We start from the raw sequence: 144,179 nt of genomic DNA, 5'->3' as shown, positions 1-144,179 counted from the left end.
ACTGTACACACCCCTGCCAGCATCAACGGGGCCGAGGTGGAGATGGTTAGCCGTTTCAAATTCCTAGGGGTGCAAATCTCCAAAAATCTGTCCTGGTTCACCCACGTCGACGCTACCACCAAGAAATCACAACAGCGCCTATACTTCCACAGGAAACTAAGGAAATTCGGCATGTCCACATTGACCCTTATCAACTTTTACAGATGCACCATAGAAAGCATCCTATCGGGCTGCATCGCAGCCTGGTCTGGCAACTGCTCGGCCCAGGACCGCAAGAAACGTCAGAGAGTCGTGAACACCGCCCAGTCCATCACACGAACCTGCCTCCCATCCATTTACTCTATCTACACCTCCCGCTGCCTGGGGAAAGCGGGCAGCATAATCAAAGATCCCTCCCACCCGGCTTACTCACTCTTCCAACTTCTTCCATTGGACAGGAGATACAGAAGTCCGAGAACATGCACGAACAGACTCAAAAACAGCTTCTTCCCCACTGTCACCAGACTCCTAAATGACCCTCTTATGGGCTGACCTCATTAGCACTACACCCTGTCTGCTTCATCCGATGCTAGTGATTATGTAATTACATTGTATATGTTGTGTTGCCCTATTATGTATTTTCTTGTACTCCCTTTTCTTCTCATGTAATTCATGATCTGTTGAGCTGCTCGCAGAAAAATACTTTGCACTGAACCTCGGTACACGTGACAATAAATAAATCCAATCCAATCCAATCCAAAAGGCTTCAAACCATCAAAACAGTAACACACCAGTTCACAGAATATACATATTTTCTGATTGATGGCAGAGATATATCAGCTTGGTTCACTTGAGCTCCAGCACTTTGCTTTTCTCCTGCAGCTCTCTGGAAACACACAGACACACCCAAGCTGCTTTTTCAAACTGGCTTGCTCCCTTCAAGCAGCTCAAACCAGAACTTCGCAAGCAGCTGTCTCAAACTGGCTTCTTCCTTTTAAGCAGCTCACAGCAAAACCAGCCAGGCACTTTTAAGCTGCTCTCAGCAAAACCAGCCAGACACTTTTAAACTGCTCTCAGCAAAAATGAAACCAACAGCAGAAGTGAGCTCAGCTCACCCCAACCTCTGACATCACTTCAGTAATATGATTAACTCCATTCCTTAAAGGTACATTGCTTAAACATCAATTTCTTAAAGTTACTCTCACATGACAATATCTTGTGCAGTTCAGCTGTTGTCAACTGTCATGACTCCTGTCAAAAAGGGTCACAAGACTGTTCAGGAATGGGTGGAAAGAATTGTTAAATCTCCGGAGATTGTAATGCCTTTTCTCCTCCAGAAGGAAGAGGAAAGCGAGCATCAAATGATAATACTTGACTTGATTAACTTTCTGGAACTATTATTCACCTCAATTCATTGAGGAACATTTGAGTGTTTTCAAAGGGATACAAGATACCATTTGCGTGGCTGTTTGAAATAATTCTGCAGGCGGCAGATCTCGTCTGAATCACATGGTGGAACTTGGATTCCTGGCCACCTGGAGTTAAAAAAGCATCAACCGAATTAATCTGTATCTCTCTCTACACCCCCCCCCCCTTCCAACAGGATCAGACATAAGTCCCGTCATCAGATTCCCTGTGTCACGCGAGTGTGCCTTTAAGAAATGTTTTGTCTTCTCAAATGGCTGCAGTGATGACATTATGTGGGTGGAGCTGGGCTGTGGCTCTGGTTTTCACTTTCGTTATGATCTGGGAGCTGGCTGTGGCTCTGTGTTTTACTTTGGGTTTACACAGTTGGAAGCTGGATTCAGACAAAGAAGGTTTCTTTGGTCTCGCTCTCTCTGCATGTTGAAATGCGTCCAGATCAATTGATAATTTAAAAGTGCTACCTGTTTTCTGGAAAGAATTCAAACCCACTGTTTTTGGTAAAAAGCTTACCCTGGTTGAGTGGATGGTGTTATCGAATTGAAGCAGTTGAAAGGGAAGTTATTAAGCGTTGTTTATATGTATATAGCGTACTGTAGCTGTGTGGGGGATTTATGTTTGCAGTTAATAAAGATGCTTACTGTGTGTATTTCTAGCAATATTAACTGAATTCATAGAATAAACTTTGTTTTTGATTAAAAGTGTTTGAGGCCGCTGCTGAATAACACGTGAAAGGCAGGCCCTTGTGCTCCTCGTTACCAAAATCAATAAACAGTTGTAGGTCAGGTTAACTCCATGATACATTTTGGAGTTTTCTAAACCCTGGCCCGTAACAAATTGTGGGCTTGTGGGATAAAAGTCTATCATTCATGATTGGGTTGGCTTAGTGAACTTAAAGACAGTGAGGGGTGAGCATTTTTGTGTTTGCTTTTCATGTGTGGTATTCCATTTTAGGTCGGGACTGTGTTGTGGTTAATGGCTCTTTCAGAAGATCAGATGATTTTTGGTGTGGACACGGTAACGCGCAGTACCTTACGGACAGAGACTAAACAAAGGCTTTTGGATTTGACAAAAACATTGCAGTTAACACTGCCTGGTAAAATACGAATGGAAGAGGTAATTGCAGCAGTAGCTGAACATTTAAAGTTGCATTAGAAACAGTGAGACTCATTGGAAATGGCAAGAATTCAATTACAGGTCAAGCAACTTGAACATGAAAAAGAATTAATGCAGCTTGAATACAAAATGAGGGGAAACAAATAATAGCCCCAACAGAACAAAAAGAGAGAAAAAGGGAGGTACAGATCAAGGAAAAATAAAACGAGAGAGAAAGAGATTGGAGAGGAAAAATAAAAAGAGAGAGAAGAAAGGGAAAAGGAGAGATTTTGAACTTCGGAAAATGGCCATGAAACGTGAAAAGCTGTTTGAGGATAGTGATGAGGATAGTGAGCATGAGCATCATAGTCAAATTCTTGGTGGAGATCTATTTAAACATGTCCAAGGATTGCCACTGTTTGATGAGAAGGATGTAGACGCCTTTTTCATTTCGTTTGAGAAGGCAGCTAAACAAATTAAATGGCCACAGGACATGTGGGTATTACTGATTCAAACGAAATTGGTAGGTAGAGCTAGTGAAGTGTTTGCATCACTATCAGAGGAGGTACCTGGGACGTATGAGAATGTGACAAAATACATCTTAGGACATATGAACTAGTGCCTGAAGCCTACAAAAAAGGTTTACAAATTTGAGGAAAGAACTTGGTCAAACACACATGGAGTTTGAAAGGATCAAACAGAGTAATTTTGACAGGTGGATAAGGACTTTGAAATTGGACAAAGCGTATGGAGATGTTAGAGAAATTCTCCTTTTGGAGGAGTTAAAAAATTCAATTCCTGATGTAGTGAGAACTCATGTGGAAGAGCAGAGGGTTAAAACTGCTCGATTAGCAGCAGGAATGGCAGATGTTTATGAATTAGTTCAAAAATCAAAGTTTGATTTCCGACATCAGTTTCAGCCAGTGAGGGATAAAAACTGGGGGAAAAAGAAATACTCAAGTGGTAAAGGTGGAGGTGATCTGATGGGGCATAATGAGAAGAGTGTACCTCAGATTAAAAAAGAAATCCAGGAGGGTGGAAGAGAAATGAAAAGTTTCAGATGCTCTTACTCTAATATAGTAGTCTATGTAAAGTCACAGTGTTGGGGGTTGAAAAAAAGGACTGGGAAGGCTGATGTGATAAAACAGGATACGCCAGTGGGGTCTGTTAAAGTGGTAAAGGGAAGCCCAATTGAAGCAAAGGAGGAGGTGCAAAAGATTGTACAGCCTGATCAAGAGGTGATTGATAAGAAGCTGCCAGATCTCTTCAAATAATTTACTTGTGTGGGTAAAGTTTACTCACGTGTATCAGGAGGAGCAGGTAAATAAGACACAATTTGAAGAGATATGGGAACAAGTCAATCTTTGCTGGTAAGAGATGACGAGTTATGTAATTTGGAAGGCATATTCCCAGAAAAGTTGGTAATATGTTGAATTCAGGGTGAGAGGAGTCGTGTTCCATTATAAAGGGTAAGGCTATAAAGTCCAGTGAAGAGTGGTAAAGTGGTAGTAGGAGTAATAGAGAAACTAGCTGTCCAGGAATACAGTTTATCTTGGGTATTTATATAGCTGGATGGCACGCCGGAGTCATGCCGACTGTGGTTGATAAGCCAATGGAGAATCAGGCAACTGAAGTGTTGAAGGACGAATATCCTGGGATTTTTCCGGATTGTGCAGTAACAATGTCGCAAAGTCACAGGTTAAGACAAGAGGAGAAGTCAAAGAGTGAAGATAAAGTTAAAGTTCAATAATCAGAAAATATTTTTGATCAGAGAGTGGGAAAAAAACACGAACAGGTGGCGGATGAGGCGGATATTTTCAGTTCAGGAAAATTGGCGGAGTTACAACAGAAAGATATAGAAATAAAACAGATGTATCAGGAAGCATACACGGAAGTGGAATCTGCGTGTATACCAGAGTGTTATTACCGTAAAAGTAATGGCTTAATGAGCAAATGGAGACCTTTAAATATGCAGGCGGATGAAAAGTGGGCAGACGTTCATGGAGTGGTATTGCCGGTAGGTTATAGAAAGGAGGTGTTGCGAGTTGTACATGAGGTACCATTCGGAAGTCATTTGGGAATAAGGAAAACGCAAGCTAAAATCCAGATTTTTTTTTTATTGCCGTGGACTATATAAAGATGGAGTTAACTTTTGTAGATCATGTCACACATGGCAAGCGATAGGGAAACCTCAAGCAGTGATAAAACCAGTGCCCTTAATACCCATTCCAGCATTTGAGGAACCTTTGACAAGGGTCTTAATTGATTGCATAGGACCGCTTCCTAAAATGAAAAGTGGGAATCAATATATTTTTACTAGAATGGATGTGTCTACTAGGTTTCCAGAGGCCATTCCAGTACGCAATATTACAGCTAAAAAGATTCTGGAGGAGTTACTGAAATTCTTACTCGTGATGGATTACCCACAGAAATAAAATCGGATCAAGGATCATTTGCCTCAAGGTTATACAATGAAGTTATTGATAGCTTAGGAGTAAAACAATTTAAATCAATTCCATATCATCCAGAATCGAAGGGAGCATTAGAACGGTGGCATCAGACGTCAAAGACAACGTCTAGGGCTTATTGTCAAGATCATCCAGCGGATTGGGACAAAGGACTGCCATTTGTAATGTTTGCAATTAGGGATGCACCTACTGAGTCAACCAAATCCAGTCCTTTTGAATTAGTTTCTGGTCATGAGGTAAGAGGACCACTTAAATTGATTAAGGAGAAATTGGTAAGTGAGCAGTGTGAAATTACATTCCTGGATGACGTGTCAAATTTTAGGGAACGATTAAATACAGCAGGTGAATTGGCTAGACAACATCGAAGTTACACAGCATGTGATGAAACGGGTAGCGGACAAGTAACTAAAAGTTTGCAGTTTTATTCGAGATAAATGTTAGTGTTGTTTCCAGTGGTAGGTGAACCTTTAAAAGCTTGGGTTTGTGGACCTAATCTGATGGAAAGGAAATTAAGTGAGGAGGTTTTACTGATCCTAATTCAAAGTGAAGAACGAAATCCAGGAGACTGAATTTTAATTTTTTTTATTTTAATAAATTTAGAGTGGCCAATTATTTTTTTCCAATTAAGGGGCAATTTAGCATGGTCAATCCACCTACAGTGCACATATTTGGGTTGTGCGGGTGAAACCCACGCAAACACGGGGAAAATGTGCAAACTCCACGTGGACAGTGGCCCTGAGCCGGGATCAAGCCTGCGACCATAAGACCAGAAGACATAGGAGCAGGATTAGGCCACTCGGTCCATCGAGTCTGCTTCGCCATTCAATCATCGCTGATAGTTTCTCATCCCCATTCTTCTGCCTTCTTTCCATAACCCCTGATCCCCTTCTTAATCATAAGACCTCGGCACCACGAGGCAGCAGTGCTAACCACTGCACCAACGTGCTGCCCCAGATGACTCTGAACCTGACTTTCCTCAAATTAAATTGGATAACAAGGATGTTCTTAAGCATTGGGATAATGTGTTGAGTTACCTTCCGGGGGGAAACAAACTGACCTGAAAGAGTTATTGATATCACGTGGGCAAGTTTGTGGAGATAAATTGTGAACAACTAAATGGCTATACATGATGTAGATGTGGGAAATGCTGTTCCAATTAAACAACATCCATATCGACTTAATCCTTTAAAATTGGCACAGGTTAACAAAGAAATCGAAAGTATGCTTACAAATGGCATAATTGAAGTCTGTGGCAGCCAATGGAGCTCACCCATAGTGATTGTGTGTGGACGATAGAAAGGTTGTGCAGTTACAAGAACGGACTCTTATTCTATCCCGCGCTTGGAGGACTGCATTGAGAAGGTAGGACAATCAGGTTTTATTTCCAAACTGAATTTCCTTAAAGGTTACTGGCAGGTACCTTTATTCGAAAGGGCGAAGGAGATTTCAGCTTTTGTGACTCCAGATGGCATATACCAGTTCAAAGTTATGCCATTTTGCATGAAAAACGCCCCAACCACATTTCAACGGTTAACCAACAAAGTTGGTTCAAGATTACCAAATTGTGGGGCTGGTTTAGCACAGGGCTAAATCGCTGGCTTTGTTAGCAGACCAATGCAGGCCAGCGGCACAGTTCAATTCCTGTACCAGCCTCCCCGAACAGGCGCCGGAATGTGGCGACTAGGGGCTTTTCACAGTAACTTCATTTGAAGCCTACTTGTGACAATAAGTCAATTTATTTATTATTTTATTTATCTACATCGATGATCTGGTGATTTTTAGTCAGACATGGAAAGAACATTTAAAACATCTGATGGAGTTACTCGATCGACTTCAGTCGGCGGGGTTCATGGTAAATCTACCCAAAAGTGAATTTGGCAAAGCCCAAGTCACGTTCCTTGCCCATACAAACGGACAGGGTCGAATGGTCCCACGCGGTGTGAAAACAAAAGTTATTGGGGAGCTTCCAATACCCTTTACATAAAGGGAAATAATGCGATTTCTTGGCATGAGTGGAGTGTACCGAAAATGTGTGCGTATTTTAGCAGTGTGGTTGCTCCACTGAAGGACTTGCTCAAGAAGCGCAACAAATTTCAGTGGACGACGGAGTGTCAACAGGCATTTCACGGCCTGAAGGCTGTGTTAAACACTGCTCCTGTGTTGGCTACCCCAAATTATGCACAACGATTCAAAGTGGCTGTCGATGCGAGTGACGTGGGTGTAGGTGCTGTGCTGTTGCAAGAAGACAGCGAAGGAATAGAGCGGCCGATTAGATTTTTTTCCAAGAAATTGAATAATCACCAGAGGATTTTTTCAACGATTGAGAAAGAGACTTTAGCTTGGTGCTGACTTTGCAACATTTTCACATTTATGTGACCAGCAATTTGTCTGAAACAATTATATATACTGATCATAATGCATTGACGTTTTGCAGCGATTCCGGAATAACAATGCAAGATTGTTTCGATGGAGTTTATTGTTGCAGCCATTTCATTTAAAAATTGAAGATGTGGCAGGACGGGAAAACGTGATAGCCGATGCTTTGTCACCAATGTGATGAAGAGCAGAAGGTTCGATGGTGGAAGGAGAACTAAAATGGACAGTATTATTATGAATGATTGCCTGTTTGGGTTTTGTTTTCTAAAAAATGTATAGTTATTCTCAGCTTTTCTTAAATTAAAGTGAAAAGGTGAAAAATGAAACCATCTTGAAGTTGATGATTTATTTTTCTTCTTGGTGGGAGGTGTCATGGGAGTCTGCCTTTAAGAAATGTTTTGTCTTCTCAAATGGCTGCAGTGATGTAATGGTGTGGGTGATGCTGGGCTGTGGCTCTGAGTTTTGCTTTTGGTTTACACAGTTGGAAGCTGGATTCAGACAAAGCTGATTTATTTGCTCTCTCTCTCTCTGCATGTTAAAATGTGTCCAGATAACTTGATAATTTAAAAGTGTTAACTGTTTCCTGGAAAGAATTCAAACCTACAGATCTTGGTAAAAGGGTTTTCCTGGTTTAGTGGATGTTGTTATCGAATTGAAACAGTTGAAGGGAAGTTATTACGTTTTATATATAGAGAGAGTACAGTAGCTGTGTGGGGTATTTATGTTTGTTGTTGACAAAGGTGCTAACTGTGTGTGTTTCTAGAAATATTAACTGAAGTTGCAGAATAAACTTTGTGTTTGATTGAAAGTGCATAAGGCCCCTGTTGAATAACCCCTGAAAGATAGGCCACTGTGCTCCTCATAACCAAAATTAGTAAAAAGTTGTAGGTCAGGTTAATTCCATGATATACTTTGGACTTTTTTAAACCCTGGCCAAAAGCACCTGGGAATCGTGTCCCACTCCGGATCATTCCCACATCCGTTTCCGAGACCTCCCATTCCCCTCCTGGGGAACGTGTAACACCCCCCCCCCCCACTCATCCCCCCCCCCACCCAGGATCAGTTGAAATGAAAAGAAAATGAAATGAAAATCGCTTATTGTCACAAGTAGGATTCAAATGAAGTTACTGTGAAAAGCCACTGGTCGCCACATTCCGGCGCCTGTTTGGGGAGGCTGGTACGGGAATTAAACCGTGCTGCTGGCCTGCATTGGCCTGCTTTCAAAGCCAGCTATTTACATTGTGTGAGACATTTCGGAGATCAGGTACTTCTCACACCCGTTCAGCTATTATATCTGGAACTCTAGCGCACCTTCCTTCCAGAATTGTGCTGAGTTGTGGGGGAATACTTCCTTATCTATTGGGAATAAGAAACCCTGTCCAGAGGAGATCATGGGAAAGCAGTGGAGCGCAAACACGGGATCCTGAACACCAGCAGCAACCCTAAACATGGCACCCCTCTGCTGCTGCCTTCAACCGTGACCAGCACAGATCATTCCAGAGTATAGGAGCACTGCTTATGATCTGAAACAGGTCAATTCACGGTTGAGTTCAACAGGCAAAATGAAGAGCAGATCAAACTGCCATTCTGACAGAGGGATGTAGAATAAGAGGGAAATAAGAACAAGAACAAAGAAAAGTACAGCACAGGATCAGGCCCTTCGGCCCTCCAAGCCTGTGCCGACCATGCTGCTCGTCTAAACTAAATTCTTCTGCACTTCCAGGGTCCGTATGCCTCTATTCCCATCCTGTTCATGTGTTTGCCAAGATGCCCATTAAATGTCACTATCGTCCCTGCTTCCACCACCTTCTCCGGCAGCGGGTTCCAGGCACCCACTACCCTCTGTGTAAGAAAACTTGCCTCGGACATCTCCTCGCATCCTTGCCCCTCGCAACTTAAACCTATGCCCCCTAGTAATTGACCCCTCTACACTGGGAAAAAAATCTCTGACTATCCAATATAATGAGAGTAAGAACATAAGAACTAGGAACAGGAGTAGGCCATCTGGCCCCTCGAGCCTGGTCCGCCATTCAATGAGATAATGGCTGATCTTTGTGGACTCAGCCCCACTCTGCGGCCCGTACACCATATCCCCGAATCCCTTTATTCCTTAGAAAGGTATCTATTTTTTTCTTTAAAACATTTAAAGAAGGAGGCTCAACTGCTTCTCTGGCAAGGAATTCCAAAGATTCACAACCCTTCGGGTGAAGAAGTTCCTCCTAAACTCGGTCCAAAATCTACTTCCGCTTATTTTGAGGCTATGCCCCCTAGTTCTGCTTTCCCCGAACAGTGGAAACAACCTGCCCGCATCTATCCTATCTATTCCCTTCATAATTTTATCTGTTTCATAATATCCCCCCCGCATCCTTCTAAACTCCAATGAGTACAGTCCCGGTCTACTCAATCTCTCCTCATAATCTAATCCCCTCAACTCTGGGTTCAACTTCTTGAATCTCTTCTGAACTCCCTCCAGTGCCAATATGTCCTTTCTCAGGTAAGGAGACCAAAACTGAACACAATACTCAAGATGTGGCCTCACCAACACCTTATACAATTGCAGCATTACCTCCCTAGTATTGAACTCCATCCCTCTAGCAATGAAAGACAAAACTCGATTAGCCTTCTTAATCACCTGTTGCACCTGCACACCAACTTTTTGCGACCCGTGCACCAGCACACCCAGGTCCCTCTGCACAGCAGCATGTTTTAACATCTTACCGTTTAAATAATAATCCATTCTGCTGTTATTCCACCCAAAATGGATAGCCTCGCACTTGGCAACATTGAATTCCATCTGGCTGACCCTAGCCCGTTCACCTAACCTATCCACATTCTTCTGCAGACTTCTGGTATCCGCTGCCCTTTTTGCTTTACCACTCACCTTAGTGTCGTCTGCAAACTTTGACTCATTGCACTTGGTCCCCAACAGCAAATCATCTATGTAAATAGTGAACAACTGCGGGCCCAACACTGATCCTTGAGGGACCCCACTAGTTACAGGTTGCCAACCAGAGAAACACCCATTTATCCCCACTCTCTGCTTTCTGTTAGGTAACCAATCCTCTACCCATGCTACCACTTTACCCTCAATGCCATGCACCTTTAGTTTATGCAGCAACCTTTTGTGTGGCACCTTGTCAAAAGCTTTCTGGAAATCCAGATATACCACATCCATTGGCTCCCCGTTATGTACTGCAGTTGTAAAGTCCTCAAAAAATTCTACCAAATTAGTCAGGCACGACCTACCCTTTATGAACCCATGCTGCGTCTACCCAATGGGACAATTTCCCTCCAGGTGCCCCGCTATTTCCTCCTTAATGATATATTCCAGCATTTCCCCTACAACCGAAGTTAAGCTTACCGGCCTATAATTACCCGCTTTCTGCGACCTCCTTTTTTAAACAGTGGCGTCACGTATGCTACTTTCCAATCCTCTGGGGCCACCCCAGAGTCTAGTGAATTTTGATAAATTATCACTAGTGCGTTTACAATTTCCCTAGACATCTCTTTTAACACTCTGTGATGCATCCCATCAGGGCCAGGAGACTTGTCTAACTTTTTCCCCATTAGCTTGCCTAATACTGCCTCCTTCGTAATTACAATCATCTCAATGTCCTCACCTATCATGTCTTTATTTCCATCAGTCACTGGCATGTTATTTGTGTCTTCCACTGTGAAGACTGACTCAAAAAACCTGTTCGGCTCCTCAGACATTTCCCCGTCTCCTATTATTAAATCTCCCTTCTCATCTTCCAAAGGACCAATATTTACGTTAGCCACTCTTTTTTGTATTATATATTTGTACAAAGAACAAAGAACAAAGAAATGTACAGCACAGGAACATGCCCTTCGGCCCTCCAAGCCCGCGCCGACCATGCTGCCCGACTAAACTACAATCTTCTACACTTCCTGGGTCCGTATCCTTCTATTCCCATCCTATTCATGTATTTGTCAAGATACCCCTTAAATGTCACTATCGTCCCTGCTTCCACCACCTCCTCCGGTAGCGAGTTCCAGGCACCCACTACCCTCTGCGTAAAAAACTTGCCTCGTACATCTACTCTAAACCTTGCCCCTCTCACCTTAAACCCATGACCCCTAGTAATTGACCCCTCTACCCTGGGGAAAAGCCTCTGACTATCCACTCTGTCTATGCCCCTCATGATTTTGTATACCTCTATCAGGTCTGCCCTCAACCTCTTTCGTTCCAGTGAGAACAAACCGAGTTTATTCAACCGCTCCTCATAGCTAATGCCCTCCATACCAGGCAACATTCTGGTAAATCTCTTCTGCACCCTCTCTAAAGCCTCCACATCATTCTGGTAGTGTGGCGACCAGAATTGAACACTATACTCCAAGTGTGGCCTAACTAAGGTTCTATACAGCTGCAACATGACTTGCCAATTCTTATACTCAATACCCCGGCCAATGAAGGCAAGCATGCCGTATGCCTTCTTGACTACCTTATCCACCTGTGTTGCCCCTTTCAATGACCTGTGGACCTGTACTCCGAGATCTCTTTGATTTTCAATACTCTTGAGGGTTCTACCATTCACTGTATATTCCCTACCTGCGTTAGTCCTTCCAAAATGCATTACCTCACATTTGTCCGGATTAAAATCCATCTGCCATCTCTCCGCCCAAGTCTCCAGACAATCTAAATCCTGCTGTATCCTCCGACAGTCCTCATCGCTATCCGCAATTCCACCAACCTTTTTGTCGTCTGCAAACTTACTAATCAGACCAGTTACATTTTCCTCCAAATCATTTATATATACTGCAAAGAGCAAAGCTTTTACTATCTGCTTTTATGTTCTGAGCAAGTTTACTATCATAGTCTACCTTTCTTTTCTTTATAGCTTTTTTAGTAGCTTTCTCTTGTCCCCTAAAGACTTCCCAGTCCTCTAGTCTCACACTAATTTTTGCCACTTTGTATGTTTTTTCCTTCAAGTTGATACTCTCCCTCAACTCCTGAGATATCCACGGTCGATTTTTCGCCTTTCTACCGTCTTACTTTCTTGTCGGTATGAACCTTTCCTGAACACTGTGAAAGATCGCTCGGAAGGTTCTCCACTGTTCCTCAACTGCTTCACCATGAAGTCTTTGCTCCCAGTATACCTTAGCTAGTTCTTCTCTCATCCCGTTGTAATCGCCTTTGTTAAAGCACAAAACACTAGTGTTTGATTTTACCTTGTCATCCTCCAACTGTATTTTAAATCCCACCATGTTGTGGTCGCTCCTTCCAAGAGGATCCCGAACTATGAGATCATTAATCAATCCTGCCTCATTACACAGGACCAGATCTAGGACCGCTTGTTCACTTGTAGGTTCCATTACATACGTTTCAGGAAATTATCCCGGGCACATTCTATAAACTCCTCCTCAAGGCTGCCTTTACCAACCTGGTTAAATCAATCGATATGCAGATTAAAATCTCCCATGATAACCGCTGTACCATTTCTACATGCATCCGTTATGTCTTTGCTTATTGCCTGCCCTACCATCCCGTTACTATTTGGTGGCCTATAGACTACTCCTATCAGTGACCTTTTCGCCTTACTATTCCTGATTAACTCCCAGTCGTGACCATCTTTTAGGCTGACTCCTGCCGCGCGAGTGGGGGAGTTCAGCAAAGATGTTATGGAACCTACACCTCCCTGTGGATCCATCCTCAGCAGCATCCCGTATCAGCCTCCCCGAACAGGCGCCGGAATGTGGCGACGAGGGACTTTTCACAGTAACTTCATTGGAAGTCTACTTGTGACAATAAGCGATTTTCATTTTTATCTTTCATTTTCAAATCGGTTAGTGAATTGTTGGAAGTTCAAAACGATCGTTGTTTCACCCGGAGGTGGAGTTTTAAACCTTGAAAAATGCAATGGCAGGCGGGATATGCACAATGTTCACATAGACTGAGCTTGCAGAGGATTATGCTGAGCTCCAGGTGTTGGATGTGGATAAAGAGTGGACAGGGTGACCGATGGGAGTCAGGAAGGCAAAGGGAGGACATGCTGGTGAACTTGGCTGTGCTTGATCCAGATGGAGGAGGTTGAGTCATTGAATGGGAATGCTGCCGGTCTGGAGGTGAAGGTCAAATAGAACTTTATCATGTTTCTGGCAGCGAATGGAAGGAAATAAACCTGTAAAAATGGAAAGCCGTGTACACAGGCGTGGGAGTTGTCATTCATAGATGAGTAAATGGCGCTGAAAGGATTTCTGAACTATTATTATCCATTAAGAGCATATCTGAGTCGCTGGATATCGGATAGTCAAACCTATCGTTAATTGCCCTTCAGAAGGTGACGATGTGATGCTTTCTTGAAGGGATAGGGTGGATGTAGGGAAGTTGTTTGCATTTGCAGGGGAGACTAGGACCCGGGGGCACAGCCTTAGAATAAGAGGTAGTCACTTTAGAACAGAGATGAGGAGACATTTCTTCAGCCAGAGAGTGGTGGGCCTGTGCAATTCATTGCCACAGAGGGCGGTGGAGGCCGGGACGTTGAGTGTCTTTAAGACAGAAGTTGATAAATTATTGATTTCTCGAGGAATTAAGGGCTATGGAGAGAGAGCGGGTAAATGGAGTTGAAATCAGCCATGGTTAAATGGTGGAGTGGAGTCGATGGGCCGAATGGCCTTATTTCCGCTCCTATGTCTTATAGTCTTATGGTCTTATGGAAGAAATGTCAGAAAGGCTGGTGTGAATGGCACCATCAGAACAGGTGGGAGGGAGGTTGGGGAATGGGAGAAATTGGACAGTCTTTGCTGATAGCGGGGAGCGTGGAAGGATAATGATTGGAGATGGTGGCGTCACTGAGCTTCTGAGAGTAGTTGGTGAGCAGGCACTTTTCTGAAATGAAGGAAACGATATTGAGGGAGGGAATGAATGTGTGAGGCTGCAGGGTTGCTGGGAGAGGTGAGTGCATATTTACAAGATACTTCAGTTCCTGGAGGAGGCCACAGGCTGCAGGGTTGCTGGGAGAGGTGAGTGCATATTTAAAATAGACTGCAGTTCCTGGAGGAGGCCAGGGGCTGCAGGGTTGCTGGGAGAGGTGAGTGCATATTTAAAAGAGACATGAGTTCCTGGAGCAGGCCACAGGCTGCAGGGTTTCTGGGAGAGGTGAGTGCATATTTAAAAGAGACTTCAGTTCCTGGAGCAGACCTCAGGCTGCAGGGTTGCTGGGAGAGGTGAGTGCATATTTAAAAGAAACTTCAGTTCCTGGAACAGGCCACAGGCTGCAGGGTTGCTGGGAGAGGTGAGTGCATATTTAAAAGAGACTTGAGTTCCTGGAGCAGGCCACAGGCTGCAGGGTTTCAAGGGAGAGGTGAGTGCATATTTAAAAGAGACTTCAGTTCCTGGAGCAGGCCACAGGCTGCAGAGATGTTGGGAGAGGTGAGTGCATATTTAAAAGAGACCTCAGTACCTGGAGCAGGCCACAGACTGCAGGGTTGCTGGGAGAGGTGAGTGCATATGTAAAAGTGCTTAGTTTACAGGTCGAGTGGCAGTTGGAGACTTCACTTCCTGGAGCGGGCCTACTGGCTCATTGGAAATCAGGCAGGGTACAACAGGTGTGGCAGGCGTGCCTTTAGACACGGAGTGCTGATTGGAACACAGTGCATCTGAGTTTAGGTGTGTGACTGAGTGCTGATTGGAACAGAGTGCAAATGCGTTGAGGGGTGTGACTGAGTTCGGGTGAGTGGCATGAGAGGGCTGTGTTTTTGTTGGTGTTCGGGTTTATCCTTGAGGTTCTATAAAAAAAAGAAATAATTTAAATTAATTAACTAGTTGAATATGGCTGGACAGGTGATGTGCTGTTACTGGAAGATCATGGAACTGGTGGATCCCATTCAGACCGTCAGTGACCACATCTGCAGCAAGTGTTGGCTGCTCGAGGAACTTCAGCTCAGAATTGATGTGCTGGAGACAGCTGCACACACTGCGGCACAACCGGGAGGGGGAACATTACCTGGACGCTTTGTTTCAGGAGGCAGTCACACCAGGTGGAATAAGTTCTGTTAATTCGGACAGTGGTCAGGGACAGAGTGGTGTGACTGCAAGGGCGGCAGGTAGGGGGATCCTGAGTTTAGGAGTTGAGGAGCCTCAGCCTTGACCTTGTCCAACACGTATGAGGTACTTGCTCCCTGTGTGGATGAGGAAGGGGGTTGTAGGGAGGATGCGTTGACTGACCACTGCACCGTGGTACAGGACGCCATTCGAGAGGGGGGGGGAAAAAGTCAAGTGGTAGTTGAAGGAGGACTATTATTCGGGGGATTGATGGCATCCTTTGTAAGCCAGATCGTGAGTCCCGCATGGTATGTTGCCTGCCCGGTGCCAGGGTGAGGGACATCTCTGATCGGCTTGAAAGGATTTTGGAGAGTGAGGGGGAGGATCCAGTTGTTGTGGTCCACGTTGGGACTAACAACATAGGTAAGACTAGGAAAGAGGACCTGTTTGGGGATTATCAAACACTCGGGACTAAATTAAAGAACAGGTCCTCAAGGGTTATAATCTCTGGATTACTACCCGAGCCACGTGCCAATTGGCATAGGGTTGAGAAAATTAGTGAAGTTAACACGTGGCTAAAGGAATGGTACGGGGAATAGGGATTCCATTTCATGGGGCATTGGCATCAGTACTGGGGCAGGAGGGACCTGTACCGTTGGGGCGGTCTTCACCTGAACCATTCTGGGACAAGTGTTCTAGCGAATAGGATAAATAGGTTGGTCACAAGGACATTAAACTAGCAAGTTTGGGGGAAGGGAAGGGTAAAGCGATGGACAGTTAATGGAGAGCAAGGCAGCAGATTACGTGACAGGTTATTATGCAGATATATGGGTTCAAAGACAAGGACAATTAGGAGAAAGTGTAAGAGGAAAAATAATTTGCGAAACGTTACTGATCAAGGTGTTAGGATTCATAACAAAGACATAAAAAACAGCATAAGTGTACTTTACCTGAATGCTCGTAGTATACGGAATAAGGTAAATGAGTTGATGGCGCAAATCATCGTGAATGACTATGATGTAGTGGCCATTACTGAAACATGGTTAAAAGATGGTCACGACTGGGAGTAAAATATCCAAATGTATCAGACTATACGAAAGGATAGAATGGACGGTAAGGACGGTGGTGTAGCTTTGTTGTTTAAGGATGGCATCCGGGCAATAGTAAGGGATGATATTGGTGCTATGGAGGACAAGGTCGAATCAATTTAGGTGGAAATCAGGAATAGTAAGGCGAAAAGGACACTGATAGGAGTAGTCTATAGGCCACCAAATAGTAACAGGATGGTGGGGCAGGCAATAAGCAAATAAATAACGGATGCATGTATAAATGGTACAGCGGTTATCATGGGAGATTTTAATCTGCATATCTATTGATTTAACCAGGTTGGTAAAGGCAGCCTTGAGGAGGAGTTTATAGAATGTGTCCGGGATAATTTCCTGGAACAGTATGTAATGGAACCTACAAGAGAACAAGCGTCCTAGATCTGGTCCTGTGTAATGAGGCAGGATTGATTCATGATCTCATAGTTCGGGATCCTCTTGGAAGGAGCGACCACAATATGGTGGAATTTAAAATATAGTTGGAGAAAGACAAGGTAAAATCAAACACTAGCGTTTTGTGCTTAAACAAAGGCGATTACAATGGGATGAGAGAAGAACTAGCTAAGGTAGACTGGGAGCAAAGACTTCATGGTGAAGCAGTTGAGGAACAGTGGAGAACCTTCCGAACGATCTTTCACAGTGTTCAGGAAAGGTTCATACCGACAAAAAAAGAAAGACGGTAGAAAGGGGAAAATCGACCGTGGATATCTAAGGAGGTGAGGGAGAGTATCAAATTGAAGGAAAAAACATACAAAGTGGAAAAAAGTAGTGGGAGATTAGAGGACTGGGAAGTCTTTAGGGGACAACAGAAAGCTACTAAAAAAGCTATAAAGAAGAGTAAGATAGACTATGAAAGTAAACTTGCTCAGAACATAAAAGCAGATAGGAAACGATTCGTCAAATATATAAGACAAAAAGAGTGGCTAAGGTAAATATTGGTCCTTTGGAAGATGAGAAGGGAGATTTGATAATAGGAGACGGGGAAATGGCTGAGGAGCCGAACAGGTTTTTTGGGGGTCAGTCTTCACAGTGGAAGACACAAATAACATGCCAGTGACTGATGGAAATAAAGATATGATGGGTGAGGACCTTGCGATGATTCTAATCACTAAAGAGGCAGTATTGGGCAAGCTTATGGGGCTAAAGGTAGACAAGTCTCCTGGCCCTGATCGGATGCATCCCGGAGTGTTAAAAGAGTTGGCTAGGGAAATTGTAAACGCACTAGTGATAACTTATCAAAATTCACTAGACTCTGGGGTGGTCCCAGAGGATTGGAAAGTAGCAAACGTGACACCACTGTTTAAAAAAGGAGGTCGCAGAAAGCGGGTAATTATAGGCCGGTAAGCTTAACTTCGGGTGTAGGAAAAATGCTGGAATCTATCATTAAGGAGGAAATAGAGGGGCACCTGGAGGGAAACCTGGACGCAGCATGTGTTCCTAAAGGGTAGGTCCTGTCTGACTAATTTGGTAGAATTTTTTGAGGACGTTACCAGTGCAGTAGATAACAGGGAGCCAATGGATGTGGCATATCTGGACTTCCAGAAAGCTTTTGAGAAGGTGCCACACAAAAGGTTGCTGCATAAACTAAAGATGCATGGCATTGAGGGTAAAGTGGTAGCATGGGTAGTGGATTAGATATCTAACATAAAGCAGAGAGTGGGGATAAATGGGTGTTTCTCTGGTTGGCAACCTGTAACTAGTGGGGTCCCTCAAGGATCAGTGTTGGGCCCGCAGTTGTTCACAATTTACATCGACGATTTGGAGTTGGGGACCAAATGCAATGTGGCAAAGTTTGCAGACGACACTAAGATGAGTGGTAAAGCAAAAAGTGGAGAGGATTCCGGAAGTCTGCAGGTTGATTTGGATAGGTTAGGTGAACGGGCTAGGGTCTGGCAGATGGAATTCGATGTTGCCAAGTGTGAGGCTATCCATTTTGGGAGGAATAACAGCAGAATGGATTATTATTTAAACGGTAAGATGTTAAAACGTGCTGCTGTGCAGAGGGACCTGGGTGCGCCGGTTCACGAGTCACAAAAGGTTGGTGTGCAGGTGCAACGGGTGATTAAGAAGGCTCATCGAGTTTTGTCTTTCATTGCTAGAGGGATGGAGTTCACGACTAGTGAGGTTATTCTGCAATTGTATAGGGTGTTGGTGAGGCCGCACCTGGAGTATTGTGTTCAGTTTTGGTCTCCTTACCTGAGAAAGGACATATTGGCACTGGAGGGAGTTCAGAGGAGATTCACTGGGTTGATCCCAGAGTTGAGAGGATTAGATTATGACGAGAGGTTGCGTAGACTGGGACTGTACTCATTGGAGTTTAGAAGGATACGGGGGGGGGGGGGATCTTATTGAAACAGATAAAATTATGAAGGGAATAGATAGGATAGATGGTGGCTGGTTGTTTCCACTGGTCGGGAAAGCAGAACTAGGGGGCATAGCCTCAAAATAAGGTGAAGTAGATTTAGGACCGAGTTTTTAGGACAGAAATGGAAATGGCCTACTGGGCCAGAGCTGTGAGTTCTGAAGAAGGAGACCAGTTGTCTTTGGGACAGCTGTGTCAGAATGAAATATCAATGATCTAAATTTCGTGGCATTCAAAATATAATGGATAAATATGGAGAGGGGGCTGGTTTAGCACAATGGTCTAAGACAGCTGGCTTGTAATGCAGAACAAGACCAGCAGCACGGGTTCAATTCCCGTTCCAGCCTCCCCGAACAGGGGCCGGAATGTGGTGACTAGTGGCTATTCACAGTAACTTCATTGAAGCCTACTTGTGACAATAAGCGGTTATTATTATTATTAGAGGCTGAGAACGCATTGCAATAATGTGTAGTTACTACCTACACAAAATCAAGGCACGTTTGGGCAATTATGTTGAATTCTTCGAATGACTAATCCGAAAATGTGGTTTAGATTTGAATGATAGGTACAACATACTTATATAATCTCCAGGCAAGTCGAAATAGGGCACACAGTTGGATGGACAGCAAACTACACACCGAGAGGAAACCGGGTGGAGAGATCATAGGTTGTTACTCTGATTCATCGACGCCGGCAAGTGGAGGTTCCCAGGATGTTTGCTGGAAGCAGTGTCATTCACCATTCAAATCAGGACATCGGAGCGCAATTTATGGATTAAAGTTCACATTCGCATTGAAAGTGTTCAATTCCGGTCGCCACACTACCAGAAGGATGTGGAGGCTTTAGCGAGGATGCAGAAGGGATTTACCAGAATGTTGCCTGGTATGGAGGACATTAGCTATGAGGAGCGGTTGAATAAACTCGGTTTGTTCTCACTGGAGCAACGGAGGTTGAGGGGCGACCTGATAGAGGTCTACAAAATTATGAGGGGCATAGACAGAATGGATAGTCAGAGGATTTCCCCCAGGGTAGAGGGGCCAATTACATAGGTTTATGGTGCGAGGGGCAAGGTTTAGAGGAGATGTACGAGGCACGTTTTTTACACCGAGGATAGAGGATGCCTGGAACTCGATACCGGCGAAGGTGATGGAAGCAAGGACGATAGTGACATTTAAGGGGCACCTTGACCAATACATGAATAGGATGGGAATAAAGGAATAGGACCCCGGAAGTGTAGAATACTTTAGTTTAGATGGGCAGCATGGTCGGCACGGGCTTGGAGGGCCGAAGGGCCTGTTCCTCTGCTGTACTTCTCTTTGTTCTTTGTTTCTGAAAGCACATTGATTGCAGCTGATTGATGATTACGAGAGATGTACTATGACCATTCCATTGTAGCTCAGTGTCAGTTTCTCAATTGTCCCCGGATCGATGATTTTCTCCAGTACACTAAGAAATGTCGGTGCGAAAGTGTTGGAGTCAGAGGATCAGGCTGAATATTATCATAAAATCAAAGCATTGTATTGGGAAATCGTCACAAATCAATTGATGTAAAAATCAGATCACAGGTTAAACAACATTGGAACGTCGTTATTGACACTGAACGTATTGTTTAAAGGTCACCTTCTTGTATCGGGAGTCATTCACTCATGCAGGCCAGTGGACTGATTCCAAAACTGTGAGAGTAAATTCGTTATTTAACCTCGAACACTTTAATAAGTGTTCCAGCCAGCACGGTAGTACAGTGATTAGCACAATTGCTTCTTGGCTCTGGGTTGATCATGCAATAAATGTAGCAGAGGACCCTGCGCCCATCCACATTAACCCCTTCACCTACAGCCTGCCCTCAATCCTAATGTCAGAATTGGACACTTCGACAATGATGCCACAGTGTTCATTATCTCTCGCAAATAATCACTCACCGATGTACTCTCTGTCCATATGCCACTAGATCTGGACAGTATTTGGGCTCAGGCTGATAAGTGGGAAGTTACATATTCGCCACACAAGTGGCAGACAAGGACAGACTCCAGGTGTAGAGTATCCAACCAGGTTCTCTTCACATTCCATGGAGTTACCATCGCTGACTCCCCCGTTATCGACCTCCTGAGGAGTTACCCCCAAAGTGAAGGGGGCCCGCCAATAAAGACGGTTTCAGCAACATGTGCCCTGAATTCTGCGGGGGTGTAACCTGGTTCACAAAATCCAGCCACCGTGAACAATTCAGGTGTGCGGTGAAATGCCCCAATCTGCCTGCACCAGTCCTGCTCCAAGAACACTCCAGTGGTTTAATCCAATCCAAGGCAATACGCCAATCTTTACATTCAATCCATCAACAAGTTAACCAATCATTTCCTTCACCTTGAAACAGCGACAGGCTGTTGTCCAGGTGGCATTGCAATAGCCCGCTCTCGGACAGGTCCTTCGACATGCCTATCCAGTACCACCCCAAAGGATAGCGACAGAAGCTGCAAGATGACAGGCACACGTTACAATTGTTCCCCAAACTCAACAGCACCTCAATTTCCTCCTCTATCACCTTCACTTCTACTGACCCTCTGGTCAAATCCTGGAACCTTCTTCCCAATTGAACCGTGGCCATCCCTCTACCGAATACACTACACTTGTTCTGCAATGCACATCATATCCACGTTGTAGCAGTGAACTATAAAGACCAACCGATCGGCGGTCACAGCGCGTCCTAACGAAATATATTAACATTAAAAATGACAACACCCTGACCACGAGATTCCAATGAATATGTTGGCGAAGGAAATAATTCAACGAGGGATTAAATGTAGTCATTAGAGTAAATAGACATAGAATAAGTACACGTCCCTCTACAGGGGATTTGGAGATAGAAACAGGCCGGGGAATTATTCAAATATCTGTTCTCTTCTAGTAAGTTACTTTCAATAGTGGCATCAAAGTATTTTTCTGGATACACTCGTGAGAAAGATTCTTCCAACATCAGCGAAACAATCCCTGTTTTCAATGCATGAAACTGACAAAGCAGTTCTAATGAATGGAGAAACTGCACCAAAAAGGTATGATTTCAGAACTGAACCAAAGTATTTCATTGTGATTGGGGAGATACAATGAGCACAACCCTGAAGTGACAGACGTCCCCTGCAAATAGTTGGCAATGGAACCTGGTTGGTGAACCCACCCCAGTTCACAGGAATTCATCACCCTCTCTCACCCCATATTCTGTACAATACGACACTGATCTAACCCCACCCCCATACACTGTACAATCCCACACTGATATAATCCTCCCCCATACACTGTACAATGCAACACTGATATAGCCCTCCCCCGTACACTGTACAATCCAACACTGATATAACTCTCCCCATCCACTGTACAATCCCACACTGTTATAACCCTCCCATACACTGTACAATCCCACACTGATATAACCCTCCCCCATACACTGTACAATGCCACACTGATATAACCCTCTCCCCATACACTGTACAATCCCACACTGATATAACCCTCTCCCCATACACTGTACAATCCCACACTGATATAACCCTCTCCCCATACACTGTACAATCCCACACTGATATAACCCTCACCATACACTGTACAATCCCACACTGATATAACCCTCCCCCATACACTGTATAATCCCACACTGATATAACCGTCTCCCCATACACTGTACAATCCCACACTGATATAACGCTCTCCCCATACACTGTACAATTCCACACTGATATAACCCTCCACATACACTGTACAGTCCCACACTGATATAATCCTCCCCATACACTGTACAATCCCACACTGATATAACCCTCCCCCATACACTGTACAATCCCACACTGATATAACCCTCCCCCATACATTGTACAATCCCACACTGATATAACCCTCCCCATACACTGTACAATCCCACACTGATATAACCCTCTCCCCATACACTGTACAATCCCACACTGATATAACCCTCCCCCATACACTGTACAATCCCACACTGATACAACCCTCCCCATACACTGTACAATCCCACACTGATATAACCCTCCCCATATACTGTACACTCCCACACTGATATAACCCTCTCCCCATACACTGTACAGTCCCTCACTGATTTAACCCTCCCCCATACACTGTACAATCCCACACTGATATAACCCTGTCCCCATACACTGTACACTCCCACATTGATATAACCCTCTCCCCATACACTGTACAAATCCACACTGATATAACGCTCCCCATACACTGTACAATCTCAGACTGATATAACCCTCCCCATACACTGTACATCCCACACTGATATAACCGACCCCATACTCTGTACAATCCCACACTGATATAACCCTCCCATACACTGTAAAATCCCACACTGATATAACCCTCTCCCCATACACTGCACAATCCCACACTGATATAACCCTCCCCATACACTGTACAATCCCACACTGATATAACCCTCTCCCCATACACGGTACAATGATATCACGCTCCCCATACACAGTACAATAACACACTGATATAATCCTCTCCCCTTACACTGTACAATCCCACACTGATAAATCCCTCCCCATACACTGTACAATCCCGCACTGATATACCCCCCCCCATACACTGTACAATCCCACACTGATATAACACTCTCCCCATACACTGTACAATTCAACACTGATATAAACCTCCACATACATTGTACAATCCCACACTGATATAGCCCTCACCCAAACACTGTACAATCCCACACTGACATAACCCTCCACATACACTGTACAATCCCACACTGATATAACCCTCCTCCATACACTGTACAATCCCACACTGATATAACCCTCCCCCATACACTGTCCAGTCCCGCACTGATATAACACTCTCCCCATACACTGTACAATCACACATTGATATAACCCTCCCCATACACTGTACAATCCAACACTGATATAACACCCCCCCATACACTGTACAATCCCGCACTGATATAACACCCCCACATACACTGTACAATCCCACACTGATATAACCCTCTCCCCATACACTCTACAATCCAACACTGATATTACCCTCCACATACACTGTACAATCCCACACTGATACAACCCTCTCCCCATGCACTGTACAATCCCACACTGATATATCCCTCACCCATACACTGCACAATCCCTCACTGATATAACCGTCCCCATATACTGTACAATCCCACACTGATAGAACCCTCCCCATACACTGTACAATCCCACACTGATATGACCCTCCCCATACACTGTACAATCCCACACTGATATAACCCACCCCATTCACTGTACTATTCCACACTGATATAACCCACCCCATACATTGTAAAATCCCACACTGATATAACCCTCTCCCCATACACTGTACAATCCCACACTGATATAACCCTCCCCATACACTGTACAATCCCACACTGATATAACCCTCCCCATGCACTGTACAATCCCACACTGATATAGCCCCCCCCCAATCACTGTACAATCCCACACTGATATATCCCTCCCCATACATTGTACAATCCGACACTGAGATAACCCACGCCCCATACTCTGTACAATCCCACACATATATAACCTTCCCCATACACTGTACAATTCCACACTGATATAACCCTCCCCATACACTGTACAGTCCAACACTGATATAGCCCCCCATGGACTGTACAATCCAACATTGATATAACCCTCCCCATACACTGTACAATCCCACATTGATATAACCCTCTCCCCATGCACTGTACAATCCCACACTGATATAACCCTCACCCATACACTGTACAATCTCACACTGATATAACCCTCCCCATATCCTGTACAATCCCACACTGATATAACCCTTCCCATACACTGTACAATCCCACACTGATATAACCCTCCCCATATACTGTAAAATCCAACACTGAGAGAACCCTCCCCATTCACTGTACAATCCCACACTGACATAACCCCCCCCCACCCATACACTGTACAATCACACACTGATATAACTCTCCCCATACACTGTACAATCCCACACTGATATTAACCTCTCCCCTTACACTGTACAATCCCACACTGATATAACCTTCCCCATACACTGTACAATCCCACACTGATATAACCCTCCCCATACACTGTACAGTCCCACACTGATATAACCCCCACATACACTGTACAATCCCACACTGATATAACCCTCTCACCATATACTGTACAATCCCACATTGATATAACTCTCTCCACATACACATTACAATCCCATACAGATATAACCCCCTCACCATACACTGTACAATCCCACACTGATATAATCCTCCCCATACTCTGTACAATCCCACACTGATATAACCCCCTCCCCATACACTGTACAATCCCACACTGATATAACCCCCCCATACACTGTACAATCCCGCACTGATATAACACCCCCCATACACTTTACAATCCCACACTGATATAACCCTCTCCCCGTACACTGTACAATCCCACACAGATATAACCCTCACCCATACACTGTACAATCCCACACTGATATAACCCTCCCCATATACTGTACAATTCCATACTGATATAACACCCCCCATACACTGTGCAATCCCACACTGATATAACCCTCTCCCCATACACTGTACAGTCCCTCACTGATATAATCCTCCCCATACACTGTACAATCCCACACTGATATAACCCTGTCCCCATACACTGTACACTCCCACACTGGTATAACCCTCTCCCCATACACTGTACAATTCCACACTGATATAACCCTCCCCATACACTGTACAATCTCACAGTGATATAACCCTCCCCATACACTGTACAATCCCACACTGATATAACCGCCCCTCATACTCTGTACAATCCCACACTGATATAACCCTCCCATACACTGCACAATCCCACACTGATATAACCCTCTCCCCATACACTGCACAATCCCACACTGATATAACCCTCTCCACATACACTGTACAATCCCACACTGCTATAACACAACCCATACACTGTACAATCCCACACTGATATAACCCTCTCCATACACTGTACAATCCCACACTGATATAACCCTCTCCATACACTGTACAATCCCACACTGATATAATCCTCCTCATACACTGTACAATCCCACACTGATATAACCCTCCTCATACACTGTACAATCCCACACTGATATAACCCTCTCCCCATAAACTTTACAACCCCACACTGATATAACCCTCCCCATACACTGTACAATCCCGCACTGATATAACCCTCTCCCCATACACTGTACAATCCCACACTGAAATAACCCTCCCCATACACAGTACAATCCCACACTGATATAACCCTCTCCCCATACACTGTACAATCCCACAATGATATCACCGTCCCCTTACACTGTTCAATCCTACACTGATATAACCCTCCCCATACACTGTACAATCCCACACTGATATAACCCTCCCCCATACACTCTACAATCCCACACTGATATAACTCTCCCCATACACTGTACATTCCCACACTGATATAACCCTCTCCCCATACACTGCACAATCCCACACTGATATAACCCTCTCCACATACACTGTACTATCCCACACTGCTATAACACAACCCATACACTGTACAATCCCACACTGATATAACCCTCTCCATACACTGTACAATCCCACACTGATATAACACTCTCCATACACTGTACAATCCCACACTGATATAATCCTCCTCATACACTGTACAATCCCACACTGATATAACCCTCTCCCCATAAACTTTACAACCCCACACTGATATAACTCTCCCCATACACTATACAATCCCACACTGCTATAACACAACCCATACACTGTACAATCCCACACTGATATAACCCTCTCCATACACTGTACAATCCCACACTGATATAACCCTCTCCATACACTGTACAATCCCACACTGATATAACCCTCCCCAAACACTGTACAATCCCACACTGATATAACCCTCCCCATACACTGTACAATCCCACACTGATATAAACCTCTCGCCATAAACTTTACAACCCCACACTGATATAACCCTCCCCATACACTGTACAATACCACACTGATTTAACGCTCCCCAGACACTGTACAATTCCACAGTGACATAACCCCCCACCCATACACTGTACAATCCACACTGATATAACCCTCCCCATACACTGAACAATCGCACATTGATATAACCCTCTCCCCATGCAATGTACAATCCCACACTGATATAACCCTCCCCATACACTGTACAATCCCACACTGATATAACTCTCCCCCATACAGTGTATAGTCCCACACTGATATACCCCTCCCCATGCACTGAACAACCCCACACTGATCTAACCCTCCCCATACACTGTACAATCCCACACTGATATAACCCACCCCATACACTGTACAATCCCACACTGATATAACCCTCTCCCCATACACTGTGCAATCCCACACTGATATAACCCTCCCCATACACTGTACAATCCCACACTGATGTAACCCTCCCATATACACTGTACAATCCCACAATTATATAACCCTCCCCATACACTGTACAATCTCACAGTGACATAACCCCCCACCCATACACTGTACAATCCCACACTGATATAACCCTCCCCATACACTGTATAGTCCCACACTGATATACCCCTCCCCATACACTGTACAACCCCACACTGATTTAACCCTCACCATACACTGTACAATCCCACAATGATATCACCCTCCCCTTACACTGTTCAATCCTACACTGATATAACCCTCCCCATACACTGTACAATCCCACACTGATATAACCCTCCCCCATACACTCTACAATCCCACACTGATATAACCCTCCCATACACTGTACATTCCCACACTGATATAACCCTCTCCTCATACACTGCACAATCCCACACTGATATAACCCTCTCCACATACACTGTACAATCCCACACTGCTATAACACAACCCATACACTGTACAATCCCACACTGATATAACCCTCTCCATACACTGTACAATCCCACACTGATATAACACTCTCCATACACTGTACAATCCCACACTGATATAATCCTCCTCATACACTGTACAATCCCACACTGATATAACCCTCCCCATACACTGTACAATCCCACACTGATATAACCCTCTCCCCATAAACTTTACAACCCCACACTGATATAACTCTCCCCATACACTATACAATCCCACACTGCTATAACACAACCCATACACTGTACAATCCCACACTGATATAACCCTCTCCATACACTGTACAATCCCACACTGATATAACCCTCTCCATACACTGTACAATCCCACACTGATATAACCCTCCCCAAACACTGTACAATCCCACACTGATATAACCCTCCCCATACACTGTACAATCCCACACAGATATAAACCTCTCGCCATAAACTTTACAACCCCACACTGATATAACCCTCCCCATACACTGTACAATACCACACTGATTTAACGCTCCCCATACACTGTGCAATCCCACACTGATATAACCCTCCCCATACACTGTACATTCCCACACTGATGTAACCCTCCCATATACACTGTACAATCCCACAATTATATAACCCTCCCCATACACTGTACAATCCCACAGTGACATAACCCCCCACCCATACACTGTACAATCCCACACTGATATAACCCTCCCCATACACTGTATAGTCCCACACTGATATACCCCTCCCCATACACTGTACAACCCCACACTGATTTAACCCTCCCCATACACTGTACAATCCCAGACTGATATAACCCTCTCCACATACACTGTACAATCCCACACTGCTATAACACAACCCATACACTGTACAATCCCACACTGATATAACCCTCTCCATACACTGTACAATCCCACACTGATATAAACCTCTCCATACACTGTACAATCCCACACTGATATAATCCTCCTCATACACTGTACAATCCCACACTGATATAACCCTCCCCATACACTGTACAATCCCACACTGATATAACCCTCTCCCCATAAACTTTACAACCCCACACTGATATAACTCTCCCCATACACTATACAATCCCACACTGCTATAACACAACCCATACACTGTACAATCCCACACTGATATAACCCTCTCCATACACTGTACAATCCCACACTGATATAACCCTCTCCATACACTGTACAATCCCACACTGATATCACCCTCCCCAAACACTGTACAATCCCACACTGATATAACCCTCCCCATACACTGTACAATCCCACACTGATATAAACCTCTCGCCATAAACTTTACAACCCCACACTGACATAACCCTCCCCATACACTGTACAATACCACAATGATTGAACGCTCCCCAGACACTGTACAATTCCACACTGATATAACCCTCCCTATAACCTGTACAATCCCACACTGATATACCCCTCCCCATACACTGAACAATCGCACACTGATATAACCCTCTCCCCATGCAATGTACAATCCCACACTGATATAACCCTCCCATACACTGTACAATCCCACACTGATATAACTCTCCCCCATACACTGTATAGTCCCACACTGATATACCCCTCCCCATGCACTGTACAACCCCACACTGATTTAACCCTCCCCATACACTGTACAATCCCACACTGATATAACCCACCCCATACACTGTACAATCCCACACTGATATAACCCTCTCCCCATACACTGTGCAATCCCACACTGATATAACCCTCCCCATACACTGTACAATCCCACACTGATGTAACCCTCCCATATACACTGTACAATCCCACAATTATATAACCCTCCCCATACACTGTACAATCCCACAGTGACATAACCCCCCACCCATACAGTGTACAATCCCACACTGATATAACCCTCCCCATACACTGTATAGTCCCACACTGATATACCCCTCCCCATACACTGTACAACCCCACACTGATTTAACCCTCCCCATACACTGTACAATCCCACACTGATATAACCCTCCCCATACACTGTACAATCCCACACTGATATAACCCTCTCCCCATACACTGTGCAATCCCACACTGATATAACCCTCCCCATACACTGTACAATCCCACACTGATGTAACCCTCCCATATACATTGTACAATCCCACAATTATATAACCCTTCCCATACACTGTACAATCCCACACTGATATAACCCCCACCCATACACTGTACAATCCCACACTGATATAACCCTCCCCATAAACTGTAAAATCCCACACTGAATTAACCCTCCCCATACACTGTACAATCCCACACTGATATAAACCTCCCTTACACTGTAGAATCCCACACTAATATAACCCTTTCCCCATACACTGTACAATCCCACACTGATATTACCCTCATCCATAGACTGAACAATCCCACACTGATATAACCCTCCCCCATACACTGTAGCATCCCACACTTATATAACCCTCCCCATACACTGTACAAACCCACACTGATATAACCCCCCCCCATACACTGTATAATCCCACACTGATGTAGCCCTGTCCCAACACACTGTCCAATCCCACACTGATATAACCCTCCCCATACACTGTACAATCCCACACTGATATAATCCTCTCCACATACAATGTACAATCCCACACTTATATAACCCTCCCCATTCACTGTACAATACGACACTGATATAACCCTCACCCAAACACTGTACAATCCCACACTGACATAACCCTCGCCATACCCTGTACATTCCCACACTGATATAACCCTCCCCATACACTGTACAATCCCACACTGATATAACCCCCCCATACACTGCACAATCCCACACTGATATAACCCTCCCCATACACTGAACAATCCCACACTGATATAACTCTCCCCTTACACTGTACAATCCCACACTGATATAACCCTCTACCATACACTGAACAATCCCGCACTGATATAACCCTCTCCATACACTGTACAATCCCACACTGATTTAACGCTCCCCATACACTGTACCATCCCACACTGATATAACCCTCTCCCCATACACTGTACAATCCCACACTGACATAACCCTCCCCATACACTGTACAATCCCACCCTGATATAACCCTCTCCCATACACTGAACAATCCCGCACTGATATAACCCTCTCCATACACTGTACAATCCCACACTGATTTAACGCTCCCCATACACTGTACAATTCCAAACTGATATAACCCTCCCTATAACCTGTACAATCCCAAACTGATATACCCCTCCCCATACACTGAACAATCGCACACTGATATAACCCTCTCCCCATGCAATGTATAATCCCACACTGATATAACCCTCCCCATACACTGTACAATCCCACACTGATATAACCCTCCCCCATACACTGTATAGTCCCACACTGATATACCCCTCCCCATACACTGTACAACCCCACACTGATTTAACCCACCCCATACACTGTACAATCCCACACTGATATAACCCTCTCCCCATACACTGTGCAATCCCACACTGATATAACCCTCTACCCATACACTGTGCAATCCCACACTGATATAACCCTCCCCATACACTGTACAATCCCACACTGATATAAACCTCTCGCCATAAACTTTACAACCCCACACTGATATAACCCTCCCCATACACTGTACAATACCACACTGATTTAACGCTCCCCAGACACTGTACAATTCCACACTGATATAACCCTCCCTATAACCTGTACAATCCCACACTGATATACCCCTCCCCATACACTGAACAATCGCACACTGATATAACCCTCTCCCCATGCAATGTACAATCCCACACTGATATAACCCTCCCCATACACTGTACAATCCCACACTGATATAACTCTCCCCCATACACTGTATAGTCCCACACTGATATACCCCTCCCCATGCACTGTACAATCCCACACTGATGTAACCCTCCCATATACACTGTACAATCCCACAATTATATAACCCTCCCCATACACTGTACAATCCCACAGTGACATAACCCCCACCCATACACTGTACAATCCCACACTGATATAACCCTCCCCATACACTGTATAGTCCCACACTGATATACCCCTCCCCATACACTGTACAACCCCACACTGATTTAACCCTCCCCATGCACTGTACAATCCCACACTGATATAACCCTCCCCATACACTGTACAATCCCACACTGATATAACCCTCTCCCCATACACTGTGCAATCCCACACTGATATAACCCTCCCCATACACTGTACAATCCCACACTGATGTAACCCTCCCATATACACTGTACAATCCCACAATTATATAACCCTCCCCATACACTGTACAATCCCACACTGATATAACCCCCACCCATACACTGTACAATCCCACACTGATATAACCCTCCCCATACACTGTACAATCCCACACTGAATTAACGCTCTCCCATACACTGAACAATCCCGCACTGATATAACCCTCTCCATACACTGTACAATCCCACACTGATTTAACGCTCCCCATACACTGTACAATCCCACACTGACATAACCCTCCCCATACACTGAACAATCGCACACTGATATAACCCTCTCCCCATGCAATGTACAATCCCACACTGATATAACCCTCCCCATACACTGTACAATCCCACACTGATATAACTCTCCCCCATACACTGTATAGTCCCACACTGATATACCCCTCCCCATGCACTGTACAATCCCACACTGATGTAACCCTCCCATATACACTGTACAATCCCACAATTATATAACCCTCCCCATACACTGTACAATCCCACAGTGACATAACCCCCCACCCATACACTGTACAATCCCACACTGATATAACCCTCCCCATACACTGTATAGTCCCACACTGATATACCCCTCCCATACACTGTACAACCCCACACTGATTTAACCCTCCCCATACACTGTACAATCCCACACTGATATAACCCTCCCCATACACTGTTCAATCCCACACTGATATAACCCTCTCCCCATACACTGTGCAATCCCACACTGATATAACCCTCCCCATACACTGTACAATCCCACACTGATGTAACCCTCCCATATACACTGTACAATCCCACAATTATATAACCCTCCCCATACACTGTACAATCCCACACTGATATAACCCCCACCCATACACTGTACAATCCCACACTGATATAACCCTCCCCATACACTGTACAATCCCACACTGAATTAACCCTCTCCCATACACTGAACAATCCCGCACTGATATAACCCTCTCCATACACTGTACAATCCCACACTGATTTAACGCTCCCCATACACTGTACAATCCCACACTGACATAACCCTCCCCATACACTGTACAATCCCACACTGATATAACCCTCTCCCCATGCAATGTATAATCCCACACTGATATAACCCTCCCCATACACTGTACAATCCCACACTGATATAACCCTCCCCCATACACTGTATAGTACCACACTGATATACCCCTCCCCATACACTGTACAATCGCACACTGATATAACCCTCTCCCCATGCAATGTATAATCCCACACTGATATAACCCTCCCCATACACTGTACAATCCCACACTGATATAACCCTCCCCCATACACTGTATAGTCCCACTCTGATATACCCCTCCCCATACACTGTACAACCCCACAATTATATAACCCTCACCATACACTGTACAATCCCACAGTGATATAACCCCCCACCCATACACTGTACAATCCCACACTGATATAACCCTCCCCATACACTGTATAGTCCCACACTGATATACCCCTCCCCATACACTGTACAACCCCACACTGATTTAACCCTCCCCATACACTGTACAATCCCACACTGATATAACCCTCCCCATACACTGTACAATCCCACACTGATATAACCCTCTCCCCATACACTGTGCAATCCCACACTGATATAACCCTCCCCATACACTGTACAATCCCACACTGATGTAACCCTCCCATATACACTGTACAATCCCACACTTATATAACCCTCCCCATTCACTGTACAATCCGACACTGATATCACCCTCACCCAAACACTGTACAATCCCACACTGACATAACCCTCCACATACACTGTACACTCCCACACTGATATTACCCTCGCCATTCCCTGTACATCCCCACACTGATATAACCCTGCCCATACACTGTACAATCCCACACTGATATAACCCCCCCCCCATACACTGCACAATCCCACACTGATATAACCCTCCCCATACACTGAACAATCCCACACTGATATAACTCTCCCCATACACTGTACAATCCCACACTGATATAACCCTCTCCCATACACTGAACAATCCCGCACTGATATAACCCTCTCCATACACTGTACAATCCCACACTGATTTAACGCTCCCCATACACTGTCTAATCCCACACTGATATAACCCTCTCCCCATACACTGTACAATCCCACACTGACATAACCCTCCCCATACACTGTACAATCCCACACTGATATAACCCTCTCCATACACTGTACAATCCCACACTGATTTAACGCTCCCCATACCCTGTACAATTCCACACTGATATAACACTCCCTATAACCTGTACAATCCCACACTGATATACCCCTCCCCATACACTGTACAATCGCACACTGATATAACCCACTCCCCATGCAATGTATAATCCCACACTGATATAACCCTCCCCATACACTGTACAATCCCACACTGATATAACCCTCCCCCATACACTGTATAGTCCCACACTGATATACCCCTCCCCATACACTGTACAACCCCACACTGATTTAACCCTCCCCATACACTGTACAATCCCACGCTGATATAACCCACTCCATACACTGTACAATCCCACACTGATATAACCCTCTCCCCATACACTGTGCAATTCCACACTGATATAACCCTCCCCATACACAGTTCAATCCCACACTGATGTAACCCTCCCATATACACTGTACAATCCCACAATTATATAACCCTCCCCATACACTGTACAATCCCACACTGATATAACCCCCCACCCATACACTGTACAATCCCACACTGATATAACACTCCCCATACACTGTACAATCCCACACTGAAATAACCCTCCCCACACACTGTACAATCCCACACTGATATAAACCCCCCATACACTGTAGAATCCCACACTGATATAACCCTTTCCCCATACACTGTACAATCCCACACTGATATTACCCTCCCCATACACTGTACAATTCCACACTGATATAACCCTCCTCATACACTGTACAATCCCACGCTTATATAACCCCCCATACACTGTACAATCCCACACTGATATAACCCTCCTCCATACACTGTACAATCCCACACTGATATAACCCTCCCCCATACACTGTACAATCCCACTCTGATATTACCCTCCCCATACACTGTACAATCCCACACTGATATAAACCCCCCCCATACACTGTATAATCCCACACTGATGTAGCCCTGTCCCAATACACTGTCCAATCCCACACTGATATAACCCTCCCCATACACTGTACAATCCCACACTGATATAACCCCCACCCATACACTGTACAATCCCACACTGATATAACCCTCCCCATACACTGTACAATCCCACACTGAAATAACCCTCCCCATACACTGTACAATCCTACACTGATATAAACCTCCCTTACACTGTAGAATCCCACACTGATATAACCCTATCCCCATGCACTGTACAATCCCACACTGATATTACCCTCCTCCATACACTGAACAATCCCACACTGATATAACCCTCCCCCATACACTGTACAATCCCACCCATATATAACCCTCCCCATACACTGTACAAACCCACACTGATATAACCACCCCCCATACACTGTATAATCCCACACTGATGTAGCCCTGTCCCAACACACTGTCCAATCCCACACTGATATAACCCTCCCCATACACTGTACAATCCCACACTGATATAATCCTCTCTACATACAATGTACAATCCCACACTTATATAACCCTCCCCATTCACTGTACAATCCGACACTGATATCACCCTCACCCAAACACTGTACAATCCCACACTGACATAACCCTCCACATACACTGTACACTCCCACACTGATATAACCCTCGCCATACCCTGTACATTCCCACACTGATATAACCCTGCCCATACACTGTACAATCCCACACTGATATAACCCCCCCCCATACACTGCCCAATCCCACACTGATATAACCCTCCCCATACACTGAACAATCCCACACTGATATAACTCTCCCCATACACTGTACAATCCCACACTGATATAACCCTCTCCCATACACTGAACAATCCCGCACTGATATAACCCGCTCCATACACTGTACAATCCCACACTGATTTAACGCTCCCCATACACTGTACAATCCCACACTGATATAACCCTCTCCCCATACACTGTACAATCCCACACTGACATAACCCTCCCCATACACTGTACAATCCCACACTGATATAACCAACTCCATACACTGTACAATCCCACACTGATTTAACGCTCCCCATACCCTGTACAATTCAACACTGATATAACACTCCCTATAACCTGTACAATCCCACACTGATATACCCCTCCCCATACACTGTACAATCGCACACTGATATAACCCACTCCCCATGCAATGTATAATCCCACACTGATATAACCCTCCCCATACACTGTACAATCCCACACTGATATAACCCTCCCCCATACACTGTATAGTCCCACACTGATAAACCCCTCCCCATACACTGTACAACACCACACTGATTTAACCCTCCCCATACACTGTACAATCCCACACTGATATAACCCACTCCATACACTGTACAATCCCACACTGATATAACCCTCTCCCCATACACTGTGCAATTCCACACTGATATAACCCTCCCCATACACAGTTCAATCCCACACTGATGTAACCCTCCCATATACACTGTACAATCCCACAATTATATAACCCTCCCCATACACTGTACAATCCCACACTGATATAACCCCCCACCCATACACTGTACAATCCCACACTGATATAACACTCCCCATACACTGTACAATCCCACACTGAAATAACCCTCCCCACACACTGTACAATCCCACACTGATATAAACCCCCAATACACTGTAGAATCCCACACTGATATAACCCTTTCCCCATACACTGTACAATCCCACACTGATATTACCCTCCCCATACACTGTACAATTCCACACTGATATAACCCTCCTCATACACTGTACAATCCCACGCTTATATAACCCCCCATACACTGTACAATCCCACACTGATATAACCCTCCCCCATAAACTGTACAATCCCACACTGATATAACCCTCCCCATACACTGTACAATCCCACACTGATATAAACCCCCCCCATACACTGTATAATCCCACACTGATGTAGCCCTGTCCCAATACACTGTCCAATCCCACACTGATATAACCCTCCCCATACACTGTACAATCCCACACTGATATAATCCTCTCCACATACAATGTACAATCCCACACATATAACCCTCCCCATTCACTGTACAATCCAACACTGATATAACCCTCACCCAAACACTGTACAATCCCACACTGACATAACCCTCCACATACACTGTACACTCCCACACTGATATAACCCTCGCCATACCCTGTACATTCCCACACTGATATAACCCTCCCCATACACTGTGCAATCCCACACTGATATAACCCTCCCCCCCATACACTGCACAATCACACACTGATATAACCCTCCCCATACACTGAACAATCCCACACTGATATAACTCTCCCCATACACTGTACAATCCCACACTGATATAACCCTCTCCCATACACTGTACAATCCCACACTAATATAACCCTCCCCATACACTGTACAATCCCACACTGATATAACCCTCCCCCATACACTGTCCAGTCCCGCACTGATATAACCCTCTCCCCATACACAGTGCAATAACACACTGATATAACTCTCCCCATACACTGTACAATCCCACACTGATATAACCCTCTCCCATACACTGTACAATCCCACACTGACATAACCCTCCACATACACTGTACACTCCCACACTGATATAACCCTCGCCATACCCTGTACATTCCCACACTGATATAACCCTCCCCATACACTGTACAGTCCCACACTGATATAACCCTCTCGCCATACAATGTACAATCCCACACAGAGAGAACCCGCTCCCCATACACTGTACAATCCCACACTGATATAACCCACCCCATACACTGTACAATCCCACACTGATATAACTCTCTCCCCATACACTGTACAATCCCACACTGATTGAACCCTCCTCCATACACTGTACAATCCCACACTGATATAACCCTCCCCCATACACTGTCCAGTCCCGCACTGATATAACCCTCTCCCCATACACAGTACAATAACACACTGATATAACTCTCCCCATACACTGTACAATCCCACACTGATATAACCCTCTCCCATACACTGTACAATCCCACACTGACATAACCCTCCACATACACCGTACACTCCCACACTGATATAACCCTCGCCATACCCTGTACATTCCCACACTGATATAACCCTCCCCATACACTGTGCAATCCCACACTGATATAACCCTCCCCCATACACTGCACAATCCCACACTGATATAACCCTCCCCATACACTGTACAATCCCACACTGATATAACCCTCTCCCCATACACGGTACAATGATATAACGCTCCCCATACACTGTACAATCTCACACTGATAAATCCCTCCCCATAAACTGTACAATCCCACACTGATATAACCCACCCCCATTCACTGTACAATCCCACACTGATATAACTCCCCCATACAATGTACAATCCCAGACTGATATAACCCTCTCCCCATACACTGTACAATCCCACACTGAAATAACCCTCCCCATACACAGTACAATCCCACACCGATATAACCCTCTCCCCATACACTGTACAATCCCACAATGATATAACCCTCCCCTTACACTGTTCAATCCTACACTGATATAACCCTCCCCGTACACTGTACAATCCCACACTGATATAACCCTCCCCCATACACTCTACAATCCCACACTGATATAACCCTCCCCATACACTGTACACTCCCACACTGATATAACCCTCTCCCCATACACTGCACAATCCCACACTGATATAACCCTCTCCCCATACACTGTACAATCCCACACTGCTATAACACAACCCATACACTGTACAATCCCACACTGATATAACCCTCTCCATACACTGTACAATCCCACACTGATATAACCCTCTCCATACACTGTACAATCCCACACTGATATAATCCTCCCCATACACTGTACAATCCCACACTGATATAACCCTCCCCATACACTGTACAATCCCACACTGATATAACCCTCTCCCAATAAACTTTACAACCCCACACTGATATAACCCTCCCCATACACTGTACAATCCCACACTGCTATAACACAACCAATACACTGTACAATCCCACACTGATATAACCCTCTCCATACACTGTACAATCCCACACTGATATAACCCTCTCCATACACTGTACAATCCCACACTGATATAACCCTCCCCATACACTGTACAATCCCACGCTGATATAACTCTCCCCATACACTGTACAATCCCACACTGATATAACCCTCTCCATACACTGTACAATCCCACACTGATATAACCCTCTCCATACACTGTACAATCCCACACTGATATAATCCTCCCCATACACTGTACAATCCCGCACTGATATAACCCTCCCTATAACCTGTACAATCCCACACTGATAAAAACCTCTCCCCATACACTGTACAATCCCACACTGATATAACCCTCTCCATACACTGTACAATCCCACACTGATATAATCCTCTCCCATACACTGTACAGTCCCACACTGATATAACCCTCTCCCCATACAATGTACAATCCCACACAGAGAGAACCCTCTCCCCATACACTGTACAATCCCACACTTATATTACCCACCCCATACACTGTACAATCCCACACTGATATAACTCTCTCCCCATACACTGTACAATCCCACACTGATAAAACCCTCCTCCATACACTGTACAATCCCACACTGATATAACCCTCCCCGATACACTGTCCAGTCCCGCACTGATATAACCCTCTCCCCAAACACAGTACAATAACACACTGATATAACCCTCCCCATACACTGTACAATCCCGCACTGATATAACACCCCCCCATACACTGTACAATCCCACACTGATATAACACTCTCCCCATACACTGTACAATCCCACACTGATATAACCCACCCCATACACTGTACAATCCCACACTGATATAACCCTCCTCCATACACTGTTCAATCCCACACTGATATATCCCTCCCCCATACACTGTCCAGTCCCGCACTCATTTAACCCTCTCCCCATACACTGTACAATCACATACTGATATAACCCTCCCATACACTGTACAATCCCGCACTGATATAACACCCCCCCCCATACACTGTACAATCCCACACTGATATAAGCCTCTCCCCATACACTGTACAATCCAACACTGATATAACCTCCACATACACTGTACAATCCCACACTGATATTACCCTCTCCTCATGCACTGTACAATCCCACACTGATATATCCATCACCCATACACTGTACAATCCCACACTGATATTACCCTCCCATATACTGTACAATCCCACACTGATATAACCCTCCCCATACACTGTACAATCCCACACTGATATGACCCTCCCCATACACTGTACAATCCCACACTGATATAAGCCTCCCATTCACTGTACTATTCCACACTGATATAACCCTCCACCGACACCGTAAAATCCCACACTGATATAACCCTCTCCCCATACACTGTACAATCCCACAGTGATCTCACCCTCCCCTTACACTGTACAATCCCACACTGATATAACCCTCCCCATGCACTGTACAATCCCACACTGATATAGCCCCCCCATGCACTGTACAATCCAACACTGATATAACCCTCCCCATACACTGTACAATCCCACACTGATATAACCCTCTCCCCATATACTGTACAATCCCACACTGATATAACTCTCTCCACATACACATTACAATCCCATACAGATATAATCCCCTCCCCATACACTGTACAATCCCACACTGATATAATCCTCCCCATACACTGTCCAATCCCACACTGATATAACCCCCTCCCCATACACTGTACAATCCCACACTGATATAACCCCCCCATACACTGTACAATCCCGCACTGATATAACCCTCTCCCCATACACTGTACAGTCCCTCACTGATATAACCCTCCCCATACACTGTACAATCCCACACTGATATAACCCTGCCCCCATACTCTGTACACTCCCACACTGATATAACCCATCCCATACACTGTACAATTCCACACTGACATAACCCTCCCTATACACTGCACAATCTCACACTGATATAACCCTCCCCATACACTGTACAAACCCACACTGATATAACCGCCCCCCATACTCTATACAATCCCAAACTCATATAACCCTCCCATACACTGTACAATCCCACACTGATATAACCCTCTCCCCATACACTGCACAATCCCACACTGATATAACCCTCCCCATACACTGTACAATCCCACACTGATATAACCCTCTCGCCATACACGGTACAATGATATAACGCTTCCCATACACTGTACAATCCCACACTGATAAATCCCTCCCCATACACTGTACAATCCCACACTGATATAACCCACCCCCATACACTGTACAATACCACACTGATATAACTCCCCCATACACTGTACAATCCCAGACTGATATAACCCTCTCCCCATAAACTGTACAATCCCACACTGAAATAACCCTCCCCATACACAGTACAATCCCACACTGATATAACCCTCTCCCCATACACTGTACAATCCCACAATGATATAACTCTCCCCTAACACTGTTCAATCCTACACTGATATAACCCTCCCCATACACTGTACAATCCCACACTGATATAACGCTCCCCCATACACTCTACAATCCCACACTGATATAACCCTTCCCATACACTGTACATTCCCACACTGATATAACCCTCTCCCCATACAGTGTACAATCCCACACTGATATAATCCTCTCCCCATAAACTTTACAACCCCACACTGATATAACCCTCCCATACACTGTACATTCCCACACTGATATAACCCTCTCCCCATACACTGCACAATCCCACACTGATATAACCCTCTCCCCATACACTGTACAATCCCACAATGATATAACCCTCTCCTTACACTGTTCAATCCTACACTGATATAACCCTCCCCATACACTGTACAATCCCACACTGATATAACGCTCCCCCATACACTCTACAATCCCACAGTGATATAACCCTCCCCATACACTGTACATTCCCACACTGATATAACCCTCTCCCCATACACAGTACAATCCCACACTGATATAATCCTCTCCCCATAAACTTTACAACCCCACACTGATATAACCCTCCCCATACACTGTACAATCCCACACTGCTATAACACAACCCATACACTGTACAATCCCACACTGATATAACCCTCTCCATACACTGTGCAATCCCACACTGATATAACCCTCTCCATACACTGTACAATCCCACACTGATATAACCCTCCCATACACTGCACAATCCCAGACTGATATAACCCTCCCCATACACTGTACAATCCCACACTGATATAACCCTCTTCCCATAAACTTTACAACCCCACACTGATATAACCCTCCCCATACACTGTACAATCCCACACTGATTTAACGCTCCCCATACACTGTACAATTCCACACTGATATAAACCCCCCCATACACTGTACAATCCCACACTGATATAACCCTCTCCCCATACACTGTACAATCCCACACTGACATAACCCTCCCCATACACTGTACAATCCCACACTGATATAACCCTCTCCATACACTGAACAATCCCACACTGATTTAACGCTCCCCATACACTGTACAATTCCCCACTGATATAACCCACCCTATAACCTGTACAATCCCACACTGACATACCCCTCCCCATACACTGAACAATCGCACACTGATACAACCCTCTCCCCATGCAATGTATAATCCCACACTGATATAACCCTCCCCATCCACTGTACAATCCCACACTGAAAAACCCTCCCCCATACACTGTATAGTCCCACACTGATATACCCCTCCCCATACACTGTACAAACCCACACTGATTTAACCCTCCCCATACACTGTACAATCCCACACTGATATAACCCTCTCCATACACTGTACAATCCCACACTGATATAACCCTCTTCCCATACACTGTGCAATCCCACACTGATATAACCCTCCCCATACACTGTACAATCCCACACTGATGTAACCCTCCCATATACACTGTACAATCCCACAATTATATAACCCTCCCCATACACTGTACAATCCCACACTGATATAACCCCCCACCCATACACTGTACAATCCCACACTGATATAACACTCCCCATACACTGTACAATCCCACACTGAAATAACCCTCCCCATACACTGTACAATCCCACACTGATATAAACCCCCCATACACTGTATAATCCCACACTGATATAACCCTTTCCCCATACACTGTACATTCCCACACTGATATTACCCTCCCCATACACTGTACAATTCCACACTGATATAACCCTCCTCATACACTGTACAATCCCACGGTTATATAGCCCCCCCCCATACACTGTACAATCCCACACTGATATAACCCTCCTCCATAAACTGTACAATCCCACACTGATATAACCCTCCCCCATACACTGTACAATCCCACACTGATATAACCCTCCCCATACAGTGTACAATCCCACACTGATATAAACCCCCCCATACACTGTATAATCCCACACTGATGTAGCCCTGCCCCAACACACTGTCCAATCCCACACTGATATAACCCTCCCCATACACTGTACAATCCCACACTGATATAATCCTCTCCACATACAATGTACAATCCCACACTGATATAACCCTCTCCCATACACTGTATAATCCCACACTGATATAACCCTCCCCATACACTGTACAATCCCACACTGATATAACCCTCTCCCCATACACTGTTCAATCCCACACTGACATAACCCTCCCATACACTGTACAATCCCACACTGATATAACCCTCTCCATACACTGTACAATCCCACACTGATATATTCCTCTCCCATACACTGTACAGTCCCACACTGATCTAACCCTCTCCCCATACAATGTACAATCCCACACAGAGAGAACCCTCTCCCCATACACTGTACAATCACACTCTGATATAACCCACCCTATACACTGTACAATCCCACACTGAAATAACTCTCTCCCCATACACTGTACAATTCCACACTGATATAACCCTCCTCCATACACTGTACAATCTCACACTGATATAACCCTCCCCCATATACTGTCCAGTCCCGCACTGATATAACACTCTCCCCAAACAATGTACAATCCCACACAGAGAGAACCCTCTCCCCATACACTGTACAATCCCACACTGATATAGCACTCCCCATACACTGTACAATCCCACACTGATATAAACCCCCCCATACACTGTATAATCCCACACTGATGTAGCCCTGCCCCAACACACTGTCCAATCCCACACTGATATAACCCTCCCCATACACTGTACAATCCCACACTGATATAATCCTCTCCACATACAATGTACAATCCCACACTTATATAACCCTCCCCATTCACTGTACAATCCGACACTGATATAACCCTCACCCAAACACTGTACAATCCCACACTGACATAACCCTCCACATACACTGTACACTCCCACACTGACATAACCCTCGCCATACCCTGTACATTCCCACATTGATATAACTCTCCCCATACACTGTACAATCCCACACTGATATAACCCTCCCCATACACTGTACAATCCCACACTGATGTAACCCTCCCATATACACTGTACAATCCCACAAGTATATAACCCTCCCCATACACTGTACAATCCCACACTGATATAACCCCCCACCCATACACTGTACAATCCCACACTGATATAACCCTCCCCATACACTGTACAATCCCACACTGAAATAACCCTCCCCATAAACTGTACAATCCCACACTAATATAAACCCCCCATACACTGTAGAATCCCACACTGATATAACCCTTTCCCCATACACTGCACATTCACACACTGATATTACCCTCCCCATACACTGTACAATTCCACACAGATATAACCCTCCTCATACACTGTACAATCCCACGCTTATATAACCCCCCCCCATACACTGTACAATCCCACACTGATATAACCCTCCTCCATAAACTGTACAATCCCACACTGATATAACCCTCCCCCATACAGTGTACAATCCCACACTGATATAACCCTCCCCATACACTGTACAATCCCACACGGATATAAACCCCCCCATACACTGTATAATCCCACACTGATGTAGCCCTGTCCCAACACACTGTCCAATCCCACACTGATATAACCCTCCCCATACACTGTACAATCCCACACTGATATAATCCTCTCCACATACAATGTACAATCCCACACTTATATAACCCTCCCCATTCACTGTACAATCCGACACTGATATAACCCTCACCCAAACACTGTACAATCCCACACTGACATAACCCTCGACATACACTGTACACTCCCACACTGATATAACCCTCGCCATACCCTGTACATTCCCACACTGATATAACCCTCCCCATACACTGTACAATCCCACACTGATATAACCCTCTCCATACACTGTACAATCCCACACTGATATAACCGTCTCCATACACTGTACAATCCCACACTGATATAAACCTCCCCATACACTGTACAATGCCACGCTGATATAACTCTCCCCATACACTGTACAATCCCACACTGATATAACCCTCTCCATACACTGTACAATCCCACACTGATATAACCCTCTCCATACACTGTACAATCCCACACTGATATAATCCTCCCCATACACTGTACAATCCCGCACTGATATAACCCTCCCTATAACCTGTACAATCCCACACTGATAAAAACCTCTCCCCATACACTGTACAATCCCACACTGATATAACCCTCTCCATACACTGTACAATCCCACACTGATATAATCCTCTCCCATACACTGTACAGTCCCACACTGATATAACCCTCTCCCCATACAATGTACAATCCCACACAGAGAGAACCCTCTCCCCATACACTGTACAATCCCACACTTATATTACCCACCCCATACACTGTACAATCCCACACTGATATAACTCTCTCCCCATACACTGTACAATCCCACACTGATAAAACCCTCCTCCATACACTGTACAATCCCACACTGATATAACCCTCCCCGATACACTGTCCAGTCCCGCACTGATATAACCCTCTCCCCAAACACAGTACAATAACACACTGATATAACCCTCCCCATACACTGTACAATCCCGCACTGATATAACACCCCCCCATACACTGTACAATCCCACACTGATATAACACTCTCCCCATACACTGTACAATCCCACACTGATATAACCCACCCCATACACTGTACAATCCCACACTGATATAACCCTCCTCCATACACTGTTCAATCCCACACTGATATATCCCTCCCCCATACACTGTCCAGTCCCGCACTCATTTAACCCTCTCCCCATACACTGTACAATCACATACTGATATAACCCTCCCATACACTGTACAATCCCGCACTGATATAACACACCCCCCATACACTGTACAATCCAACACTGATATAACCTCCACATACACTGTACAATCCCACACTGATATTACCCTCTCCTCATGCACTGTACAATCCCACACTGATATATCCATCACCCATACACTGTACAATCCCACACTGATATTACCCTCCCATATACTGTACAATCCCACACTGATATAACCCTCCCCATACACTGTACAATCCCACACTGATATGACCCTCCCCATACACTGTACAATCCCACACTGATATAAGCCTCCCATTCACTGTACTATTCCACACTGATATAACCCTCCACCGACACCGTAAAATCCCACACTGATATAACCCTCTCCCCATACACTGTACAATCCCACAGTGATCTCACCCTCCCCTTACACTGTACAATCCCACACTGATATAACCCTCCCCATGCACTGTACAATCCCACACTGATATAGCCCCCCATGCACTGTACAATCCAACACTGATATAACCCTCCCCATACACTGTACAATCCCACACTGATATAACCCTCTCCCCATATACTGTACAATCCCACACTGATATAACTCTCTCCACATACACATTAAAATCCCATACAGATATAATCCCCTCCCCATACACTGTACAATCCCACACTGATATAATCCTCCCCATACACTGTCCAATCCCACACTGATATAACCCCCTCCCCATACACTGTACAATCCCACACTGATATAACCCCCGCATACACTGCACAATCCCGCACTGATATAACCCTCTCCCCATACACTGTACAGTCCCTCACTGATATAACCCTCCCCATACACTGTACAATCCCACACTGATATAACCCTGCCCCCATACTCTGTACACTCCCACACTGATATAACCCATCCCATACACTGTACAATTCCACACTGATATAACCCTCCCTATACACTGCACAATCTCACACTGATATAACCCTCCCCATACACTGTACAAACCCACACTGATATAACCGCCCCCCATACTCTATACAATCCCAAACTCATATAACCCTCCCATACACTGTACAATCCCACACTGATATAACCCTCTCCCCATACACTGCACAATCCCACACTGATATAACCCTCCCCATACACTGTACAATCCCACACTGATATAACCCTCTCCCCATACACGGTACAATGATATAACGCTTCCCATACACTGTACAATCCCACACTGATAAATCCCTCCCCATACACTGTACAATCCCACACTGATATAACCCACCCCCATACACTGTACAATACCACACTGATATAACTCCCCCATACACTGTACAATCCCAGACTGATATAACCCTCTCCCCATAAACTGTACAATCCCACACTGAAATAACCCTCCCCATACACAGTACAATCCCACACTGATATAACCCTCTCCCCATACACTGTACAATCCCACAATGATATAACTCTCCCCTAACACTGTTCAATCCTACACTGATATAACCCTCCCCATACACTGTACAATCCCACACTGATATAACGCTCCCCCATACACTCTACAATCCCACACTGATATAACCCTTCCCATACACTGTACATTCCCACACTGATATAACCCTCTCCCCATACAGTGTACAATCCCACACTGATATAATCCTCTCCCCATAAACTTTACAACCCCACACTGATATAACCCTCCCATACACTGTACATTCCCACACTGATATAACCCTCTCCCCATACACTGCACAATCCCACACTGATATAACCCTCTCCCCATACACTGTACAATCCCACAATGATATAACCCTCTCCTTACACTGTTCAATCCTACACTGATATAACCCTCCCCATACACTGTACAATCCCACACTGATATAACGCTCCCCCATACACTCTACAATCCCACAGTGATATAACCCTCCCCATACACTGTACATTCCCACACTGATATAACCCTCTCCCCATACACTGTACAATCCCACACTGATATAATCCTCTCCCCATAAACTTTACAACCCCACACTGATATAACCCTCCCCATACACTGTACAATCCCACACTGCTATAACACAACCCATACACTGTACAATCCCACACTGATATAACCCTCTCCATACACTGTGCAATCCCACACTGATATAACCCTCTCCATACACTGTACAATCCCACACTGATATAACCCTCCCATACACTGTACAATCCCAGACTGATATAACCCTCCCCATACACTGTACAATCCCACACTGATATAACCCTCTTCCCATAAACTTTACAACCCCACACTGATATAACCCTCCCCATACACTGTACAATCCCACACTGATTTAACGCTCCCCATACACTGTACAATTCCACACTGATATAAACCCCCCCATACACTGTACAATCCCACACTGATATAACCCTCTCCCCATACACTGTACAATCCCACACTGACATAACCCTCCCCATACACTGTACAATCCCACACTGATATAACCCTCTCCATACACTGAACAATCCCACACTGATTTAACGCTCCCCATACACTGTACAATTCCCCACTGATATAACCCACCCTATAACCTGTACAATCCCACACTGACATACCCCTCCCCATACACTGAACAATCGCACACTGATACAACCCTCTCCCCATGCAATGTATAATCCCACACTGATATAACCCTCCCCATCCACTGTACAATCCCACACTGAAAAACCCTCCCCCATACACTGTATAGTCCCACACTGATATACCCCTCCCCATACACTGTACAAACCCACACTGATTTAACCCTCCCCATACACTGTACAATCCCACACTGATATAACCCTCTCCATACACTGTACAATCCCACACTGATATAACCCTCTTCCCATACACTGTGCAATCCCACACTGATATAACCCTCCCCATACACTGTACAATCCCACACTGATGTAACCCTCCCATATACACTGTACAATCCCACAATTATATAACCCTCCCCATACACTGTACAATCCCACACTGATATAACCCCCCACCCATACACTGTACAATCCCACACTGATATAACACTCCCCATACACTGTACAATCCCACACTGAAATAACCCTCCCCATACACTGCACAATCCCACACTGATATAAACCCCCCATACACTGTATAATCCCACACTGATATAACCCTTTCCCCATACACTGTCCAATCCCACACTGATATAACCCTCCCCATACACTGTACAATCCCACACTGATATAATCCTCTCCACATACAATGTACAATCCCACACTGATATAACCCTCTCCCATACACTGTATAATCCCACACTGATATAACCCTCCCCATACACTGTACAATCCCACACTGATATAACCCTCTCCCCATACACTGTTCAATCCCACACTGACATAACCCTCCCATACACTGTACAATCCCACACTGATATAACCCTCTCCATACACTGTACAATCCCACACTGATATATTCCTCTCCCATACACTGTACAGTCCCACACTGATCTAACCCTCTCCTCATACAATGTACAATCCCACACAGAGAGAACCCTCTCCCCATACACTGTACAATCACACTCTGATATAACCCACCCCATACACTGTACAATCCCACACTGAAATAATTCTCTCCCCATACACTGTACAATTCCACACTGATATAACCATCCTCCATACACTGTACAATCTCACACTGATATAACCCTCCCCCATATACTGTCCAGTCCCGCACTGATATAACACTCTCCCCAAACAATGTACAATCCCACACAGAGAGAACCCTCTCCCCATACACTGTACAATCCCACACTGATATAGCACTCCCCATACACTGTACAATCCCACACTGATATAAACCCCCCCATACACTGTATAATCCCACACTGATGTAGCCCTGCCCCAACACACTGTCCAATCCCACACTGATATAACCCTCCCCATACACTGTACAATCCCACACTGATATAATCCTCTCCACATACAATGTACAATCCCACACTTATATAACCCTCCCCATTCACTGTACAATCCGACACTGATATAACCCTCACCCAAACACTGTACAATCCCACACTGACATAACCCTCCACATACACTGTACACTCACACACTGACATAACCCTCGCCATACCCTGTACATTCCCACATTGATATAACTCTCCCCATACACTGTCCAATCCCACACTGATATAACCCTCCCCATACACTGTACAATCCCACACTGATATAATCCTCTCCACATACAATGTACAATCCCACACTTATATAACCCTCCCCATTCACTGTACAATCCGACACTGATATAACCCTCACCCAAACACTGTACAATCCCACACTGACATAACCCTCCACATACACTGTACACTCACACACTGACATAACCCTCGCCATACCCTGTACATTCCCACATTGATATAACTCTCCCCATACACTGTACAATCCCACACTGATATAACCCTCCCCATACACTGTACAATCCCACACTGATGTAACCCTCCCATATACACTGTACAATCCCACAAGTATATAACCCTCCCCATACACTGTACAATCCCACACTGATATAACCCCCCACCCATACACTGTACAATCCCACACTGATATAACCCTCCCCATACACTGTACAATCCCAAACTGAAATAACCCTCCCCATAAACTGTACAATCCCACACTAATATAAACCCCCCATACACTGTAGAATCCCACACTGATATAACCCTTTCCCCATACACTGCACATTCACACACTGATATTACCCTCCCCATACACTGTACAATTCCACACAGATATAACCCTCCTCATACACTGTACAATCCCACGCTTATATAACCCCCCCCATACACTGTACAATCCCACACTGATATAACCCTCCTCCATAAACTGTACAATCCCACACTGATATAACCCTCCCCCATACAGTGTACAATCCCACACTGATATAACCCTCCCCATACACTGTACAATCCCACACGGATATAAACCCCCCCATACACTGTATAATCCCACACTGATGTAGCCCTGTCCCAACACACTGTCCAATCCCACACTGATATAACCCTCCCCATACACTGTACAATCCCACACTGATATAATCCTCTCCACATACAATGTACAATCCCACACTTATATAACCCTCCCCATTCACTGTACAATCCGACACTGATATAACCCTCACCCAAACACTGTACAATCCCACACTGACATAACCCTCGACATACACTGTACACTCCCACACTGATATAACCCTCGCCATACCCTGTACATTCCCACACTGATATAACCCTCCCCATACACTGTACAATCCCACACTGATATAACCCCCCCCCCATACACTGCACAATCCCACACTGATATAACCCTCCCCAGACACTGAACAATCCCACACTGATATAACTCTCCCCATACACTGTAAAATCCCACACTGATATAAACCTCTCCCATACACTGTATAATCCCACACTGATATAAATCTCCCCATACACTGTACAATCCCACACTGATATAACCCTCTCCCCATACACTGTACAATCCCACACTGACATAACCCTCCCATACACTGTACAATCCCACACTGATATAACCCTCTCCATACACTGTACAATCCCACACTGATATATTCCTCTCCCATACACTGTACAGTCCCACACTGATATAACCCTCTCCCCATACAATGTACAATCCCACACAGAGAGAACCCTCTCCCCATACACTGTACAATCCCACTCTGATATAACCCACCCCATACACTGTACAATCCCAAACTGAAATAACTCTCTCCCCATACACTGTACAATTCCACACTGATATAACCCTCCTCCATACACTGAACAATCTCACACTAATATAACCCTCCCCCATATACTGTCCAGTCCCGCACTGATATAACCCTCTCCCCATACACTGTACAATAACACACTGATATAACCCTCCCCATACACTGTACAATCCCGCACTGATATAACACCCCCCCATACACTGTACAATCCCACACTGATATATCCATCACCCATACACTGTACAATCTCACACTGAGAAACCGTCCCCATATACTGTACAATCCCACACTGATATATCCCTCCCCATATACTGTACAATCCCACACTGATATAACCCTCCCCATACACTGTAAAATCCCACACTGATATACCCCTCTCCCCATACACTGTACAATCCCGCACTGATATAACACCCCCTCATACACTGTACAATCCCACACTGATATATCCATCACCCATACACTGTACAATCTCACACTGAGAAACCGTCCCCATATACTGTACAATCCCACACTGATATATCCCTCCCCATATACTGTACAATCCCACACTGATATAACCCTCCCCATACACTGTAAAATCCCACACTGATATACCCCTCTCCCCATACACTGTACAATCCCGCACTGATATAACACCCCCCCATACACTGTACAATCCCACACTGATATATCCATCACCCATACACTGTACAATCTCACACTGAGAAACCGTCCCCATATACTGTACAATCCCACACTGATATATCCCTCCCCATATACTGTACAATCCCACACTGATATAACCCTCCCCATACACTGTAAAATCCCACACTGATATACCCCTCTCCCCATACACTGAACAATCTCACACAGATATAACCTTCCCCATACACTGTACAATTCCACACTGATATAACCCTCCCCATATACTGTACAGTCCCACACTGATATAGCCCCCCATGCACTGTACAATCCAACATTGATATAACCCTCCCCATACACTGTACAATCCCACACTGATATAACCCTCTCCCCATGCACTGTACAATCCCACACTGATATATCCATCACCCATACACTGTACAATCCCACACTGATATAACCCTCTCCATATACTGTACAATCCCACACTGATATAACCCTCCCCATACACTGTACAATCCCACACTGATATGACCCTCCCCATACACTGTACAATCCCACACTGATATAACCCTCCCCATTCACTGTACTATTCCACACTGATATAACCCTCCCCATAAACTTTAAAATCCCACACTGATATAACCCTCTCCCCATACACTGTACAATCCCACACTGATATAACCCTCCCCATGCACTGTACAATCCCACACTGATATAGCCCCCCCCCCCCAAACACTGTACAATCCCACACTGATATATCCCTTTCCATACATTGTACTATCCGACACTGATATAACCCTCGCCCCATACACTGTACAATCCCACACAGATATAACCTTCCCATACACTGTACAATTCCACACTGATATAACCCTCCCCATACACTGTACAGTCCCACACTGATATAGCCCCCCATGCAATGTACAATCCAACACTGATATAACCCTCCCCATACACTGTACAATCCCACACTGATATAACTCTCTCCCCATGCACTGTACAATCCCACATTGATATAACCCTCCCATACACTGTACAATCCCACACTGATATAACCCTCTCCACATACACTGCACAATCCCACACTGATATAACCCTCTCCCCATACACGGTACAATGATATAACGCTCCCCATACACTGTACAATCCCACACTGATATAATCCTCTCCCCATACACTGTACAATCCCACACTGATAAATCCCTCCCCATACACTGTACAATCTCACACTGATATAACCCCCCCATACCCTGTACAATCCCACACTGATATAACCCTCTCCCCATACTCTGTACAATCCCACACTGAAATAACCCTCCCATACACAGTACAATCCCACACTGATATAACCCTCTCCCCAGACACTGTACAATCCCACAATGATATAACCCTCTCCTTACACTGTACAATCCCACACTGATATAACCCTCCCCCATACACTCTACACTCCCACACTGATATAACCCTCCCAATACACTGTACAGTCCCACACTGATATAACCCTCTCCCCATACACTGCACAATCCCACACTGATATAACCCTCCCATACACTGTACAATCCCACACTGATATTACCCTCTCCCCATACACTGTACAATCCCACACTGCTATAACACAACCCATACACTGTACAATCCCACACTGCTATAACACAACCCATACACTGTACAATCCCACACTGATATAACCCTCTCCATACACTGTACAATCCCACACTGATTAAACCCTCTCCATACACTGTACAATCCCACACTGATATAACCCTCCCCATACTCTGTACAATCCCACAGTGATATAATCCTCCCCATACACTGTACAATCCCACACTGATATAACCCTCTCCCCATAGACTTTACAACCCCACACTGATATAACCCTCCCCATACACTGTACAATCCCACACTGATTTAACGCTCCCCATACACTGTACAAATCCACACTGATATAACCCTCCCTATAACCTGTACAATCCCACACTGATATATCCCTCCCCATACACTGAACAATCGCACACTGATATAACCCTCTCCCCATGCAATGTATAATCCCACACTGATATAACCCTCCCCATACACTGTACAATCCCACACTGATATAACCCTCCCCCATACTCTGTATAGTCCAACACTGATGTACCCCTCCCCATACACTGTACAATCCCACACTGATTTAACCCTCCCCATACACTGTATAATCCCACACCGATATAACCCTCCCCATACACTGTACAATCCCATATAACCCTCCCCATACACTGTACAATCCCACACTGATGTAACCCTCCCATATACACTGTACAATCCCACAATTATATAACCCTCCCCATACACTGTACAATCCCACACTGATATAACCCCCCACCCATATACTGTACAATCCCACACTGATATAACCCTGCCCATACACTGTACAATCCCACACTGAAATAACCCTCCCATACACTGTACAATCCCACACTGATATAACCCCCCCATACACTGTAGAATCCCACACTGATATAACCCTGTCCCCATACACTGTACAATCCCACACTGATATTACCCTCCCATACACTGTACAATTCCACACTGATATAACCCTCCCCATACACTGTACAATCCCACGCTTATATAACCCCCCCATACACTGTACAATCCCACACTGATATAACCCTCCTCCATACACTGTACAATCCCACACTGATATAACCCTCCCCCATACACTGTACAATCCCACACTGATATAACCCTCCCCATACACTGTACAATCCCACACTGATATAACCCCCCCCCCATACACTGTATAATCCCACATTGATGTAGCCCTGTCCCAACACACTGTCCAATCCCACACTGATATAACCCTCCCCATACACTGTACAATCCCACATTGATATAATCCAATCCACAAACAATGTACAATCCCACACTTATATAACCCTCCCCATTCACTGTACAATCCCACACTTATATAACCATCACCCAAACACTGTACAATCTCCCACGTACATAACCGTCCACATACACTGTACAATCCCAATCTGATATAACCCTCGCCATACACTGTACATTCCCACACTGATATAACCCTCCCCATACACTGTGCAATCCCACACTGATATAACCCACCCCCATACACTGCACAATCCCACACTGATATTACCCTCCCAATACACTGTACAATCCCACATAGATATAACCCTCCCCATACACTGTACAATCCCACACTGATATAACCCTCTCCATACACTGTGCAATCCCACAATGATATAATCCTCTCCCATACACTGTACAGTCCCACACTGATATAACCCTCTCCCCATACAATGTACAATCCCACACAGAGAGAACCCTCTCCCCATACACTGTACAATCCCACACTGATATAACCCACCCCATACACTGTACAATCCCACACTGATATAACTCTCTCCCCATACATTGTACAATCCCACACTGATATAACCCTCCTCCATACACTGTACAATCCCACACTGATATAACCCTCCCCCATACACTGTACAATCCCACACTGATATAACCCTCCCCATACACTGTACAATCCCACACTGATATAAACTCCCCCATACACTGTATAATCCCACACTGATGTAGCCCTGTCCCAACACACTGTCCAATCCCACACTGATATAACCCTCCCCATACACTGTACAATCCCACATTGATATAATCCAATCCACATACAATGTACAATCCCACACTTATATAACCCTCCCCATTCACCGAACAATCCCACACTTATATAACCATCACCCAAACACTGTACAATCTCCCACGTACATAACCCTCCACATACACTGTACAATCCCACACTGATATAACCCTCGCCATACACTGTACATTCCCACACTGATATAACCCTCCCCATTCACTGTACAATCCCACACTGATATAACCCACCCCCATACACTGCACAATCCCACACTGATATTACCCTCCCCATACACTGTACAATCCCACATAGATATAACTCTCCCCATACACTGTACAATCCCAACTGATATAACTCTCTCCATACACTGTGCAATCCCACAATGATATAATCCTCTCCCATACACTGTACAGTCCCACACTGATATAACCCTCTCCCCATACAATGTACAATCCCACACAGAGAGAACCCTCTCCCCATACACTGTACAATCCCATACTGATATAACCGACCCCATACACTGTACAATCCCACACTGATATAACTCTCTCCCCATACACTGTACAATCCCACACTAATATAACCCTCCTCCATACACTGTACAATCCAACACTGATATAACCCTCCCCCATACACTGTCCAGTCCCGCACTGATATAACCCTCTCCCCATACAATGTACAATCACACACTGATATAACCCTCCCATACACTGTACAATCCCGCACTGATATAACACCCCCCATACACTGTACAATCCCACACTGATATAACACTCTCCCCATACAGTGTACAATCCAACACTGATATAACCCTCCACATACACTGTACAATCCCACACTAATATAGCCCTCACCCAAACACTGTACAATCCCACACTGACATAACCCTCCACATACACTGTACAATCCCACACTGATATAACCCTCTCCCCATACACTGTACAATCCAACACTGATATAACACTCTCCCAATACACTGTACAATCCAACACTGATATAACCCTCTCCCCATACACTGTACAATCACACACTGGTATAACCCTCCCCATACACTGTACAATCCCGCACTGATATAACACCCCCCCCATACACTGTATAATCCCACACTGATGTAGCCCTGTCCCAACACACTGTCCAATCCCACACTGATATAACCCTCCCCATACACTGTACAATCCCACATTGATATAATCCAATCCACATACAATGTACAATCCCACACTTATATAACCCTCCCCATTCACTGTACAATCCCACACTTATATAACCATCACCCAAACACTGTACAATCTCCCACGTACATAACCCTCCACATACACTGTACAATCCCACTCTGATATAACCCTCGCCATACACTGTACATTCCCACACTGATATAACCCTCCCCATACACTGTACAATCCCACACTGATATAACCCACCCCCATACACTGCACAATCCCACACTGATATTACCCTCCCATACACTGTACAATCCCACATAGATATAACTCTCCCCATACACTGTACAATCCCACACTGATATAACCCTCTCCAATACACTGTACAATCCCACACTGATATAACTCTCCCCATACACTGTACAATCCCAACTGATATAACCCTCTCCATACACTGTGCAATCCCACAATGATATAATCCTCTCCCATACACTGTACAGTCCCACACTGATATAACCCTCTCCCCATACAATGTACAATCCCACACAGAGAGAACCCTCTCCCCATACACTGTACAATCCCACACTGATATAACACACCCCATACACATTACAATCCCACACTGATATAACTCTCTCCCCATACACTGTACAATCCCACACTGATATAACCCTCCTCCATACACTGTACAATCCAACACTGATATAACCCTCCCCCATACACTGTCCAGTCCCGCACTGATATAACCCTCTCCCCATACACTGTACAATCCCACACTGATATAACACTCTCCCCATACAGTGTACAATCCAACACTGATATAACCCTCCACATACACTGTACAATCCCACACTGATATAGCCCTCTCCCAAACACTGTACAATCCCACACTGACATAACCCTCTCCCCATACACTGTACAATCCCACACTGATATATCCCTCACCCATACACTGTACAATCCCACACTGATATAACCGTCCCCATATACTGTACAATCAGACACTGATATAACCCTCCGCATACACTGTACAATCCCACACTGATATGACCCTCCCCATACACTGTACAATCCCACACTGATATAACCCACCCCATTCACTGTACTATTCCACACTGATATAACCCTCCCCATACACTGTAAAATCCCACAATGATATAACCCTCTCCCCATACACTGTACAATCCCACAATGATATAACCCTCCCCATACACTGTACAATCCCACACTGATATAACCCTCCCCATGCACTGTACAATCCCACACTGATATAGCCCCCTCCCCCAATCACAGTACCATCCCACACTGATATATCCCTCCCCATACATTGTCCAATCCGACACTGATATAACCCTCGCCCCATACTCTGTATAATCCCACACAGATATAACCTTCCCCATACACTGCACAATTCCACACTGATATAACCCTCCCCATACACTGTACAGTCCCACACTGATATAGACCCCATGCACTGTACAATCCAACACTGATATAACCCTCCCATACACTGTACAATCCCACATTGATATAACCCTCTTCCCATGCACTGTACAATCCCACACTGATATAACCCTCACCCATACACTGTACAATCCCACACTGATATAGCCCTCCCCATATCCTGTACAATCCCACACTGATATAACCCTCCCCATACACTGTACAATCCCACACTGATATAACTCTCCCCATACACTGTACAATCCAACACTGAGAGAACACTCCCAATTCAGTGTACAATCCCACACTGATATAACCCTCCCCATGAACTGTACAATCACACACCGACATAACCCGCCCCCCCACCCATACACTGTACAATCACACACTGATATAACCTTCCCCATACACTGTACAATCCCACACCGATATAACCCTCCCCATACACTGTACAATCCCACACTGATGTAACCCTCCCATATACACTGTACAATCCCACAATTATATAACCCTCCCCATACACTGTACAATCCCACACTGATATAACCCCCCACCCATATACTGTACAATCCCACACTGATATAACCCTCCCCATACACTGTACAATCCCACACTGAAATAACCCTCCCCATACACTGTACAATCCCACACTGATATAACCCCCCCATACACTGTAGAATCCCACACTGATATAACCCTGTCCCCATACACTGTACAATCCCACACTGATATTACCCTCCCCATACACTGTACAATTCCAAACTCATATAACCCTCCCATACACTGTACAATCCCACGCTTATATAAACCCCCATACACTGTACAATCCCACACTGATATAACCCTCCTCCATATACTGTACAATCCCACACTGATATAACCCTCCCCCATACACTGTACAATCACACACTGATATAACCCCCCCCATACACTGTACAATCCCACACTGATATAACCCCCCCATACACTGTATAATCCCACACTGATGTAGCCCTGTCCCAACACACTGTCCAATCCCACACTGATATAACCCTCCCCATACACTGTACAATCCCACATTGATATAATCCAATCCACATACAATGTGCAATCCCACACTTATATAACCCTCCCCATTCACTGTACAATCCCACACTTATATAACCATCACCCAAACACTGTACAATCTCCCACGTACATAACCCTCCACATACACTGTACAATCCCACACTGATATAACCCTCGCCATACACTGTACATTCCCACACTGATATAACCCTCCCCATACACTGTACAATCCCACACTGATATAACCCACCCCCATACACTGCACAATCCCACACTGATATTACCCTCCCCAGAGACTGTAGAATCCCACATAGATATAACTCTCCCCATACACTGTACAATCCCACACTGATATAACCCTCTCCCATACACTGTACAATCCCACACTGATATAACCCTCTCCATACACTGTGCAATCCCACAATGATATAATCCTCTCCCATACACTGTACAGTCCCACACTGAAATAACCCTCTCCCCATACAATGTACAATCCCACACAGAGAGAACCCTCTCCCCATACACTGTACAATCACACACTGATATAACCCACCCCATACACTGTACAATCCAACACTGATAGAATCCTCCCCATACACTGTACATTCCCACACTGATATAACCCTCTCCCCATACACTGTACAATCTCACACTGATATAACCCTCACCCATGCACTGTACAATCCCACATTGATATAACCCCCCCCCCCATATACTGTACAATCCCACACTGATATAACCCTCCCCATACACTGTACAATCCCACACTGATATAACCCTCCCCATACACTGTACAATCCCACACTGATATAACCCCCCCCCATACACTGTATAATCCCACACTGATGTAGCCCTGTCCCAACACACTGTCCAATCCCACACTGATATAACCCTCCCCATACACTGTACAATCCCACATTGATATAATCCAATCCACATACAATGTACAATCCCACACTGATATAACCCTCTCCCATACACTGTACAATCCCACACTGATATAACCCTCTCCATACACTGTGCAATCCCACAATGATATAATCCTCTCCCATACACTGTACAGTCCCACACTGAAATAACCCTCTCCCCATACAATGTACAATCCCACACAGAGAGAACCCTCTCCCCATACACTGTACAATCCCACACTGATATAACCCACCCCATACACTGTACAATCCCACACTGATATAACTCTCTCCCCATACACTGTACAATCCCACACTGATATAACCCTCCTCCATACACTGTACAATCCAACACTGATATAACCCTCCCCCATACACTGTCCAGTCCCGCACTGATATAACCCTCTCTCCATACACTGTACAATCCCACTCTGATATAACACTCTCCCCATACAGTGTACAATCTAACACTGATATAACCCTCCACATACACTGTACAATCCCACACTGATATAGCCCTCTCCCAAACACTGTACAATCCCACACTGACATAACCCTCTCCCCATACACTGTACAATCCCACACTGATATATCCCTCACCCATACACTGTACAATCCCACACTGATATAACCGTCCCCATATACTGTACAATCAGACACTGATATAACCCTCCGCATACACTGTACAATCCCACACTGATATGACCCTCCCCATACACTGTACAATCCCACACTGATATAACCCACCCCATTCACTGTACTATTCCACACTGATATAACCCTCCCCATACACTGTAAAATCCCACAATGATATAACCCTCTCCCCATACACTGTACAATCCCACAATGATATAACCCTCCCCATACACTGTACAATCCCACACTGATATAACCCTCCCCATGCACTGTACAATCCCACACTGATATAGCCCCCTCCCCCAATCACAGTACCATCCCACACTGATATATCCCTCCCCATACATTGTCCAATCCGACACTGATATAACCCTCGCCCCATACTCTGTATAATCCCACACAGATATAACCTTCCCCATACACTGCACAATTCCACACTGATATAACCCTCCCCATACACTGTACAGTCCCACACTGATATAGACCCCATGCACTGTACAATCCAACACTGATATAACCCTCCCATACACTGTACAATCCCACATTGATATAACCCTCTTCCCATGCACTGTACAATCCCACACTGATATAACCCTCACCCATAAACTGTACAATCCCACACTGATATAGCCCTCCCCATATCCTGTACAATCCCACACTGATATAACCCTCCCCATACACTGTACAATCCCACACTGATATAACTCTCCCCATACACTGTACAATCCAACACTGAGAGAACACTCCCAATTCAGTGTACAATCCCACACTGATATAACCCTCCCCATGAACTGTACAATCACACACCGACATAACCCGCCCCCCCACCCATACACTGTACAATCACACACTGATATAACCTTCCCCATACACTGTACAATCCCACACCGATATAACCCTCCCCATACACTGTACAATCCCACACTGATGTAACCCTCCCATATACACTGTACAATCCCACAATTATATAACCCTCCCCATACACTGTACAATCCCACACTGATATAACCCCCCACCCATATACTGTACAATCCCACACTGATATAACCCTCCCCATACACTGTACAATCCCACACTGAAATAACCCTCCCCATACACTGTACAATCCCACACTGATATAACCCCCCCATATACTGTAGAATCCCACACTGATATAACCCTGTCCCCATACACTGTACAATCCCACACTGATATTACCCTCCCCATACACTGTACAATTCCAAACTCATATAACCCTCCCATACACTGTACAATCCCACGCTTATATTAACCCCCATACACTGTACAATCCCACACTGATATAACCCTCCTCCATATACTGTACAATCCCACACTGATATAACCCTCCCCCATACACTGTACAATCACACACTGATATAACCCCCCCATACACTGTACAATCCCACACTGATATAACCCCCCCATACACTGTATAATCCCACACTGATGTAGCCCTGTCCCAACACACTGTCCAATCCCACACTGATATAACCCTCCCCATACACTGTACAATCCCACATTGATATAATCCAATCCACATACAATGTGCAATCCCACACTTATATAACCCTCCCCATTCACTGTACAATCCCACACTTATATAACCATCACCCAAACACTGTACAATCTCCCACGTACATAACCCTCCACATACACTGTACAATCCCACACTGATATAACCCTCGCCATACACTGTACATTCCCACACTGATATAACCCTCCCCATACACTGTACAATCCCACACTGATATAACCCACCCCCATACACTGCACAATCCCACACTGATATTACCCTCCCCAGAGACTGTAGAATCCCACATAGATATAACTCTCCCCATACACTGTACAATCCCACACTGATATAACCCTCTCCCATACACTGTACAATCCCACACTGATATAACCCTCTCCATACACTGTGCAATCCCACAATGATATAATCCTCTCCCATACACTGTACAGTCCCACACTGAAATAACCCTCTCCCCATACAATGTACAATCCCACACAGAGAGAACCCTCTCCCCATACACTGTACAATCACACACTGATATAACCCACCCCATACACTGTACAATCCAACACTGATAGAATCCTCCCCATACACTGTACATTCCCACACTGATATAACCCTCTCCCCATACACTGTTCAATCTCACACTGATATAACCCTCACCCATGCACTGTACAATCCCACATTGATATAACCCCCCCCCCATATACTGTACAATCCCACACTGATATAACCCTCCCCATACACTGTACAATCCCACACTGATATAACCCTCCCCATACACTGTACAATCCCACACTGATATAACCCCCCCCCCATACACTGTATAATCCCACACTGATGTAGCCCTGTCCCAACACACTGTCCAATCCCACACTGATATAACCCTCCCCATACACTGTACAATCCCACATTGATATAATCCAATCCACATACAATGTACAATCCCACACTTATATAACCCTCCCCATTCACTGTACAATCCCACACTTATATAACCATCACCCAAACACTGTACAATCTCCCACGTACATAACCCTCCACATACACTGTACAATCCCACACTGATATAACCCTCGCCATACACTGTACATTCCCACACTGATATAACCCTCCCCATACACTGTACAATCCCACACTGATATAACCCACCCCCATACACTGCACAACCCCACACTGATATTACCCTCCCCAGAGACTGTAGAATCCCACACAGATATAACTCTCCCCATACACTGTACAATCCCACACTGATATAACCCTCTCCCATACACTGTACAATCCCACACTGATATAACCCTCTCCATACACTGTGCAATCCCACAATGATATAATCCTCTCCCATACACTGTACAGTCCCACACTGAAATAACCCTCTCCCCATACAATGTACAATCCCACACAGAGAGAACCCTCTCCCCATACACTGTACAATCACACACTGATATAACCCACCCCATACACTGTACAATCCAACACTGATAGAATCCTCCCCATACACTGTACATTCCCACACTGATATAACCCTCTCCCCATACACTGTACAATCTCACACTGATATAACCCTCACCCATGCACTGTACAATCCCACATTGATATAACCCCCCCCCCCATATACTGTACAATCCCACACTGATATAACCCTCCCCATACACTGTACAATCCCACACTGATATAACCCTCCCCATACACTGTACAATCCCACACTGATATAACCCCCCCCCATACACTGTATAATCCCACACTGATGTAGCCCTGTCCCAACACACTGTCCAATCCCACACTGATATAACCCTCCCCATACACTGTACAATCCCACATTGATATAATCCAATCCACATACAATGTACAATCCCACACTGATATAACCCTCTCCCATACACTGTACAATCCCACACTGATATAACCCTCTCCATACACTGTGCAATCCCACAATGATATAATCCTCTCCCATACACTGTACAGTCCCACACTGAAATAACCCTCTCCCCATACAATGTACAATCCCACACAGAGAGAACCCTCTCCCCATACACTGTACAATCCCACACTGATATAACCCACCCCATACACTGTACAATCCCACACTGATATAACTCTCTCCCCATACACTGTACAATCCCACACTGATATAACCCTCCTCCATACACTGTACAATCCAACACTGATATAACCCTCCCCCATACACTGTCCAGTCCCGCACTGATATAACCCTCTCTCCATACACTGTACAATCCCACTCTGATATAACACTCTCCCCATACAGTGTACAATCTAACACTGATATAACCCTCCACATACACTGTACAATCCCACACTGATATAGCCCTCTCCCAAACACTGTACAATCCCACACTGACATAACCCTCTCCCCATACACTGTACAATCCCACACTGATATATCCCTCACCCATACACTGTACAATCCCACACTGATATAACCGTCCCCATATACTGTACAATCAGACACTGATATAACCCTCCGCATACACTGTACAATCCCACACTGATATGACCCTCCCCATACACTGTACAATCCCACACTGATATAACCCACCCCATTCACTGTACTATTCCACACTGATATAACCCTCCCCATACACTGTAAAATCCCACAATGATATAACCCTCTCCCCATACACTGTACAATCCCACAATGATATAACCCTCCCCATACACTGTACAATCCCACACTGATATAACCCTCCCCATGCACTGTACAATCCCACACTGATATAGCCCCCTCCCCCAATCACAGTACCATCCCACACTGATATATCCCTCCCCATACATTGTCCAATCCGACACTGATATAACCCTCGCCCCATACTCTGTATAATCCCACACAGATATAACCTTCCCCATACACTGCACAATTCCACACTGATATAACCCTCCCCATACACTGTACAGTCCCACACTGATATAGACCCCATGCACTGTACAATCCAACACTGATATAACCCTCCCATACACTGTACAATCCCACATTGATATAACCCTCTTCCCATGCACTGTACAATCCCACACTGATATAACCCTCACCCATAAACTGTACAATCCCACACTGATATAGCCCTCCCCATATCCTGTACAATCCCACACTGATATAACCCTCCCCATACACTGTACAATCCCACACTGATATAACTCTCCCCATACACTGTACAATCCAACACTGAGAGAACACTCCCAATTCAGTGTACAATCCCACACTGATATAACCCTCCCCATGAACTGTACAATCACACACCGACATAACCCGCCCCCCCACCCATACACTGTACAATCACACACTGATATAACCTTCCCCATACACTGTACAATCCCACACCGATATAACCCTCCCCATACACTGTACAATCCCACACTGATGTAACCCTCCCATATACACTGTACAATCCCACAATTATATAACCCTCCCCATACACTGTACAATCCCACACTGATATAACCCCCCACCCATAAACTGTACAATCCCACACTGATATAACCCTCCCCATACACTGTACAATCCCACACTGAAATAACCCTCCCCATACACTGTACAATCCCACACTGATATAACCCCCCCATACACTGTAGAATCCCACACTGATATAACCCTGTCCCCATACACTGTACAATCCCACACTGATATTACCCTCCCCATACACTGTACAATTCCAAACTCATATAACCCTCCCATACACTGTACAATCCCACGCTTATATAAACCCCCATACACTGTACAATCCCACACTGATATAACCCTCCTCCATATACTGTACAATCCCACACTGATATAACCCTCCCCATACACTGTACAATCACACACTGATATAACCCCCCCATACACTGTACAATCCCACACTGATATAACCCCCCCATACACTGTATAATCCCACACTGATGTAGCCCTGTCCCAACACACTGTCCAATCCCACACTGATATAACCCTCCCCATACACTGTACAATCCCACATTGATATAATCCAATCCACATACAATGTGCAATCCCACACTTATATAACCCTCCCCATTCACTGTACAATCCCACACTTATATAACCATCACCCAAACACTGTACAATCTCCCACGTACATAACCCTCCACATACACTGTACAATCCCACACTGATATAACCCTCGCCATACACTGTACATTCCCACACTGATATAACCCTCCCCATACACTGTACAATCCCACACTGATATAACCCACCCCCATACACTGCACAATCCCACACTGATATTACCCTCCCCAGAGACTGTAGAATCCCACATAGATATAACTCTCCCCATACACTGTACAATCCCACACTGATATAACCCTCTCCCATACACTGTACAATCCCACACTGATATAACCCTCTCCATACACTGTGCAATCCCACAATGATATAATCCTCTCCCATACACTGTACAGTCCCACACTGAAATAACCCTCTCCCCATACAATGTACAATCCCACACAGAGAGAACCCTCTCCCCATACACTGTACAATCACACACTGATATAACCCACCCCATACACTGTACAATCCAACACTGATAGAATCCTCCCCATACACTGTACATTCCCACACTGATATAACCCTCTCCCCATACACTGTTCAATCTCACACTGATATAACCCTCACCCATGCACTGTACAATCCCACATTGATATAACCCCCCCCCCATATACTGTACAATCCCACACTGATATAACCCTCCCCATACACTGTACAATCCCACACTGATATAACCCTCCCCATACACTGTACAATCCCACACTGATATAACCCCCCCCCATACACTGTATAATCCCACACTGATGTAGCCCTGTCCCAACACACTGTCCAATCCCACACTGATATAACCCTCCCCATACACTGTACAATCCCACATTGATATAATCCAATCCACATACAATGTACAATCCCACACTTATATAACCCTCCCCATTCACTGTACAATCCCACACTTATATAACCATCACCCAAACACTGTACAATCTCCCATGTACATAACCCTCCACATACACTGTACAATCCCACACTGATATAACCCTCGCCATACACTGTACATTCCCACACTGATATAACCCTCCCCATACACTGTACAATCCCACACTGATATAACCCACCCCCATACACTGCACAACCCCACACTGATATTACCCTCCCCAGAGACTGTAGAATCCCACATAGATATAACTCTCCCCATACACTGTACAATCCCACACTGATATAACCCTCTCCCATACACTGTACAATCCCACACTGATATAACCCTCTCCATACACTGTGCAATCCCACAATGATATAATCCTCTCCCATACACTGTACAGTCCCACACTGAAATAACCCTCTCCCCATACAGTGTACAATCCCACACAGAGAGAACCCTCTCCCCATACACTGTACAATCCCACACTGATATAACCCACCCCATACACTGTACAATCCCATACTGATATAACTCTCTCCCAATACACTGTACAATCCCACACTGATATAACCCTCCTCCATACACTGTACAATCCAACACTGATATAACCCTCCCCCATACACTGTCCAGTCCCGCACTGATATAACCCTCTCCCCATACACTGTACAATCCCACTCTGATATAACACTCTCCCCATACAGTGTACAATCCAACACTGATATAACCCTCCACATACACTGTACAATCCCACACTGATATAGCCCTCTCCCAAACACTGTACAATCCCACACTGACATAACCCTCCACATACACTGTACAATCCCACACTGATATAACCCTCGCCCTACACTGTACATTCCCACACTGATATAACCCTCCCCATACACTGTACAATCCCACACTGATATAACCCCCCCCCCCGCCCCATACACTGCACAATCCCACACTGATATAACACTCTCCCCATACACTGTACAATCCAACACTGATATATCCCTCACCCCATACACTGTACAATCACACACTGGTATAACCCTCCCCATACACTGTACAATCCCGCACTGATATAACCCTCCTCCATACACTGTACAATCCCGCATTGATATAACCCCCCCCCCCCGCCCCCCATTCACTGTACAATTCCACACTGATATAATCCTCTCCCCATACACTGGACAATGCCACACTGATATAACTGTCTCCCTATACACTGTACATTCCCACACTGATATAACCCTCCCCTTACACTGTACAATCTCACACGGATATAACCCTCCCCATACACTGTACAATGCCACACTGATATAACCCTCACCCCATATACTGTACAATCCCACACTTATATAACCCCCCCATACACTGTACAATCCAACACTGATAGAATCCTCCCCATACACTGTACATTCCCACACTGATATAACCCTCTCCCCATACACTGTACAATCCCACACTGATATAACCCTCACCCATGCACTGTACAATCCCACATTGATATAACCCCCCCCATATACTGTACAATCCCACACTGATATAACCCTCCCCATACACTGTACAATCCCACACTGATATAACCCTCCCCATACACTGTACAATCCCACACTGATATAACGCTCTCCCCATACACTGTCCAAACCAACACTGACATAACCCTCCCCATACACTGTACACTCCCACACTGATATAACCCTCCCCATACACTGTACAATCCCACACTGATATAACCCTCTCCCATACACTGTACAGTCCCACACTGACATAACCCTCTCCCCATACAATGTACAATCCCACACTGATATAACCCTCTCCCCATACACTGTACAATTCCACACTGATATAACCCTCCCCATACACTGTACAATCCCATACTGATATAAGCCTCTCCCCATACACTGTACAATCCCACACTGATATAAACCTCTTCCATACACTGTACAATCCCACACTGATATAACCCTCCCCATACACTGTACAATCCCGCACTGATATAACCCCCCCACCCCCCGCCCCCCATACACTGTACAATCCCACACTGATATAATCCTCTCCCCATACACTGGACAATCCCACACTGATATAACCCTCTCCCCATACACTGTACAATCCCACACTGATATAACCCTCCCCATATACTGTACAATCCCACACTGATATAACCCTCCCCACACACTGTACAATCCCACACTGATATGGCCCTCCACATTCACTGTACAATCCCACACTGATATAACCCTCCCCATTCACTGTACAATCCCACACTGATAAAACCCTCCCCATACACTGTACAATCCCACACTGATATAACCCTCCCCAGACTCTGTATAGTCGCACACTGATATAACCCTCTACCCATACACTGTACAATCCCACACTGATATAACCCTACCCATACACTGTACAATCCCACACTGGTATAACACTCTCCATACACTGTACAATCCCACACTGACCTTACCCTCTCACATACACTGTACAATCCCACACTGATACAACCCTATCCATACACGGTACAAACCCACACTGATAAAAATCTCTCCATACACTGTATAATCCCACACTGATATAAACCTCCCCATATACTGTACAATCCCACACTGATATAACCCTCCCATACACTGTACAATCCCACACTGATTTAACCCTCTCCATACACTGTACAATCCCACACTGATATAACGCTCCCCATAGACTGTATAATCCCACACTGATATAACCCTCCCCCATTCACTGTACAATCCCACACTGATATAACCCTCCGTATACACTGTAAAGTCCCACACTGATACACCCCTCTCCCATACACTGTACAAGACCACACTGATATAACCCGCTCCCTTTACACTGTACAATCCCACACTGATATGGCCCTCCACATTCACTGTACAATCCCACACTGATATAACCCTCCCCATACACTGTACAATCCCACACTGATAAAACCCTCCCCATACACTGTACAATCCCACACTGATATAACCCTCCCCAGACACTGTTTAGTCCCACACTGATATAACCCTCTACCCATACACTGTACAATCCCACACTGATATAACCCTACCCATACACTGTACAATCCCACACTGATATAACACTCCCATACACTGTACAATCCCACACTGATATAACCCTCCCCCATACACTGTACAATCCCACACTGATATAACCCTCTCCATACACTGTACAATTGCACACTGATCTTACCCTCTCCCATACACTGTACAATCCCACACTGATATAACCCCCCCCCATACACTGTACAATCCCACACTGATACAACCCTATCCATACACGGTACAACCCCACACTGATAAAAACCTCTCCATACACTGTATAATCCCACACTGATATAATCCTCCCCATATACTGTACAATCCCACACTGATATAACCCTCCCATACACTGTACAATCCCACACTGATTTCACCCTCTCCATACACTGTACAATCCCACACTGATATATACCTCCCCATACTCTGTACAGTCCCACACTGATATAATCCTCCCCCATTCACTGCACAATCCCACACTGATATAACCCTCCCTATACACTGTACAGTCCCACACTGATACACCCCTATCCCATACACTGTACAAGACCACACTGATATAACCCGCTCACTTTACACTGTACAATCCCACACTGATATAACCTTCCCCATACACTGTACAGTCCCACATTGATATAACCCTCCCCCATACACTGTACAGTCCCACACTGACATATCCCCCCCATACACTGTACAATCCCACACAGTTATAACCCTCACGCAATCACTGTACAATCCCACACTGATGTAACCCCCTATTCACTGTACAATCCCACACTGACATAACGCTCTCGCCATACACTGTTCAATCCAACACTGACATAACGCTCCCCATACACTGTACAATCCCACACTGATATAACCCTCCCCATACACTGTTCAATCCCACACTGATATAACGCTCCCCATAGACTGTACAATCCCACACTGATATAACCCTATCCATACACGGTACAATCCCACACTGATATAACCCTCCCCATACACTGTACAATCCCGCACTGATATAACCCCCCCACCCCCCGCCCCCCATACACTGTACAATTCCACACTGATATAATCCTCTCCCCATACACTGGACAATCACACACTGATATAACCCTCTCCCCATACACTGTACAATCCCACACTGATATAACCCTCCCCATATACTGTACACTCCCACACTGATATAACCCTCACCACACACTGTACAATCCCACACTAATATGGCCCTCCACATTCACTGTACAATCCCACACTGATATAACCCTCCCCATTCATTGTACAATCCCACACTGATAAAACCCTCCCCATACACTGTACAATCCCACACTGATATAACCCTCCCCAGACTCTGTGTAGTCCCACACTGATATAACCCTCTACCCATACACTGTACAATCCCACACCGGTATAACACTCTCCATACACTGTACAATCCCACACTGATCTTACCCTCTCACATACACTGTACACTCCCACACTGATATAACCCCCCCATACACTGTACAATCCCACACTGATACAACCCTATCCATACACGGTACAAACCCACACTGATAAAAACCTCTCCATACACTGTATAATCCCACACTGATATAAACCTCCCCATATTCTGTACAATCCCACACTGATATAACCCTCCCATACACTGTACAATCCCACACTGATTTAACCCTCTCCATACACTGTACAATCCCACACTGATATATACCTCCCCATACTCTGTACAGTCCCACACTGATATAACCCTCCCCCATTTACTGTACAATCCCACACTGATATAACCCTCCCTATGCACTGTACAGTCCCACACTGATACACCCCTCTCCCATACACTGTACAAGACAACACTGATATAACACGCTCCCTTTACACTGTACAATCCCACACTGATATAACCTTCCCCATACACTGTACAGTCCCACATTGATATAACCCTCCCCATACACTGTACAGTCCCACACTGACATATCCCCCCCATACACTGTACAATCCCACACAGTTATAACCCTCACACAATCACTGTACAATCCCACACTGATGTAACCCCCCATTCACTGTACAATCCTACACTGACATAACGCTCTCGCCATACACTGTTCAATCCAACACTGACATAACGCTCCCCATACACTGTACAATCCCACACTGATATAACCCTCCCCATACACTGTTCAATCCCACACTGATATAACGCTCCCCATAGACTGTATAATCCCACACTGATATAACCCTCCCCCATTCACTGTACAATCCCACACTGATATAACCCTCCGTATACACTGTAAAGTCCCACACTGATACACCCCTCTCCCATACACTGTACAAGACCACACTGATATAACCCGCTCCCTTTACACTGTACAATCCCACACTGATATAACCTTCCCCATACACTGTACAGTCCCACACTGATATAACCCTCCCCCATACACTGGACAATCCCACACTGATATAACCCTCTCCCCATACACTGTACAATCCCACACTGATATAACCCTCCCCATATACTGTACAATCCCACACTGATATAACCCTCCCCATACACTGTACAATCCCACACTGATATGGCCCTCCACATTCACTGTACAATCCCACACTGATATAACCCTCCCCATACACTGTACAATCCCACACTGATAAAACCCTCCCCATACACTGTACAATCCCACACTGATATAACCCTCCCCAGACACTGTATAGTCCCACACTGATATAACCCTCTACCCATACACTGTACAATCCCACACTGATATAACCCTACCCATACACTGTACAATCCCACACTGATATAACACTCCCATACACTGTACAATCCCACACTGATATAACCCTCCCCCATACACTGTACAATCCCACACTGATATAACCCTCTCCATACACTGTACAATCCCACACTGATCTTACCCTCTCCCATACACTGTACAATCCCACACTGATATAACCCCCCCCATACACTGTACAATCCCACACTGATACAACCCTATCCTTACACGGTACAACCCCACACTGATAAAAACCTCTCCATACACTGTATAATCCCACACTGATATAATCCTCCCCATATACTGTACAATCCCACACTGATATAACCCTCCCATACACTGTACAATCCCACACTGATTTAACCCTCTCCATACACTGTACAATCCCACACTGATATAATCCTCCCCCATTCACTGCACAATCCCACACTGATATAACCCTCCCTATACACTGTACAGTCCCACACTGATACACCCCTATCCCATACACTGTACAAGACCACACTGATATAACCCGCTCCCTTTACACTGTACAATCCCACACTGATAAATCCTTCCCCATACACTGTACAGTCCCACATTGATATAACCCTCCCCCATACACTGTACAGTCCCACACTGACATATCCCCCCCATACACTCTACAATCCCACACAGTTATAACCCTCACGCAATCACTGAACAATCCCATACTGATGTAACCCCCCATTCACTGTACAATCCCACACTGACATAACGCTCTCGCCATACACAGTTCAATCCAACACTGACATAACGCTCCCCATACACTGTACAATCCCACACTGATATAACCCTCCCCATACACTGTTCAATCCCACACTGATATAACGCTCCCCATAGACTGTACAATCCCACACTGATATAACCCAATCCATACACGGTACAATCCCACACTGATATAAACCTCTCCATACACTGTACAATCCCACAAGGATATAACCCTCCCATACACTGTACAATCCCACACTGATTTAACCCTCTCCATACACTGTACAATCCCACACTGATATAAACCTCCCCCATACACAGTACAATCCCACACTGATATAACCCTCTCCCCATACATTGTACAATCCCACACTGATATATACCTCCCCATACTCTGTACAGTCCCACACTGATATAACCCTCCCCCATTCACTGTACAATCCCACACTGATATAACCCTCCGTATACACTGTAAAGTCCCACACTGATACATCCCTCTCCCATACACTGTACAAGACCACACTGATATAACGCTCCCTTTACACTGTACAATCCCACACTGATATAACCTTCCCCATACACTGTACAGTCCCACACTGATATAACCCTGCCCCATACACTGTACACTCCCACACTGATATAACCCTCCCCATACACTGTACAATCCCACACTGATGTAACCCTCTCCCATACACTGTACAGTCCCACACTGACATAACCCTCTCCCCATACAATTTACAATCCCACACTGATATAACCCTCTCCCCATACACTGTACAATCCCACACTGATATAACCCTCCCCATACACTGTACAATCCCACACTGATATAAGCCTCTCCCCATACACTGTACAATCCCACACTGATATAACCCTCCTCCATACACTGTACAATCCCACACTGATATAACCCTCCCCATACACTGTACAATCCCACACTGATATAACCCTCCCCATACACTGTACAATCCCACACTGATATAACGCTCTCCCCATACACTGTCCAATCCAACACTGACATAACCCTCCCCATACACTGTACACTCCCACACTGATATAACCCTCCCCATACACTGTACAATCCCACACTGATATGACCCTCCCCATACACTGTACAATCCCACACTGATATAAACCACCCCATTCACTGTACTATTCCACACTGATATAACCCTCCCCATACACTGTAAAATCCCACACTGATATAACCCTCTCCCCATACACTGTACTATTCCACAATGGTATAACCCTCCCCATACACTGTACAATCCCACACTGATATAACCCTCCCCATGCACTGTACAATCCCACACTGATATAGCCCCCTCCCCCAATCACAGTACCATCCCACACTGATATATCCCTCCCCATACATTGTACAATCCGACACTGATATAACCCTCGCCCCATACTCTGTATAATCCCACACAGATATAACCCCCCCACCCCCCCATACACTGTACAATTCCACACTGATATAATCCTCTCCCCATACACTGGACAATCCCACACTGATATAACCCTCTCCCCATACACTGTACAATCCCACACTGATATAACCCTCCCCATATACTGTACAATCCCACACTGATATAACCCTCCCCACACACTGTACAATCCCACACTGATATGGCCCTCCACATTCACTGTACAATCCCACACTGATATAACCCTCCCCATTCACTGTACAATCCCACACTGATAAAACCCTCCCCATACACTGTACAATCCCACACTGATATAAACCTCCCCAGACTCTGTATAGTCCCACACTGATATAACCCTCTACCCATACACTGTACAATCCCACACTGATATAACCCTACCCATACACTGTACAATCCCACACTGATATAACACTCCCATACACTGTACAATCCCACACTGATATAACCCTCTCCATACACTGTACAATCCCACACTGATCTTACCCTCTCCCATACACTGTACAATCCCACACTGATATAACCCCCCCATACACTGTACAATCCCACACTGATACAACCCTATCCATACACGGTACAAACCCACACTGATAAAAACCTCTCCATACACTGTATAATCCCACACTGATATAAACCTCCCCATATACTGTACAATCCCACACTGATATAACCCTCCCATACACTGTACAATCCCACACTGATTTAACCCTCTCCATACACTGTACAATCCCACACTGATATATACCTCCCCATACTCTGTACAGTCCCACACTGATATAACCCTCCCCCATTTACTGTACAATCCCACACTGATATAACCCTCCCTATGCACTGTACAGTCCCACACTGATACACCCCTCTCCCATACACTGTACAAGACCACACTGATATAACCCGCTCCCTTTACACTGTACAATCCCACACTGATATAACCTTCCCCATACACTGTACAGTCGCACATTGATATAACCCTCCCCCATACACTGTACAGTCCCACACTGACATATCCCCCCCATACACTGTACAATCCCACACAGTTATAACCCTCACACAATCACTGTACAATCCCACACTGATGTAACCCCCCATTCACTGTACAATCCCACACTGACATAACGCTCTCGCCATACACTGTTCAATCCAACACTGACATAACGCTCCCCATACACTGTACAATCCCACACTGATATAACCCTCCCCATACACTGTTCAATCCCACACTGATATAACGCTCCCCATAGACTGTACAATCCCACACTGATATAACCCTCCCCCATTCACTGTACAATCCCACACTGATATAACCCTCCGTATACACTGTAAAGTCCCACACTGATACACCCCTCTCCCATACACTGGACAATCCCACACTGATATAACCCTCTCCCCATACACTGTACAATCCAACACTGATATAACCCTCCCCATATACTGTACAATCCCACACTGATATAACCCTCCCCATACACTGTACAATCCCACACTGATATGGCCCTCCACATTCACTGTACAATCCCATACTGATATAACCCTCCCCATACACTGTACAATCCCACACTGATAAAACCCTCCCCATACACTGTACAATCCCACACTGATATAACCCTACCCAGACACTGTATAGTCCCACACTGATATAACCCTCTACCCATACACTGTACAATCCCACACTGATATAACCCTACCCATACACTGTACAATCCCACACTGATATAACACTCCCATACACTGTACAATTCAACACTGATATAACCCTCCCCCATACACTGTACAATCCCACACTGATATAACCCTCTCCATACACTGTACAATCCCACACTGATCTTACCCTCTCCCATACACTGTACAATCCCACACTGATATAACCCCCCCATACACTGTACAATCCCACACTGATACAACCCTATCCATACACGGTACAATCCCACACTGATAAAAACCTCTCCATACACTGTATAATCCCACACTGATATAATCCTCCCCATATACTGTACAATCCCACACTGATATAACCCTCCCTACACTGTACAATCCCACACTGATTTAACCCTCTCCATACACTGTACAATCCCACACTGATATATACCTCCCCATACTCTGTACAGTCCCACACTGATATAACCCTCCCCCATTCACTGTACAATCCCACACTGATATAACCCTCCATATACACTGTACAGTCCCACACTGATACACCCCTATCCCATACACTGTACAAGACCACACTGATATAACCCGCTCCCTTTACACTGTACAATCCCACACTGATATAACCTTCCCCATACACTGTACAGTCCCACATTGATATAACCCTCCCCCATACACTGTACAGTCCCACACTGACATATCCCCCCCATACACTGTACAATCCCACACAGTTATAACCCTCACGCAATCACTGTACAATCCCACACTGATGTAACCCCCCATTCACTGTACAATCCCACACTGACATAACGCTCTCGCCATACACTGTTCAATCCAACACTGACATAACGCTCCCCATACACTGTACAATCCCACACTGATATAACCCTCCCCATACACTGTTCAATCCCACACTGATATAACGCTCCCCATAGACTGTACAATCCCACACTGATATAACCCTATCCATACACGGTACAATCCCACACTGATATAAACCTCTCCATACACTGTACAATCCCACAAGGATATAACCCTCCCATACACTGGACAATCCCACACTGATTTAACCCTCTCCATACACTGTACAATCCCACACTGATATAAACCTCCCCCATACACAGTACAATCCCACACTGATATAACCCTCTCCCCATACTTTGTACAATCCCACACTGATATATACCTCCCCATACTCTGTACAGTCCCACACTGATATAACCCTCCCCCATTCACTGTACAATCCCACACTGATATAACCCTCCGTATACACTGTAAAGTCCCACACTGATACACCCCTCTCCCATACACTGTACAAGACCACACTGATATAACGCGCTCCCTTTACACTGTACAATCCCACACTGATATAACCTTCCCCATACACTGTACAGTCCCACACTGATATAACCCTCCCCCATACACTGTACAATCCCACACTGATATATCCCCCCCATACACTGTGCAATGCCACACAGTTATAACCCTCCCACATACACTGTACAGTCCCACACTGACATAAGCCTCTCCCCATAGACTGTACAATCCCACACTGATATAACCCTCCTCCATACACTGTACAATCCCACACTGATATAACCCTCCACCATACACTGTCCATTCCCGTACTGATATAAACCTCTCCCCATACAGTGTACAATCCCACACTGATATAACCCTCCCCATACACTGTACAATCTCACACTGATATAACCCTCCCCATACACTGTACAATCCCGCACTGATATAACCCCCCCACCCCCCATACACTGTACAATTCCACACTGATATAATCCTCTCCCCATACACTGGACAATCCCACACTGATATAACCCTCTCCCCATACACTGTACAATCGCACACTGATATAACCCTCCCCATATACTGTACAATCCCACACTGATATAACCCTCCCCATACACTGTACAATCCCACACTGATATGGCCCTCCACATTCACTGTACAATCACACACTGATATAACCCTCCCCAAACACTGTACAATCCCACACTGATAAAACCCTCCCCATACACTGTACAATCCCACACTGATATAACCCTCCCCAGACACTGTATAGTCCCACACTGATATAACCCTCTACCCATACACTGTACAATCCCACACTGATATAATCCTACCCATACACTGTACAATCCCACACTGATATAACACTCCCATACACTGTACAATCCCACAATGATATAACCCTCCCCCATACACTGTACAATCCCACACTGATATAACCCTCTCCATACATTGTACAATCCCACACTGATCTTACTCTCTCCCATACACTGTACAATCCCACACTGATATAACCCTCCCCATACACTGTACAATCCCACACTGATACAACCCTATCCATACACGGTACAACCCCACACTGATAAAAACCTCTCCATACACTGTACAATCCCACACTGATATAATCCTCCCCATATACTGTACAATCCCACAATGATATAACCCTCCCATACACTGTACAATCCCACACTGATTTAACCCTGTCCATACACTGTACAATCCCACACTGATATATACCTCCCCATACTCTGTACAGTCCCACACTGATATAACCCTCCCCCATTCACTGTACAATCCAACACTGATATAACCCTCCCTATACACTGTACAGTCCCACACTGATACACCCCTCTCCCATACACTGTACAAGACCACACTGAAAAAAGCCGCTCCCTTTACACTGTACAATCCCACACTGATATAACCTTCCCCATACACTGTACAGTCCCACATTGATATAACCCTCCCCCATACACTGTACAGTCCCACACAGACATATCCCCCCCATACACTGTACAATCGCACACAGTTATAACCCTCACACATACACTGTACAATCCCACACTGATGTAACCCCCCATTCACTGTACAATCCCACACTGACATAACGCTCTCGCCATACACTGTTCAATCCAACACTGACATAACGCTCCCCATACACTGTACAATCCCACACTGATATAACCCTCCCCATACACTGTTCAATCCCACACTGATATAACGCTCCCCATAGACTGTACAATCCCACACTGATATAACCCTATCCATTCACGGTACAATCCCACACTGATATAAACCTCTCCATACACTGTACAATCCCACACTGATATAACCCTCCCCATACACTGTACAATCCCTCAAGGATATAACCCTCCCATACACTGTACAATCCCACACTGATTTAACCCTCTCCATACACTGTACAATCCCACACTGATATAACCCTCCCCATACACAGTACAATCCCACACTGATATAACCCTCTCCCCATACATTGTACAATCCCACACTGATATATACCTCCCCATACTCTGTACAGTCCCACACTGATATAACCCTCCCCCATTCACTGTACAATCCCACACTGATATAACGCTCCGTATACACTGTAAAGTCCCACGCTGATACACCCCTCTCCCATACAATGTACAAGACCACACTGATATAACCCGCTCCCTTTACACTGTACAATCCCACACTGATATAACCTTCCCCATACACTGTACAATCCCACACTGATATATCCCCCCCATACACTGTACAATGCCACACAGTTACAACCCTCCCACATACACGGTGCAATCCCACACTGATATAACCCCCCATTCACTGTACAATCCCACAATGATATAACCCTCCCCATACACTGTACAATCCCACACTGATATAACCCTATCCATACACAGTACAATCCCACACTGATATAACCCTCTCCCCATACATTGTACAACCCCACACTGATATTACCCTCCCCCATACACAGTACAATCCCACACTGATATAACCCTCTCCCCATACATTGTACAATCCCACACTGATATATACCTCCCCATACTCTGTACAGTCCCACACTGATATAACCCTCCCCATACACTGTACAATCCCACACTGATATATCCCCCCCATACATTGTACAATCCCGCACAGTTATAACCCTCCCACATACACTGTACAATCCCACACTGATATAACCCCCCATTCACTGTACAATCCCACACTGACATAACGCTCTCCCCATACACTGTTCAATCCAACACTGACATAACGCACCCCATACACTGTACAATCCCACACTGATATAACCCTCCCCATACACTGTTCAATCCCACACTGATATAGCCCTCCCATCCACTGTACAATCCCACACTTATATAACCCCCTCCCCATACACTGGACAATCCAACACTGATATAACCCCTCCCCCACACAATGTACAATCCCACACTGATGTAACCACCCCCATACACTGTACAATCCCACTCCGATGTAACCCTCCCCATACACTGTACAATCCCACACTGATATGCCACCCCCCATACACTGTACAATCCCACACTGATATAACCCCCCCATACACTGCACAATCCCACACTGATATAACCCTCCACCATACACTGTACAATTCCACACTGATATAACCCTCCCCATACACAGTACAATCCCACATTTATATAACCCTCTCCCATACACTGTACAGTCCCACACTGATATAACCCTCCCCATACACTGTACAATCCCACACTGATATAACTCTCTCCGCATAGACTGTACAATCCCATACTGACATAACACTCCCCATACACTGTACAATCCCACAGTGATATAACCCTCCCCATACACTGTACAATCCCACACTGATATAATCCTCTCCCATACACTGTACAGTCCCGCACTGATCTAACCCTCTCCCCATACAAATTACAATCCCACACTGATAGAACCCTCTCCCCATACACTGTACACTCCCACACTGATATAACCCTCCTCCATACACTGTACAATCCCACACTGATATAACCCCCCCCCCAAACAATGTACAATCCCACACTGATATAACCCTCTCCATACACTGTACATACCACACTGATATAAATCTCCCCCATGCACTGTACCCTCCCACCCTGATATAACCCTCCTCCATACACTGTACAATCCCACACTGATATAACCCTCCCCCATACACTGTCCAGTCCCGCACTGATATAACCCTCTCCCCATACACTGTACAATCCCACACTGATAGAAACATCTCCCATACACTGTACAATCCCACACTGATATAACGCTCTCCCCGTACACTGTCCAATCCAACACTGATAGAAACATCTCCCATACACTGTACAATCCCACACTGATATAACCCTCCCCATACACTGTACAATCCCACACTGATATAACGCTCTCCCCGTACACTGTCCAATCCAACACTGACATAACCCTCCCCATTCACTGTACAATCCCACACTGATTTAATCCTCTCCCATACACTGTCCATTCCCGTACTGATATAAACCTCTCCCCATACAGTGTACAATCCCACACTGATATAACCCTCCCCATACACTGTACAATCCCACACTGATATAACCCTCACCCCATGTACTGTACAATCCCACACTTATATAACCCTCCCATACACTGTACAATCCCACACTGATAAAACTTTCACCATACACTGTACAATCCCACACTGATATAGCCCGCCCATACACTGTACAATCCAAGACTGATAGAACCCACCCCATACACCGTACATTCCCACACTGATATAACCCTCTCCCCATACACTGTACAATCCCACACTGATATAACCCTCACCCATACACTGTACAATCCCTCACTCATGTAACCCTCCCATATACTGTACAATCCCACACTGATATAACCCTCTCCATACACTGTACAATCCAACACTGATATAACCCTCCACATTCACTGTACAATCCCACACTGATATAACCCTCCCCATACACTGTACAATCCCTCACTGATATATCCCTACCCATACACTGTACAATCCCACACTGATATAACCACCCCATACACTGTACAATCCCACACTGATATAACCCTCCCCCATACACTGTACAATCCCACACTTATATAACCCTCTCCATACACTGTACAATCCCACACTGATATAACCCTCTCCCATACACTGTACAATCCCACACTGATAAAACCCTCCCCATACACTGTACAATCACACACTGATATAACCCACCCCCATTCACTGTACAATCCCACACTGATATAACCCTCCCATACACTGTACAATCCCACACTGATATAACCCTCCCCATACACTGTACAATCCCACACTGATAAAACCCTCCCCATACACTGCACAATCCCACACTGATATAACTCTCCCCATACACTGTACAATCCCACACTGATATAACCCTCCCCATACACTGTACAATCCCACACTGATATAACGCTCTCCCCATACACTGTCCAATCCAACACTGACATAACCCTCCCCATACACTGTACACTCCCACACTGATATAACCCTCCCCATACACTATACAATCCCACACTGATATAACCCTCTCCCATACACTGTACAGTCCCACACTGACATAACCCTCTCCCCATACAATGTACAATCCCACACTGAAATAACCCTCCCCATACACTGTACAATCCCGCACTGATATAACCCCCCCCCACCCCCCCATACACTGTACAATTCCACACTGATATAATCCTCTCCCCAGACACTGTACAATCCAGCACTGATATAACCCCCCCACCCCCCCATTCACTGTACAATTCCACACTGATATAATCCTCTCCCCATTCACTGTACAATCCCACACTGACATAACGCTCTCGCCATACACTGTTCAATCCAACACTGACATAACGCTCCCCATACACTGTACAATCCCACACTGATAAAATCCTCCCCATACACTGCACAATCCCACACTGATATAACTCTCCCCATACACTGTACAATCCCACACTGATATAACCCTCCCATACACTGTACAATCCCACACTGATATAACGCTCTCCCCATACACTGTCCAATCCAACACTGACATAACCCTCCCCATACACTGTACACTCCCACACTGATATAACCCTCCCCATACACTATACAATCCCACACTGATATAACCCTCTCCCATACACTGTACAGTCCCACACTGACATAACCCTCTCCCCATACATTGTACAATCCCACACTGAAATAACCCTCCCCATACACTGTACAATCCCGCACTGATATAACCCCCCCACCCCCCCATACACTGTACAATTCCACACTGATATAATCCTCTCCCCATACACTGTACAATCCAGCACTGATATAACCCCCCCACCCCCCCATTCACTGTACAATTCCACACTGATATAATCCTCTCCCCATTCACTGTACAATCCCACACTGACATAACGCTCTCGCCATACACTGTTCAATCCAACACTGACATAACGCTCCCCATACACTGTACAATCCCACACTGATATAACCCTCCCCATACACTGTTCAATCCCACACTGATATAACGCTCCCCATAGACTGTACAATCCCACACTGATATAACCCTCCCCCATTCACTGTACAATCCCACACTGATATAACCCTCCGTATACACTGTAAAGTCCCACACTGATACACCCCTCTCCCATACACTGGACAATCCCACACTGATATAACCCTCTCCCCATACACTGTACAATCCCACACTGATATAACCCTCCCCATATACTGTACAATCCCACACTGATATAACCCTCCCCATACACTGTACAATCCCACACTGATATGGCCCTCCACATTCACTGTACAATCCCACACTGATATAACCCTCCCCATACACTGTACAATCCCACACTGATAAAACCCTCCCCATACACTGTACAATCCCACACTGATATAACCCTCCCCAGACACTGTATAGTCCCACACTGATATAACCCTCTACCCATACACTGTACAATCCCACACTGATATAACCCTACCCATACACTGTACAATCCCACACTGATATAACACTCCCATACACTGTACAATCCCACACTGATATAACCCTCCCCCATACACTGTACAATCCCACACTGATATGGCCCTCCACATTCACTGTACAATCCCACACTGATATAACCCTCCCCATACACTGTACAATCCCACACTGATAAAACCCTCCCCATACACTGTACAATCCCACACTGATATAACACTCCCATACACTATACAATCCCACAATGATATAACCCTCCCCCATACACTGTACAATCCCACACTGATATAACCCTCTCCATACACTGTACAATCCCATACTGATCTTACTCTCTCCCATACACTGTACAATCCCACACTGATATAACCCTCCCCATACACTGTACAATCCCACACTGATACAACCCTATCCATACACGGTACAACCCCACACTGATAAAAACCTCTCCATACACTGTACAATCCCACACTGATATAATCCTCCCCATATACTGTACAATCCCACAATGATATAACCCTCCCATACACTGTACAATCCCACACTGATTTAACCCTGTCCATACACTGTACAATCCCACACTGATATATACCTCCCCATACTCTGTACAGTCCCACACTGATATAACCCTCCCCCATTCACTGTACAATCCAACACTGATATAACCCTCCCTATACACTGTACAGTCCCACACTGATACACCCCTCTCCCATACACTGTACAAGACCACACTGAAAAAACCCGCTCCCTTTACACTGTACAATCCCACACTGATATAACCTTCCCCATACACTGTACAGTCCCACATTGATATAACCCTCCCCCATAAACTGTACAGTCCCACACAGACATATCCCCCCCATACACTGTACAATCCCACACAGTTATAACCCTCACACATACACTGTACAATCCCACACTGATGTAACCCCCCATTCACTGCACAATCCCACACTGACATAACGCTCTCGCCATACACTGTTCAATCCAACACTGACATAACGCTCCCCATACACTGTACAATCCCACACTGATATAACCCTCCCCATACACTGTTCAATCCCACACTGATATAACGCTCCCCATAGACTGTACAATCCCACACTGATATAACCCTATCCATTCACGGTACAATCCCACACTGATATAAACCTCTCCATACACTGTACAATCCCACACTGATATAACCCTCCCCATACACTGTACAATCCCTCAAGGATATAACCCTCCCATACACTGTACAATCCCACACTGATTTAACCCTCTCCATACACTGTACAATCCCACACTGATATAACCCTCCCCCATACACAGTACAATCCCACACTGATATAACCCTCTCCCCATACATTGTACAGTCCCACACTGATATAACCCTCCCCCATTCACTGTACAATCCCACACTGATATAACGCTCCGTATACACTGTAAAGTCCCACGCTGATACACCCCTCTCCCATACAATGTACAAGACCACACTGATATAACCCGCTCCCTTTACACTGTACAATCCCACACTGATATAACCTTCCCCATACACTGTACAGTCCCACACTGATATAACCCTCCCCCATACACTGTACAATCCCACACTGATATATCCCCCCCATACACTGTACAATGCCACACAGTTACAACCCTCCCACATACACGGTGCAATCCCACACTGATATAACCCCCCATTCACTGTACAATCCCACACTGACATAACGCTCTCCCCATACACTGTTCAATCAAACACTGACATAAAGCTCCCCATACACTGTACAATCCCATACTGATATAATCCTCCCCATACACTGTACAATCCCACACTGATATAACCCTCCCCATACACTGTACAATCCCACACTGATATAACCCTATCCATACACGATACAATCCCACACTGATATAAACCTCTCCATACACTGTACAATCCCACACTGATATAACCCTCCCCATACACTGTACAATCCCACACTGATATAACCCTCCCATTCACTGTACAATCCCACAATGATTTAACCCTCTCCGTGCACTGTACAATCCCACACTGATATTACCCTCCCCCATACACAGTACAATCCCACACTGATATAACCCTCTCCCCATACATTGTACAATCCCACACTGATATATACCTCCCCATACTCTGTACAGTCCCACACTGATATAACCCTCCCCATACACTGTACAATCCCACACTGATATATCCCCCCCATACATTGTACAATCCCGCACAGTTATAACCCTCCCACATACACTGTACAATCCCACACTGATATAACCCCCCATTCACTGTACAATCCCACACTGACATAACGCTCTCCCCATACACTGTTCAATCCAACACTGACATAACGCTCCCCATACACTGTACAATCCCACACTGATATAACCCTCCCCATACACTGTTCAATCCCACACTGATATAGCCCTCCCATCCACTGTACAATCCCACACTTATATAACCCCCTCCCCATACACTGTACAATCCAACACTGATATAACCCCTCCCCCACACAATGTACAATCCCACACTGATGTAACCACCCCCATACACTGTACAATCCCACTCCGATGTAACCCTCCCCATACACTGTACAATCCCACACTGATATGACACCCCCCATACACTGTACAATCCCACACTGATATAACCCCCCCATACACTGCACAATCCCACACTGATATAACCCTCCACCATACACTGTACAATTCCACACTGATATAACCCTCCCCATACACAGTACAATCCCACATTGATATAACCCTCTCCCATACACTGTACAGTCCCACACTGATATAACCCTCCCCATACACTGTACAATCCCACACTGATATAACTCTCTCCGCATAGACTGTACAATCCCATACTGACATAACCCTCCCCATACACTGTACAATCCCACAGTGATATAACCCTCCCCATACACTGTACAATCCCACACTGATATAATCCTCTCCCATACACTGTACAGTCCCGCACTGATCTAACCCTCTCCCCATACAAATTACAATCCCACACTGATAGAACCCTCTCCCCATACACTGTACACTCCCACACTGATATAACCCTCCTCCATACACTGTACAATCCCACACTGATATAACCCCCCCCCCAAACAATGTACAATCCCACACTGATATAACCCTCTCCATACACTGTACATACCACACTGATATAAATCTCCCCCATGCACTGTACACTCCCACCCTGATATAACCCTCCTCCATACACTGTACAATCCCACACTGATATAACCCTCCCCCATACACTGTCCAGTCCCGCACTGATATAACCCTCTCCCCATACACTGTACAATCCCACACTGATAGAAACATCTCCCATACACTGTACAATCCCACACTGATATAACGCTCTCCCCGTACACTGTCCAATCCAACACTGATAGAAACATCTCCCATACACTGTACAATCCCACACTGATATAACCCTCCCCATACACTGTACAATCCCACACTGATATAACGCTCTCCCCGTACACTGTCCAATCCAACACTGACATAACCCTCCCCATTCACCGTACAATCCCACACTGATTTAATCCTCTCCCATACACTGTCCATTCCCGTACTGATATAAACCTCTCCCCATACAGTGTACAATCCCACACTGATATAACCCTCCCCATACACTGTACAATCCCACACTGATATAACCCTCACCCCATATACTGTACAATCCCACACTTATATAACCCTCCCATACACTGTACAATCCCACACTGATAAAACTTTCACCATACACTGTACAATCCCACACTGATATAGCCCGCCCATACACTGTACAATCCAAGACTGATAGAACCCACCCCATACACCGTACATTCCCACACTGATATAACCCTCTCCCCATACACTGTACAATCCCACACTGATATAACCCTCACCCATACACTGTACAATCCCTCACTCATGTAACCCTCCCATATACTGTACAATCCCACACTGATATAACCCTCACCATACACTGTACAATCCCACACTGATATAACCCTCCACATTCACTGTACAATCCCACACTGATATAACCCTCCCCATACACTGTACAATCCCTCACTGATATATCCCTACCCATACACTGTACAATCCCACACTGATATAACCCCCCCATACACTGTACAATCCCACACTGATATAACCCTCCCCCATACACTGTACAATCCCACACTTATATAACCCTCTCCATACACTGTACAATCCCACACTGATATAACCCTCTCCCATACACTGTACAATCCCACACTGATAAAACCCTCCCCATACACTGTACAATCACACACTGATATAACCCACCCCCATTCACTGTACAATCCCACACTGATATAACCCTCCCATACACTGTACAATCCCACACTGATATAACCCTCCCCATACACTGTACAATCCCACACTGATAAAACCCTCCCCATACACTGCACAATCCCACACTGATATAACTCTCCCCATACACTGTACAATCCCACACTGATATAACCCTCCCCATACACTGTACAATCCCACACTGATATAACGCTCTCCCCATACACTGTCCAATCCAACACTGACATAACCCTCCCCATACACTGTACACTCCCACACTGATATAACCCTCCCCATACACTATACAATCCCACACTGATATAACCCTCTCCCATACACTGTACAGTCCCACACTGACATAACCCTCTCCCCATACAATGTACAATCCCACACTGAAATAACCCTCCCCATACACTGTACAATCCCGCACTGATATAACCCCCCCACCCCCCCATACACTGTACAATTCCACACTGATATAATCCTCTCCCCATACACTGTACAATCCAGCACTGATATAACCCCCCCACCCCCCCATTCACTGTACAATTCCACACTGATATAATCCTCTCCCCATTCACTGTACAATCCCACACTGACATAACGCTCTCGCCATACACTGTTCAATCCAACACTGACATAACGCTCCCCATACACTGTACAATCCCACACTGATAAAACCCTCCCCATACACTGCACAATCCCACACTGATATAACTCTCCCCATACACTGTACAATCCCACACTGATATAACCCTCCCATACACTGTACAATCCCACACTGATATAACGCTCTCCCCATACACTGTCCAATCCAACACTGACATAACCCTCCCCATACACTGTACACTCCCACACTGATATAACCCTCCCCATACACTATACAATCCCACACTGATATAACCCTCTCCCTTACACTGTACAGTCCCACACTGACATAACCCTCTCCCCATACAATGTACAATCCCACACTGAAATAACCCTCCCCATACACTGTACAATCCCGCACTGATATAACCCCCCCACCCCCCCATACGCTGTACAATTCCACACTGATATAATCCTCTCCCCATACACTGTACAATCCAGCACTGATATAACCCCCCCACCCCCCCATTCACTGTACAATTCCACACTGATATAATCCTCTCCCCATTCACTGTACAATCCCACACTGACATAACGCTCTCGCCATACACTGTTCAATCCAACACTGACATAACGCTCCCCATACACTGTACAATCCCACACTGATATAACCCTCCCCATACACTGTTCAATCCCACACTGATATAACGCTCCCCATAGACTGTACAATCCCACACTGATATAACCCTCCCCCATTCACTGTACAATCCCACACTGATATAACCCTCCGTATACACTGTAAAGTCCCACACTGATACACCCCTCTCCCATACACTGGACAATCCCACACTGATATAACCCTCTCCCCATACACTGTACAATCCCACACTGATATAACCCTCCCCATATACTGTACAATCCCACACTGATATAACCCTCCCCATACACTGTACAATCCCACACTGATATGGCCCTCCACATTCACTGTACAATCCCACACTGATATAACCCTCCCCATACACTGTACAATCCCACACTGATAAAACCCTCCCCATACACTGTACAATCCCACACTGATATAACCCTCCCCAGACACTGTATAGTCCCACACTGATATAACCCTCTACCCATACACTGTACAATCCCACACTGATATAACCCTACCCATACACTGTACAATCCCACACTGATATAACACTCCCATACACTGTACAATCCCACACTGATATAACCCTCCCCCATACACTGTACAATCCCACACTGATATAACCCTCTCCATACACTGTACAATCCCACACTGATCTTACCCTCTCCCATACACTGTACAATCCCACACTGATATAACCCCCCCATACACTGTACAATCCCACACTGATACAACCCTATTCATACACGGTACAATCCCACCCTGATAAAAACCTCTCCATACACTGTATAATCCCACACTGATATAATCCTCCCCATATACTGTACAATCCCACACTGATATAACCCTCCCTACACTGTACAATCCCACACTGATTTAACCCTCTCCATACACTGTACAATCCCACACTGATATATACCTCCCCATACTCTGTACAGTCCCACACTGATATAACCCTCCCCCATTCACTGTACAATCCCACACTGATATAACCCTCCCTATACACTGTACAGTCCCACACTGATACACCCCTATCCCATACACTGTACAAGACCACACTGATATAACCCGCTCCCTTTACACTGTACAATCCCACACTGATATAACCTTCCCCATACACTGTACAGTCCCACATTGATATAACCCTCCCCCATACACTGTACAGTCCCACACTGACATATCCCCCCCATACACTGTACAATCCCACACAGTTATAACCCTCACGCAATCACTGTACAATCCCACACTGATGTAACCCCCCATTCACTGTACAATCCCACACTGACATAACGCTCTCGCCATACACTGTTCAATCCAACACTGACATAACGCTCCCCATACACTGTACAATCCCACACTGATATAACCCTCCCCATACACTGTTCAATCCCACACTGATATAACGCTCCGCATAGACTGTACAATCCCACACTGATATAACCCTATCCATACACGGTACAATCCCACACTGATATAAACCTCTCCATACACTGTACAATCCCACAAGGATATAACCCTCCCATACACTGTACAATCCCACACTGATTTAACCCTCTCCATACACTGTACAATCCCACACTGATATAAACCTCCCCCATACACAGTACAATCCCACACTGATATAACCCTCTCCCCATACATTGTACAACCCCACACTGATATATACCTCCCCATACTCTGTACAGTCCCACACTGATATAACCCTCCCCCATTCACTGTACAATCCCACACTGATATAACCCTCCGTATACACTGTAAAGTCCCACACTGATACACCCCTCTCCCATACACTGTACAAGACCACACTGATATAACGCGCTCCCTTTACACTGTACAATCCCACACTGATATAACCTTCCCCATACACTGTACAGTCCCACACTGATATAACCCTCCCCCATACACTGTACAATCCCACACTGATATATCCCCCCCATACACTGTACAATGCCACACAGTTATAAACCTCCCACATACACTGTACAGTCCCACACTGACATAAGCCTCTCCCCATACACTGTACAATCCCACACTGATATAACCCTCCTCCATACACTGTACAATCCCACACTGATATAACCCTCCACCATACACTGTCCATTCCCGTACTGATATAAACCTCTCCCCATACAGTGTACAATCCCACACTGATATAAACCTCCCCATACACTGTACAATCTCACACTGATATAAAACTCCCCATACACTGTACAATCCCGCACTGATATAACCCCCCCCCCACCCCCCATACACTGTACAATTCCACACTGATATAATCCTCTCCCCATACACTGGACAATCCCACACTGATATAACCCTCTCCCCATACACTGTACAATCGCACACTGATATAACCCTCCCCATATACTGTACAATCCCACACTGATATAACCCTCCCCATACACTGTACAATCCCACACTGATATGGCCCTCCACATTCACTGTACAATCACACACTGATATAACCCTCCCCATACACTGTACAATCCCACACTGATAAAACCCTCCCCATACACTGTACAATCCCACACTGATATAACCCTCCCCAGACACTGTATAGTCCCACACTGATATAACCCTCTACCCATACACTGTACAATCCCACACTGATATAATCCTACCCATACACTGTACAATCCCACACTGATATAACACTCCCATACACTGTACAATCCCACAATGATATAACCCTCCCCCATACACTGTACAATCCCACACTGATATAACCCTCTCCATACACTGTACAATCCCACACTGATCTTACTCTCTCCCATACACTGTACAATCCCACACTGATATAACCCTCCCCATACACTGTACAATCCCACACTGATACAACCCTATCCATACACGGTACAACCCCACACTGATAAAAACCTCTCCATACACTGTACAATCCCACACTGATATAATCCTCCCCATATACTGTACAATCCCACAATGATATAACCCTCCCATACACTGTACAATCCCACACTGATTTAACCCTGTCCATACACTGTACAATCCCACACTGATATATACCTCCCCATACTCTGTACAGTCCCACACTGATATAACCCTCCCCCATTCACTGTACAATCCAACACTGATATAACCCTCCCTATACACTGTACAGTCCCACACTGATACACCCCTCTCCCATACACTGTACAAGACCACACTGAAAAAACCCGCTCCCTTTACACTGTACAATCCCACACTGATATAACCTTCCCCATACACTGTACAGTCCCACATTGATATAACCCTCCCCCATACACTGTACAGTCCCACACAGACATATCCCCCCCATACACTGTACAATCCCACACAGTTATAACCCTCACACATACACTGTACAATCCCACACTGATGTAACCCCCCATTCACTGTACAATCCCACACTGACATAACGCTCTCGCCATACACTGTTCAATCCAACACTGACATAACGCTCCCCATACACTGTACAATCCCACACTGATATAACCCTCCCCATACACTGTTCAATCCCACACTGATATAACGCTCCCCATAGACTGTACAATCCCACACTGATATAACCCTATCCATTCACGGTACAATCCCACACTGATATAAACCTCTCCATACACTGTACAATCCCACACTGATATAACCCTCCCCATACACTGTACAATCCCTCAAGGATATAACCCTCCCATACACTGTACAATCCCACACTGATTTAACCCTCTCCATACACTGTACAATCCCACACTGATATAACCCTCTCCCCATACATTGTACAATCCCACACTGATATATACCTCCCCATACTCTGTACAGTCCCACACTGATATAACCCTCCCCCATTCACTGTACAATCCCACACTGATATAACGCTCCGTATACACTGTAAAGTCCCACGCTGATACACCCCTCTCCCATACAATGTACAAGACCACACTGATATAAGCCGCTCCCTTTACACTGTACAATCCCACACTGATATAACCTTCCCCATACACTGTACAGTCCCACACTGATATAACCCTCCCCCATACACTGTACAATCCCACACTGATATATCCCCCCCATACACTGTACAAGGCCACACAGTTACAACCCTCCCACATACACGGTGCAATCCCACACTGATATAACCCCCCATTCACTGTACAATCCCACACTGACATAACGCTCTCCCCATACACTGTTCAATCAAACACTGACATAAAGCTCCCCATACACTGTACAATCCCATACTGATATAATCCTCCCCATACACTGTACAATCCCACACTGATATAACCCTCCCCATACACTGTACAATTCCACACTGATATAACCCTATCCATACACGATACAATCCCACACTGATATAAACCTCTCCATACACTGTACAATCCCACACTGATATAACCCTCCCCATAAACTGTACAATCCCACACTGATATAACCCTCCCATTCACTGTACAATCCCACAATGATTTAACACTCTCCGTGCACTGTACAATCCCACACTGATATTACCCTCCCCCATACACAGTACAATCCCACACTGATATAACCCTCTCCCCATACATTGTACAATCCCACACTGATATATACCTCCCCATACTCTGTACAGTCCCACACTGATATAACCCTCCCCATACACTGTACAATCCCACACTGATATATCCCCCCCATACATTGTACAATCCCGCACAGTTATAACCCTCCCACATACACTGTACAATCCCACACTGATATAACCCCCCATTCACTGTACAATCCCACGCTGACATAACGCTCTCCCCATACACTGTTCAATCCAACACTGACATAACGCTCCCCATACACTGTACAATCCCACACTGATATAACCCTCCCCATACACTGTTCAATCCCACACTGATATAGCCCTCCCATCCACTGTACAATCCCACACTTATATAACCCCCTCCCCATACACTGTACAATCCAACACTGATATAACCCCTCCCCCACACAATGTACAATCCCACACTGATGTAACCACCCCCATACACTGTACAATCCCACTCCGATGTAACCCTCCCCATACACTGTACAATCCCACACTGATATGACACCCCCCATACACTGTACAATCCCACACTGATATAACCCCCCCATACACTGCACAATCCCACACTGATATAACCCTCCACCATACACTGTACAATTCCACACTGATATAACCCTCCCCATACACAGTACAATCCCACATTGATATAACCCTCTCCCATACACTGTACAGTCCCACACTGATATAACCCTCCCCATACACTGTACAATCCCACACTGATATAACTCTCTCCGCATAGACTGTACAATCCCATACTGACATAACCCTCCCCATACACTGTACAATCCCACAGTGATATAACACTCCCCATACACTGTACAATCCCACACTGATATAATCCTCTCCCATACACTGTACAGTCCCGCACTGATCTAACCCTCTCACCATACAAATTACAATCCCACACTGATAGAACCCTCTCCCCATACACTGTACACTCCCACACTGATATAACCCTCCTCCATACACTGTACAATCCCACACTGATATAACCCCCCCCCAAACAATGTACAATCCCACACTGATATAACCCTCTCCATACACTGTACATACCACACTGATATAAATCTCCCCCATGCACTGTACACTCCCACCCTGATATAACCCTCCTCCATACACTGTACAATCCCACACTGATATAACCCTCCCCCATACACTGTCCAGTCCCGCACTGATATAACCCTCTCCCCATACACTGTACAATCCCACACTGATAGAAACATCTCCCATACACTGTACAATCCCACACTGATATAACGCTCTCCCCGTACACTGTCCAATCCAACACTGATAGAAACATCTCCCATACACTGTACAATCCCACACTGATATAACCCTCCCCATACACTGTATAATCCCACACTGATATAACGCTCTCCCCGTACACTGTCCAATCCAACACTGACATAACCCTCCCCATTCACTGTACAATCCCACACTGATTTAATCCTCTCCCATACACTGTCCATTCCCGTACTGATATAAACCTCTCCCCATACAGTGTACAATCCCACACTGATATAACCCTCCCCATACACTGTACAATCCCACACTGATATAACCCTCACCCCATATACTGTACAATCCCACACTTATATAACCCTCCCATACACTGTACAATCCCACACTGATAAAACTTTCACCAGAAACTGTACAATCCCACACTGATATAGCCCGCCCAAACACTGTACAATCCAAGACTGATAGAACCCACCCCATACACCGTACATTCCCACACTGATATAACCCTCTCCCCATACACTGTACAATCCCACACTGATATAACCCTCACCCATACACTGTACAATCCCTCACTCATGTAACCCTCCCATATACTGTACAATCCCACACTGATATAACCCTCACCATACACTGTACAATCCCACACTGATATAACCCTCCACATTCACTGTACAATCCCACACTGATATAACCCTCCCCATACACTGTACAATCCCTCACTGATATATCCCTACACATACACTGTACAATCCCACACTGATATAACCCCCCCATACACTGTACAATCCCACACTGATATAACCCTCCCCCATACACTGTACAATCCCACACTTATATAACCCTCTCCATACACTGTACAATCCCACACTGATATAACCCTCTCCCATACACTGTACAATCCCACACTGATAAAACCCTCCCCATACACTGTACAATCACACACTGATATAACCCACCCCCATTCACTGTACAATCCCACACTGATATAACCCTCCCATACACTGTACAATCCCACACTGATATAACCCTCCCCATACACTGTACAATCCCACACTGATAAAACCCTCCCCATACACTGCACAATCCCACACTGATATAACTCTCCCCATACACTGTACAATCCCACACTGATATAACCCTCCCCATACACTGTACAATCCCACACTGATATAACGCTCTCCCCATACACTGTCCAATCCAACACTGACATAACCCTCCCCATACACTGTACACTCCCACACTGATATAACCCTCCCCATACACTATACAATCCCACACTGATGTAACCCTCTCCCATACACTGTACAGTCCCACACTGACATAACCCTCTCCCCATACAATGTACAATCCCACACTGAAATAACCCTCCCCATACACTGTACAATCCCGCACTGATATAACCCCCCACCCCCCCATACACTGTACAATTCCACACTGATATAATCCTCTCCCCATACACTGTACAATCCAGCACTGATATAACCCCCCCACCCCCCCATTCACTGTACAATTCCACACTGATATAATCCTCTCCCCATACACTGGACAATCCCACACTGATATAACCCTCCCCATATACTGTACAATCCCACACTGATATAACCCTCCCCATACACTGTACAATCCCACACTGATATGGCCCTCCACATTCACTGTACAATCCCACACTGATATAACCCTCGCCATACAATGTACAATCCCACACTGATAAAACCCTCCCCATACACTGTACAATCCCACACTGATATAACCCTCCCCAGACACTGTATAGTCCCACACTGATATAACCCTCTACCCATACACTGTACAATCCCACACTGATATAACCCTACCCATACACTGTACAATCCCACACTGATATAACACTCCCATACACTGTACAATCCCACACTGATATAAGCCAACCCCATACACTGTACAATCCCACACTGATATAATCCTCTCCATACACTGTACAATCCCACACTGATCTTACCCTCTCCCATACACTGTACAATCCCACACTGATATAACCCTCCCCCATTCACTGTACAATCCCACACTGATATAACCCTCCCTATACACTGTACAGTCCCACACTGATATAAACCTCCCCCATTCACTGTACAATCCCACACTGATATAACCCTCCCTATACACTGTACAGTCCCACACTGATACACCCCTCTCCCATACACTGTACAAGACCACACTGATATAACCCGCTCCCTTTACACTGTACAATCCCACACTGATATAACCTTCCCCATACACTGTACAGTCCCACATTGATATAACCCTCCCCCATACACTGTACAGTGCCACACTGACATATCCCCCCCCATACACTGTACAATCCCACACAGTTATAACCCTCACACAATCACTGTACAATCCCACACTGATGTAACCCCCCATTCACTGTACAATCCCACACTGACATAACGCTCTCGTCATACACTGTTCAATCCAACACTGACATAACGCTCCCCATACACTGTACAATCCCACACTGATATAACCCTCCCCATACACTGTTCAATCCCACACTGATATAACGCTCCCCATAGACTGTACAATCCCACACTGATATAACGCTATCCATACACGGTACAATCCCACACTGATATAAACCTCTCCATACACTGTACAATCCCACAAGGATGTAACCCTCCCATACACTGTACAATCCCACACTGATTTAACCCTCTCCATACACTGTACAATCCCACACTGATATAACCCTCCCCCATACACAGTACAATCCCACACTGATATAACCTCTCCCCATACATTGTACAATCCCACACTGATATATACCTCCCCATACTCTGTACAGTCCCACACTGATATAACCCTCCCCCATTCACTGTACAATCCCACACTGATATAACCCTCCGTATACACTGTAAAGTCCCAAACTGATACACCCCTCTCCCATACACTGTACAAGACCACACTGATATAACCCTCTCCCTTTACACTGTACAATCCCACACTGATATTACCTTCCCCATACACTGTACAGTCCCACACTGAAATAACCCTCCCCCATACACTGGACAATCCCACACTGATATAACCCTCTCCCCATACACTGTACAATCCCACACTGATATAACCCTCCCCATACACTGTACAATCCCACACTGATATAACCCTCCCCATACACTGTACAATCCCACACTGATATGGCCCTCCACATTCACTGTACAAACCCACACTGATATAACCCTCCCCACACAATGTACAATCCCACACTGATGTAACCACCCCCATACACTGTACAATCCCACTCCGATGTAACCCTCCCCATACACTGTACAATCCCACACTGATATGACACCCCCCATACACTGTACAATCCCACACTGATATAACCCCCCCATACACTGCACAATCCCACACTGATATAACCCTCCACCATACACTGTACAATTCCACACTGATATAACCCTCCCCATACACAGTACAATCCCACATTGATATAACCCTCTCCCATACACTGTACAGTCCCACACTGATATAACCCTCCCCATACACTGTACAATCCCACACTGATATAACTCTCTCCGCATAGACTGTACAATCCCATACTGACATAACCCTCCCCATACACTGTACAATCCCACAGTGATATAACCCTCCCCATACACTGTACAATCCCACACTGATATAATCCTCTCCCATACACTGTACAGTCCCGCACTGATCTAACCCTCTCCCCATACAAATTACAATCCCACACTGATAGAACCCTCTCCCCATACACTGTACACTCCCACACTGATATAACCCTCCTCCATACACTGTACAATCCCACACTGATATAACCCCCCCCCCAAACAATGTACAATCCCACACTGATATAACCCTCTCCATACACTGTACATACCACACTGATATAAATCTCCCCCATGCACTGTACACTCCCACCCTGATATAACCCTCCTCCATACACTGTACAATCCCACACTGATATAACCCTCCCCCATACACTGTCCAGTCCCGCACTGATATAACCCTCTCCCCATACACTGTACAATCCCACACTGATAGAAACATCTCCCATACACTGTACAATCCCACACTGATATAACGCTCTCCCCGTACACTGTCCAATCCAACACTGATAGAAACATCTCCCATACACTGTACAATCCCACACTGATATAACCCTCCCCATACACTGTACATTCCCACACTGATATAACGCTCTCCCCATACACTGTCCAATCCAACACTGACATAACCCTCCCCATTCACTGTACAATCCCACACTGATTTAATCCTCTCCCATACACTGTCCATTCCCGTACTGATATAAACCTCTCCCCATACAGTGTACAATCCCACACTGATATAACCCTCCCCATACACTGTACAATCCCACACTGATATAACCCTCACCCCATATACTGTACAATCCCACACTTATATAACCCTCCCATACACTGTACAATCCCACACTGATAAAACTTTCACCATACACTGTACAATCCCACACTGATATAGCCCGCCCATACACTGTACAATCCAAGACTGATAGAACCCACCCCATACACCGTACATTCCCACACTGATATAACCCTCTCCCCATACACTGTACAATCCCACACTGATATAACCCTCACCCATACACTGTACAATCCCTCACTCATGTAACCCTCCCATATACTGTACAATCCCACACTGATATAACCCTCACCATACACTGTACAATCCCACACTGATATAACCCTCCACATTCACTGTACAATTCCACACTGATATAACCCTCCCCATACACTGTACAATCCCTCACTGATATATCCCTACCCATACACTGTACAATCCCACACTGATATAACCCCCCCATACACTGTACAATCCCACACTGATATAACCCTCCCCCATACACTGTACAATCCCACACTTATATAACCCTCTCCATACACTGTACAATCCCACACTGATATAACCCTCTCCCATACACTGTACAATCCCACACTGATAAAACCCTCCCCATACACTGTACAATCACACACTGATATAACCCACCCCCATTCACTGTACAATCCCACACTGATATAACCCTCCCATACACTGTACAATCACACACTGATATAACCCTCCCCATACACTGTACAATCCCACACTGATAAAACCCTCCCCATACACTGCACAATCCCACACTGATATAACTCTCCCCATACACTGTACAATCCCACACTGATATAACCCTCCCCATACACTGTACAATCCCACACTGATATAACGCTCTCCCCATACACTGTCCAATCCAACACTGACATAACCCTCCCCATACACTGTACACTCCCACACTGATATAACCCTCCCCATACACTATACAATCCCACACTGATATAACCCTCTCCCATACACTGTACAGTCCCACACTGACATAACCCTCTCCCCATACAATGTACAATCCCACACTGAAATAACCCTCCCCATACACTGTACAATCCCGCACTGATATAACCCCCCCACCCCCCCATACACTGTACAATTCCACACTGATATAATCCTCTCCCCATACACTGTACAATCCAGCACTGATATAACCCCCCCACCCCCCCATTCACTGTACAATTCCACACTGATATAATCCTCTCCCCATACACTGGACAATCCCACACTGATATAACCCTCCCCATATACTGTACAATCCCACACTGATATAACCCTCCCCATACACTGTACAATCCCACACTGATATGGCCCTCCACATTCACTGTACAATCCCACACTGATATAACCCTCGCCATACAATGTACAATCCCACACTGATAAAACCCTCCCCATACACTGTACAATCCCACACTGATATAACCCTCCCCAGACACTGTATAGTCCCACACTGATATAACCCTCTACCCATACACTGTACAATCCCACACTGATATAACCCTACCCATACACTGTACAATCCCACACTGATATAACACTCCCATACACTGTACAATCCCACACTGATATAACCCTCCCCCATACACTGTACAATCCCACACTGATATAATCCTCTCCATACACTGTACAATCCCACACTGATCTTACCCTCTCCCATACACTGTACAATCCCACACTGATATAACCCTCCCCCATTCACTGTACAATCCCACACTGATATAACCCTCCCTATACACTGTACAGTCCCACACTGATATAAACCTCCCCCATTCACTGTACAATCCAACACTGATATAACCCTCCCTATACACTGTACAGTCCCACACTGATACACCCCTCTCCCATACACTGTACAAGACCACACTGATATAACCCACACCCATACACTGTACAATCTCACACAGATATAACCCTCCGATACACTGTACAATCCCACACAATATAACCCTCCCCATACACTGTGCAATTCCACACTGATATAAACCTCTCCCAAATCAGTGTACAATCCCACACTGATATAACCTTCCCCATACACTGTACAATCCCACACTGATATAACCCTCCGATAGACTGTACAGTCCCACACTGATATAACCTCCACATACACTGTACAATCCCACACTGATACAACCCTCTCCCCATAAACTGTACAATCCCACACTGATATAACCCTCCCCATACACTGTACAAGCCCACACAGATATAACCCCCTCCCCATACACTGTACAATCCCACACTGATATAACCACCCACCATTCACTGCATAATCCCACACTGATATAACCCTCCCCATACACTGTACAATCCCACACTGATATAACCCTCCCCCATACACTGTACAATCCCACACTGATATAAACCTCCCATACACTGTACAGTCCCACACTTATATAACCCTCCCCCATTCACTGTACAATCCCACACTGATATAACCCTCCCCATACACTGTACAGTCCCACACTGATACACCCCTCTCCCATACACTGTACAAGACCACACTGATATAACCCCCCCCCATACACTGTACAATCCCACACTGATAGAACCCTCCCATACTCTGTACAATCCCGCACTGATATAACCACACCCATACACTGTACAATCCCACACTGATATAACCCTCTCCACATACACTGTACTATCCCACACTGATATAACCCTCTCCCCATACACTGTACAATCCCACACTGATATAACCCTATCCTTACACTGTACAATCCCACACGGATATAACCCTCCCCATACACTGTACAATGCCACACTGATAAAGCCCGCCCATACACTGTACAATCCAACACTGATAGAACCCTCCCCATACACTGTACATTCCCACACTGATATTACCCTCTCCCCATATACTGTACAATCCCACATTGACATAACCCTCCCCATGCACTGTACAATCCCTCACTGATATAACCCTCCCCATTCACTGTACATTCCCACACTGTTGAAAACTCTCCCATACACTGTACAATCCCACACTGATATAACCCTCCCCATAAACTGTACAATCCCAAACTGATATAACGCTCTCCCCATACACTGTCCAATCCAACACTGACATAACCCTCCCCATACACTGTACAATCCCACACTGATATAATCCTCTCCCATACACTGTACAGTCCAACACTGATATTACCCTTTCCCCATTCAATGTACAATCCCACACTGATATAACCATCTCCCCATACACTGTACAATCCCACACTGATATAACCCTCTCCCCATACACTGTACAATCCCACACTGATATAACCCTCCTCCATACACTGTACAATCCCACACTGATATAACCCTCCCCCATACACTGTCCATCCCAGTACTGATATAAACCTCTCCCCATACAGTGCACAATCCCACACAGATATAACCCTCCCCATACACTGTACAATCCCACACTGGTATAACCCTCCCCATACACTGTACAATCCCGCACTGATATAACCCCCCCCCATACACTGTACAATCCCACACTGATATAACGCTCTCCCCATACACTGTACAATCCCACACTGATATAACCCTCCCCATACACTGTACAATCCCACACGGATATAACCCTCTCCCCATACACTGTACAATCCCACATTGATATAACCCTCCTCCATACACTGTACAATCCCACACTGATATAACCCTCCCCATACACTGTACCATCCCAGACTGGTATAACCCTACCCATACACTGTACAATCCCACACTGATATAACCCTCCCATACACTGTACAATCCCACACTGATATAACCCTCCCCCATACACTGTACAATCCCACACTGATATAACCCTCTCCATACACTGTACAATCCCACACTGATATAACCCTCTCCCATACACTGTACAATCCCACACTGATATTACCCTCCCCATACACTGTACAATACCACACTGATATAACGCTCTCAATACATTGTACAATCCCACACTAATATAACCCTCTCCATACACTGTACAATCCTACACTGATATAACCCTCCCCCATACACAGTACAATCCCACACTGATATATAACCCTCCCATACACTGTACAATCCCACACTGATATAATCCTCTCCATACACTGTAAAATCCCACACTGATATAACCCTCCCCCATACACTGTACAATCCCATACTGATATAAACCTCCCAATACACTGTACAGTCCCACACTTATATAACCCTCCCCCATTCACTGTACAATCCCTCACTGATATAACCCTCCCCATACACTGTACAGTCCCACACTGATACACCCCTCTTCCATACACTGTACAAGACCACACTGATATAACCCTCCCCATACACTGTACAATCCCACAATGATATAACCCTCCCCATACACTGTACAAACCCACACTGATATAACCCTCCCATACACTGTACAATCCCGCACTGATATAACCACCCCCATATACTGTACAATCCCACACTGATATAACCCTCTCCCCATACACTGTACAATCCCACACTGATATAACCCTCCCCTTACACTGTACAATCCCACACGGATATAACCCTCCGCATACACTGTACAATGCAACACTGATATAGCCCGCCCATACACTGTACAATCCAACACTGATAGAACCCTCCCCATACACTGTACATTCCCAAACTGATATTACCCTCTCCCCATATACTGTACAATCCCACATTGACATAACCCTCCCCATGCACTGTACAATCCCACACTGATAAAACACTCCCCATACACTGTACAATCCCACACTGATATAACCCTCCCCATACACTGTACAGTCCCACACTGATATAACCCTCTACCCATACACTGTACAATCCCACACTGATATAACCCTCCTCCATACACTGTACAATCCCACACTGATATAACCCTCCCCCATACACTGTCCATCCCAGTACTGATATAAACCTCTCCCCATACAGTGTACAATCCCACACTGATATAACCCTCCCCATACACTGTACAATCGCACACTGGTATAACCCTCCCCATACACTGTACAATCCCGCACTGATATAACCCCCCCCCCCCATACACTGTACAATCCCACACTGATATAACCCTCTCCCCATACACTGTACAATCCCACACTGATATAACCCTCCCCATACACTGTACAATCCCACACGGATATAACCCTCTCCCCATACACTGTACAATCCCACACTGATATAACCCTCCTCCATACACTGTACAATCCCACACTGATATAACCCACCCCATACACTGTACCATCCCACACTGGTATAACCCTACCCATACACTATACAATCCCACACTGATATAACCCTCCCATACACTGTAAAATCCCACACTGATATAACCCTCCCCATACACTGTACAATCCAACACTGATATAACCCTCTCCATACACTGTACAATGCCACACTGATATAACCCTCTCCCATACACTGTACAATCGCACACTGATATTACCCTCCCATACACTGTACAATACCACACTGATATAACGCTCTCCATACACTGTACGATCCCACACTGATATAACCCTCTCCATACACTGTACAATCCCACACTGATATAACCCTCCCCCATACACAGTACAATCCCACACTGATATAACCCTCCCATACACTGTACAATCCCACACTGATATAACCCTCTCCATACACTGTACAATCCCACACTGATATAACCCTCCCCCATACACTGTACAATCCCACACTGATATAAACCTCCCAATACACTGTACAGTCCCACACTTAAATAACCCTCCCCCATTCACTGTACAATCCCTCACTGATATAACCCTCCCCATACACTGTACAGTCCCACACTGATACACCCCTCTTCCATACAATGTACAAGACCACACTGATATAACCCTCCCCATACACTGTACAATCCCACAATGATATAACCCTCCCCATACACTGTACAATCCCGCACTGATATAACCCCCCCCATACACTGTACAAACCCACACTGATATAACCCTCCCATACACTGTACAATACCGCACTGATATAACCACCCCCATACACTGTATAATCCCACACTGATATAACCCTCCCCTTACACTGTACAATCCCACACGGATATAACCCTCCGCATACACTGTACAATGCAACACTGATATAGCCCGCCCATACACTGTACAATCCAACACTGATAGAACCCTCCCCATACACTGTACATTCCCAAACTGATATTACCCTCTCCCCATATACTGTACAATCCCACATTAACATAACCCTCCCCATGCACTGTACAATCCCACACTGATAAAACACTCCCCATACACTGTACAATCCCACACTGATATAACCCTCCCCATACACTGTACAGTCCCACACTGATATAACCCACTACCCATACACTGCACAATACCACACTGATATAACCCTCCCCATACACTGTACAGTCCCACACTGATATAACCCTCTACCCATACACTGTACAATCCCACACTGATATAAACCTCCCAATACACTGTACAATGCCACACTGATATAACCCCCCATACACTGTACATTCCCACACTGATATAACCCCCCCCACACACTGTACAATCCCACACTGATATAACCCTCTCCCCATATATTGTACAATTCCACACTGATATAACCCCCCCCCCCATACACTGTGCAATCCCACACTGTTATAACCCTCTCCCTTACACTGTACAATCCCACACTGATATAACCCTCCCCTTACACTGTACAATCCCACACGGATATAACCCTCCCATACACTGTACAATGCCACACTGATATAACCCTCACCCCATACACTGTACAATCCCACACTCATATAACCCTCCCATACACTGTACAATCCCACACTGATATAACCCACACCATACACTGTACAATCCCACACTGATATAGCCCGCCCATACACTGTACAATCCAACACTGATAGAACCCTCCTCATACACTGTACATTCCCACACTGATATTACCCTCTCCCCATACACTGTACAATCCCACACTGATATAACCCTCACCCATAAACTGTACAATCCCACACTGATATAACCCTCCCCATATACTGTATAATCCCACACTGATCTAACCCTCCCCATACACTGTACAATCCCACACTGATATAACTCTCCCCATTCACTGTACAATCCAACACTGATATAACCCTCCCCATAAACTGTACAATGCCACACTGATAAAACCCTCCCCATACACTGTACGATCCCACACTGATATAACCCTCCCCATACACTGTACAGTCCCACACTGATATAACCCTCTACCCATACACTGTACAATCCCACACTGATATAACCCTCCCCATACATTGTACAGTCCCACACTGATATAACCCTCTACCCATAAACTGTACAATCCCACACTGATATCACCCTCCCCCATACACTGTACAATCCCACACTGATATAACCCTCCCATACACTGTACAATCCCACACTGATATAACCCTCTCTCCATACACTGTACAATCCCACACTGATATAAACCTCTCCATACACTGTACAGTCCCACACTGATATAACCCTCCCCCATTCACTGTACAATCCCACACTGATATAACCCTCCCCATACACTGTACAGTCCCACACTGAAAGACCCCTCTCCCATACACTGTACAGTTCCACACTAATATAACCCTCCCCCATACACTGTACAATCCCACACTGATATAACCCTCCCATACACTGTACAATCCCACACTGATATAACCCTCCCTATACACTGTACAATCCCACACTGATATAACCCACTACCCATACACTGCACAATACCACACTGATATAACCCTCCCCATACACTGTACAGTCCCACACTGATATAACCCTCTACCCATACACTGTACAATCCCACACTGATATAAACCTCCCAATACACTGTACAATGCCACACTGATATAACCCCCCATACACTGTACATTCCCACACTGATATAACCCCCCCCCACACACTGTACAATCCCACACTGATATAACCCTCTCCCCATATATTGTACAATTCCACACTGATATAACCCCCCCCCATACACTGTGCAATCCCACACTGTTATAACCCTCTCCCTTACACTGTACAATCCCACACTGATATAACCCTCCCCTTACACTGTACAATCCCACACGGATATAACCCTCCCATACACTGTACAATGCCACACTGATATAACCCTCACCCCATACACTGTACAATCCCACACTCATATAACCCTCCCATACACTGTACAATCCCACACTGATATAACCCACACCATACACTGTACAATCCCACACTGATATAGCCCGCCCATACACTGTACAATCCAACACTGATAGAACCCTCCTCATACACTGTACATTCCCACACTGATATTACCCTCTCCCCATACACTGTACAATCCCACACTGATATAACCCTCACCCATAAACTGTACAATCCCACACTGATATAACCCTCCCCATATACTGTATAATCCCACACTGATCTAACCCTCCCCATACACTGTACAATCCCACACTGATATAACTCTCCCCATTCACTGTACAATCCAACACTGATATAACCCTCCCCATAAACTGTACAATGCCACACTGATAAAACCCTCCCCATACACTGTACGATCCCACACTGATATAACCCTCCCCATACACTGTACAGTCCCACACTGATATAACCCTCTACCCATACACTGTACAATCCCACACTGATATAACCCTCCCCATACATTGTACAGTCCCACACTGATATAACCCTCTACCCATAAACTGTACAATCCCACACTGATATCACCCTCCCCCATACACTGTACAATCCCACACTGATATAACCCTCCCATACACTGTACAATCCCACACTGATATAACCCTCTCTCCATACACTGTACAATCCCACACTGATATAAACCTCTCCATACACTGTACAGTCCCACACTGATATAACCCTCCCCCATTCACTGTACAATCCCACACTGATATAACCCTCCCCATACACTGTACAGTCCCACACTGAAAGACCCCTCTCCCATACACTGTACAGTTCCACACTAATATAACCCTCCCCCATACACTGTACAATCCCACACTGATATAACCCTCCCATACACTGTACAATCCCACACTGATATAACCCTCCCCATACACTGTACAATCCCACACTGATATAACCCTCTCTCCATACACTGTACAATCCCACACTGATATAAACCTCTCCATACACTGTACAGTCCCACACTGATATAACCCTCCCCATTCACTGTGCAATCCCACACTGATATAACCCTCCCCATACACTGTACAGTCCCACACTGAAAGACCCCTCTCCCATACACTGTACAGTTCCACACTGATATAACCCTCCCCCATACACTGTACAATCCCACTCTGATATATCCCCTTCATACACTGTACAATCCCACACAGATATAACCCTCCCACATACACTGTACAATCCCACACTGATATAACCCCCGATACACTGTACAATCCCACACTGATGTAACCCTCCCCCATACACTGTACAAAATCACACTGATATAACCATCCCCATACACTGTACAATCCCACACTGATATAACCCTCCCGTACACTGTACAATCCCACACTGATATAACCCTCCCCCATACACTGTACAATGCCACACTGATATAACCCCCCATACACTGTACATTCCCACACTGATATAACCCCCCCACACACTGTACAATCCCACACTGATATAACCCTCTCCCCATGCATTGTACAATTCCACACTGATATAACCCCCCCCCATACACTGTGCAATCCCACACTGTTATAACCCTCCCCCATACACTGTACAATCCCACACTGATATACCCCTCTCCCTATACACTCTACAATCCAACAATGATATAACCCTCCTCCATAAACTGTACAATCCCACACTGATATAACCCTCTCCCCATACACTGTACAATCCCTCACTGATATAACCCTCCCCATACACTGTAAAATGCCACACTGATATAACCCTCCCCATACTCTATTGAATGCCACACTGATAGAAACCAGGCCGCTATGATCTTCTGCACTGATCTCTGTGATTCGCGAGTATTAGGCAACGTATTATTCCTGAAGCAGTAAGTGGTGAATTCAAATCAGTGAATACAGACCTATTAAGTTAAGGAAAATTGAATGAGTTCACAGAGATGTTTCCCGACAACTGAGTTAACAACATGCTTTGACTGACCCTCTGTATGTGTCATGGTGACTAATACATTCTTAAACATTCTCAGACACAGAGTGGCACAAGGAAAAATCTCACTCACAGGTTTACTTCAGTGTATGGAGGCACCTACCAAAGACACCAATGACGGCGAGGACTGTGTAGAAAATCTTCCCCATGCCACTTGATGTTTCATGCATTTTAAGATTGCAGTGGTGTGTCCTCTCGTTCTGCTGGATCTATGTGTGTTTCAGTCTGAGGTGACACATTTAAAACTTCTTTCATTTATACCCTGTGGATTTGCCACGTGGATAATGAGGCTCCAAGATGCTTGAATTGTTTTTGTTTTGATGGAACAAATAGATTGCGACATGACTACATCTAATTTCTCTGCCTAAAACCAAACTGGCACAAAGAAACTGCCTAATATAAATTCCGCAGTGCTAATCAGTAGCTAACATAAATTAACAATTTTTATCACGGCCTCAGAATCTCATGTTGCAAACTCCCCTCCCCGTCTCTGACATATTTCCTCTTCACCAAGAAACTGTGTAAATCCCTCTGAACCGTCTCCAGAACGGAACACATTCTTCTTCCAATGTTCCGGCCACATCTGTACTCTACATTAGAACATAAGAACATAAGAACTAGGAGCAGGAGTAGGCCATCTGGCCCCTCGAGCCTGCTCCGCCATTCACTGAGATCATGGCTGATCTTTTGTGGACTCAGCTCCACTTTCCGGCCCGAACACCATAACCCTTAATCCCTTTATTCTTCAAAAAACTACCTATCTTTATCTTAAAAACATTTAATGAAGGAGCCTCTACTGCTTCACTGGGCAAGGAATTCCATAGATTCACAACCCTTTGGGTGAAGAAGTTCCTCCTAAACTCAGTCCTACATCTACTTCCCCTTATTTTGAGGCTATGCCCCCTAGTTCTGCTTTCACCCGCCAGTGGAAACAACCTGCCCGCGTCTATCCTTACATTAAACTGGAACAAAATGATTCAGACAATACCAGCAGAATATCCTCGAAATATTCAAAAGGGATGCAAGCGGCTCTGGTATGCGAGCAGAATAAAAGGTTCAACTTAGTGTTCTTCCATCTGCAAAGTTATTGAGAGTTTACCACCTGATTCACAAGCATGAGAATTAGCTCCCTCTGTCCGTCTCTCGCTGAAATGCGGCCCTGTTGTATTGTGGCGTTCAAAACTTTACATCGATCCCTCGTCAGGGGTCTCACCGCACTTTGGAAACACCAAAGATGCTGAATACCAGTAAGGATTTCACTGGGGTCCTCCCAATATCACTCCCACATCCCACCTTCACCACCAAGTCCCGGCCCCCGGCCCAACACAGGGATACATCGATAACGCTATGTGACGGCGACTTATTTCCAGTCTCACTTCTGATTATTCTGCTCTGAGTGATCTGTCTCTGTGTCGCTGGTCACCTGAAGTAGTATCAGAGATGAGGTGCCAAACTGCCTGTGCATTCGAGGCACACATTGACTGTCCACATTCCCACCATAATCGCAGGCGGCACTTTCCACATCAAAACCATTCCCTGTGTGAATAATAAATCTCCATTACAAAACACTACAATCCGTCCCAACACGCACACCCCTAGATCTCTTGGCCAACGAACGATTGACGAGTGTTCCCTGCTCCTCTGATCACCAACTATCGGAGATAGACATTTCGCCTCGCTGAACAAACTGTCTCTCATTCTGCATGACGGAAAACCTACAGAAAATCTCCAATTTTCTTGTTGTTATTGAATGTCACGAGACCAGCAGGAAACGGCAAACTTAGCAATACATCAGCCTTGGCATGGCTCCCGAACTGTTAGTATTTCATCTAATATAGTCTGAATATGACATCAATGATCATCCTTGGTCTCTCCATATCGCCAATGAAGGAATATTGATTGATATTTATTGTCACATGTACCGAAGTACAGTGAAAAATATTCTTTCTGCGGGAAAGGTGACGTACACAGTACGCCCAGAGCAGACAAAAGACGAGTCGACCGAGTACATTGACAAATGGTACCTCAACAAATAGTGATTGGTTGCAGTGCAGAACAAGGACCAAATAATAGCAGCGTAGGGCGTCGTGAATAGTGTTCTTACAGGGAACAGATCAGTCCGAGGGGGAGTTGTTGAGGAGTCTAGTAGCTGTGGGGAAGGAGCTGTTCCTATGTCCGGATGTGCGGGTCTTCAGACTTCTGCATTTTCTGCTTGATGGAAGGATCTGGAAGAAGGCAATTCCTGGGTGGGAGGGGTCTCTGATAATGCTGTCTGCCTTCCTGTGGCACCGGGAGGTGTCGACAGAATCAATATGAGGGTGGCAAGCTTGTGTGAGGCGCTGGGCTGAGTTCACCACACTCTGCAGTTTCTTGCGATCTTGGGCCGAGCCGTTGCCATACCAAGCTATGATGCAGCTGGATAGGATGCTCTCTATCGCACATCTGCAGAAGTTGGTGAGAGTCGATGCAGACATGCCAAATTTATTTAGCTTCCGTAGGAAGTAGAGACGTCGTTGGGCATTCTAGACTGTTATATTAACATGGGTGGAACTGGACTGACTGTTGGTCATGGTCACCCACAGGAACTTAAAGCTAACGACCATCTCCACTTCGGCCCCATTGATGTAGTTGGGGAGGGGGAGGGTCGTATCACGCTTCCTGAAGTCGAGGTTAAGGTCTGTGATCTGTCAACGTGAAGTGGCGACCATTGAGGTATTGGTGGTATTTACTAACTTTTAAAATTAAATTCTGTGCCTCGTTCTCCAACTCAAAGTAATTGGATTCAGCACTTCTTCAGCTCCGTGAATCTCACTCGATAATTGCCTATTATAGCGGAAAAAGTCTCTATGTGAAATAATGATGGGCAGGTGGAGGGAATCATCTCCAACTTTCATTTTCACGTAGGCCTGCTATAGGTCAATTTACTGAAATCCTGTCCGCCTACTAGGCAAGCCAACAATTCCTCAATCAATGTATGCCGTATTTATCGGCATACAGAAGCAGTAAAACATCGAAACATAGAAAATAGGAGCAGAAGGGGGCCATTTGGCATTTTGACCCTGCTGTGCCATCATTATGATCATAGTTGATCATCCAACTCAATCGCCGAATCCCGCTTTCCCCCATATTCCTTGATACCTGCTGCTCCAAGTGCTGTATGTCATTATTTCTTGGAAACATGTTTTAAAATTTAGAGTACCCAATTCATTTTTTCCAATGAAGGGGTAATTTAGCGTTGCCAATCCACCTAGCCTGCACATCGTTGGGCTGCGGGGGCGAAACCCATGCAAACACGGGGAGAATGTGTAAACTCCACACGGACAGTGACCCAGAGTCGAGTTAGAACCTCCGACCTTCTGCGTCGTGAGGCAATTTCTGGAAAACTTAAAATGTTTTGCCATCAACTATTTCCTGTGGCAATGAAGTCCACAGGTAACCACTCTTTGGGTGAAGACATTTATCCTAATCTCTGTTCCAGATGGCCTACCCTCTATCATAAGAACATAAGAACTAGGAGCAGGAGTAGGCCAACTGGCCCCTCGAGCCTGCCCCACCATTCAATGAAATCATGGCTGATCTTTTGTGGACTCAGCTCCACTTTCCGTCCCGAACACCATAACCCTTAAACCCGTTATTCTTCAAACAACTATCTATCTTTATCTTAAAAACATTTAATGAAGGAGCCTCTACTGCTTCACTGGGCAAGGAATTCCATAGATTCACAACCCTTTGGGTGAAGAAGGTCCTCCTAAACTCAGTCCTAAATCTACTTCCCCTTATTTTGAGGCTATGCCCCCTAGTTCTGCTTTCACCCGCCAGTGGAAACAACCTGCCCGCATCTATCCTATCTATTCCCGTCATAATCTTATATGTTTCTATAAGATCCCCACTCATCCTTCTAAATTGCAACGAGTACAGTCCCAGTCTACTCAACCTCTCCTCGTAATCCAACCCCTTCAGTTCTGGGATTAACCTAGTGAATCTCCTCTGCACACCCTCCAGTGCCAGTACGTCCTTTCTCAAGTAAAGAGTCCAAAACTGAACACAATACTCCAGGTGTGGCCTCACTAACACTGTATACAATTGCAGCAGAACCTCCCTAGTCTTAAACTCCATCCCTCTAGCAATGAAGGACAAAATTCCATTTGCCTTCTTAATCACCAGTTGCACCTGAAAACCAACTTTTTGCGACTCATGCACTAGAACACCCAGGTCTCTCTGCACTGCAGCATGTATTAATATTCTATCATTTAAATAATAATTATTTTTGCTGTTATTCCTACCAAAATGGATAACCTCACATTTGTCAACATTGCATTCCATCTGCCAGACCCTAGCCCATTCACTTAGCCTATCCAAATCCCTCTGCAGACTTACAGTATCCTCTGCACTTTTTGCTTTACCACTTATCTTAGTGTCGTCTGCAAACTTGGACACATTGCCCTTGGTCCCTAACTCCAAATCATCTATGTAAATTGTGAACAGTTGTGGGCCCAACACTGATCCCTGAGGGACACCACTAGCTACTGATTGCCAACCAGAGAAACACCCATTAATCCCCACTCTTTGTTTTCTATTAATTAACCAATCCTCTATCCATGCTACTACTTTCCCCTTAATGCGATGCATCTTTATCTCATGCAACAACCTTTTGTGTGGCACCTTGTCAAAGGCTTTCTGGAAATCCAGATATACCACATCCATTGGCTCCCCGTTATCTACCGCACTGTTAATGTCCTCAAAAAATTCCACTAAATTAGTTAGGCACGACGTGCCCTTTATGAACCCATGCTGCGTCTGCCCAATGGGACAATTTATCCTTAGACGTTGACCCCTTGTTCTGGACACACCCACCATCGAGAACATCCTTCCTGCAGCTACCCTGTCCAGTCCTGTTAGAATGTTATAGGTTTCGGTGAGATCCCCCCTAATTCTTCTGAACTAGCAAATATAATCATAACTGACTTAATCCATCCTATTACATCACTCCCGCCATCCCAGGAATCAGTCTGGTAAACTTTCGCTGCATTCAGTCCATAGGAAGTATATCCTTACTCAGATAGGGAGGCCAACACTGCGCACATTATTCCACCAGTGGCCACACCAAGCACCTGTATAATTGCCATAAGTCTTCCATTCTCCGGTACTCCAATCCACTCGCTGTGAATTCCTGCAGACCAATTGCCTTCTTTACCACCTGCTGTACCTGCTAGCTTACCTTCAGAGATTGGTGTACGAGGATACCCACGTCTCGTTGTGTTTCCCATCTCCGAATTTATGGTTATTTCGATAATACTCTGCCTTCTGGATTTTGCTACCAATGTGGATATCCTTGAACTTTTCCACATTATGCTGCATCTGCCATTCATTCACCCTCTCCCTCAACTTGTCCAAATGACAATGAAGGTATTCTGCATCCTCCTCACAGCTCACCGTCCCATCCCGCTTTCTCTCATCGGCAAATTGGGAACCATTACATTCAGTAATCACATTCAAATCATTAATATCTACTGTGAATAGCTGGGGTCCCAGTATCGATCCCTTCGATATTCAACTAGTCACTGCATGCCAATTCAAAGAAGACACGTTTCGTCCATCTCTTTGTTTGCCGTCTGCCAACCTGTTTTCTGTCCATCTCAACACATTACTTCTCCTCCCATGTGTTTTACTTTTCCACGCAAATCTCTGATGTGGAACTTTGATGGAAGCCTTCTGGAAGTCTACTGAAACCAAACCTACTGGCTCCCACCCGTCAACTCCACAACTTACATCCTAACCAATCCCAATAAAGCATGATATTCATTTCATAAATCCATGCTGACGCTCTCTCATCCTGCCACTATTATCTAAATGCTTTGATATAGATATTTGAAAGTGGGTTCTCGAATTTTGCCCACTACTGGCGTCAGGCTTACGAGTCTATTATTCCCTGTTTTCTCTAGACATCCATTTTTAAATAGTGGTGCAACGTTAGCTACCGTCCAATATATTGGAACTGTCCAGGGTCTATAGAATATTGGAAGTTGACCACCAACACATCCATGATTTCTCGGGCGACTGCTATAAGTATTCTGAAATGTAGCTTAGCTTATCGAGTCCTGGGGATTTAACAGCCTACAATTCCATGATTTTCCCCAACACTATTTCTCTGGTAATCGTGATCTGCTTCATTTCCTCCCTCTCATTAACCCTGTGGTTCCAAACATTCTGGTATCTTATTTGTTCCATCCTCTGTGACGACAGAACGAAAGTACCTAATTGGTCAGCCACTTATTTGTTCCCCAGTATGAATTCCCCATTTCTGTTTCGATGGGGGCAATTGTTGAAGGTTGTTTAAAAATCTCCGGAGATGGCAATTGTTCGATTTTGCTTCAGTACACGCACACTAGCGGTTGCCCAGTCACCATTAGTAACGGGTTCTACGTCACCCCTATCCATCAGTCTCATTAGTTCAGATTTGACCTTTTAATGTATTGTGCAGGGCACAGCTGCAACCTTGAACCCTTTTGGCCGCCTATGTTGCGTGATTTTTAAAGGCTCGTTATCTTTTTTGGACATTACTGTGCCTTCCAATACACGGCTTATTTTTCAAGGATAGTGTTTAAATCCATCTTTGAATGAACTAATCTAATTTTACACTCCAGTTTAATTTGGTTTTTCATGCCAAAATGGACTGAAGAGAGCTGGAAAACATCCTCGCACCACATGAAGTGGCGGCTCCAGTTTTCCCACGTAACTCTACTTTGACTATGATGCAGCCTTATGGAGCCACTATTTCCTCGGTGGTGTTCTCCAGGATGATAGTCCACACACAACCGTTGGGTACCATCTGGTTTAGGTACCATCACTATGGTGAGCTCAATTGGCTGCAACCCAATTTAATTATGCCCTTTTGAAGGATACTCTCAATCTCTTTGTTAGCCTGTGCCAATTTTAAAGGGTTCAGTCTATATGGATGTTGTTTGATCGCAATAGCATTTCCCACATCTACATCATGGATAGCCATTTGACTACTCCCCAATTTACTCTAAAAACTTGCCCATGTGATGTCCATAACTCTTTCACGTTAGTTAGTTTTTCCTCTGGAAGGTAACTTAACAATTCATACCAATTTTTAAGAACATCCTGATTTTCCAATTGAATTTGAGGTATGTCAAATTCACAGTCATCTGGATTTGGTTCGTCACTTTGAGTTAGAATCATTAAAACCTCCTTTTCATCTCGTTACCTTTCAAAGTACCTTTTAAGCATATTCCCATGACACACTCGGCGAGTCTTCCATCTATCTGGTGTTTTTACCACATAATTCACCTCACTTAACTTCCTTTCAATCTCAGATGGTCCACAAAACCTAGCTTTTAAAGGCTCCCCTACCACTGGTAACAAAACAAAAACGTTATCCCCACTGGCAAAACTACGAACTTTTGATGCTTTGTCCGCTACCCGTTTCATAACATTTTGTGCAACTTTCAAATGTTGTCTAGCCAATTCACTTGCTCTATTTAATCATTCCCAAAAATTTGACACGGAATCCAATAGTGTAATTTCCGATTTCTCACCCACCAATTTCTCCTCAATCAATTTAAGTGGTCCTCTTATCTCATGCCCAAAAAATAATTCAAAAGGACTAAATTTGGTAGACAATTAGGGGTGCATCCCTAATTGCAAACAATACGAATGGAATTCCTTTATCCCAATCATCTGGGTAATCTTGACAATACGCCCTCAACATTGTCTTTAATGTCTGATGCCACCTTTCTAATGCTCCCTGCGATTCTGGATGGTACGCAGTTGATTTAAATTATTTTATTCCTAAATTATCCATAATTTCTTTGAACAACTTTGAAGTAAAATTCGTTCCTTGATCCAATTGAATTTCGGTCGGAAGTCCATATCTAGTAAAGACTTTAAGTAACACCTCCACGATCCTTTTAACTGTAATATTACGTACTGTAATGGACTTTGGAAACTTAGTGGTCACATCCATTATAGTCAAAAGATATTGATTCCCCCTTTTTGTTTTAGGAAGCGGTCCTACACAATCGATTTGAACCCTTGTAAAAGGTTCCTCAAGTGCTGGAATGGGTATTAAGGGCGCTGGTTTTATTACTGCTTGCGGTTTCCCTATCACTTGACATGTGTGACATGATTGACAAAATTTAACTACATCTTTATGTAGTCCAGGCCAATAAAAATGTTTCTGGATTTTAGCTTGAGTTTTCCTTATTCCCAAATGACCTCCCACTGGTACCTCATGTGCAATTCGCAACAGCTCCTTTCTATACCCTACCGGCAATACTATTTGATGAACTTCTGCCCTCTTTTCATCCGCCTGCATATGTCCAGGTCTCCATTCTCTCATCAATACATCGTTTTTACGGTTATAACACTCTGGTATACTCTCAAAGTCCTCTTCCGTATATGCTTTCTGATATACCTGTTTGATTTCTACATCTTTCTGTTGTAACTCCGCTAATTTTTGCCGAACTAAAAATATCCGCCTCATCCTCCACCTGTTCTTGTTCTTTTTCAACCATCTGATCAAAAATCGTTTCTGTTAATTGCACTTCGGCTTCATCGTCACTCTTTGATTTCTCCTCTTGTCTTAACCTGTGACTTTGCGACCTTGTTACTACACAATCCGGAAAAATCCCAGGATATTCGTCCTTCAACACTAAAGTTGTCCGATTTTCCACTGGTTTATCAATCACAATAGGCATCATCCCATCTGCGATCCAGCTATATCATTACCCAAAGATAAACTGTATTCCTGGACAAGATAGTTTATCTATTACTCCTACTACCATTTCACCACTCTTCACTGGACTTTCCAGCCTCACCTTATATAATGGAACGCTACTCCTCTCACCCTGAATTCCACATATCACCACCTTTCTGGCAACATTCTTCCCAAACTACATAATTTCTCATCTCTTACCATTAAAGATTGACGAGCCCCTGTATCTCTTAAAATTGTGACTTCTTTACCTGCTTCTCCTGATACACATGAGTAAACTTTACCCACAATTCTTTAAAGACATCTGGCACCTTCTTAATTATTTCTTCTTGAACAGGCTGTACAATCGTTTGCACCTCCTTCGCTTCCCTTCGGATTTCCTTTACCACTCTAACAAATCCCACTGTCTTATCCTGTTTTACCACATCAGCCTTTCCAGTGCTTTTATTCTACCACCAACACTGTGACTTTACATGGCTTAGTTTATTACAGTGAAAACACTTGAAACTTTTAATTTCTTTTCCCCCTCCTGGATTTCATTTTTAATCTGAGGTACACTCTCTTTATTGTCTCCCATCAGATCACCTTTACCTTTAACACTTGAGTAATTTTCATGTCCCCAGTTGCTATCCCTCACCGGCTGAAACTGATGTCGGAAACCAATCTTTGATTTATGAAATAATTCATAATCACCTGCTATTTCTGCTGCTAATCTCGCAGTTTTAAACCTCTGTTCTTCCACATGAGTTCTCACTACATCAGGAATTCAATTTTTAAACTCCTCCAAAAGTATAATTTCCCTGAGATCTTCCCACGTTTGGTCTATTTTCAAAGCCCTTTTCCACCTATCAAAATTACTCGGTCTGAGCCTTTCAAACTCCATGCATGTTTCGCGAAATTCTTTCCTTAAATTTCTAAACCTTTGTCTGTAAGCGTCAGGCACTAGCACATACACACTTAAGATGGATTTCTTCATCTCCTCATACGTTCCAGTTACCTCTTCCGGTAGTCATGCGAACACTTCACTAGCTGTATCTACCAGCTTTGTTTGAATCAGGAATACCCACATGTCCTGTCGCCATTTCATTTGTTTAGCTACCTTCTCCCACAGCCAGCACTGCCAGTACTCAACCACTCTCCCACAGCCAGCACTGCCAGTGCTCTCCATACCCACCCCCACAGCCAACCATGTCAATGCTCACCCCACACTCCCCCACAGCCTGCACTGCCAGTGCTCCCCCACAGCCAGCACTGCCAGTGCTCACCCCACCCTCGCGCAGCCAGCACTGCCCGTGCTCCCCCTCACAGCCAGCACGGCCAGTTCTCCCCCGACGCCCCACAGCTATCCCTGCCATTCCTCCCCACATCCAGCACTGCCAGTGCTACCACCCCCCCCCCACAGAAAGCACTGCCGGTGCTACCCTACCCCACTGCTATAACTGTCAGTGCTCTGTTCGACTCCCAGCGCCAGCCCTGGCAGTGCAACCAACACAGTCAGCACTGCCAGTGCTCACCCCCACACTCCAGCAGTACCAGTGCTCCCCACCGCTAGCCCTGCCACTGCTCCCGTCAGTACCCCCCCCCCGCAGCCAGCACTGCCAGTGCTTTCAACCCAAAGCCAGCACTGCCAATGCTCCCCACAGCCAGCACTGCCAGGTCTCCCCCGCCACCCCACAGCCAGCATTTCCAGTGCTCTCCACCCCCACCGGCAGCACTTCCAGTGTTCCCCCACAGCCAGCACTGCCAGTGCTTTCCCCAAACCCACAGCCAGCACTGCCAGTGCTTACCCGCCACCCCACAGCCAGCATTGCCAGTGCTCCCCACCCCTCACAGAAAGCATTGCCAGTGCTCCCCAACACAGCCAGCACTGCCGTAATTCCCCCAGAAAACCAGCACTGTCTGTGACCCCCACAAACCCACTGCCACCCCTGTCAGTGCTCCCCGCACAGCCAGCACTGCCAGTGCTTCCCCACAGCCAGCACTGCCAGTGGTCCCCCACAGCCAGCACTGCCAGTACTAAACCACGCTACCGCAGCCAGTACCTCCAGTGCTCGCCCTCACAGCCAGCTCTGCCCGTGCTCCCCACAGCCAGCCCTGCCCGTGCTCCCCACAGCCAGCCCTGCCCGTGCTCCCCACAGCCAGCCCTGCCCGTGCTCCCCACAGCCAGCCCTGCCCGTGCTCCCCACAGCCAGCACTGCCAGTGCACCCCACCCCCCACAGCCAGCACTGCCAGTGCTCCCCACAGCCAGCACTGCCAGTGCTACCCACAGCCAGCACTGCCATTGCTTCCCCTTACAGCCAGCACTGCCAGTGCGTCCACCTCCACAGCCAGAGCTGCCTGAATTCCACCACACATCCCGCACTGCCAGTGCTCCCCCACAGCCAGCACTGCCAGTGGTCCCCACAGCCAGTACTGCCAGTGCTCCCACAGCCAGCACTGCAAGTGCTCCCAAACCCCCACAGCCAGCACTGCCAGTGCTCCCTACAGCCAGCACTGCCAGTGCTAACCACAGCCAGCACTTCCGTTGTTTGCCCTGACTGCCAGCACTGCCAGTGCGTCCCCTCCACAGCCAGAGCTGCCTGAATTCCACCACACAGTGCTTCCCCAACACAGCCAGTACTTACAGTTCTTCCCCACCACAGCCAGCACTGCCAGTGCTCTCCATACGCACCCCCACAGCCAACCATGTCAATGCTCACCCCACACTCCCACACAGCCTGCACTGCCAGTGCTCCCCACAGCCAGCACTGCCAGTGCTCACTCCACCCTCGCGCAGCCAGCATTGCCCGTGCTCCTCCTCACAGCCAGCATGGCCAGTTCTCCCCCCACGCCCCACAGCTATCCATGCCATTCCTCCCCACATCCAGCACTGCCAGTGCTACCCCCACAGAAAGCCTGCCAGTGCTAACCTACCCCACTGCTATAACTGTCAGTGCTCAGTCCGACTCCCACAGCCAGCTCTGCCAGTGCTCCCAACACAGTCAGCACAGCCAGTGCTCACCCCCACACTCCAGCACTGCCAGTGCTCCCCACAGCTAGCCCTGCCACTGCTCCCGCCAGTAGCCCCCCACAGCCAGCAATGCCAGTGCTTTCAACCCACAGCCAGCAAATCCAATGCTCCCACAGCGAGCACTGCCAGTGCTCGCCCAACAGCCAGCACTGCCAGGTCTCCCCCGCCACCCCACAGCCAGCATTGCCAGTGCTCCCCCACCCCCACCAGCGGCAGCAGCTCCAGTGCTCCCCCACAGCCAGCACTGCCAGTGTTTCCCCCAACCCCACAGCCAGCACTGCCAGTGCTCACCCGCCACCACACAGCCAGCATTGCCAGTGCTCCCCACCCCTTACAGCCAGCACTGCCAGTGCTCCCAACACAGCCAGCACTGCCTGAATTCCACCAGACAACCAGCACTGTCTGTGACACCCACCCCCCTCAGCCAGCACTGCCAGTGCTCCCCGCACAGACAGCACTGCCAGTGCTCCCACAGCGAACACTGCAAGTACTCAACCACTTTACCTCAACCAGCACTGCCAGTGCTTCCCCAACACAGCCAGCACTGCCTGAATTCCCCCACACAACCAGCACTGGCTGTGATCCCCACCCACCACAGCCAGCACTGCCCGTGCTCCCCCACAGCCAGCACTGACAGTGCTCCCACACAGCCAGCACTGACAGTACTAAACCACTCTACCGATGCCAGTACCGCCAGTGCTCCCCCTCACAGCCAGCCCTGCCAGTGCTCCCACAGCCAGCATGCCAGTGCTCCCACAGCCAGTACTTCCAGTGTTCCCCACAGCCAACACTGCCAGTGCTCCCACAGCCAGCACTGCGAGTGCACCCCCCCGCCCCCCCCCACATCCAGCAATGCCAGAGCTCCCACACAGCCAACACTGCCAGTGCTCCCCAGAGCCAGCACTGCCAGTGCCCCCCGCCACAGCCAGGCCTGTCAGTACCCCCACCACAGCCAGCACTGCCAGTGCTCCCCACAGCCAGTACTACCAGTGCTACTCACAGCCAGCGCTGCCAGTTCTACCCACAGCCAGCACTGTCGTTGCTTCCCCTTACAGCCAGCACTGCCAGTGCGCCCCCCTCCACAGCCAGCACTGCCAGTGGTCCCCCACAGCCAGCACTGCCAGTACTAAACCACGCTACCGCAGCCAGTACCTCCAGTGCTCGCCCTCACAGCCAGCTCTGCCCGTGCTCCCCACAGCCAGCCCTGCCCGTGCTCCCCACAGCCAGCCCTGCCCGTGCTCCCCACAGCCAGCCCTGCCCGTGCTCCCCACAGCCAGCCCTGCCCGTGCTCCCCACAGCCAGCCCTGCCCGTGCTCCCCACAGCCAGCCCTGCCCGTGCTCCCCACAGCCAGCACTGCCAGTGCACCCCACCCCCCACAGCCAGCACTGCCAGTGCTCCCCACAGCCAGCACTGCCAGTGCTACCCACAGCCAGCACTGCCATTGCTTCCCCTTACAGCCAGCACTGCCAGTGCGTCCACCTCCACAGCCAGAGCTGCCTGAATTCCACCACACATCCCGCACTGCCAGTGCTCCCCCACAGCCAGCACTGCCAGTGGTCCCCACAGCCAGTACTGCCAGTGCTCCCACAGCCAGCACTGCAAGTGCTCCCCAACACCCACAGCCAGCACTGCCAGTGCTCCCTACAGCCAGCACTGCCAGTGCTAACCACAGCCAGCACTTCCGTTGTTTGCCCTGACTGCCAGCACTGCCAGTGCGTCCCCTCCACAGCCAGAGCTGCCTGAATTCCACCACACAGTGCTTCCCCAACACAGCCAGTACTTACAGTTCTTCCCCACCACAGCCAGCACTGCCAGTGCTCTCCATACGCACCCCCACAGCCAACCATGTCAATGCTCACCCCACACTCCCACACAGCCTGCACTGCCAGTGCTCCCCACAGCCAGCACTGCCAGTGCTCACTCCACCCTCGCGCAGCCAGCATTGCCCGTGCTCCTCCTCACAGCCAGCATGGCCAGTTCTCCCCCCACGCCCCACAGCTATCCATGCCATTCCTCCCCACATCCAGCACTGCCAGTGCTACCCCCACAGAAAGCCTGCCAGTGCTAACCTACCCCACTGCTATAACTGTCAGTGCTCAGTCCGACTCCCACAGCCAGCTCTGCCAGTGCTCCCAACACAGTCAGCACAGCCAGTGCTCACCCCCACACTCCAGCACTGCCAGTGCTCCCCACAGCTAGCCCTGCCACTGCTCCCGCCAGTACCCCCCCACAGCCAGCAATGCCAGTGCTTTCAACCCACAGCCAGCAAATCCAATGCTCCCACAGCGAGCACTGCCAGTGCTCGCCCAACAGCCAGCACTGCCAGGTCTCCCCCGCCACCCCACAGCCAGCATTGCCAGTGCTCCCCCACCCCCACCAGCGGCAGAAGCTCCAGTGCTCCCCCACAGCCAGCACTGCCAGTGTTTCCCCCAACCCCACAGCCAGCACTGCCAGTGCTCACCCGCCACCACACAGCCAGCATTGCCAGTGCTCCCCACCCCTTACAGCCAGCACTGCCAGTGCTCCCAACACAGCCAGCACTGCCTGAATTCCACCAGACAACCAGCACTGTCTGTGACACCCAACCCCCACAGCCAGCACTGCCAGTGCTCCCCGCACAGACAGCACTGCCAGTGCTCCCACAGCGAACACTGCAAGTACTCAACCACTTTACCTCAACCAGCACTGCCAGTGCTCCCAACACAGCCAGCACTGCCTGAATTCCACCAGACAACCAGCACTGTCTGTGACACCCACCCCCCACAGCCAGCACTGCCAGTGCTCCCCGCACAGACAGCACTGCCAGTGCTCCCACAGCGAACACTGCAAGTACTCAACCACTTTACCTCAACCAGCACTGCCAGTGCTTCCCCAACACAGCCAGCACTGCCTGAATTCCCCCACACAACCAGCACTGGCTGTGATCCCCACCCACCACAGCCAGCACTGCCCGTGCTCCCCCACAGCCAGCACTGACAGTGCTCCCACACAGCCAGCACTGACAGTACTAAACCACTCTACCGATGCCAGTACCGCCAGTGCTCCCCTCACAGCCAGCCCTGCCAGTGCTCCCACAGCCAGCATGCCAGTGCTCCCACAGCCAGTACTTCCAGTGTTCCCCACAGCCAACACTGCCAGTGCTCCCACAGCCAGCACTGCGAGTGCACCCCCCCGCCCCCCCCCCCCCCCCCACATCCAGCAATGCCAGAGCTCCCACACAGCCAACACTGCCAGTGCTCCCCAGAGCCAGCACTGCCAGTGCCCCCCGCCACAGCCAGGCCTGTCAGTACCCCCACCACAGCCAGCACTGCCAGTGCTCCCACAGCCAGTACTACCAGTGCTACTCACAGCCAGCGCTGCCAGTTCTACCCACAGCCAGCACTGTCGTTGCTTCCCCTTACAGCCAGCACTGCCAGTGCGCCCCCCTCCACAGCCAGCACTGCCTGAATCCCACCACACAGCCAGCACTGCCAGTGCTCCCCCACAGACAGCACTGCCAGTACTCACCCACCCTCCCGCAGATAGCACGGCCAGTGCTTCCGCAACACAGCCAGCACTGCCTGTGCTTCCCCACCACAGCCAGCACTGCCAGTGCTCTCCACCCACCCCCTCCACAGCCAGCCATGTCAACGCTCACCCCACACTCCCCCACAGCCTGCACTGCCAGTGCTCCCTCACACCAGGACGCCAGTTCTCCCCCCAAACCCCACAGCTATCCCTGCCAGTCCCCCTCACATCCAGCACAGCCAGTGCTACCCCAGCACAAAAAGCCCTGCCAGTGCTACCCCAGCCCATGCCGTAACTGCCAGTGCTCCCTCTCCACCCCCACAGCCTGCACTGCCAGTGCACCCCCACAGCCAGCGCTGCCAGTGCTCACCCCACACTCCTGAAGCCGGCACTGCCCATGCTCCCCACAGCCAGCACTGCCAGTGTTTTCAACCCACAGCCAGAACTGCCAGTGCTCGCCCCACAGCCAGCACTGCCAGTGCTCCCCGCCACCCCACAGCCAGCACTGCCAGTGCTCCCCACCCCCCACCGCCAGCACTGCCAGTGCTCCCCACCCCCCACCGCCAGCACTTCCAGGGCTCCCCCACAGCCAGCACTTCCAGTGATTCCCCCACCCCCACAGCCAGCACTACCAGTGCTCATACGCCACCCCTGAGGCAGCACTGCCAGCACTCCTCCACCCACCCCAGCCAGCACTGCCAGTGCTCCCCAAAGCCAGCACTGCCAGTGCTCCCCACAGCCAGCACTTCCAGTGCTCCCCTCACAGCCAGCACTGCCAGTGCGCCCGCCCTCCCACATCCAGCACAGCCAGCACTGCCAGTACTCAACCATCCTCACGCAGCCAGCACGACCAGTGTTTCCGCAACATAGCCAGCACTGCCAGTGCTCCACCACCCTCACGCAGCCAGCACGACCAGTGTTTCCGCAACACAGCCAGCACTGCCAGTGCTCCACCACAGCCAGCACGACCATTGATCCCCTGCACAGCTTGCAGTGCCTGCCCGCCCCCCCAAATCCAGCACTGCCAGTCGGCCCCCACAGCCAGCACTGACAGTGCAGCCCCACCCCGCAAATCCAGCAATGCCAGTGCTCACCCTCACACCCAGCCCTGCCACTGCTCCCCACGCAGCCAGCCCTGCCTGAATTCTCCCACACAGCCAGCACTGCCAGTGCTACCCCACAGCCAGCGCTGCCAGTACTCACCCACCCTCCCGCAGCTAGCACGGACAGTGCTTCCCCAACACAGCCAGCACTGCCAGTGCTTCCCCACCTCAGCCAGCACTGCCAGGTCTCCCCCGCCACCCCACAGCCAGCATTGCCAGTGCTCCCCCACCCCCACCAGCGGCAGCAGCTCCAGTGCTCCCCCACAGCCAGCACTGCCAGTGTTTCCCCAAACCCCACAGCCAGCACTGCCAGTGCTCACCCGCCACCACACAGCCAGCATTGCCAGTGCTCCCTACCCCTTACAGCCAGCACTGCCAGTGCTCCCAACACAGCCAGCACTGCCTGAATTCCACCAGACAACCAGCACTGTCTGTGACACCCACCCCCCTCAGCCAGCACTGCCAGTGCTCCCCGCACAGACAGCACTGCCAGTGCTCCCACAGCGAACACTGCAAGTACTCAACCACTTTACCTCAACCAGCACTGCCAGTGCTTCCCCAACACAGCCAGCACTGCCTGAATTCCCCCACACAACCAGCACTGGCTGTGATCCCCACCCACCACAGCCAGCACTGCCCGTGCTCCCCCACAGCCAGCACTGACAGTGCTCCCACACAGCCAGCACTGACAGTACTAAACCACTCTACCGATGCCAGTACCGCCAGTGCTCCCCCTCACAGCCAGCCCTGCCAGTGCTCCCACAGCCAGCACTGCCAGTGCTCCCACAGCCAGTACTTCCAGTGTTCCCCACAGCCAACACTGCCAGTGCTCCCACAGCCAGCACTGCGAGTGCACCCCCCCCCGCCCCCCCCCCAAATCCAGCAATGCCAGAGCTCCCACACAGCCAACACTGCCAGTGCTCCCCAGAGCCAGCACTGCCAGTGCCCCCCGCCACAGCCAGGCCTGTCAGTACCCCCACCACAGCCAGCACTGCCAGTGCTCCCCACAGCCAGTACTACCAGTGCTACTCACAGCCAGCGCTGCCAGTTCTACCCACAGCCAGTACTGTCGTTGCTTCCCCTTACAGCCAGCACTGCCAGTGCGCCCCCCTCCACAGCCAGCACTGCCTGAATCCCACCACACAGCCAGCACTGCCAGTGCTCCCCCACAGACAGCACTGCCAGTACTCACCCACCCTCCCGCAGATAGCACGCCCAGTGCTTCCGCAACACAGCCAGCACTGCCTGTGCTTCCCCACCACAGCCAGCACTGCCAGTGCTCTCCACCCACCCCCTCCACAGCCAGCCATGTCAACGCTCACCCCACACTCCCCCACAGCCTGCACTGCCAGTGCTCCCTCACACCAGGACGCCAGTTCTCCCCCAAACCCCACAGCTATCCCTGCCAGTCCCCCTCACATCCAGCACTGCCAGTGCTACCCCAGCACAAAAAGCCCTGCCAGTGCTACCCCAGCCCATGCCGTAACTGCCAGTGCTCCCTCTCCACCCCCACAGCCTGCACTGCCAGTGCACCCCCACAGCCAGCGCTGCCAGTGCTCACCCCACACTCCTGAAGCCGGCACTGCCCATGCTCCCCACAGCCAGCACAGCCAGTGTTTTCAACCCACAGCCAGATCTGCCAGTGCTTGCCCCACAGCCAGCACTGCCAGTGCTCCCCGCCACCCCACAGCCAGCACTGCCAGTGCTCCCCACCCCCCACCGCCAGCACTTCCAGGGCTCCCCCACAGCCAGCACTTCCAGTGATTCCCCCACAGCCAGCACTACCAGTGCTCATACGCCACCCCTGAGGCAGCACTGCCAGCACTCCTCCACCCACCCCAGCCAGCACTGCCAGTGCTCCCCAAAGCCAGCACTGCCAGTGCTCCCCACAGCCAGCACTTCCAGTGCTCCCCTCACAGCCAGCACTGCCAGTGCGCCCGCCCTCCCACATCCAGCACAGCCAGCTCTGCCAGTACTCAACCACCCTCACGCAGCCAGCACGACCAGTGTTTCCGCAACATAGCCAGCACTGCCAGTGCTCCACCACCCTCACGCAGCCAGCACGACCAGTGTTTCCGCAACACAGCCAGCACTGCCAGTGCTCCACCACAGCCAGCACGACCATTGATCCCCTGCACAGCTTGCAGTGCCTGCCCGCCCCCCCAAATCCAGCACTGCCAGTCGGCCCCCACAGCCAGCACTGCCAGTGCAGCCCCACCCCGCAAATCCAGCAATGCCAGTGCTCCCCCTCAAACCCAGCCCTGCCACTGCTCCCCACGCAGCCAGCCCTGCCTGAATTCTCCCACACAGCCAGCACTGCCAGTGCTACCCCACAGCCAGCGCTGCCAGTACTCACCCACCCTCCCGCAGCTAGCACGGACAGTGCTTCCCCAACACAGCCAGCACTGCCAGTGCTTCCCCACCTCAGCCAGCACTGCCAGTGCTCCCCCCCCACAGCCAGCCTTGTCAATGCTCAACCCGCACAGCCTGCACTGCCAGTGCTCCCCCCACAGTGTTGCTCGTTTTAGTCTTAGTCTATTGGCTCTGATTACGTCACCTTTGCTCACTAGTCGCCAGGTATCTTTATGATACCACCACGTGGTTCACGTTCAGGTTATGATTAATAACACAGCACACCGCTTAGTAAGGATTAAAACAACGGTCATTTATTATATACAACAAGCAAGATTTATACTCTAATACTACTATCTATATAATAAAACCTATCACTACTGGCCAATACTTAACCTTAGGAAGAGCCCACCAGGTCAGGGAAACGAATGGCTTGTCCAATCAAATCTGGCCCGTGGGATTCAAAAGGCTGCTACAGGTCGGTGGCTAGGTGTCTCTACCGGAATGCGACCGCTGGATTCAAACTTTCAGTTGCCGGTGGCTGGTCTTACGAAGGTCTCGAGCAGGCGAAGATGAGAGAGAGAGATCTGGACTTGGATCTTCACTTTTATAGGGCCGAGGGGCTTCCCGCCTCCCGGGGCGGCCCTTGACCCTGAGTCCCAAGTGATTGGATTCTGTCCCCAATCTCTGGGGTCGATGTGTCCAATGGTGAGGTGATTCCTCCATCGGGGGGAGGGGGGGGGTCGCTTACCTGTCTTTGTTTCGGCCACTGCAGGCGCCGACAGGTCTGGCCCGGTATTCAATTGCTAATATGTTGCAATTGTTCCCGGGGATAGCCGATTTAACTGTGGATGTCTGAATAGATTGTCTGCAAACAGTCCTGAATGCAACTGCGAATACAAAGAACAAGAACAAAGAACAAAGAAACGTACAGCACAGGAACAGGCCCTTCGGCCCTCCAAGCCCGTGCCGACAATGCTGCCTGACTAAGCTACAATCTTCTACACTTCCTGTGTCCGTATCCCTCTATTCCCATCCTATTCATGTATTTGTCAAGATGCCCCTTAAATGTAACTATCGTCCCTGCTTCCACCACCTCCTCCGGTAGCGAGTTCCAGGCACCCACTACCCTCTGCGTAAAAAAACTTGCCTCGTACATCTACTCTAAACCTTGCCCCTCCGGGGTTGATGGGCTGTTGATAGCCCTGAGTATCGATCTGGGCTACCTTCCCAGAGCCGAATATGCAAAACTGTCTGCAGCTGCCTGCTTGTGTCTTCTTGGCTGCTTTTCCCAGCAGTCTTTCGGGATAGCCATTTTAAACTGGGTTTTGGCCAGATGAATCGGAACGGAGCCATTTTACATGGCTACAATAGGGTGGAGGTGTGGGCTTGGGTAGGGTGCTCTCTCAAAGAGCCAGTGCAGACTCGATGGGCCTTCTGCACTGTAGTTTCTATGGTTAGTATAAACGGTCGGCACAACATCGAAGGGCCTGTTCGGTGCTGTACTGTTCTATGTTCTCTGTTCTTTGTTCTAATGTAAAAGGGTGATGGTTCGAAATACCTCTTATTTGAGGTGCTTAAGGCCTGGAACTTGTGTATTATAGAATATACTTTGCAGAAGGAGGCCATTCTGCCCATCGAGTCTGCACCGGCTCTTTGAGAGAGCACCCTACCCAAGCCCACACCTCCACCCTGTCCGCATAACCCAGTAACCCTACCCAATACTCAGGGCAATTGTGGACACTAAGGGCAATTTAGAATAGCCAATCCACCTAACCTGCACATCTTTGGACTGTGGGAGGAAACCGGGGCACCCAGAGGAAACTCAAGCACACACGGAGAGAACGTGCAGACTCCGCACAGACAGTGACCCAAGCCGGGAATCGAACATGGGAGCCTGGAGCTGTGAAGCAATTATGCTGACCACCATGCTACTGTGCTGCCCTGAGAGTAGCATGAATGCAACTTGCCACAAGTCAGTCCAAGCCTGAGTATTGCTGAACTTGCTTTTGGGCCGAGTACTCTCTCCTCATGCTGCTGAACTTTGTGCAGTTATCAGTGAAAATTCTGATATCTGACCTTCTGTTGCAAATACGGCCATTGATAAAGCAGCTGAAGATGGGTGGACCTTGGATACTACCCTGAGTAACTCCTGCAGTGATGTCCCTGGACTGCGACGAATGATCTCCAACAAGCACAATCATCTTCCTCTGTGTTTGGTGTGACTCCAACCGAGGGAGACTTTCCCCCTGATCCCCATTGACTCCAATTTAGCTCGGGCTCCTTGATGTAACTCTCTGCCAAATGCTGCCTTGGTGGCAATGTCTTTCCCTCTCACCTCACCTCTGGATTTCATCTCTTTTTCCAGCGGTCGAACCAAATATGAAACAAGGTGAGGAACTGAATGACCCTGGCAGAACTCAAAGCGAGCTTCAGCAAGCAGCGAGTGCTAATTAAGTGCTGCTTTATACTTTACTGCTGATGGGTCTGTCATAACTTCTGTGTGCGGGTCATGCTTGGGCAATGTTCCACAGTTCCGGGCAGCTGCCAGTGTTTTGCTACACTGCAACGGCATGACTGGGGGCAGCGCCACCGAAACTCGGATCTGAACAGTACTCCATCTGTTCTGTAAGTGTTAGATGGGGAACGGATGCACTACGTTTTACTCTGTATCTAACGCCATGTTGTAACTTCCTATGAGTGTGGGAAGTCCAGTTTTCAGATGCTCAGTCCTTCCGTACGAAGTATTTTATTCTCAGAGATTTTGTTTTGAATGATGGGTCACTAACACTGTTCAGATTAAGAAGTCTTACAACACCAGGATAGAGTCCAACAGGTTGTTTCGATGTCACTAGCTTTCGGAGCGCTGCTCCTCCCTCAGGTGAATGAAGAGGTCTGTTCCAGAAACATATATATAGACAAATTCAAAGAGGCCAGGCAATGCTTGGAATGCGAGCATTAGCAGGTGATTAAATCTTTACAGATCCAGAGATGGGGTAACCCCAGGTTAAAGAGGTGTGAATTGTATCAAGCCAGGACAGTTGGTAGGATTTCGCAGGCCAGATGGTGGGGGATGAATGTAATGCGACATGAATCCCAGGTCCTGGTTGAGGCCACACACATGTGTGCGGAACTTGGCTCTAAGTTTCTGCTCGAAGATTCTGCGTAGTCGCTCGTCCTGAAGGCCGCCTTGGAGAATTCTTACCCAGAGATCAGAGGCTGAATGCCTTTGACTGCTGAAGTGTTCCCCGACTGGAAGGGAACATTCCTGCCTGGTGATTGTCGCGCGATGTCCGTTTAGTCGTTGTCGCAGCGTCTGCATGGTCTCCCCAATGAACCACGATTCGGGACATCCTTTCCTGCAGCGCATGAGGTAGTCAACGTTGGCCGAGTCGCCCCAGTATGTACTGCGTACCTGGTGGGTGGTGTTCTCACGTGTAATGGTGGTATCCATGACGATGATCTGGCACGTTTTGCAGAGATTGCCATGGCAGGGTTGTGTGGTATTGTGTTCCGCACACATGAGTACGGACTTAAATGGGACCTGGGATCCATGTCGCATTACATTCATCCCCCACCATCTGGCCTGAGAAATCCTACCAACTGTCCTGGCTTGACACAATTCACACCTCTTTAACCTGGGGTTACCCCATCTCTGGATCTGTCAAGATTTAATCACCTGCTAATGCTCGCATTCCAAGCATTGTCTGGCATCATTGAATTTGTCTGTATATATGTTTTTCGAACATTCCTCTTCATTCCCCTGAGGAAGGAGCAGCGCCTCGAAAGCTAGTGATATCGAAACAAACCTGTTGGACTTTAACCTGGTGTTGTACAACTTCTTACTGTGCTCAGCCCAGTCCAACGCCGGCATCTCCACATCAATGTTCAGATTCACAGAGACTCGGAGCCCTGGGCCGCGTTTCTGAGTGAAACAATCCCTCACCGGCTGAAATCCCAGTTGCTGTCGCAGTTCCTTGTTATGTGCAGCCACAGTCGCGCCTCTGCATGTCCTACTCTCCGCTCTTCAGTCGTGGCGCATGTTTCCCGTTATTTAAAGCAACTGTGAACTTTGCAGTTGGGAATTCCCTGGCAGAGGAGTTTCACGAGGGCTCGAGGGAACACCGGGTAAGTCCCGTTGATGATGGGCTAACGGCGTGTACCGTACGTGCGGATTGGAATGCTTTGACATTGCTGTCGAGGCAGTGGAGAATTGTGATTTGGCGTGAACTCAGCGCGTGCCAGGGGTTTAGAGTCAAGACCGGTTCACAGCTCAATCGCTTTTCCCGATTTTGACGACGTCCGACTGAAATTCCCGCCCACTTGTGCTGTAAGGATTATACTCTTCAAATGAAATGAAATGAAAATCGCTTATTGTCACATGTAGGCTTCAAATGAAGTTACTGTGAAAAGCCCCATTCGCCACATTCCGGCGCCTGTTCGGGGAGGCTGGTACGGAAATTGAACCTTGCAGCTAGCCTGCCTTGATCTGCTTTCAAATCCAGCTTTTTAGACCTGTGCTAAACCAGCCCCCACGTGGGCAAACGTGGGCCGCAATTCTTCGGCCGTTTGTTGGCGGCGGGATTCTCTCGACCAGCCGGGCGGGCACGGGCTGTAGGTTCACGGCAACAGGCACTGCCTTCAATGGGGGCAAATTCCTATTGAAGGCAGCGGGAGAAAACATTCCCGCCGTTAGCAAATGATAGGATAATCCAACAGGTGAAAGTTACAGTCTGTGATTTGTTGCTCTTCACTCATTCTTTAGAGAGCCCTCTTCGGGAGGCAGAAGGAAATACATCCCAACCATGTCAAGAACTCAGGGGAAATCAATATTTAAATAAATACTGGAATAAAGAGAGCACATTGCAGAACATGTTGCTCTCACCTGAATTGACATAATGCCAGTGAAGACAAATGCCCCCCCCCCCCCGACCCCACGCACACACACACTCTCCTCCTGTGCAGCCTCATCCGCAGAAAAGCGCTTCTAGGGGGAGACTATAAAATATTCCAAACATTTCAGGAAGTCAGGGTCTGGGGTCTGCACACGGATCACTGAGGATGGATGAAACATGAAACTGCATTCGCAAAATAATGAACCCATTGCACTGAACACATACCCACACTGGTTCAATGTGTGCGTGTGTTTCACCGGGGTTTTGAACCGTTATTTGTTTCTGTTGGGACGTTGCTGAGAGATTGAGTCGAGGGTTGCATCTTGTGTTATTTCGTGAGTCTGTGAAACGTTCTTTCTCTTGACTTTGTTAACAACTTCATCACGTTTACACACCAGGAATTCTACTTTGGAAGACTGGAAGGTGCCCAAAAATCCAAAGGTGAGGAAGATTGGATAGGAGGATGAGGGACAGAAGCGCCTTCCGCATCGACGGCTGACTGAATCAGTTCCGTCAGCTTTAACCGCGTTGAGTTCTGGCTCGTACACCGATTGTGACTTAATTTCACTATCTGAGGCACAAAAAGAGCTTGAGTGAGTAAGTGAGGGAGGGAGACAGGAATGCGAATGAGATAGAGGCAGAGAGACAGATTCAGATAGGAATGAAGACACAGAGAGAAACACCCTAAGGGAATTCTCCCTCGATATTTTTTAGTCTCTGATTTATAAATGTGATATGTTTGTATTTGTTTGTTTCTGAGAGATGTGTAACCGCGAAGGCGAATCTGGGACTCTCACTGGGCTGTTGTAGGAATCATTGGTCAGTCCTGTAAGGAACGAATCAGAGAGAATCTGAGGGAAACAAAGGGAGAGATAACTTCTTCTGAGAACTTGCTGTGCATGCAACGGCACGCGATTGCAAAACTCACTGAAGATATATTTTGTAGACAGTGAATCACTCTGAAATTTATGACTGGGACGTTCTGAAATCTGAACACAAAGGCGGGCAGGGAATAGTGGATAGGGCGAGAACGGGAAATAGAGAGGGAGAGAGACAGAAAAAATCAGAGAGAGATAAATAACAAGAGAGCGAGAGAGCGACAGAGACAGCTGATGTTTGCCGAAAATATGAAAAGAGAGAGAGAGAGACAGACGAATAGTCGCAATGTTAGGCGGCTCTGAGCGGTGAGGGTCTACATTTAATGTCAATGGATTTTCAGGATCCTGAGGGAGAGCCTGGAAGTGGGTCTTTACTATCTCTGCTTGTCTCTCCCTGTGCGTCTTGTCAATTTTTTTAAAATGTGTTTCACACGGCTCACCGAGGTCTGTCCCGGTGGTACTCACCCTGGGCGATTGCAACTGCTAGTGACCCATAAGGCCAGAAGAACTGAAGACCACAGGAACAGTGTTAGGCCACGCGGCCCATTGAATGTACTCCGCCATGTAATCATGGTTGATACGTTTCTCATCCCCATTCTCCTGCTTTTTCCGCAAACCCCTTCTTCCCTTGTTAATCAAGAACCTATCTATCTCTGCCTTAAATACATTCAGTGATTGAGCCTCCACAGCCTTCTGCAGCAAAGAGTTCTACAGATTCAACACCCTCTGACTGAAGAGATTCCTCCTTACTTCCGTTTCAAAGGATCGTCCCTTTTCTGAGGCTATTAATAATAATCATAATCATATTTTATTGTCAGAAGTAGTCTTACATGAACACAGCAATTAAGTTACTGTGAAAAGCCCCGAGTCGCCACATTACGGAGCCTGTTTAGGGGCATAGAGGGAGAATTCTGAACGTCCAATTCACATAACATCACGTCTTTCGGTACTTGCGGGAGGAAACCGGAGCACCCGGAGAAAACCCACCCAGGCAGGGCGAGAACGTGCAGACTCCACACAGACAGCGATCAGAGGCGGGAATCGAACCTCGGACCCTGGCGCTGTGAAGGCACAGTGCTAATTAGCTTGCTGCCTTGCGAGGCTATTCACACGGGAGCTAGTTTTTCCCACCAGGAGTAACATCCTCTCCACGTCCACAAAATCCAAGCCTTTCATTACCCGATAAGGTTTAATGTGATCCGTCTCATCCTTCTTAACGCCAACGAGTACAGACACCGAGCCACCAACCTCTCCTCGTCTTCATTCCAGGGATCATTCTTGTAACGTCCTCTGGATCATTTTCAAGGGCAGCACACACTTTCTTCAATACAGGGCCCTAAACCGCTCACAGTACTCCAAATATGGCCTGATCGGAGCCTCGTACAGCTAGATCGAGGAATACGTTTAATAGAGAAAGTGAGAGATGTCGGAGGACAGAGCTGTGGAGAGATAGGAATACAGAGACAGAAGAGAAACAACTGGAACGAAACGTCTGTCAATCTGTTTCTTACTCTGACTGAAAACTGTATATATATGAAATATATATATGAGGGCTAATAAACTAATAATCTGGGAATCGGAGCTATTTCATAGAATTTACAGTGCAGGAGGAGGCCATTTGGCCCATCAGGTCTGCAATGGCCTTTGGAAATAGCACCCTACTTAAGTCCACACATACACCCTATCCCCGTAACTGAGTAACCCCTCCCAACCATTGTGGGCATTAAGGGCAACTTATCATGCCCAATTAACCTAACCTGCACATCTTTGGACTGTGGGAGGAAACCGGAGCACCCGCAGGAAACTCACGCAGACACGGCGAAAACATACAGAGACCCCACACACAGAAACGTAAGGCGGGAATCGAACCTGGGAACCTGGCGTTGTGAAGTAACAGTGGGAACCACTGTTCTACTGTGCCACCCACTATTGTAAAGAAGAGCCATTTTTTTTGAAAGTCATTATTTGTATTTCAATAAAATCATTTTGTTGTTATTCTCTTTACTTACTGCACAAAATGTGTCCATTCGGCCCATCGCGTATATCCCGGCTCCCAAAGGGCAAACTAGCTTGCCATATTCCTCAGCTCGTCTCCGAAGCCTCGAAATCAATCGCTTTGAAATATATATTCAGCTCTCTTTTGAAACATCCTATGGAATCCGCCTCCACCACTCTGCCGGGCAGTGTATTTCAAATCCCAACTACTCTCTGAATCAAGAGGTGTCGTCTCATCCCTCTCCGAGCTCTCTTGCTGACCATCTTGAATGGGTGATCCGTCGTCACTGGCATGTCCACTAGTGGAAACAGAACATACATCTTTAGCTGGTCAAAATTGCACAGAATTTTGAACACCTTTATAAGATGACCTCTGACTCTTCCCTTTTCAGAGGAGAATACGCCGAATTTATCCAATCGTTCCTTGGATCTAAAATTAGTCATTCTTGGTATCATTCTAGCAAAGATCCTCTGTACTTTCTGCAGGGCTTCAACATCCTTCCCTAATATGGAGCCCAGAATTGCACACAATACGACAAATGTTGTCTGACCAATGATTTTGCGAGGTGCAGCATCACGGCCTTAATTTTGTACACAATGCCTCTATGTATAACCCCACGCTACAAGCCTTCCTACAAACTGTTTCAACGGGCCTGGCGACCTTCAGACCATTGAGAACTTGAACCACTATGTCCCTCTGCTCCTGTACCCTACTAAAAAGGTTACAATTGGGCCTATATTTGCTCCCAATGTTTCTTCCACCAAAATGCATTTTCTGACATTCTGCTGCATGAAAGTTCATCTGCCAGGTGTCTGCCCATTTGTCGAACTTGTCAGTCACCCTCCGAGGTCTCGAAGCGTCATCCTCACAATTAACTGTTCCCCCTAGTTTAGTATCACCTGCAAATTTAGAGACTTGGCCCTCAACACCCACTTGGACATCATTTGTATTGAGCAGATTACCATCTCTTTACCCCGGAAATTTGAATTTGAAAGACTGCAGCAATGTGTGAAGGGATTGGTGGACAGGACATCTGCCCCAGAGGATAGATGGGTGGATGAGCCCCGCGTGACTTATATCACATCTTCCGACTGTAATCACGATTCGCCAGCCCTCCCAGCGCATGTTTCTCGATTATCCATCCCTGCCGCCATGGGATTTCTCACTGCGGGCAGCCCACACCACCGGGCACCTCGGGACTGGGGCGCGCTGCCGGCGGAACAGACAATTCCACCAGCGCAGATTTCGCCCATAGGCGGGATTCTCCCGTTACCCAGCTGCTTTTTCTCGGCGGCTGTATTCTATCTTCACGGAGCTTATCTGGAGCCACTTCACGCCATTGTGAAATCCGCTCGCTCGGGGGCGCTACCGGCGGGAAAAATAAATTGGCAACGACCTAGGAATTCTAGCCTAGTGTTCACTGCAGCATGACCTGAGCATCCTTCAGCGGATAATACAGAGAATCCCAAGCAGTGTTCGTGAGTAATGCGCCTGCAGTTAGTTTGCACGTGATAAGAAATCGTGTAGAGAGATAAAGAGAGAGAAATTCGCAATCATCAACGCAAAATTGAGTTCTGCAAGTGCCACAATTCTTGGGATCTGCCCGTGCAGGATTTACCTTCGGAATTCCCAAGATTACAATAGTGAACTCACCGCTTTTCTGGCAATTCGTGTTTGAGGATGGGTTTGGAGCAGAGAGGGAGAAATAGGAGAGGGAGGTTTCAGCAGAGAGGGTGGTGGGGGAAATTAGGTTTCAGATGGGGGCCAAAGGGCGGGGCGATTACTATCTCTGCCTCTCGCTCTCTGTCTGACTCTATGTAAATGCTTGTCAATTGTTTGAAGTGGACTCAACGCAACTGAGTGAGACCTGTTCCGGTGATGTCATGCATGGCTAGCCATGCCTGCCAATCACCCCACACAAGTTACTGACGGCAAGGGGGCATGAACTGTACAACACTGTTATAGTTTTTGTATTTGTGTATGTGTGTCCATATCTCGATGCATCTCTACCTCGCTAGTCCTGTCTCTAACTCTTCCTCTATCTACCTGTCTGTTTTCCCTGTCTGTCTGTATCTATGTTTCTGTCTGTCTGTGTCGGTCTGCCTGTCGGTCTCTCTGTCTATCTGTCTCTCTCTCTCTCGCTCTTTATCCCCACCACGCCGTCTCACCTCTCCCGCTGTCTCCCGTCTCTGCCTCTCCGCAACATTGATTCAATGATTCAGACAGAGAGTGAGAGACAGAGAAATCTAATTATTGCAAACTAAGAAAGCTGAATTCAAATGCACCACTTTTCATTTCACGCTCATAATTATCTACATGCTTTGAACACAATTTGTATTCTACAATCGCACACACTTCACGTTAAAGGACTTAGAATCCAGGCCAAAGAGAAATTCTTCACGGACAATGGATGATTTTTTGATGTGATTTCACGACTAAAATTTTGGGAATCTGCAGGCAACGTTTGCACAAGAAAGCGAGCGAAGACGGAGAGAGCGACAGGGTGAGAGAGCGAGCGAGCGAGAGAGAGAGAGAGCGAGAAAGAGAGAACGAGAAAGAGAGAGCGAGTAAGAGAGAACCTGTTTTCCTGCGAATTGCCACAGTTGCCGCAAAGAGGAGTTGATTCAGCCTGAATCCACAATCGAGGGAGCGGGACTGACATGAAAATTGTCGCTCTGGAAAAGCTCTGTTCTCACCGGATACATGGCGCTTGTGTGTGAGGCAGACAGAGTAGTGGGGTTGCCAGAATCCAATGGAACGTGCAGCAACATTGAATTCAGTCGACTGAATATATTCGGGAATTGGGGGAATTTGTCTGTCCATTTCTTTCAGCTTGCGGACCCACCCGCAGACTCACTCTCAGTCATTTCTCTCCATATTTACTCTTCGAATAAAACGTGAAAAATGTGATTTGTCCTGATTTCAATTGGGAGGTTAGGGACGGTCCGGGTTTAATAGAGACGCAGGATATTCAGATTGTCTACGTCCCTTATAGGTTGCTTCTGGGACATTGCTCTGCACGGCAACAACTCATCGTTAATGTTACGACTTCCTTAATGTTGCTGAGGTCCTGGAATTGAATGTCGAAGTGTGAGGCTTGTAAAGTATTGTTGTAATCGCCGAATATCTTCTGTGCTGAAAGATGAACAATACATTGGACAGTTCATTAACATGTTGGTGAAGTGGTGGTGCTCCGTCGGGAGGAGAGCGTTCTGTGGGTTGGGGGTGTGTGTGGGGGGTGCTGCTACCTGTGAGGTTGTGTGTGTGATGGAACTTTGATTTAGGTCAATGAGTTATCTAAAGTGTACTCGCATTCCCGCAGTCGGAAAAGTTCTGGCTGAGATTATTCAAACAATAAGGCGTGTTCCACGTTTTTGAAGCTTAAACATGTACGGGTTATTAGAATTTAGCTTTCTCTGCGCCCAGACCTACAGAACATATCATCATTTGGTTGCATATGATACACATAAGGTAGATGCAACAAAACTCACATAGCTAATACATTTTCCACTTTTCGCGTAAATCATACACAAAAGAAGAAATTCACGTGTTGAATGCATTGTGTCTTTCACTGAGCTTATTTAGTCACTCACTCTGCATTTATTGGGTTCAAATCCTCCACCTCAGCTTTTCTTTGGATATAATAGGGCATTCCTGTTTAACTCTGTACGTATTTCTGGTGGTGTCTTTCTGTGTAAAATTCGGAGGAACCATTGACATATTTGAAGTTGACAGACTCTGTATGTTGTTGGTTCAGATCAGAGGTTACGACCAAAACTGATAAAAAATCGAAATCTGTTCATAATATTATATTCTTTTTAATCAGTTATGTATTCAGTATTTAATATAATGTACTATTTTATAAAGAGGAATATACACCACATTTTTCAACTGCTTCCTGAAATTGCTCTGTGTGACGGCGTATATACAAGTGTTTGTACAGCAGCTTAGGAGCTGCAGCATGAAACCTATTTCCAATACAAAAAGGGGCATATCTCCATAAATCTCTGCCATATTAAATATTCTCCACCACATAGAATACGCCATGAATATGGACCATAAGACGACGAAATTCCCGGAGACCGCAAATAGTAAAATTATGGATTTTCTTCGACTCTCAATCTCTGGGTCTTTGTGACTGTTTACATTGCTTGCATTTCGCAGTCGGCTGCGTGCTCTGCTGCTCACTAAAATGTGCCGGACGGTTAAAACATTGAGAAGTAAAATCAGAACAAATGGGAATCCTGGCGTCAAAATGTTATGCACTAACTCAATGGCACCCCAAAACCGTGAGATCTTATTTCTGGTACTCATGTAACAAAACCATGGGCTGTTGTTCAGCCTGTACCAAGCTGTCAGCATAAAATACCAGGGGATGTCCTTTAAAGTGCTCAGAATCGCAACTGTTCCCAAGACCCAGGCCGCCGTTTTATCGGTGCAGTATCCACTTCTCACCTTCTGACAACAAATGACAATGAATCGATCAAAGGTGAAAGCGACGGTGAACCAGACAGAGGAGTCAGTAGCCGCATAAAGCAAAGCAGCGTGAATGTTGCACACTGGAATTAACTTCACAATTCTTAAATGATACGCAATTGGAATCTGCCTCAATATCAGGTCCAGGAAAACTACCAATAGATCTGCCGTTGCCATGGCCACCAGGTAGCAAGTCGTTGAACTGGAAAGTCCACATTTTCCCCGAGACAATATCACAATCGTCAATACGTTAACTGTGAGGATAAATAACATAATTAAGAGAAACAGTGACAATGTACAATGTCAACAAACCAGGCGGGAGAACGAGTGTGTGTTCAATTTCTTGATTGCCGAGAGTGCGTTGATGGAAATTACCGTACACCCGTGAAAAGCGTTTTGATATCATCTTCGCGCAGTATTGATAAACAAACTGATTAACCCATCTTCCCTGCAACGTCTTAAAAGTAAATGGGAAGGGTCAATAAAATGTGAAAAATCCGTGATAATCAAGATGAATAAAGAAGTACACATGTACATCAAAATATGAATTAGAAGTGCCCAATAAATATGATTATCTGCTTCATTAATGCTTGTTCGCCAGTCCCTGGCCATTACTCGGTCATGAGATGGTATCATGCAAATATATTCTGGTTGAGAATTTTAAACTATTTCATTCGAAATGGCTCTAAAGCTCCAAGTGTGGCAGAAGTAGCTGAGTAAATTAATCCTGCTGCCAATTTAGAGCTGGGTATAGCAGTGCATGAGTAGCATAAGATGAAATGTCAAAAAAGGGAAAATAGTCAACGGGAACAGTGAGCCAAATATGAGAACGCGTGATTGCACGTCCAGGCAATATGAGACATTGATGAGGCAGAACATAAGAAACAGAATGATCGGCAAATAATTAGTGTCTAGAACCTGGAGCCTCTATCGCCATCCTATCGCTGTTTGGAATGAAGTTTACCTTTATGCCCAATCCCCATCTTTCTTGCATGGAGACTGGAATGTATCTAATTCTAAAACAACTAAATGTTGGAAAACCTACCAGTTCTCGGGACAATGATCCCAAAGGTTCGCAACCCTTTCGTGCAGAAGTGTGATTGCATCTAACACATGAATTACTGACTACTGTCGTGAGCACCTGACTCTTTCAAGTGGACTACATATGTTCAGGCAATATTAATTCTGCTTGTCTACCCAGTCAAACTCCTTCAAAATCCAGTGCTACAATCTGATCACCTCTCGGTTCTTTAGAAACTGTATACAAAATAAAACCCCACAGTATGTATTACTTCACAATCCGTCGGCGCGCATAAGCCATGACCCTAATTAATGACGCACATTTGGCTTGCTCCATTAAAAGCATGACCTATCTCAGATATGGAGACTAACATCGCACATTTTTGCATGTAGTATCCCAGTGAATTACCGTCACGTTGTTAATACATTATCATGCAGTTCTCCACTCGACTTGCAATTTCACTTACTACTCGTTCATTCAGCAGCACGCTAACGGTATGTAAGAAGATTAGAGGTCGCTCAATCTGGTTTATTCGGTGGGCATATAATTATAATTAATTATGAGAGACACGATAAACTGTCACGGAGAAAGCAGGGGTTTATCAGTGATAACCAAATTGAGAAATGTCAACTCAGTCGATCTTATTCTGGAAGTAACCACGAGGTATGATGAGGCTGGTGTATGGAACTTTGTCTGTGTCGATTTTCATAAAGGTCACAGATGTGAAACCGGATAAAATGTGACTCCCCAGGGGCTGAACGGTGGCTCAGTGGTGAGCACTGCTGCTTCACGGCGCAGAGGTCCCAGGTTCCGTCTCTGGGTCACTCTCCGTCTGCAGTTTGCACA

This window comes from Scyliorhinus torazame, chromosome 20, assembly GCF_047496885.1.
Source record: "Scyliorhinus torazame isolate Kashiwa2021f chromosome 20, sScyTor2.1, whole genome shotgun sequence".
Taxonomy (NCBI): domain Eukaryota; kingdom Metazoa; phylum Chordata; class Chondrichthyes; order Carcharhiniformes; family Scyliorhinidae; genus Scyliorhinus; species Scyliorhinus torazame.
The sequence above is the reverse complement of the archived record's forward strand: the minus strand, read 5'-3'. Positions refer to the sequence as shown.